At 32.4% G+C, this 144,179-nt stretch overlaps 1 protein-coding gene across 3 annotated transcripts; it reads right to left on the reverse strand.

Moving 5' to 3' along the window:
- Window positions 1–6,391: 6,391 nt before the first annotated feature.
- On the reverse strand, window positions 6,392–79,874 carry Mitofilin (inner membrane mitochondrial protein mitofilin). 3 transcript variants are annotated; one of them, XM_035354281.2, is made up of 14 exons: window positions 79,747–79,874; window positions 65,093–65,142; window positions 64,576–64,749; window positions 56,734–56,830; window positions 49,350–49,410; window positions 44,462–44,554; window positions 36,108–36,244; window positions 34,814–34,911; window positions 26,284–26,413; window positions 19,465–19,588; window positions 13,513–13,604; window positions 13,285–13,416; window positions 12,252–12,480; window positions 6,392–7,924 (listed from the first exon to the last, which is right to left on the reverse strand). In XM_035354281.2, the coding sequence occupies exons 1-14, from the start codon at window positions 79,783–79,785 to the stop codon at window positions 7,305–7,307; spliced, it is 2,076 nt and encodes a 691-aa protein (XP_035210172.1). In that variant the 5' UTR covers window positions 79,786–79,874; the 3' UTR covers window positions 6,392–7,304. The 3 variants fall into 3 exon arrangements, with proteins under 3 accessions (XP_035210172.1, XP_035210173.1, XP_035210174.1); XM_035354282.1 differs by lacking the exon at window positions 79,747–79,874 and adding an exon at window positions 78,694–78,726; XM_035354283.2 differs by lacking the exon at window positions 44,462–44,554.
- Window positions 79,875–144,179: the final 64,305 nt, after the last annotated feature.

The following is a 144,179-nucleotide window of genomic DNA, read 5'->3' on the forward strand; positions in this document are numbered from 1 at the left end:
TGATACTATTTTGTAATTTATTATTATCATTATTTCGGAATTTTATTACACTTGGTATGCTGAAAGAACTCTCACACAAATAATTTATACATTTTCAGTTTAACAATGGATTATTAATATTCTCCAGAAGTTTTGTTACATTAGAATCATAACAGGTAATCATACAAAAATTCACTAATGTACAAATATTTTTTTAATTTTAACTAATGCAAATAACATTACTAGTTGGCTACATGCTGCTGATGCCTGCAGGTATTTTCTAGCACACAAATTCTGTAAGATTCTGTGAATAAGTCCCCGCCATTTTGAAAAGAATTACACTCTCAATATTTTTCATGACAATTTGCATAGAACTGCTCATCACATAATCTCTTAACATCAGAAATATTTTTCTATACAACAGTTTAAGTTATGTAGAAATGCAAACAATTTGTTCCACAATTTGTGTTACGACCTCTGAACATGACTCTCGATTTTTGTCATATGGGAGTCAAACTTTTTCTGCTTTATTTTTTATTACGAGTTCAAAATTTTCTTCAAGTATAGGGATCCAAGCAATGTATAAAATGTTAGATTTTGTATTTCAAAGAATTTTTTAATTTAAAAATTCTTTGCATTTTTTAAAAAATTCATTGTCATTTAAAACATTTTTATGCTGGAAGTGCATGTCTATGAACAACAGTTGTGAAAATAAAGGTTGGGCAAGAACTTATGTGGATGCGGCACATAAATCTCATATACTTACTAAACATAATTTTTAATTTATATGCAAATATTTAGTATAATATATTGTACTGAATTTTAGACATTTGGAAGACTTCACTTAATATTTAAAAATTTTAAGATGGTGAAAACAATAATACTCAGTCCAGTCACATTAATGTGACCACCACGTACTTTCCATGTCAGAGTTAAATAACCAATCACAGAAGGCAGGTGGCAGCACAGTGCAGTTGAGCGTATATAAAGGGTGTGTGAGGGCTTCGGAAAACATTTCAATCGTTGGCGTAATGCAGAAACGAAGCGATTTATCCGACTTCCAAAAGGGCATGATCATTGGCTTTCGAGCCAAGGGTGGAAGCATTTCCGAAACGGCTGAGTTTGTGAACTGTTCGCGTGCCGCCGTGGTAAAAGTGTACCGTGCATGGCAAAATGGGACTGTCCAAAATCAGCGAGGTGGCAAATGTGGTGCACCACGGGCCATAGATGACAGAGGCGAACGACGGTTGCGGAGATGCGTTCGGGCAGATAGACGGGCTACCGTTGAGCAACTGACCACCAAAATGAACCAAGGGGCTACCAAAAGTGTCTCCCAAAGTACTATTCAGCGAACATTGCTGCGTCTGGGCCTCCGAAGCAGACGCCTGGTTCGTGCACCTATGCTGACTGCTGTTCATCGACGGCGAAGGCTAGAATTTGCACGCCAGTACAGCAGCTGGACATCCACTGAGTGGCGACAGGTTGCGTTTTCGGATGAATCGCGTTTTATGCTCCATCGGACAGATGGACGTTGGCGTATAAGGCGTGAAACCTCTGAAAGGAACCACCCTGCAACCATTGCCGGAACGGTCCAAGCTGGAGGCGGGAGCATTATGGTCTGGGGAATGTTTTCCTGGCATTCTCTAGGTTCACTGATCATTGTGGAAGGCACAATGGATCAATACAAGTACGCATCTGTCCTTGCGGACCATGTTCACCCCTACATGCGCATTGTTTTTCCTCAGGATGATGGCATATTCCAGCAGGACAATGTGAGGTGCCATACAGCTGCCAGTGTACGTGCATGGTTCGAAGAGCACCAGGATGAGTTTACCGTCCTCCCCTGGCCAGCAAACTCACCTGACTTAAACCCAATCGAGCATCTGTGGGACCATCTCGATCGAGTTGTTCGCGCCATGGATCCTCAACCGCGTAATCTAGCGCAGCTGGCCACGGCATTAGAGTCGGCATGGCTCAACATCCCAGAGAACACCTTCAGGGACCTATGTGACTCTTCCTGCACGTCTCGCAGCAGTCCGCTCTGCGAAAGGTGGTTATTCTGGCTTTTGACAGATGGTCACATTAATGTGACTGGACTGTGTATATCAGGAGAGGAAGGAAATGAGGCAGAAAAAGTTGAGAATTAGTAGTATTTTAGAACGAACCAGAATGAACAAATTGTGCACACGAGCCACATACTGCTTTTTCTGCCCTTCAACTGTGGTATGCCTCATGAAAAAAACTCATTTTTGAAATATCGTCTGAACTTCAAACAGAAATCACATAAGACATGCTTTTCCAATAATCAGTAATTTAAGTTTTAAATTAATAGCTAATTTTGAAAAATTCTAAACTGTGCACCATTTCCACAACTAACTATTGGTCACTTTAGTAATATTAAGTTTTGGAACACTTAAGTACTAACAGTAGAAAAGACAAATACACTCAAGTCCACAATTATCTGTACATGCATGAAACCACAGATTTATCAGAAACTGTGAATTCCCTGAATTTTTTTAGTAGAATGATACATAACACACAAATACAAAGGAAACAATTTAAGGACACTGCATATAACACAAAAGTGTAGTACAAAACAATAAAAATCCTATTATGTTGCAAGGAGAATCCAGGAAAGAAAAAAATAACCCAGAAAAATATTAAGGAATATGTAACTAATATGAAATGTGATCTCCTCAGACTTGTACACACAAATCATACATTTTCGCACTGGCAATAATGTTGCTAATCACAGTTTGGGGAATTAAGTTACATTGCAACTCTGATAGGCAGCCAGTGCAACCAATTAAAAATCCAGTTATAACCACGTGCAGTGCTGATAAGGAACATGTGTTTCTGAGACTCCTTCTCCTTTATTTTCCTCTTTCTAGGTATTTCTTTCTCCTGATGAGGAGGGACCTTTAGCTGCCCTCGAAATCGATTGAGTGTTTCATTATACTTACACTAAATACAAGGTTGTTTTTACGATTTTGATTAAGTTCCATTCCTCTAGCAATGTAATCTTCAGGCCATTTACATCTCTAGGAGAAAGATATTGTCATGCTTTTCAGTCTCATAAGTTCATTATTGAATTAAGATCATGAGATTTTACTAGCCATGGTATTTGCTCAACCTCTCCACTTTCAAGGATTTCATCAAGATTTACTAGATATGGATGAGCATATTGCCCATAAATAAGATGTCAGATCCACATGCCACTCCAAAGTCTTAAATTAGGTTCTAAGACCTCATACCAATATCCCTGACAGTTGATCCATTGTGTAAAATGTGTAAGAGGTGTACGTCCATCCAGCCATTACTCCTCCCCATACATACCATCACACTTGCATTACTGAAATGGTCAATTTTCATAATCTTCAAAGGAAGATTTTCCTGACTCCCTCCATATATAAACATACTAAGTATCAGATGTTAAACAAAACCTAGATTCATCAACACAGATAGTATGGAACTACTAGTGTTCACTCCAATTCAGATGTTATTTGCATCAAATAAAGGGATACCTCTTTTATTATGAAGATAATGAAATATATACCTGTGGCTTTCTGACATAAAGGCCTTCTCTATTAAGACTTCTGTATACGGTTTACAATGATACAGCAGTTACAAGTGTTTCATTTTGAAATGGAAGATACAAAATGTATCTGATGATTCAGTCTGTATTTAATGAACTAAGTAATTTAAGTTAGCTGCTATATATGCTGGTCCTGACATCAGCTGCTTACGATAAATTACATTTTCATTTTTTTTTTTTTTTTTAATTTCAAGAATCCTACTGACAGATTATTTTAACCCTTTCCGGCACGCTTTTAAAGTTGGAGTTTTGATAAAAAGAAAAAAAAAAAGGTAGGCAGTCTAATTAGGCCTAGACAAGTAAAATTTTGTGAAGATAGCACTTATCATTTAACCTCTTGCCTGATTATCCCGAGTTATCTCGGGTTTGTATATATTGCAGTTAATTATTATCCCGTCAAAACCTCAGGTTAAGCAGAATTTGTTAGTACGATTTGTCTTAGCACAGTTTTACTTGGCTTGGAGGAAAGGAAAGTAAATATTCAGCTTTGATTGGCAGTTTGCCAAAATTTGTTGGTTGTGTGGTTCTTTTGGAGGGACTGATCACGTGTTTCCCTATTGTATAGTATACGTCGGCTTGTGGATTAGTAATGTATAAAGAAGGATACATGCATTGAAAAAATAAAATAATGGCGATGATGCAAGATAGCGAAAGCGATGATTTTTCAGATAGTGATTATGAAGAGGTGAGAAAAAAATTTAAAAAAAAAAAAAAAAAAATCAATTCCAACGAGACAGTGCACTCTGTGCTCCCGTGAAAGAGATTCCAGAGGTAAGCCAGTAAAAAAATAGACCAGATACCAATGTAGAATGTCAGGTATCACTTTGTGTTGTCCCTTATTTCAAAACTTATCACACAAAGACTAATATTTAATGTTTTTTCATTTGCCCGAGATAATTCGGGATAGTAAACTAATATTAAAACTAAATGCTTTTACACCTTCAAAAAACTAAAAATTCAACTTAAAACCTACATATTTTGATTTGTTTCGTTTCATTGTATTTAATAATAAAATTTTAAAATCTGATGATTTTTTGCAATTTTTTTGCAAAAGGGAAGCGCAAGGGATTCTGTGGGTGTGCCCAAAGCGGGCACCCTGATTGAATAGAGCTTTGAAAAGAGTGCTGAAACGAGCATTGTTGTCAGTGAACTGACCGATGAGATGCAGAGAAACAAAGAATACAGACTCTCAGTTGTCATAGATTATCGGTGAGCCCGGTCTGGGCACACCTAGGGTTTGATTTTAGGCAAGATTTCAAGGTAAAAATTTAAAACTAATATAGAATATAAAAATTAGCATACAGCCAAAAAAATAACATAGAAATTTCTTTTCAAACAATTCCCTTTTATACACTAAAAAAAATCTGGAAGATTTCTTTGAAAAATAAGGGTCTTAAAAAACTAAACATGGCTAAAATATATGGACTGGTTTGTGTTGAGCTGCCATCTACTATAAATAAAGACGGTTCAGAGTAACCTATAAATCCTATTTCATTAAATTTTTTTGTGCGTACAGAAGGAAATTTTTAGGTGTGTCCAGACCGGACACACTGTGCTGCAAAGGGTTAAACAATTATGGTGTATTAAATTGCAGTTTCTCTACATAATGCTATTTTTCATTTCACGTATTTTACAGATCAGAGTAAAGAAATGTCCCTAGTTCTGTTTCTTAAACCACTGCATTAATGTTCCTTTGAATGAAAGCTTTTTTTACTTTATTCTTTAAGTTCATTCATATTAAAATCAGTTGAAAAACAGAATCTGTAAAAGAAAATATTTCATTTTCTGTTTGAAGAAGAATGTTCAGTACATCATACAAAAACTTTAAATTTGTCATATGAACATAATATCCTTAACATAGCACAAGAGAAATAATTATTTATTTACGTTTATACGAAACCATCACATAAATTATAAAATGTAAAAACACTGTTAAATTACTTGAACCATTTTTTTCCTACTCAAAACAGTTTTACTCCTTTTAAGATGAGATAAATATTTCATTGTGGCTCTTAGAAACATATAAACAGCTCTTCAGTTTTTCTTCAATCCCAACATGTACGTCCCTACTGATGTGAAAGCTAGGCATTCTTGCTCTAGCTCATGCTCTGCTTCTACCTGATTAGACTCATTAAAGACTATATTTAATAATAATATTAAATTAATTTAATAATAATATTTAATTAAAGACTATATTTAATAAGCTGGACTTTCAGACTTTGTTGATGCATTATTTAGAAGTGTCCTTACTAATTACCCTGGAGTCACTTCTTTTTAAGTTTACTTGGAGTCACTTCTTTTTAAGTTGAAAGTTTTCTTAAGCAACTCACACACACAGGTACAATTTTCACCGTCATAGGCTACTTAAGGTCAGCAAATGCAGGTAGTAAGAATATGAATCGGAGTAGCTAAACCGCATTATGGTGGGACAAAAAGTGAACTCTTAATGGACAGTAAAATAATCAACATAAACTTCATAAACATGAATGCAATCTTTTAGTCCTATGCCAGAATTTTTCTAGAAACAGAAAATTATACCACCAAATTTGCATGCATTTATCATACCAGTAGAAAGGATCATCAGTTACACATACAAGCACTTCTGCTTATATTATTTTTTCACCTTCTTCCCAATTGTAACCTAAGAATTAAAATTATGCATCAACAGGAATATCTGTATGATATGCATTTTAGCTTTTGCTTTATTTTTAGGAAATAATTGTTTCCTTTCTTCTTTTTGTTCCTGATGTAAAAAAAATTAAAATTTTTTAGCTTTTTTTCCAAAGGTATAAATGCTTAAAAAAAAAATTCTACAAGACCACAAAATAAAACAATTTATAATCACAACTTGCTATTACATATAAGCGCCAGTCTTTTTAGAGAAGATGGCAGGCTTTCATTTCATATGCTTACATCAGGTGAAGTTGTAAAGACATTAGGTTTATTGGAAAAGCCGAAGAGATGAAAAATTAGCAATCGCCTTCGCCGGGAATCAAACCACGGGCCTCTGAAATACCGGCCAAATCCGGGGTGTGGAGAATCCTCATCCAATACCCTTTAAGTTTGGGTGCTACTGTAGAGGCATTAGGTTTATTGGAAAAGCAGAAGAGATGAAAAATTAGCAACCACCTTCGCCAGGAATTGAACCACGGACCTCTGAAATACTGGCCCAGCATGCAAAACCACTACACCATGAAGGCACACCAAGAAGGTGGGAGAAATAGCTTATAAAGTGAAGAATAAAAAGGTATTTAAACAAGGCAACTTCTAACAGTACTTTAAATCTATATTTTCTGCTATTTCAAGTGAAAAATTAAACATACACGATTTTATTTTATTTTACTAACATTTGATTTTATTAACTGATTAATTAATTAATATCACACATGCACATTACACCACTTCACAAGTTAGTGCTGAAGGTTTTGATTTTCAAATTGCTAAATTATGTCCTCTTAGTACACACTCCAGTTTGTATGAATAAAAACAGCCTTTACTGCAACAACAGATTACTGTGCTTAGTGAGGAATAATTTAAAAATTACACAGTATAAAAAAGCTTAATTATAAGAACATAAACCTGTACTTGGTTATAAAAATAATTTCATTTTACATGAACAAAATATTGTAATCGATAATTGTAAATGATTTTCATATGAATAATTAAAATAGAATAAGATCACTACAGAAAAAATTATAACTTTTCTAATATTTTCCTATTTTCAATGCTCCTAGTGGTAGGCTTGTACACTAACTGCTGCTGCATGAGCTAGTAAAGCTTTCACAGCTAAGCGTGTTTCCAACAGTAACCTAACTTCATTTATAAAGTCTGTTGCAACAACCCTTGGTTCACCTCTTAGCTGATTAGCATATCGTAAAGCTTGTTCCATGTCATTTATTTTCAGGCAGTATGATATTCTAGACAATATATCAAAAGTATCCCACTCAGAAGGATCCACAGCAACTTTTCCACTTAATTCTTCTTTTGGGATAGATATAACATCTATGGTTAGGAAAGATTGCAAATAAGATAACAAATATCTGTACAAGCTGTCATTATTTTCATCAATCAGTGCTACTTTGCGGCAAACTGGCTTTACATTTTCAAAAAATCGTTGTTTAAGATCTTCACTAGTATAAACTCCTCTAGTTACAGCTTTGGAAGGTATACTAGCAAGAACACAATTGATGAATTCATTATCCTCACTTGCTGAAACCTTTACTGCAGCAATTTCTTTACTCAAAGGATATAATTCACCAGACTTATCAGCTTCAATTTTGTCGCTCATTGCTTGGCATGCAAGCCATAAAGATTGTGCACTTTTTGATAACTTGTCAAATTCACCTTTAGCTAAAAATATAGCAGTAGTTCATAATTAAAATGTGGATAAAAATTATTAACATACACAAAATGTACACATAAAAATATGTAAATAACAATTTATATAATAAATGGTGTTAAAAATTAGTTATAATTTAGAAACAGAAAATTAGTTAAAATATAAGTACTTAAATTTTCACATACAGATAAAAACTTTTATGTGAAAAGTAAATAAATTACAGTCAAATAATGAACAACTTTTATAGTGTATGCCTAATCCACATCTGAAGAATATATACTTAATTATGCAATTGTAAGAATCAGATACTATAGCTCAACAATGTGTGCTGCCCAGACAGTATAACCTGATTGCGATACCGAAGGGCCTGGGTTCGAATCCCAGAAAAGGCATGGTTGTAACTGTCCATCCCTTCTTAGGAGGCAATGGTGGCCCACCTATTAAGTGCCTCCATAATAAAGAGATCATCACATCTGGCCTTAGTATGGATTAATGGACTCTGTTACAAAACCGTAACTGTGCACAATCTGCCATTGGGGGTATAAAAAAAAAAGCACAACAATGTAGAAAATAGGCTCATAAAATTGCCTTTTTTGGACTATATGTCAATTTTTGGCTGTTTTATTAAAAGCACACAGCAAGACGTTGATCCACTAGCATAAAAGTCAAAATTTAAAACTTTTTAAAGCATAATAGTATAATAATAAAAGTCCTGAAATAGTCGACATTTACTTACACCTACAACTTTAATTAGCATCAATTGTTAATTTCATATTTTGGCAATAACAGATTTTTAAGTCATTTGAATTTCAAAACAGTTACCCACAGCTGTGTTTCTCAAATATTCTAAGAACTACATCCCTTGATCCTGACAAAATCTCATGTACTTCTGAAACATCCATCTGGCAATATTTTGTAAAAACTGTGCATGACTACATACTAATTAACCAATTATTACAATTTGAAATTTAAAGTAGTCCTTCCCAGAATGCAAATTAGTTGTTAAATAGTTAAGCTAGAGGTTTGACTGTTTTAGAACTTTTGATAACCTTGCTTGCAGTTATGTATTATCGGCAGCTGTGCCAATGTTTATTCTTGCTTCAGTCATCTTTCTAGCTAACTTTAAAAGTATGAAGTTAATTATTTCAGCCAGCTTAGGTACATTATTTTACATGTAGTCTCGGACTATATTACTTCAATTCAAGCTTTCAGTCTTATGTTATTTTAAATATCTTCAAGTGGTGGAGTTTAATCACTAGCACAAACAGTTCAATAAATACATTATGCTAATCTTCTAAAGACTTTACCATCTTAATTCATTCAAGAGCAATAACTCGTTGTCAGTCTACTGAAAAATACTAATTTCTAGACACAGCAGAACCCTATATCTAGCATATGACTCTCTCAAACTATGGCTGGAGACAATGCAAATAGCCTGGGCCTCCCAAAATTCTTGCATATAAACTAATTTTCAGGAAGACTAGGTAGAGGCAGATATGAATGCACTGAAGGAGAAAGTGGTACAGCCTCCAACATTGGACTTGAAAGAACAGCTCTAGAAGAAAAAAAAGTTGGAACAGATGCTAAGAAATTTTTCAGATTTATTTGATGACAGCCCAGGGTTAACACATGTGGTGAGTCACCCAACCAAAATAGGAAATAATCTCCAAATAGAGCAAAATCCTATCACCACAATAAAGTCAAAGAAGAATTCACAGAAAGGCACAATCAGATATGCAGAAAAATAAAATAATAATTCTCACAAGTAGTCACCCTGTAGTACGATGCAGGAAACAGAATAATCTTCCACTCACCAATTTTAGGGCTGGGCAATGCGCTATCAATTACAGAAAACTAAACAGCTTAATTAATATTTGGCTTACTCTACCAGTAACTCAAGAAATAATGAAGAAAATAAAATTTACAAAGTGTTGAATGCATCTGACTATGAAGGAATTCAGTTAGCAGGTAGTTAGTTGTCAGAATACTTCAATTTTCAATCAGTTTCACTCAGTACAAAACTGGAGTGTGGAGGGGTGAAAATGAGTTCAAGAAAGAAAACCTGAATTGTGAAAGATTATTTCTATACCTGCATACTGTGTAGCCTAAATATTTCTATACTAAATGATTTTTCCTTCCAGTGTCTTGGAAGGAGATACATGAGAAAAAGTCAGTGATGGATCTGAAAAACAAATTTTTGTCGAATGCAAATATAAAATTGAGAATTTAAAAAGTTTTTGTAATTGCTGACTTATGCTTTTAGATCATCGAATAAAAAGTTATCCAAGGTCACTGAGACCTTTGTTTTTTATCTGTTTTAAGTTCTGGTAGGGAAAAATGAAGGATTTAATATTAATTAATCAGTTATTATGATTTGAACCTTTAACCCTCTGGCTGCTTATCACGCGATTTCCCCGGGCAACTCAAATGTAGCAAAATCTGCTCATCCCGCGATTTCCGCAGGCATGTGTTTTTCTTCCTTTATTGATGAGTGCATCCCGTTTTTTTCCCATTTGACCACTGAAATAAATTATATACAGTATTAGATGTTTAGTTTCCGTTTTGGACAACAAATATCGTTAGTTGTCCGCTAAATTGGGGTGTTTGAAGGCACGTGGTATTACCGCTCAAACACGACATTTTGCCACTTTTTTCTTACAGAAATCGCCGCTCGAAAACATTCAGCGATTATCTTGATTATTTAATTAAATTATTGAATTATTAATTAGATTTTTGATTAGATTAATAATTAAATTGATTATTAATTAGATTTATTGAATGTCGTGCAAAAACTGTAAAGTTGGACTTTGCCTTGAACACCGTTTTGAACTCTATCATACTAAACTGCATTTTTAATGTATTTTTCCCTCAGTGCTTTATATTTTCTTAAATTTTATAATTCTACCTCTTATATTATGCAATAAATAGAAATTAACTGTCATTCAACTGAAATTTATTTTTAAAAATTTTTTTTGGTGATAACATTTAAAATTGGTATTTCTGGCAACTTAGTTTCTCATGATAAAAATCTATATAAAAAATATTTTCTAGGAAGAAAAATGCATTTTTCAATTCTCCAATATATGTAGATTTAAATTTTGCAAAAAAAAATTACACAACATTTGAAGCGATTTCAGTCCACAAATTGAGCAGTCAGAGGGTTAAACTAACATCTTCTTTCTGTAGTTCTCATATGAATGCAAATTAGTAGAGTATTTAAGCTGATGGTTAGAATGTTTTAGGTTTCGAGCTTCTTGCAGCCTCATATTGTAGTTAAATACTAGCAACAGCTCAGCAACAGCCTGGCTTAAGCCATCTTGCTAGCCAACATTTAAAAAAACGATACCATTAATTACTTGTGCCAGCTTAAGCAGAATATTGCATGTGCAGTTTACTTAATGCTAAACTGGAAATAAGTTTCCTTATTGGAATTTAACTTCATCGTATGTTATTTTTAATACTTTCAAGCAATGGAGTTACATTCCAGAGCAAAAATGGTACCTCCTGTTACTTTGAAGAGTTCTATAAAAAGTTATTTTAACCATGGTCATATTAATTGAAACTACATTGATAACTCGCCTATCAATCTAGTAGTCTGAAGAACACTAAGTAATACTTCTAAGCATAGCAGAACCCTAGAACAGCCTAATTTTTTATGAATCAAGAAACGTGAAAAATCAGCTGTGTCCTTGCTGAGATTCAAAACCACAGATCTTCCACCTGCCAGCTTGATAAGATCATTAGTTACATATTACTACAGCATGCATTGGAGAAGGCAAACATTTTTTTTACATGTTCTTCCACTTAAAGTGTGACTAGAAAGAGTCAAAACCAGATGACTAACTGAAAGTGGTAATTAATTATTACTGCCACACATTTTAACTTTGGAGCCACTGTGGAGCAATTTTTTTTTTTTTTTAATTTTTTTTGATTAAGAAACATGAAAAAATGGTCAGGATTGGAATTATAGCTGTTTTCAGGATTTGGACAACAGATTTTCTAACCACCTGCTGGGCAATGTTAGCTGCTTACACCATAATAGCATGCAAGCAGAAGTAAAAATGAGAGAGCTGATGAAACATCATTTTGAAATTCTGGAATGCTGCAAAAAATATTGTATTGTCAAATATTGTAATTACTATTTTTTAAATACCTATTAATACTGATACTGCAACTATTTCTTTTAATCATTAGATTTTTTTAGATGGGCATAATCATTTGCATTCCCCTCCCCCCCAGAAAAATTGCATGTTCTAGTTTCAAAGACCTTCCTTATTGGCAAAATTGAGCATATTAAGCAAACTATCAAAATAAAAACTGAAGTTTTTCCAGATTTACCTTTTAAATATGTTAAAATTCCTTTTAAGCGAGCCATATTTCCAGAAACTTCTGATATAAAAACACCTTTCTGGTGAAGCAATTTTTCTTCTAATTCCAAACAATGCTTCCTTTCTAGTTCTTGCTCTTGAACCTTTAATACCTCTTGAATGTGATCTGCATGGGCAGCTGCTTGCCTACGCAACTGTTGTCTTAATTCAACTTCAAAATTGTCCTTTAAAGCAGCAACCTAATAAACAAAGAAAAGAAAAAGTGTGCAAAATTAAAATGCAATGAAATAAATTTTCAATTTGAAAACTTCAGATGCTGATCTAACAGCTTTAAGAGTATACCATTAAAGTTCAAAAAATAAAAGAAATACTTTTAAATTAAAAATAACAATAAAATACTGCAATCTAATCTTTATATAAAGGTTCTAGTTTAATGCCTAAAACATCTTTAAGCTAAACAGCTATCATCAGCTCACTAATTTAAAAATTAATTTCTCAGAAATTCAAAACATAAAACCATATATTTAAGACAAGCTATTGAAAGTAACAATGCCAAGTGGTATAAAAAATTTATATATTATTTCACCACTAAATTAACAGCATATGCAGACATGCGCTTTTAGTTAATAAAAAATTACTTAATTCTTTAAGGCACAGCTCACAAGATAATAGACATATTTTTAAGTCTACAACAAATATTTTCCTAAAATGGAAATAATTTCTGTTTTGTCAGGACAGTAAATGTATGAAGCAAAAACAATTGACTCCTCAAAAAAGTTCTTTCAAAGTATTCAATATTATAACCATTATGTTTTAATTTCCATTAAAATCCATCAGATGATAGTAAACAAATTTCTTTAAAAGAAATTCTTGATTTAAGTTTATTACAGTATTTTTTAAATACTGTGTGCATACATTTCAACAAGTGCTTGTCAACAACTGTTTTTTATAAATTCCATTAAATTTAAATATATTTTCTGAATATAAAATTATCAGTAAGACATCATTAATAATGATCAAAATATTTTGCATCAAATACTTACACGATTTGCAACAGCAGTTTCCAAATCTAAATGTCGCCTTTCCAATTCTGCCTCAATTTTGGATTCTGTCACTTTTTCATCCTGCTTTTTTTGCTGACGCACAGCTTCATCAACTCTGAACTTTTCAGTAACCTGAAAGTTAAAATGCAGTAATATATGTACAATGTTGCAAATAAAATAAGTTTAAAAAACTAATGAATTTGGCAAGTCTCAGAAAATATCATAAACCTGCTGCTTGGCTAACTGCTTCTGAAGTTGCTCAATTCTTCTGTGTGCGTGAGCAATCAAAAGATTCAGATCACTTTCTGTCATTGTTTTACCTAGTTATTTTCATTTGGAAAGAATAAAAATTAAATTTTTTCATTAAACAATTACTCAAAAATTCACACTAATTTATTTCATTTATAATATTGTATAATATGTTGTTTCTATTAAAATAAACATTAATAATGCAGTGTCAGTAATTTTAAAACCTGCAGTTCTTAGCAGACTGAAAATTTGTCAGGTAAGTAATCCTTCATTTCCATGAAATACACATTTTAAAATTTCTGAAACAAAATAGCAAAAAATCTAAAAGAGTTAACGTGTTTAACACAATTACAATCAAAATGACTAAGGGCTGTTTTCTGAGGAACAAACACTAAAAAGAGTTCAAAAGATTAAGTACAAAGCCTTGAAAGCAAATATGTGCATACATTTATTCTTTTTCAAAATAGGCATAGAAAGCAAACGGATAAAATATGTTTAACTATTGTTTAATTTTTAAAATCAACCCCCATTTAACTAATTTAACTTGGCACACACTAAATTAAAATCTGGCATATTCAAGGAAGAAAAAAAGTACTTGCACAGTTAACAATGATCTGCTATGAAACAGTTAAACAATACAAATTCATAACAAATGGAAGTCTTAACTGAATTAGGGCCCCCTTGGAATATGGGACCTTTCACCATTGTGACCATTTACCTCATAAATCTGACTTAAGTCACATAACTTTTAAAGCAGCCTTGATTGAGATTATTTTAAAGGAGCTATGGCTTTTATTGAAATTAATATGAATGTTAGACGTGATACCAACACATTGCAAATTTAATTGACAAATCATCAAAATTAGCAACAACAGATTCATTTTATCCTCAGCAAGACAAAATCCTAAGCATACAGCCCATGTAATAATTCCCAGCTGCTTTTACAAGTACAAAAAATATATTTACCTGCCCTACACACACATGACAGGTTTACACGATATCTTAGGGAAAAAGGCTGTAAACATAAGGGGGCAAAACTGCAGAAGATTACAAGTTTGTGGAAGTAAAAGTCATGCCTATTAAGTAATATTTTTTTAATTCAAAAGCTTACATTATATCAAATAGTATGCAGATACCTTCTTTTCATGTCAAAATATTATTTTAATTGTATTCTTATTATTTACTACAAAAAAATATATCTTTGCTTATAATTTCTCTTCATTTACATTATGCGTGCAAAAAATAATCAAGTGTACAAATACTTCTTTCTGCTCACTGTGGCTCACATAAATTAACAAGTTCTACAAATGATGGCAGATTCAAAACCACTCATAAGTTCCTTCCCCGCCAAAAAAAAAAAAAAAAAAGACAAAAAATAATGTAGTTATAAAGAGCAGGATGTCCAGAATTAAGTAACCCTATTTTAAAGCTCCCTACAGGAGAAACCGGTTATCAGAAAACTGTGAAATTTTGTGGCGGACTTAATGAAGGGATGGGAAAGTCTTTACAAATATCGCCACCAGAGGGCATTGTATTAATAAATCACACCTTTACCCATAACTTTACTTTTAGAATTTTATAAATTTTATTATAACAAAACGTGTTCCACATGATGGCCATCATTTTCAGCTACCATCAAAAATTGCAAGATGCCATGTTTCACAGCTGACTGAAGTGTGTGCTGGTAAAAATTTTGAGCATGTGGCATGAAATGCTGCTTTATGATCAGGTAAAATTCTTGAACTGTCATGACCTTACTAGATGTTTCAAATGCACAAAAAGCTAAAAATTGCATGAATTGTGGTCCTCTCTCTCTCTCTCTCGAGGGGTAAAGAAAGCCATACATTATGAAAGCACTGGCTGACATGTTCTTCTGTAAAATGATGTTCAAGAACATTCATAATACGCCATGCAATGTGTGGAGGAGTTTCATCTTGTATAAAGATTGTGTGTGCAAAGCATTGATGTGCTTGCACAGCCAGAATAATTTTGTTTTCTAACACAGATGCATATCACTAGAAATGTAGAACTCCTCAAAGTAGTATGGCCAAGAATAAATGATGCAGAAAATCCCATCATACCATCACTTTCGGTGAATGAAATGGAACATCTAAGATATGGCACAAATTTCCTGGTTCCCAAATTCGGCAGTTGTGAGTATCCATTGCACCATTAAAATGAACATGCACTTCATCTATCAAAAGGATATTCCAAGGCCATTCTGAATTGAATTCAAAGCACACAAGGAACTGAAGTGAGAACTGGAGTTGAATGCTAAAAGCATGTCATGTCAAAGTCATGTGAAAGCCACTGCTGCACCAGTAAAAGTTTGCATGAATAATAAATATCCGAAGATATTCTGCAAGATTTTATGAACAATTGAATGTGGCCTATCCAACACTTCTAATACTTAGTGGATACTGGCGCTAACCTGAAAGTTCAAAGCTGTGTCCTCTACCACCTGAAGTGCAACTTCTTGTACTGCTTCTGCAAAAACAGGCTTCTTCCTCTTTCAGGACGAACAGAAAATGATCCTGTATCTTCAAATTTTCATTACCATTTTTTGAAGGTTTTAATATTCATCGGACCTTTTCGAATGCTCTTCAAAGTCCGAAACTTCTGTAAAGCAGCTACTGCAGAATTACTGTTTCAGTAAAACAATTTTGCTGACAAAGTGTGATCTTGTAAACTTATCATGATTGTGAGCAGCAATAAAGTAATTGAAATTGAAAAACTAAAAAAAAAAAAAAAAAAAAAAAAAAAAGGTCATTTAAAACAAAACCTCAGCAAATGTTTCTAGGATTTATAACAGCTGCTGCAAGGCATCAACACTTTTACAAGAGATTGTTAAAATAAAACACCATCTGGTGATGCTATTTGCAACTATTTTTTTCGCTAAAAGACATTCCCATTAAGTCTGCCCTAAAATTTAACAATTTTCTGATGACTGGTTTCATTTGTATGCAGCTTTGAAATGGGTTCTTTAATTCTGGACACCCTGTACGTCCCTTAAAAATATAAAAATAAAAACAGAAATGAGAAATCTAAAATATTTCTGTACATATTTTATTCTTGAATAACAATTTAAGGAATTAATAAACATATTTTAATACAGAAATTAAAAGTCAATATCCAATTAAATGTATAATTTTCTAAAAGAAATTCTGCATATAATTAAGGAAGCAAAAGGAAAAATTTGTTGCATGGCATTGATCTGGCAGCACTGGCCACATCTGTTCGCGGATAACAATTCAATGTTAAAACTTCCTTTCAAGGGATAAAAATGCCATTATATGGCATGTCAAAGTACACAGCCTTTAGTTATCAAGCTAAGAATTTTATTCCAAAAGATTTAGTTTAATAAAGCTATCAGTTTTATGAGAAAATTTAGTTTAATAAAGCTATCAGTTTTATGAGGAAAATAAAATATACTGCTGACAATCCAAAATGCAGTACCATGAACAAGATATATCAAAGTTCATACTTGCAAACCTATGACAGTCAAAAATCAGATTTTTTTAAGAAATTAGGAGAAATGTTTCAATGACAGAAATACATAAAGTATATTTTTCCACAATGAATTAACTTTAAATAGTAACTAATTAATGTCTGAAAGTTTAGTTATTAATTCTTATATGCATGTAGTTCCACTGGTCAAGGATTCTAGGTAAATATTTCTCTAACGAAAACCAGCATGTATGTACATACATATTTCAAGCATTTTCTTATTTCAGTATTATGCAGCTATTGGAATTGTTTCAATTTCCCCTTCCTTTTAGAACTCTTTTGAAGATAATATTAAATATCAACAATGTGTTCATCTATATTGACTGGCAAAGCTGGCCCTTTCCCAACTGCTGAATTTAAGATGTAACAGGTGCACCTCATAATTTGTAAATCTGATTTTTTTTTTTTTTTTTTTTTTTTTTTTATGATGCCTGGAACACCATTCTCTAAGCCTACCATTAATGGTGCACTGTTGACACCCAATGCTAAACAATTATTAAGAGGAATTGTATTTTTTTATTTAGTTAGCTGTGTTATATTAAAGCCTGCTAGATCTCCTTCTGAAGTAGAGACAGGAAGAATGGAGCTGCTTCTAACTGAAATTTATTTTTCATACCCATTTCTTTAACAACTGTAGCTGTTTTTATCGTTGCACTTGAGTATTTCTTAGTGATTTCACAATCGGGAAACATTTTTCTAAATAATGCTGTAGCATGAACTGATATATTCAGTTGCAAGTTGTCTTTCAGTAAAAAGGCAGAGAACAAGCATTCTGCATTAATTACTTTTTGGTCCTTTGTTTCCACAGAAGAATTTAACTAATTTTTTTTTTAATACAGCTGGTATTTCCCTTGTATTTTTGTTTAAGAACACATGTTTAAGAACATCAGCCCTTCCATCCAGTCCAGTTCAATTTGCAATAACTGCAACACTATCTTGACACTAGAAAAAAATTGCTGAGGATACATGCTTTTGGTTAGTTAGTCTATGCTATCCTACAAACTGTCAAACATCATCTGGCATACACAGAGGCCTATGCTAAACCACTTGTTTGCCAATCATCATACAAATGTGTTCAAGCAGCAACGTATCAGGAGAATGCAAAAGTTAAGGCACCAGAATGATCTAGTAATAAATGAAAAACTGTTCAACAGTGCAGTCATACAATCTCTTCTTGAAGTTGCAAGCAAGTAAACCCTGACAGTAACAGGCTCCAAAACTTTACAGATATAGCAGTGGCAGTTGAGTGTTCTGGGAACACATATTGCAAGTGTGGGAAAAATTCCAATAACACCTTAATCTATAACTCCATTGATGAACTGGTATGCACTGCCTAATGCAAAGGTTAGATAGGTTTAATTGAATATGGAAAAGCACACAAGGACTATCTGCTTAGTAGAGATGTCATCATGAATGGCTTTATTAGGGAAACTGGCTTATATTCACATTACACATGGGAAAACCAACCATGCAGCCACCTTGAACCCAGGTAGAACTCCCAGTATGGCTCCTGCAAAGGTCATGATGACTACAACCACAGTGCCATCAAACTCGAACCATCATGATGGATCAAGATTCACTTGAAAAGACTATGTCATGTCATTCTTTAGCCATGTCAGGAATGCAATGTTTTATTGCAGCCTCATTTGTCTGTAGTGCTAAGTCAACAGTAACTGCAGCAATGGAAGCCTTGGAAACATTTCCTTGCTTTGCGGATAATGTCAAATGATATGTACAGATATATATTGCATAACAGATCCTAATTCTCACATATTGCTGTGCAAAATATCACCTGTGCTCTTGTTTGATGAGTGATGAGGTTCCCATTGGTGAATCCATTCCTCCAGCACCCACCAATTCAATATACACATTAAAGAGGCTTTCATTAACACAAACACTGATTTATCAGAAGGATAATCAAAAGCTTCAATAAGCTACAATACTTCCTCTGTCAAAATCAGAAACTTGATTAGAATTATTGGCATTTTTTTCAGTCAGCCCAGAAGCTTCCTACACAAAAGAACATCAGAAAAACTTAAATTTTAATTTCTTAAAATGAACTACTGCTCTACCTTTTTACAGCACTTCTAGGTGGCATTACTAGTACAGTTACTTTGCATGTCAACTGCAGCGCTAATCATTTGCATATCCTATTGAGGTTTATGAGAAAATTTCAAGTTTACTGGATGATTCTTTCATGATCCTGCATTTTGGATGCTCAGCAGTAAAGCTTACAAAAGTTAAAAAAATTAATGTCCTCCTGAAAATTAATTTCTTAAAGAGTTATTAAAAATTAAAGTCTGCAGAATGCTCAAGATCTGTAAGACTCAATCTTTAAAAATTCATCAAATATTCATTAAAAGTACATATAAATTATGATTAGTAGTAAGCAATACATTATTAATACATTAGAGTAAAACTCACTTTTGTCACCGTGAATGTAATTTGGCAACACGATCTGCAGTTCTTTACGAAATTGTTCTTTACTTGTATTAACTAAATTCTGATATTCAGTTGCTGTTCTAGCTTCTGTCTCAGCAGAAGATAACTAAAAATACATAAACATTAGGTTAAATGTAAAGATGACATACAACCACAAATATAACTTTTTCAAAAGTATCTTGCAAAAGAAATGCATTTTGAATATGCATTCAAATTAAAAATAAGGACCTTTTTTTTAACTATATATGAAAAATTATTTTAGAAATAAAACAGCTGTAAGTTTGTACTTAAAATTCTATAACAACATTTATTGTAAAAAAAATTAACCAAATATACATTATAAACTAATAAAACATGCCAAATATATAAAAATTTTACAAAAATATACTTTATCTGGCAACCCACGAAATGCACACGATTTTGCAATTCGAAGGTTATGTTTGTAGTTTTTGCTCATGATTACTGTGTGTTTTTTCTTGGTCTTGTAGCAAATCATAATGCAACTAGAGTTTGCTGCTAATGAAAAAGATAAGTGTTGCATTTTTTCAGAAATATTGCATTTTGTCTATCCCATGAAGTTGTATACTACAAATGATTGAACTGTCTGAGTTATTTTGGGGAATTCATTTGGAGAAAATGTCGAGCAGGAAAGCAAAAAGACTGTTTTGAAGAGATATTTTAAACAGATAGCTGAACAGTATCCACTGGCTGCTAAATATAAATCCTGTTCGGACTGAATTTCATTATTATTGTTAAAGTAATAAAATGATGCATTTAGCTAGCTTTTACTTCTCTATGATGCTACATCATTAAAGAAATCTGGCAACTCAAAAGTAGTTTATGAATTGTTCGTAAGTGACTATGATTACAGTTTTCTTGGAATAAGTGTAAATCTCTGATAGTATATATCCTTTTAGTTAAATCAGATCAATGTGTAGATGGAGAACAGTGCCCGTTTGCTTTGCAATGCCGAGAATTCTGAAATTATCTGATTAATTTTCAGTTACAACACATGGCTGTGCACACAAACAGAAGACTGAGAAAATAGAAAGTTAAGTGTTTTATTATGGGTGTTTCCTTCATTTTTAATTAATTTTTACTGTTTTGTGAAATTTTCAGTGGTTTGTTATGGATATTTGCTTTATGTAATTTTTGCTTTCATTATGTATGTTTCTTGCATTTTTAATTTCATTCACTCATTGCTGTGTTACGTAATTTTCAGTGATGCACCATTTTTTTTTAAATGGCTTGTGCTTTTCATGTGTTAGGTTGGCAAAAAATTAGTCACCAACATCTACCCAGTTTGTGCTGTTTTTGATAATTGTGTTCGAATATGATAGCACCACATTTTTTTAATTGCTACAGAATTCCAATAATTGATAAGTGGTACTAATCTGCCGTCATTTCCTTACATAAAAAAACACAATTTCCACTTGCAGAATTTTTTTCTTTCACATATATAATCATATTCGACTGAAGAAGCAAACTCATTTTATTATAAAGATATTTAGCATTTTGGATTTGCACATTAGCACTTCCTTTTTACTTCCTTGTACGAAGTAAAAAGAAAGTATTGTAATCGCGAAAAGTTTTAGGCAGCATATTTCAACAAAAATATCCATTTTGACCGCTATCGAATGCAATTTAACGATGTTTTTGCGTGATATCTGTATGTAAGGACAGAATAAAAGACTCTTTTCCTCCAAAAAAATTATAAAACTGCTTTAAAATGAATTCTGAAAAGAATTTTTCATGGTGTCTGTACGAACGTATGTAGGTACGTACGTACGTATCTCGCATAACTCAAAAACGAGTAGCCTCAGAACGTTGAAATTTTGTATATAGGACTGCTATAACATGTAGATGTGCACCTCGTATTTTGGTTGCAATCGGCCACACCAAACGTATATAAATATATTTATATATATATCCACTCTGTTACCCGGCTCAGTGATCTCAGTTTCTTTACTCTTATATGCTTGTAAATTGTACATTTTTTGCTTTAAAAATGAATGAATTATGTTGTTTTTATCTTCCGGTTAAGGTTTTTATGTCTTTAGTAAATCTCTATGCAATATTTTTAGAATTATCAACAATTTTAAAGTTGTTTACGTGCCGCTAAGCCTAATCCTTTTCTTGATGGCGGCCATTGTTTGTTTACATTTGAAACGGCAGACTAGTGGATTTGTTGCCAGTCTAGAGAAACGCAGCTTCGCAACAACAAAGATAACGCCTTCATTTATTATTGCCAATTAAATCATGCTTAATCCTTTCTGGAATTTTTTCGAGAAGATAAATGTTTAAGATTTACTTCGTAATTTTTAATATAGATATTTTGAGTTTTTATGTATTTTTGCCTTCTCGCGAAGTCAGAACTGAATTAATTGAATGAGAAATACTCAATCATCTGTGAGAAACTGTTTCTTTGTTTTGTTTGCTTAATTTCTTTTATACATCGTTCTAGCTTTATTATAGCATTTGAATAGAACATGTGGCAACGATTAGATAATTATATTCTTTATATGATATAAATTTTGTGCATTATGAGTTATAATATGAACGAAATATAATACTGTTAAGTGAATCTAGCGCCAGAGTGTCACTATGGTAAACAAATACTAGAGTGAATTTTAAAGAATGCATTTATTCTGTTGTGGTTTATGCGCTGTCAGCGAAGTAGATTTAATTCAATCCAATAAGTTTAAATGAAATGCAAGAAAAAATGTGTATAATTTAATATTCCGTACAAGGAAGTCATGTGGTGTACACATCAGATTTTTTAGAGTAAACAAAGACCACTAAACTGCAAGTTTTTCATCTCAGATATATCCCTACCTTGTGGTATATACATTTTGCTGTCTTTTTAAATTGATTTCGATTTCCTGCAATTAATGTATATAAAGAATTTATCTGTTTTACTATCGCAATCTGGGCAGAGTTTATAGACATTTTTCTGTCTTTGTAAATTAATTTTGATTTTCTGCACTTAATGGATGTAAAAATTTTATCTGTTTGGCTGTCTCCACCTGAACAGAGTTTTACAGCTGATAATTTTAATAAAGTTATTATTAATACAGTGCAGTAAGTTGAAGATTGAGCCTCTCTCATTTGTTTTCCAACTGATTTACATTTTCAATTTTTAACTATTAATGAAGAATAATTTATTGAGCATACGTGACTTGCAAATTTTATGTTATTATATTTAACAACATCACTCAATTTATACAGTTTAAATAGTTCATTCTTATATCTACATCACAACCAATCACGAATGCTTACAGAATCCAAGATTTTTCTTATGACTTCCTTTTCAAAAACAGCTAGAATCCCTGTACCTTAAAGGTCCAGGTTTCACAGTCATATGTAAGTATTATAGGTTTCATTACAGTTTTGTATAAAAGTAGTTCTGTTCCTCTTCTAAGTAATTTTGATTGTAAAAATTTTCATGAGATAAAACACAGTTCAAATTTCTTAAGACAGAATTTGCATCATTTTTTAACAATTTGAAAGCTACAATTAGAAGGAATTTTGTAAAAACAAATTCTTTAAAGTTTTAAATAAATCACTGTCTATAAGTTGTATAAAGGTTAAAAATTATTTTAACAGCTGGTGTAAAATAATTAGCTTAAAGGTGAATAGTTAAAGTTACATGTTTTTCCTTCACTATCATATTGGTAATTTTATCAGGTTTTGAAAACAGCTTTAATAAACAAAGATAATGAGAGCAAATGATATATAAATGCTAACTTTTAAACAAAGAACTAACTGAATACAATACCAACTGTATAACAAAATGGCACAAAGCAAACACAGATCTTTGGTGAATATTGCCACAAAATGAAATGCTAGTACTGTCACCATATGGCAGAAATGTCAGATTATCAGTTCTGCTGCATTACTGAATGCCAGATTATATTACTTTTACTACAGCAGTTGTAGAGATTGCTTCTGGTGTGAAAAATTGAAAACATGATAAAAGAAGGATAAAGATCAGAGAAATTTTCTATTAATTTTAAATCCAAAATTTCATTCTAGCACATTTTGTTAATTGCTAACAGTATTTTAAATTCAACTGTACATGTTAAATATAATGGAAAAATTAGCATAGGTACTAAAACTGGGGAAAATCTGATTAGAGTATTCATAAAGAGAGAATTCCACACCTCTCTCTTTCATTCAAGAGCATAAGAATTTCTTTGAAAGTAATTTCATTGATCAATTCATACATTTTATATGAAATACTTCAACACATTTTTACAAAAGGGCTCTTTCCTCCAAAAACTTTCCCTACCATTTATTCCTTTTTTCTCTCTGAATCAATTTGCTCTTTTACTGACTTGCTTTATAGTTGCATTTAAAAATGTGACAGTTTTGTAATAGCTACTTAGAGATTTAATAATTCTTAGATCATGACTATGTTTTCAATGGTAATTTAAGTGCACATAATTAAATTTTAATGTAAAAATTAAAAAAAGAAATAAAACATAGAGATAATAATTACAGTGCACAAAATTCTTTAATTTTCATAAAATTTTGTCTCAAAGTGTACATATTACTGGAATTTTCCTGTACTGCAATAATAATATAGCTTTTAAACAACTCAGTCTGCTGTAAGCAATGTAATAATTTGGAAAATAAATGAAGAGCATTTCAGAAATGGAGTTTTCCAAGGTGCATGGATGATTAATAGAGTGGTAGCTTAACATAATATGACACAGAAAATGAAAACACTAGGTTACAGATGCTCATATCAGAAAGCAGAAAGAGGGACCATGAAACAGTAGAAAAAGGCCAATACACACCATGTACATTTACAATTTTAGAATTTACATTTTACAATTAGTAGAAACGGTAAGAAATATCTTAATATGCTACATCAGTTTCTAAAATAATGGTCAGAACAAAGCACATTGAATCCAAGCGTAATATACCACTTCAGTTTTCGAACATTCATTCTCAGGTTAGCTTTGCACCAAGTGTAAAGAGAAAGAATTTAATTAATAGAAATCTCTAAATTATTAATTTAACTTGAAAATAGAGTACAAATTTAATACCTTATAGCTAAAAAATTATCACTACAGGGAATAGGGTAAAAACCTTTTGGAGGGGGAGAGGAAGGTTCTGTTTGTGTGAGCCTAAGATGCAGAAATAAAAGAAAATACTCTTATGCAACTGATATCCATGCTCATGAAATTAAATACTTTTAATATTTTATTTAACTCTTGAAATAAATAAACACCTCAGATTACTGTATTTTTACTAAAACTAAAACCCACTGTGGGGGCATACAGTAGACTCCAGAAAAATCTTTTAGTTTGATGTTTTTCAAAGTGAACTGACATGCTACTTTAAAATTTACATATATTGTGGCACATTTTTACACACTTTTGTTAAGTATGAAACTGCTTAAAAAACAGAAAACATTTGCTTAGACATGCTGTGTCAGAAGCATAATCAAAAACATACATAATGTAACACACAAAATCTCATACATATATCTTGCATATAAAGTAGGTTGGATATTTCAAACATTTATTTCATGACTGAACAAATTCAAACTGAGCAGCTATTTATAAATTATTTCAGAAATTGGCCATCTCCTACCTTACAGAAAAATGAATAAACATTACACAAAATGAAGATCTACACCAAGGATTCTAACCCTTTTCCTGCATTAGCCCCTTTAAAAGGAATAGTCTTCTTCAGACCCCCTTACCCTTTTCTCTACGATATACAGCATGTAACATAATCATAATGTAAATAATTGCATAAAAATAATGATAACAAGTAGACTAAGAATTTGAGCACAGATTTTTTATGATTTCTGTTTTTTATATTTTACTATTTTTGTATTATTATTTTAAATTTACAACTATAAACACATTTTCAGAAAAAAATCACATTGTAATGGCACAAAATTTCGATTTTAATTAATGTAATGTGCTTGATACATTAATGCAGTTTTTTTAATATTTGGCAAGAGAATACTTAACTTTAAATTACATTGTATCTTAAATCACATTGTTAAAAAAATTTTCAACATTTTTTCTTGTTGTCAACAGCTAATTAATGATTTGACTAAAGCTTGCTTCTACTCGGAGAAGTGAACAGTCAGTAATGTTGGTTTGGTAACAAATTTTAACTTGGGATATTCTTTCAGATAAATTTTCAATTAAAAACCTTAGCATAGCTATATGTTTTGAATAACACTTAATGCTTAACATCTTCCTTCAGTTTAACAGACATATTGCAGTTCAGTGCTTCTATGAGCCATGCTAGCATATTAAGATTTTCAGTGCCTTGAAAGTGAACATTAAACACTACTTTTAAAATTTGCAAATGGCTTGTATATAATAAAATATCTTTAGAAGATAGCTTGCACTCTTTGCATTTTTTTCTGGTTGAGTTTTCTTGTGTTCCTGTGTTTTTCCTGTTTAACGCTGTACTTAAAGCATAAAACATTTTCGTATTTTAAAAAATAAAATTAATAATTTTAGTATATTTTATTACCTTATACTTATTTTATATCAATTTTTTCTTCATTGCATAACAGTTTTCTAAACAATTAATTATATTTTTGTAATCAATGGGTTCATAATTATGCCAATCACCTGCCAGTGCATACTTGGCTGGCTGTCTGCCGCCAATCAACCACTTGATCATCAAAGACTCCCTTTAAAAAATGTCATTGACTTCCAGGGGTCAATACTGATCCAACTGGCAACCCCTGATCCACATAAAAAAATAATTTTGCAATCATTAAAAACACACCTTTCTAATAAGTGAAATCTAAAAAATTACTTTTGCCTCAGCATTTTGAATTCGCTTTTTGACTTCAGAAATCAGCTCTTCACTAGTCTTCAGAAGTGGGTTTTTAGCATCTTTTTCAGCTATATATTTCAGATTAACTTGAAGTTTCTCGATGATAGCTCTAAAAAACAATACAGTATATAAATTTAAGTATTAGAAATTCTGAAAAACTCTTGCAATAAAATCTAAGTAAATACTAACTTCTAGCTTGTGAGAAATACATAAATAACATGAATTTTCAGCATACAAATCAACAATTCCTTTTCGACACCTGCAGGTAAATCTAAATTAGTAAACAAACTGGGTCTCATTTTACATACTTATAAAACTTTCACACACTAAAAAGTGAGAGAGAAGATGATGGATTTTTAAACATGTTTTAAAAATTATATGTATATGTATATTTTTAGAACTATAGTATTTTGATCTATATAATTACATTTCTTAAAGTCTAACAAAAGCTAATTCAGTAACCTAGAACCTTCTAAATTAAAACTTAGCCTGCTTGAACATTCAGAATGAAATGTTTCTACCACAAAAGAGAGGTTGACAGGCAGACAGCTCTTCATTTGTAAATGAATGTACAGCAGAATTAACTTTTAAATAGAGAAAATTGAGTTCATGATAATGTTCCGTTTTTTACAGATTATCAGTAAAATTCCTGATTTTAGTGCTCTGCAGACAGTCCCAATTATGTCAATTCAACTGGAACTACCACAGCTTGTTCCTCCACATGCTGATTATGTCATCACAGTGTCCAATCTTTCCACAACTGCAATCATCAATCTAAGATCTTTTAAAGAACAGGTACTTAAAGTTTCTCATTACCTTCAATCTTGCAACAGTCACGGGCTGTTTACCATATTTGATATCCTTGATGTATGGAAAACATTTTTTAGCTACAGTTGCAGTTTCTTTACCGAGGTAAAAATTTCCCCAAATTTGCCTTCTTAGATCATAACAACATACTGACAACTGCATTTGTCCCAGCAATTCCTTTTATATCTGACAATTTTGCGACATCCTCTCTGGTACAATGCCATCAAGAATAATCATAGCAACAATACTTTTATAAAGTTCTTTAAAAACCTGTAATTTCATGCAATTACTCCAAACAATGCATTTCTATTTCATAAAACTGTATTTTTTTTAAAGCTATTTACTAGCTTTCGGACAACCCTGTATTCTAGAGTGAAATAGTACTTATATCTGTGTTATATATATATATATATATATATTTTACCTTTTCTGGAATTTCCTGCTGTAGTTGACTACTTTATTTGTATATATTAACCAAGGAATTTTGTCTATAAGAAGAAGCTACAAGCAAACAATACAATACACTTTTTAAAAAATCTAATTTTCTAACAACTATTGAATCCATCTACCAAAAAATGGCTATGATGACAAAAATGATATGCTGATAAAGCACAGTGATAGTAACACAACTTGAGTAATTTATACTGAATGAACTAAGGAGTTCACATAAATAAGTAAACATATCCATTTTGTTAAAATGACAGAAATTCCATTACTTCAACAGAACAAAAAGTAGGAAATCCTTTTTTCTAGGATAACACTAATACTGCTTTACAAGCACTGTTAAGAGGTCACTTGGGGAAATATTCCGTTTTAAAAATAGGTTAAGTAATTTTCATTTTCCATTACGAAATCTCATCAAAAAAAGAGACAAAAAGGGCCAAATAGTACTTATGAAAATGAAAATTTCAGACAGCCAGATCAGAAGTTGCAGGCAAGACAGTGAGCTCACTATGCTTAACTCTTTCTGGTGCAGTGTGTTCGGTGTGAACACATCAAAAATATTCCCTTTTTAGACATTGAAAATAATTGACAAATATCACGAAAACTACATTAATGGTTACTTTTAATCTCTTTTATGAATAATAGATGGCAATACCACAAAAGCAAATCATTAACGTTGAGATATGTTCTGTTTTTAAAGACACTGATTTTTCAAAATATTTCAGATTTTTTTTTTAAATATAAAGAATATCAATGAAAAAAAATCTTTATATAATTTTGTTGTTCATATGCTAATCTGCCTATTCTGTATCACTTTTAATTTTTATCTTTGAAATATTGCGTATGGTGTGTTCGGACTGAACACACTGTACTGGTAGCGCCTGTCACGTGGGAGTGAGTCACAGAATCTGGTGTCGTGCTTCAAACAGAGTGCTGAGAGCACAGATTTATTTATATTTGTTTTTATTCTTTTCTGTTTGGGGTTTTGAAGACCCTGGTGCTTTGTTTTCACTTAGCTATTTGATTTTCAGCGAGAGCAGACCCTTTTTTTCTCTTGCTTTCATCGTGCGTACTTTGCTTAGTTTTGATTTCTGTAGACTTTTTTGTGTATGTATACTTAATAATTATTTTTTCTAGTCAATAATTAAATGTAAATATTATAGTAACACAACTTGAGTAATTTATACTGAATGAACTAAGGAGTTCACATAAATAAGTAAACATATCCATTTTGTTAAAATGACAGAAATTCCATTACTTCAACAGAACAAAAAGTAGGAAATCCTTTTTTCTAGGATAACACTAATACTGCTTTACAAGCACTGTTAAGAGGTCACTTGGGGAAATATTCCGTTTTAAAAATAGGTTAAGTAATTTTCATTTTCCATTACGAAATCTCATCAAAAAAAGAGACAAAAAGGGCCAAATAGTACTTATGAAAATGAAAATTTCAGACAGCCAGATCAGAAGTTGCAGGCAAGACAGTGAGCTCACTATGCTTAACTCTTTCTGGTGCAGTGTGTTCGGTGTGAACACATCAAAAATATTCCCTTTTTAGACATTGAAAATAATTGACAAATATCACGAAAACTACATTAATGGTTACTTTTAATCTCTTTTATGAATAATAGATGGCAATACCACAAAAGCAAATCATTAACGTTGAGATATGTTCTGTTTTTAAAGACACTGATTTTTCAAAATATTTCAGATTTTTTTTTTAAATATAAAGAATATCAATGAAAAAAAATCTTTATATAATTTTGTTGTTCATATGCTAATCTGCCTATTCTGTATCACTTTTAATTTTTATCTTTGAAATATTGCGTATGGTGTGTTCGGACTGAACACACTGTACTGGTAGCGCCTGTCACGTGGGAGTGAGTCACAGAATCTGGTGTCGTGCTTCAAACAGAGTGCTGAGAGCACAGATTTATTTATATTTGTTTTTATTCTTTTCTGTTTGGGGTTTTGAAGACCCTGGTGCTTTGTTTTCACTTAGCTATTTGATTTTCAGCGAGAGCAGACCCTTTTTTTCTCTTGCTTTCATCGTGCGTACTTTGCTTAGTTTTGATTTCTGTAGACTTTTTTGTGTATGTATACTTAATAATTATTTTTTCTAGTCAATAATTAAATGTAAATATTATAGTATTTTAATTATTTTTCTTATAAATTTTAAAATTGTGTAAATGGCTCGGCGAGGCCTCAGCATTGCTGATGCAATGAGTTTCCTTTTTTCCCTGGTTTGTTTTCGGGGGGTAGAATAGCAGGCCTCCCCGTGGTGCACCCTGGGTTATGCTAAATCTGCTACAGAGATCAGATTCTACTGTATTTAAATCATAGACAAAGTATTTTACTGTAATACGTGCTTCACAGCAATGCTCACCTATCGCAGCTCGTGCGGCTCAGTGTGTTCACTTCGGACACACCCACAACATGGAAACGGTTTTTGCAATCTTTGTAAAATTATACCTGCATACTCTCCTAGGCCTAAATAGACTGCCTACAAATTTTTTTTGGTAAAATTCCAACTTTAAAGAGTAGTGTGTGGAAAAGGTTAAAGATCCACTCCTCATCTTCAGTGTCACAGAATTTTGTAAGTAGAGAATTGACAGATACATAACTGTCGACTTAAAACACATGTTGGAGAAACAACACGCTTTTACACCATAAGGTAATACAATTTTAAAAAGACTTAACCCAGCAGCACATGCACTCATTTGAGTTATATGAGTAAGTGCACTAGGTCCAAAAGACCCAGCTCTTGTTCTTTTTAAGAAAAAATTGTAAATTTTCAAAAAAGGTTATGTATATGTCAATAACAAATTTTATGATCAAACTTAAAAAGTATGTGCATCAAATTTTTTTATTTCTCCAAATGTTTTTATGAAATAAAATTTCTTAAAGGAAAATAAAAATTTATTACATATTAGCACAGGAAAAAAACACTTTACTCTGCACTGATTCTTCATTTTCTTTATTAGATACGGGGTGGGGGGGAATCAATAACAAATGTTAGCAACAAATTGAACAAAGAGTTGTCGTGTTCCAAACAAATATTTTTCACATTAGGCAAAGCACATTTTTGTTTTCCTGTGCTGTTTCGTTGGCATCTTCTTTTTTTCCCTTTCTGATACTTTTTTTCCAATAAAGCAATTTATGTTGTTCTAATTTTCAGCATCTGTGTTTCTGAATCAGTATGCAAAGTAAAAATTCTTGATCACTTCCATCCTCACTATCTTCAATAGATTCTTTATGAGTTTATATAGCTTCTAATAATTTTTGCAACATTTCTTCCTTGAACAATAAATTATGTATCATATTTGCTGCTTATGATATTATTCTATCATAAATCAACTATATAACAGCAATGCGAATAGGAGTACTGGGTCTAAAAGGCCCGATCTGATCAAAAACAAAACTTCAGATTATATCTCCGGCAAACAGAAGCAAGAAGAGGGTGACCTTGGACACAACTACACTGGACCTCAACAACTTGGGAAAAATAGCCATGCTTTGAGAAAGGTCATGTGAGCTCACGGGTTAAACTGATGACTTGATTTAATCATCTTTCAGAGTAAAGTATATTAGCTCTCACAGTATTATGGACAGAAAGTTCTGTATAGAACAGTGGCTTTCATAATCATTACATATGAAAATTTTTGCCAGATTTTCATGCATCTGATTTTGGGCTGGATGTACAATGGAAGAAAAGGAATCAAAGCACAAAGGGAGGGTCACTTTTTTATTTATAGTCAAGAAAAGACTATTTATTCATGACATTTTGAGGAACTTTGAAATTTCAGGGCTAAACCCGTAGTGCTCGGAGGGTTAACTTAAAATTTAGAATAGTGAATTAAATATTAATCTGTGCTTTTCATTTTTTTTATTTCATACGATGAAATCTTGAGTAGGGTTAAAAATTATATATAATAAAATGCGTTTAAACACAATGATAATAGAATTAATAATTACTGTGTTTATAATCTTGCAGGTAGAATCAATAATGTATCATTTACAAATTTAAATCAAATACAAATATTAAACATTAAGTTTTCATAAAATGTTCTACACATCTCTGTAATGAAATCTGTATAATTTAAGCCTCATTTAGATAACATTGTTTAGTTTTTTTAAGAATTTGCCATTAAGATTTTCTTCATAGCATTTCCTCCTCCTTTGAAATCTAGTCATCATTTTTCCTCGGTTTACATTTAGCAGAGATGATTTATAATCAGAGAAAAAATAAGAGATTTAAAGATTTAACCAAAGATTAGTCTCCCAGTTTTACCATAAGAACTGTCAGTTCTGCAGCTGTATACAGATTTCAAGTACAAATTTGCTGTATAATAGTCTATTTATTATCTACTGGTTATTTCTATTGTACATTTAATTAATTTAATAATATAATTCTGATGTGCCATATATCAAGTCATAAACAAGATAAATCCTATTCAGCTCTTTTAATGCGAGTATCAAATTACATCTTTTGTACCAAGAAGTAATGCAAAGAAAAATAAATTACACACCTTCTGTACCAAGAAGTCATAAGTACAGTAATAAATTACTAATTTTCATGCATAAAAATCATGGAAAATTTTTTAGAACACTGATCTAAAGTTATGTTTATTAATATATATCTTACCAAGGTGTCCGCCGAAAGCATCGCGGATGAAAACAATGCAAGGTGAAAATGTAGTGGTACAAATTATCGTGGGAGAAACGAAAGCAAAGAGAAAACATCGTGAAAGAAAATAAAGCAGTTCAAAAACTTCACAGTTTAAAAATATCATGCTAAAAAATAAAGTACCTACAAATCATCGCATGATAACATCGTACATATGCGTTTTTTAGTTTTTAAAAGTTGTAAGTTCATTTTCAAATAATGTGTTGGGAGCACAAGTAGGAAAGAAAGATGTTTTTACTTCTATATTTCATACTTTTGAAATAACTAATAAATTTTAGCTGAAAAACTAAGAAAGAAACTCAAGCATTTAAAATTGAAAATGAGTAGAAAATTAATCCAACTTTATAACACTTAATAGAACTTTAAATTTACATAGTTAATTAGCAAATGTTATTAAAAAATTAATCTTTTATAAAGTTTTACTGATAATTTTTATGAAAAATACAGTCTAAAAATGTTTAGAAAAAGGAAGATAAATAACTGCAAGATGTTAGGCTCTATAAAAAATTGCTCAGTTAATTATCAAATTATTTTCTTTCACGTTTGTTAATCTATTATTGTTTTAGTGAAAATTATATCTTGTTTCCATTTATTCCTAAAGTGTCGTTAACATTTTCAGTCTCTTTCTTCTTGTGCTCTAATACCATAATGCGAAAATGCATTTACAACTTTTAAAACCTGAAAAATGCATGTGTGCGATGCGATAGTCATGCAATTATTTGTAGGTACTTTATTTGTTTCCACGATATTTTTAAATTGCAAAGTTTTCGAACCGCTTTATTTTTTACCACAATAATTTGTATCGCATTTTAGAATTGCGATATTTTCTCTTTGCTTTCTTTCCTCCCACGATGTTTTGTACCACGACACTTTCGCCTTGTGTTGTTTCTGCACAACGTTTTTGTCTGTAATGTTTTCGGCTGTAACTGTTAGCACTAAAGTATGAAATCTGTTATTTCATAGAATATCAACTTACTTCATGAAATAATTGATGACACCAATTAAAGTAAGTAATAAATTAATAATTCTACACATTAAATAGTTATTTAATAGAATTATGGTCTACACTCTGTTTAAAGAGTAAAATAACGAACATGATTCCTCCTGCTTGTTGGTATTAGTTACTATATTGCAATATACAGGGTGATTTTAACTAAAGTTCTAAATTCCAAATGCTGTAATGTCAGAACTTGTCAGAAATTGCACACCATTTTTAATCTGCCATAAAATATTATATAACAGCAATGATATTAACTTTTATGTTTCATTTAAGAATACAGAAGGCATAACTTTTATGTTTTATTTAAGAATACAGAAGGCATTACTTTAAATTACAAGCAACATTTTTGCAATTATTGATAATTTGCTGAACTTAACATATAGGGATTACTGTAGCTGAATTTTTTCCCCTTCCAGATCCTTGCAACATCAAGCAGAAACACATTTACCTTCCACCCTACTGAATTTATGAATTCTTGTAGAATATACGAGGAACTGTTTAGTAGACAGTCTAGTGTTGTGCTACCACTGCATGTTAGTGCCAGTTCACTCCAGTCAGTTGACTGCTTCCATGTGCTGGCTGCTGTGTCTAACTATGCTCAATGTATGATGTGCTGATCTATTATTTTCTCAAGTTTGATAATTATGTTAAGTTTCTAATGTCAACGTACAAAATTTTTAAAAACCTTAAGTTGACTTGAATGATGAATTCTTCAAGTGATTGAGGGGGGAGGAAATGCAATGAAGGAAAGGTCTGAATCTTTAGTAAGCAAGTATGATGTGAAACAGAACAGTTGTTTGTTTCCTGATGAAAAGTTGTTTGAGAGATGATGTAAAGACATTGAAAATACCTGCTAAGAAAGTGCTAAGTCATTATTGATTACTCATTGCGCCATGGATGCATGACAAACAGTTCACTTCCTGGAACAACAGATTAAAATTTATATAGTTCATGTAAAACACATTTCACTCTGGTATTAAAAAATCCTCTTATGATGCTATATTTGGTTGCACAGCTGGAATCAGACAGTCAAAAACACAAATTTTGAAGGAAGCAAGCATTGGCTTTGTTGGATGATGAAGATCAGTTACAATGTACTTTGATAGCAATCAGTACTTCGTCTCAACCTGATAATGACGTGCTGGTTGAAAAAAAAACAAGCTTAAATAATGCTATTAGTCAAGTATGTATAGTTTATGCACAAAAACCTAGCTTATTTCAAATGTAATGAAACTGTCAACATATGTTTAGAAGACAAAGCTGAACAGAATATCTGCAAATTGTGTTTTAAGAGGAAACTAAAGAATGTTTGGAAATTCCAGCTAAGACGAAATTAATGTCAGATAAATGTTATTCTGAAGCCTCTGTGGGGCTTACTGTCTGTATCCTAGTAAACTTTACATAAATTTAAATTAATTTAGATTATGTATCTCTGGACATCCTCTGAAACTTACATCTGCATTCATTTACATTCAGCAATTTTTAGCAACAACATTTTTACCTTTTTAACAATACATGCAAGATGCACTTTTAAACCACTGTAAAGAGAAGTTCATTAACACATATTTTACTTTATATCAGACGCTTTTCTTTCAGCTAATTTCAGAGCTTCAGCTTTTTCCGATCCAGCACTACTCGCTTCTTTCCAAACAATATCTCCATCCTTACCCTGTAAAGAAATACAACATATTAAAATTACATGAAATAAATAAGTATGTGAAAGCAATAAAATTACAATGTAAACAGGCTAAACATTGCACACATTATAAACATTTTGGGCTAAATATGTAGTTTGTAGAGAAGGCAGAACTAAACACAATTTTTGAGAGACAGCTACAGAGAAAGCAACAACAGGATTTACTCAGGAATCTTGTTATTTTGTCATATAACAATGTTTAGATCCATATAATTTAATGCATAATAAAACATTCACATGCCTAAACCACCTCACCTCTTTATGGTGAAAGGATAAAATCTTAAGTTTTTATAATGATGAATAGGATTTGGTAAAATTCAACTCACTGCAAATTTAATTCACACTCTCTGCTCAGTCTCGCATGTTTTTATTATAGAGTTATGAATCAATTATTTGCTTAATTTTATGTTAAAAAAATTCCTGAATTTTGAAAATATTCTAGTACTTAAGTTTTCTGGTTAGTTGAATGCCAGATGGTTGGGCTTTTACAGCATTAAACTATGGGAAAGGAAAAAGCATTATTAAAAAATAAAACTCTGCATAAAAAACTGATTTAGCTTTTGCATTATCTGTTAAATATTAAGCAATTTTGGATTTGTATTTAAACAGAACTGAACTATTCTAATGCATAACTAATACTACATTCTTCAAGTATATAAGAATAAATAAAAGAGTAGTTACTGGAAAGCAAATAAGATGACGATTAAAACTATAGAAAAAAATTGATAAAAACTTACATCTAATAGTGTCCAAAATAAAACTGTTTTAATATACATTGAAAAATGAAGCTAATTTTTGGGTACGCACGCAGTTGTTTTCAGAAAAGCATCAACGTTTCTCTAACATTTTTTATTAAAGAGCAGACTATACAGATTTCTAAACTATGTACATATTAAATACTTCATAAAGCAGATAAAAAAAATGAGAAATAATCACTTCTATATTTTTGGCACTACTTTTTAGCTCTCACATAATCGAAGTAAATTTTTAAGCTTTTAGCTTTCATTACTTAAAAAGATGTCAAGAAATTTGAATATATGAAATGAAGCACACTAATGCCTTCTATTCATTAGTACAGTGAAATGAATGATTTATAAGCATTTATTATTTCTTTACACTTAAAAAAAATGAAATATTCAATAAAAATTAAGTCAGTTTTATACAAATACCTCAGGCATATCAAGAGCTTCATATAATTTTTTTGTGTAGTTTTTAATAGCTTTAACAGCAGACATGTGTATAGCAACTGTTTCTTCTGAGCTTTTCTCTAGTTTCTTTAACATATCAGTTACTGCAGCTTCTTTCACTAAGGAAAAAATGTTTGTAGTACATATTAAGGGGGAAAGCAATAAATATGCATAATATTGAATAATGCAGATAAAATAACAATATTAAAGTTTAAAATATTTGTTAACTAACATTGCTGCACTACCTAAATAGAAACCACCCACCACTACAAGATTCAGACAGAAAAAAAAAAATTACTGCAATTAAAATTGTGATGTGACATCATTCATTATACAGTACAAAGTCTGAAATCCGGACTCGTCGGGACTTCTGCGATTCCGGATTTGGGATTTTTCTGGATATTAGATCATCAGTTTTAATCTAGTAAGATGGCACGTAGAAATTATAAAATAAGAAATATGAAATCATGATTTATGAAATAATGAAGCATTTACGATCTAAAGAGTATCAAAATTTACAAAAAAAAAAAAAAGCTTAATATTTATTTGTTTACTTTATTAAACATTTCTTTCAATGTAAATTGGTTAACACGTTGACTGCCGTGGGGGTCACCGGTGGCCGGCACTCGACTTGGCTATAGCGCCATGGGTGCCACGATGAGCGGCGACACGACCAATAGTAAAATACATAATTAGAGTAAATATCGATACTGATAAATTTTTAAATAGTATCATTCTTACTGCAATCGTTTGAAGAATAATAAATAGTAAAAATTTAAATTCTATATCACAATAAGTCTACAGAGCCTTGGGGGTCACCAGTGACCATGAAAAATGCATTAAGCATAATTATATAACTCACATTATCTTCTGTAGATAATATTTCAACATAATATACATCGCATAATAAAAATTTCAAGTTGGAAACATGGGCAAACCATGTAAAATGTGTACGGCAGTCAACATGTTAAATTGCTTTGTTTTTTGTGCTAATACTTTTTCTTTAATTCTGTAGACGGACATAATTTCCTGTTCAGTTACATTGCTGAAGTCCTGTAACTGCTGTGTCGAGAATTTCAACTTGTCAATCGAAAATTTTTTCGTTTCCAGTAACCTCTCTGTCACTTTCTTACTATTGGTAGCGGTGTTTTCTGGATCTAGAACCATACTACAGATTTTGCCATCCATTGAGAAGCATTATCACCTTAATAAAAAAACAACTTTTATTATCATCAACATTTATTACTGCTACTCAGAGCCAGATTTAGACTTGATAAGGCCCTAAGCTATTTGAGATATGGAGCCCTTTATAAGTATGTTACATATACGCTGGTGTGCAAAACTTAAGCAAAAATGTAAATTTTAATCAGATAGACATTAAATTATAGAAAAGGGGTTCTTGCGTACAGTACAATGAACATGCAATTCAGTAGAAAGGTCATGCATATGCAAATGTCTAGAAAAAAAATCACAGGCTAAGTGAGCGTATGCAAAACGCATACGGTCGTCGTGCTCAACTCGAGACTACCATAAAAGGAAGGATGGAGACACAATTAAAGACATTCACTGCAAGTACAAAGAGTTCTTTCGTGAAATATGGCTAGAAGAAATTATCTGGATGACTTCACACGTGGAAGAATGATCGAAAATCTGGAGTAGGGGCAAAGCGTGACCAGTATAGCTGAAGAGTTCGGAATCAACAAAAGTGTCATTTCGTGCACTTGGAAAGCTTTATAACCATAGGTATGGCTGTTAGAAAGGTTGTGGGTGGCCGCCCAAGGAAAACAACTGCAGTGGATGACCAATACATTGTCCTGCAGGCGAAAAGAGCCCGAAACCAGTCATCAAACTCCATCGTTCAACAACTGTGTACACTAACGGGGCAACAAGTGTCGCGGTTTACTGTGTGCAGACACCTTTACAAAGGTGGCTTATTTGCCTGCCGTTCTGAACGCTGCATTCCTTTGAAAGTTGGCCATCGGTGTCATCGTTTACAGCGGTGCAAGAAGCGCAAAAACTGGGCATCTCATCAATGGAGTCGTATCCTCCTTACGGATGACAGTCGTTTTAGTGCCACAAGCGATTCTCAACACAAATTGATTTGGAGAGAGGTCGGAATACGGTTTAATCTCAGTAAGATCACGGAAAGAGACCGTTACGGTATCCTGAAGATCTCGTCTGGAGAGGCATTATGCTGAACGGGCGGACAGAGCTCCACCTTTTTGACAGAAATTCTGTAACCGGAGATTGCTATTGTCAGGAGGTGATCCTTCCTCGTGTGTTTCTGTTCCGAGGTGTCATTGGAGCAGAGTTCGTTTTTATGGATAACAATGCACAGCCAAATCAGACGCCTGCTGTTCAGAAGTTACTGAAAAGTGAAGATATCACTCGAATGGATTGGTCAGCGTGCTCCCCTGATTTAAATCCTGTAGAACATGTGTTGGATGATTTGGAGAGATGTCTTGTGGCACGATTACATCCTCCGGAGAACACTCAGCAACTGAAACAGATGCTGATTGAGGAATGGGCATTCTTACCTCAAGATCTGTTGAACAATCTGGTGCTGGGTATGGAAAGACCATTTGAGGCAACCATTGCAGTAAGGAGACGGCATATCTCATAGTAAGGAACACCTGCTTGTTGTTCTTCCTCTTGTACAGACAATCATGTATAACGATACTATGAGTTCAATAAAGCCTATTTTCGTTTGATTTCATACTGTATGCATTGTATTCATTTTTAGTGCAATTATGCTTTAGTCATCGTTTAAATACAAAATGCTGTCTCTTAATTCTGAATTTCATGTCTCTCAGATGATTTCTTGTGGAGTTATGCAAAAAAGAACACCTGTTGCTTAAGTTTTACACACCAGTGTATTTTAATACTATTTATACTATATTTTAATTTATGGGGGGGCCTAAGCTATAGCTTGTGTAGCTTATATGTAAATTCGACCCTGCCGCTTTTCCACATTTCCTTACAAAATCTGTTAACTGGAAAATTTCACCTTTGGTTTGCAATATCCGAAAACCTTAAAAATTCACAGCTATCATCATAATCGTTCACTATACATATTTGGCTTTGTATCATGAGATTGGCGACTAATGTCAAGTTGTTCCGCTTAGTTTTATCTTGCTTCTATCATGCATTAAGACAATTAAGCTTGAATTGTATTAATTATCTGTTATAGTTATATCTATTTCTTGCACATGCTTAAGGCTTATCAGAGCCCTGAATAAATAAATTCCCACATATACTTATTGAGGGCCAGTGCTAGATATCTTACTAATTGATGCAGTCTCTGTGGGTCCTAAATTCTCCTACCAAACACTTCCCTCAGTCTTCCCTAAATTCTGCCGCCCATGCGGCTATACGAGCCCTGGTGCTGGTTCTAGGTTTATATTAATAACAAATCAGTTATTCTTAATCAAATAGTACTAAATGCAATCTTTGGGTCTATAAGTATCATTAACAAAATCTATTCTTAGCATATGGAAAGAAATTTTTGTTAATATTTTCCTCAACATTTCTTAGCACATTTAACTTGAATCTGTAATCATCATCAAGCGTAATGGACACATAAAAGGTTACCATACTCTTTATTATTCAATTACTAACATAAAAAAATTGTTTAGGCATCGCTACATGAGTCATTACTCAAGTTGTCATGTGCTGATAAGCATGCAGTGATGAAAGGAAACTATAATAAATTATGATTGGCCAGGCTGGCGTCGGGGATATAAAATATTAGTTGGCGTAAAATCAACAATGTACCTATGCAGAATGTTTCGGTTCGAGATGTATGCCAAGCAGATACGCAACAGAGCCAAATTAATGATCATACAAATTTATGCTAAAATGATTGTTTCTTTAATAATGAGGTATTTTATTTAGTGCCAAAGTGAAATTAAGAATTGGGACTCTCCACTTGTTTTACTATGCTCGGAGGGGGAAGAGATGAAATGTGCATGTATAAGCATATAAAGCATACAAAAGATAAAATTTTAAAAAAATAAATAAATGACAAAAATCTGAAAGGTTTCAGATTTTATGCTATGTCTGTTACCTTTATTTATTAAATATCTCGTTCTTTGCACTTAAAAACCATAAAATTCAGTTCAACAGCAATTTCGCAAAATAATTTTTAAATTAGCATATCTTTTAAATTTCCAATACACAGTTCCGCATGCTGGAGATAAAAAAGTTTCTCTTCCCCCATAGAGTATTGCCATTGCTTGCTTTTAGATCATTGAATTTATTAATCAAAAAGTCATTAACATTTTTACAAAATATGAAATCAATAATAAAACAAACTTCAAATTTGAAATTTGGACTTTCAGATGCCCATATTCGCAGTAGGATAACGCAATTCAATTTTGGGCATGTATACGTACACAAAATTTTAATTAACATCTTTTTGCTTATGTTAAAATCTGTCGTACACTCCTACTGGTTTGTTTACTCCACCACAACATGTAAATGAGAGGAGTTTTTAATACAATTAAATGTTTAAATGAATAATAATTGACAAAATCAGATGGTCATAAAATCACTTCTGCAGTTGTGTTTGACGTCAGCAGCATTTTCCACAGGTTTGTGGGTTTTCTTTTTGCTGTTAAATATTAAGTAATAGTTTATGCAACTAAGTGGGTCAGGTGCTAGGTGGATTTAAACTACTGATTTTAAATAACATAAATTCTATTATGTTCTTCATTCCAACAAGAAGCAGAAGTAACTTCAGGCGAGAATGACAGACAAATTTAGATTAAGTCAAACTAAGTTTAACTTTATACATAATGATTTGGTAGGTAATGGAGAATGAATTTGGCAAATTTTGGAATGAAATGAATGTGTGTCAAAATTGCACATTCAGGTGGCACATTGTGTTATTGAGTGGCACGTAAAAGTTTTTTTACTGATGTTAAATTGCCATCCTAATGCAGATTTTAAAAGACATGCATTGCTACTCAAACATGGAGTTTGTTAATATGCATTTTATCTACACAGAGCTATGACTAAAATGCTACAGCCATTCCAAGGAGATAGAAAGAATAATTCCAGGGTTCGTAGCCACATTTTAGTTAAAAAATAAGCCCCTATAAGCACTTTTCAAGCACATTTTAAGAAAAAAAAAATAAGCACCTGTCTAATTACATTATACACAACTGCATAATCTTACAAGAAAAATTAGCCTTGTAATTTAAAATATGAGAAATTCAGTATTTATTAAGAGAAAATGCACATTACTCAACCATAGAAAGCAATTATTTTTTTTATTATTATTATTTTATTTTTAATAACAGTTCAACTTACAGAACTAGTTTACAATGGGAGGGGGAAAAAACTATGCAGAACTAAATTATATTACAAGATTTAATGATGAAATTTCATTTCAAAATAGAGAAAATAAATAATAATAAGCCATATTTATTATATTCGCTTGGCACCTGAAAATAAATACAATTTATTTTTTCACTCATATTAATATTTAAATAATTTAACTTAAATCAAAATTCTGAACATTTTCTAAATTTTCATTGTATAACAGTTTTCTCTTTGTATTGCAAGATTACGGATATTGCAAGCAAAGTAATTTAAGTAAAAATAAGTACAAAAAGGAACTTTTCTGAAATCAGAAGATGGGGAAATTTCTTCATGCAGTTATCCTTTAACAGTAAAAGCTTAACTAACTGACATACTCGGAAATTTACGAATATCTGAAAATTCTGGATAGTCGAGCGGAACTGGTAAAATTGGAAGGGGGTTAGATTGTAGCCGTTCTTTAGATTTTTCAGATAAATAATGCTTTTGACATTTTGATATTGCATCGTATAAAAAAATAGCCCAATGGAACTGAAAAATAATCTGCTTAGCAATCACAGTGAAACTCTTTTATCTCCGTGAACTATCGCAAACGTAATTGTGCAATACGTGTGCCTTAATTCTTCCGCACGTGATATTACGCAATCAGAATCAACAGCTGCAGTATTCGGAGAATAAATAACTAACAGTATTCGGAGAATAAATAACTAAATAAAGGAAAACGCCCCTTGCTTTGTCCGGTTTTCACCATCATGCGCTCATGTGGCATATTTATCATTGAACAGGACACGTCGCACTCTGCATGATATCGCTGCTATACTCATACTGATTAATAAAGAGATTTACCAATCTGGAGTATTTTTCATTCTAATTTTGAACAGACTACATTAAATTTCTGGGATAGAATCATTCTTCTCTTGGGTTGGTAGATCGCAGAAATTTTAGTCTTATTCAATCCTGATTGGAAAGTGACCACAAAAAAAAAAAAGTCTGTTGCTTGCTTTGCTGTGAATTGTAACAGTTTCAATATTCGAGATTTTGCGGAGAAAGGGGAGAACCACCAACTTCCATACTGTACAATGCATTGGCAAAAAAAAGAAAGAAAGAAATTATTTTGACTATTAGATTACTTTCACATTATTTATGCTATTCCGAATATTATTCCTTTGAAAACTAATCTGTATTAAAACACACTTACCCATTCCTGAAGTTTATCTATACTTCAGCAGTTACTGCAAATATATTATTATACATATTCATAACATATGCTCATAATATAAGCATACCGATCATAATAAACATGAATATGAACTGATGTAAATTATTAAAATTTTGATAGAAATTCAAACGTGTGTAGTATTGGGTGGGAGCAAAAGAATACGGAATGTACCGGAATTTTCTACTGCTTTCGCAATTTTTTTACCAATAAAACGATGTGTACCTGTCTGTACTCACACACATGAAAGGTTATGTTAATGCAGAGAAAGAGGCGAAAAGCTATTTCTGGGAGTATGATTCACCACCTGACATTCCATAAAAGATGTACGCTTTACTAAAAACAATATTCTCTAGATTTCTTTAATACATTAAATTTTTAGCAACATAAAAAGTGTTACACATGAACAAGTCATCACACTCCATATTTTATTATTCAAAGATTTATTTTTCATTAAGTCATCATTTAACGATTTCAATATTTATCTCCATACTTAAGTAAAACAGAGCTGTCTTTTTATTTGTGAACAGTTGAATGTGATACTATCTGTAGGCTAAAGCTATCTTCATGATATTAATAAGAATGGAAAAGTATGGAGGCAAATAAACAGAAATTTGATTTTATCATGTATATTTAAAATCTGAATTTTCATGGTTTAGCAAGAAAAGTTTAAGAATATGTATAATTTATTACATGACTTTATAACAACATAATGTTTAGCATCAAACCTACACACATACATAACCAGGAGAAATTTCTATCAGCTACGTTTTCTGAAGAATATCAATTATGTCCCATGACGAAAATCACACACATAATTATTAAATACAGAACCAGTTTACATATGGGTGAGGAATGAGTGGTTTTGCTCACTTTGATGAAACACACGAAATCTTGCATTAGCCTCCTTCTCTGAAATACAAGGATGGTCATTACAAGGCAGAATCTTCAGCTAAGCAAAGGGAGTTTGGTTTTATTTGATTATGGCAAAGCAAGTGAGGGCTATCTGCCTAAGAAGTTATCCTTGTGGAAGAGTTTCTAAGGGAAATTGGCTCATATTTCCATTACACATGGGGGAAACCATGGATACACCCATGCAGCCAACCCAACCAATTTGCCTGGAATAGAACCTAAGTAGAAATACCAGTGTTCAGCAAATTTACTATTTGGTTGCTGTTTGGCCAGAGGCAAAGGAAGATGTTTTATGCATTACATTTAGTGTTCTCTTTACTACATTCAATTTATAAGCCAATGGAATAATCAGAAAAGCAGGGTAAATACAAGCAGCTTCATTTTATATATGTGCATAAAATTAAATATAGATAATCAACGAACATAAATTATTGAAGTTAATCAAATAAACACCAACAAATGAATATCTAAATGAATGATTATTTAAAAATAGAAATTGATTTTAAATAATATATAAATTTAAAACAAAATACTTCTAAATAGCAAATGTAAAACTAAAAGAATTACATATTGCTATAGAAGACAGCCACTTCCGTTGGTAATGCATAACATATACATGCAATTAGGGCTGGTGCCAGAATCAATGCAGATGCAGCAGTCAGTGACGTTTAGAGGCAGTAAAACGTTTTTAATTGACAGAAGTACTAACGGCAGTGTTTGGCAGCCCTTCCAATTGCAATGTGTAGCAAAAATCATAGCGTCAACCCTGCATGGAACAAAATTTTGACCACACCCACATAAAATATTTGACCACACCAACATAAAATATTTGATCACATCCAATAACATAATATAAAAATACCAAATGTAAATGTTAGGGACATACACGTATCTGAACGTTCTGCCTTTTCTGATAGTTCAACTTTCTCTTCAAGTTTTATTTCAGACTTTTTTACAATGCTATCTTTCTTAGTGTCATCTAAAATAGAAAAAATAAAAGAACATGCTCCTCAATGCAGAAAATACACATGCAAACAACAGTCAATAAAACAAAACAAAAAAAAACTGTGCTAATAAGGTGAAAGCCAACTTAAAAAATGTTATTGAGTACACCATAATGAAAGAACATGCACAATTTAAGTCGTAGAATAACACTGTATGTAATTAATAGATTTGTAGAATATAACATTTTTAATAACATGTTCTATCATTATAAAATTTGACATTAGTAATGAGAAGACAATAATGATGTGATTAAAATTGAAAAGCAACCAATTCATTCACTGGGCAAATTTATAATCAGAATAATTTCACATTATTATAAGATTATCTCTTCTGATGGCAATACATGAGAATATTTTGCTTAACATGGACTCGCACATATACTAAATGCTCTCCTGCAATATTTGTCACCACTTACATATTCTACAGTATCTCTACTTGTGTATAACTTGAATTTCACCCACTCTTATTCCTGTCTATGTTACTCCTTAGGCCTCAAATCATCCATAAATAATTAGAGACAGTGAATGTGCAGCTGACTAAGTAAAACTGTAGGCTAAATGTCAGTTCGTACTAACTTCACTGAGAATGATCAGTTCTTAAGCTGGAAGTTGGGAAAATGTTCATCATGACCATCACAGGTAACTAACTACTTGCGAGGGTTTATCTTTGTTAGTACGACAAAAAAATTACTACATGGACAAATCCATTTTCAAATTAGGGGCAGATTGTTCTATGAATGCACTGAAAAATGGAAAAATTAAGTAAATATTTTTTAAATTTTCAGAACCTGGTGTTAAAAAGGTAGGAGAGAAATATGGTATTGAGCTTGTCACTGCCCTAATGACAGCTGCAGATATTTTAATAATGCTGGTAATAACACCATAACTACATACCTCCAGTCTTACATAAAATTTGTTTTGCAGGTCTCCTGTTTGCTTTATACCCACTCTGTACATTCACTGGTTATGCATTTTCTATCACTCACATGCATAACTAAATGGTATTTACATACAAGGGGTGATCAAATGAAAAGGTACGAAATGGCACAGTGGGTACAAATGTAGACTTTATTCAAAATATACACCATAGGCCTGAGCACAACGATCCCACTGATGAACAAGCCACAGGATTCCTTGTTCCCAGAATTCCTGTGGCCGTGACAAGACCCAGTTCTTCACAGCGTCCTTGAGTACATCGTCCGAGTTGAAGCGCTTCCCTTTCAGGTGTTTCTTCAGGGAACCAAACACATGGAAATCGCAGGGCAACATGTCCGGACTGTAGGGCGGATTGTCCAATGTCTCCCACTTGGCCAGTTCCATGTATGTAACTCTGGAGACATGTGGACGCACATTATCATGGAGCAGAACCACAGCCTCCGTGAGCAGCCCAGGTCTTTTGTTCTTGATGGACCTGCGTAGGCGTCGGAGTGTCTCACAGTACACATCGGAGTTGATGGTTTTCTCTGCTCGAGGAATTCCACAAGTAGCGGACCTTGAACATCGAAAAAGACGGTGAGCAACACCTTGCCTGCTGACGGCACGGCTTTGAAACTTTTAGGGGGAGATGACGATGCATGCTTCCACTGCATGCTGTCCCACTTTGGCTCGTAGTGATGGCACCAGGTCTCATCACCTGTGACGATCCGCTCCATAAAACCGGGGTCTTCCTGATACCGAAGCAGATGTTGCAGTGCTAGCCCCAAACGCAGTTCCTTTTGCTAGTCGGTGAGCTGCTTCGGAACCCAAGCGGCACACACCATCTGATATCGCAAACTGTCGTGAACAATTGTCCACACGGTTCCATAGCTGACATCCACCTTCACCGCCAACATTCGGAATGCAACACGCCAATCACTTCTCACTAGGTCATCCACCTTGTCGATGAGATTGCTCGTGATGACAGTATTTGCCTGGCCTGGTCTCGGATCATAACCCACACTGCACGGCCTGCACGAAAACGGGCACTCCATTTTCTGACAGACTTGTCAGAGACACATTTATCTCTGCAAACTGTCACCATCCGGCGATGAATAGCTGCCGGTTTCTCACCTTCCGCTGTCAGAAATTGGATAACACCTCGCTGCTCCTCAGTCGTCGAATTTTGCTATGCGGACGCCATCCTGTCCTCATACGGACTGCCGCATCATTTGGACGCCGCTTCTGATAAGAGCCTCTGCTCTCTCCTGCACATGCGGGTGCCCGCACATACTCTGATTCCAGTCAGAGACTCCAATCGCATCCCGAGATGTCTCGCTAAGTTCTCTCATGGCGGAATATGCAAATATTTAACTGTTACGTTTTTACGTCGTTTCATACCTTTTCATTTGATCACCCCTTGTAATTAAGTTCTGTGACTGTAGAATCCTTTATCTAGGTTCATAAGATTTGGGGGGGGGGAGATGGAGTGCATTTCAAACAGTTTCAGTTTAAAAAACCTGATTCAAAGTTTCTGCATAACATGAGATTCTTCCCTTTACTTTCTATTAACATTTCAGGCACAGAAATTTAAAAAGAAAAAATTCAGCATATTCGTATAAATGACTGCATTTCTTTGCCCTCAGGCATTTAACTATTACATATACTAATCTTTCCAAAATGTCAATCCACATCTTCTAATCGCCTGCTCTGATACATGTTCCCAATAATAGTTTTCATTACAGGAAAAACATACATACATGAACTACAAATTTAATTTTGGAGAATTTGCTACAACAGTGAAATGGATTACAAGCAATGAAACCAAGTTTAAAGAGTTTTGTTCTTTTTCTTTCCTTTATTCAGTGCAAGAAAAGCTTCATGCTTTTAAATGCTACAAGAATATTTTATAAATAATTATTTTTTTACCATCATATATTGAAATGATAGGATTTTTTTCAATATTTTCCATATATAATATTTTATACCTATCACCACAGTCATTAATGCTGCATTCACAAGTGGTCTTGAGTATCAGTTATATAAATTTCATTCAAAATGAAATTATTACTAGACAAAACTAGTTTGATAACACAAAGAAAATTCATTTATTACTTAACCATACTAATACCAACAGCAGAGAAATACTATTTTGTATTAAAACAAGAGAAGCCAAACTGATCGTTAACATAAAGTTTCCAGCAAATTATGAAACATCTTAACCTTCAAAATTAAACTATGGTGTTTAAAGATTATCTTATACTTCTGTGTTAAGGCTAAATTTTCATCAAATTTTTTGTATAGAAGTTCCACAGTTGACTTATATAAAACTTCAAAACAAGTTACAATAATTTAATCATAAACGTGAACAACTGAAAAAATATTAATTGAAATTAACTGAAAATATATTATTTTTATTTTATTTAATCCTAACATACATTAAATTTCTAAATATCAGCAATTAACTCAAAATTTTCCAACAGTTCTCAGAAGTGTCTCTGTTATATTCAAGTCTGAGTGAATGGCATTTCATTGTCTCTTTTACCAAAAATATTATCATCCATTTTGCAAATATATACAGTTCTATCCATAGCATTGCTGTACAACTTTTTTTTTAACGATCAGATGGTCATCTTTGATCTATTTTTCAAACAGATGACTTGATGCTCACCTTTAACTTGTCTGATGGATCTATCCAAGTTAACTTTTGGCAATAATATCATTGGAAATTTTACATTTGGATCTAAGAGTTTCTGATTTTGGAGCACAGAATGATTTATGTTTAGAAACATATCATAATTTATTATGTGGCAGAATGGTTTGAATCGAAGAGCTTAACAGGCACAATCAGGGAAACTAAACAGAAATGATTCCTATTTAATTTCTCAAATTTATTTGTTTCAACTTTTTTTACAGTTGTGGTGCTTGGTTTATAAGTAAATACACAGGTGTTCTCACTACCTGTTGTTTTAGTATAGGCAATTCCTTACTTCTTAGTTTACTGAAGCCTCACCTCCCCCCCTTTTTTAAGAAATGGACAGTTTATCACATAATAAAAAGAGGCCTACAAGAAGCAAGCATGCAAGAATCATAACACAGTTAGCATATACTGGCTACAACATGCACAATGCGGTCTCAGGTGGCAATCCTGATCATAAGCACAAACAAGCATGCATGGCATAAAACATTCCATGGGTTGTGGAGTGCTTTGATGGAATTCATTACTTTAGATTGATCTTTAACCAACATAAATTAGACATAACACAGTATTTTCACTGTTCTATTGCCTCTTTAGGATTAAGTTAACCTGGCAAAGCCCCATACTTTCATAAATATTGTTTAATAATATAGGTAATACTAAAACTGTAGGTGTACATTACTGTATTAAATCTGAGATTCATTACTGTTAGTTATACATTACTATAAAACTTAACAACTCTGCCATATTTACATGTACTTAAAAAACATATAACATCCAATATCTACAATATATGTAATAATAACAATACCAATATGTACAGCATCCAATATCACCAACAGTTTCACGCGATCACTCTAGGTCTAATGCATTTCCACCAATGCATCTGATGTGACAATGTTTCATTCAGTTGCAATTTTTATTGTTAAAGACATAATACTCACAGGAATAAAACTTTTTAAAATGTTCAGCAAACAAAATGAAAAAAATTCAAATAGTTCAATACTGACTCTCGGTTTTAATTTTGTTATTTAATTTAATATTACTGCAAATTTCAATGCAATAACTCAGTTTTCATTCTGTTATTGAATCCTACAATGCAGCACTCATAAAACAATTTAAGAATTACTTGAATCAAATTTATTTTGAGTACAAACCACTTGTCTGTGCTACTGCTCCTGGCTTTCTGGTTTGGGGTTCCACAGCAGGCCTTTTCACCTAACAAAATGCATTGGGGGGTAAAAAGGCAATTTACTACAAAATAATATAAAAGCTTACATTATTTTTTATTAACAAATAAAAAAACACTCAAGGAAATACAAAATTTTAGCAGAAAAGCTCTGTTTAATGCAAATCTGAAATGCACAATAATCAACCAGCATGACAGGCTGAAATAGTATTTCAGAGTTTATAAAAGTGGTCAATCAGTTACTGTTATTTTCTTCTTTCACATTCTGCAATACCTTTCACAGCCAACATATTGTTAATAATCTGCTTCAAATCTGGCAATATTGTTAAAATAGGCAAGGGAATTTTTTCCTCATTGAAGAAACACTATGCTGCCATCAATTTTAGGATTCAAGCAACTTTTTACAAGCACAGTTTATTACACACCATAGCATATTTTTAATAAATAGCAAAATTCTGTTGTCTGCAGAATTCAATAAAACTTGTACTTAACAATGCTTGCACCACTGAAAGTGCTATTTCTGAAATCTATGGCAGTTATTATAGTTTTACTTGGCATGGCATTTCTTCCCATTTAATAATAATTAGTAAGTTAACAGATGTTGAATTCCTTCTCTTTTCAGGAGAAAGTTTACACCTGTTAGCTGATCTAAATTCCAGAGACTACAAAGCTTAACTGCAAAAAACAGACTGGTACTAGGTTTCAGTTGTAATAAGCCTGCTATGAGAGATCTAACAGAAACAAGGGTTGTCAGTTCCATGGACAGATCTTTTAATGGAGCTCCACAAATATTTAATCGACCTTTATCAGTTTGTTGCATACAAATAATCTAGAGAAGTTAAACGAAAATGTTTGTATTTTTTCTACTTAAAATAACCTTACTAAAAATAATAAAAATTAATTTTATTCAAGTTTCGTTTTAAATAATTGCTACATTTTGTTCACTACAGTGGACAGCATGCATATACATACATGCACACAAATCTCTTCCCAACGATTTACGGTCATTACATTTGAAATCATTTCCTGCCTTGTTTGCAGTGATCATTACCATCTTTTAAACGGTAAATCTACAACTGACATGTACATACAGATCCCTCAAAATACCTTCATTTCATCGATTGTGATTGAATTCAATTTGCTACGATTTTGTAACCTGTACCTATTGCATTCAAATGTCAAATGTTCTAGAAATTCCTTGCCAAACATAAACATTTCCAGAGGTGTTTTGGCTTGATAAGCAGTACATTTGGGTTTCAATTCACTCTTTTCGGTAGATCTTTATCTACCCACTCCATAATTTTCTCAAACTGCCATTTAAAATAAGCAATATTATATAATGTTTACTATGAGAAATTGTACTAACTTGGAAACAGAAGTAGAAGTAATTTTCCAAATAGCAATGCTTTACTTAGTGACGCTATATAGCCATCTATGATCAACAGTTGAAAGTTCTAATAATATAGAATGAATAACCACAGGAATGGAATCTGTTAAGACATTTACAGAAGAATAAACAATTTAAACTTTTGTCTACTAGAGTGGGCATGATGCAACAAAGGGTTAAGTAAGCCCTGGAAGAATTTAGACAATTACATGCATTTCAGAAATCTGAGAGAATTATATAACTCTGTTTATCTTTCTCTTAATAACCTTGAGAAGAATTTTCTTCATTATTTCCTCAACCATCTTAAAAAAAGGAAAGAAAGTAAAAAAACACTTTAAGATTCATATAGTTTCCCCAAACTAAAGAAAATGGAAGGATTATTATATACCGATATATTTAAAAAAATCTGAGCCAGTCATTTTTAAGCTTTACTTTTTTTTTCAGCTTTTGTGGTCAAAACTGCATTTCATCCAACTTATTTCTACTGCTGATTTTTAAAGATATAGTTTTAAAATGTTAAATCCACAACAATGGAAGTATATCCTGATTTGTTGTTTTCTCCCTCCCAACTGATGACTAAGATTAACCTCTGAAGAGACTAAAATTTTGATTGCATAACTTTCACTGCTCGAGAATTATCTTAGCCTCCTCGTAAAATACTCATTTACTCTCTTTTCATAAGGAAAAGACTATGCTGAATATCTCAAATTTCATATGCTACAATGAAAACTATCATTAAGGCATTTATGAATAAAAAGACTGCAGATTTTTCATTAACACTTAGCCATGAGGTCTACATAAACATAAATGACTTAAATCTGCCAGCATTTATCAGTTGCTGTATCGTAAATATACTCATTCCACTAGCAAATTATATGATTTATTTGAAATCTTTACATAATCTTCTAACATTTCAGTCTGAAGTTTAATATGCATAATTAAAATATTATATTATTAAATTGCTTTACCTAATTACTGTTTCGTGAGAAAATTAAGATTGTTTAGTTTAATTATGGTTCTACAAATAATTTTTTTCTACAAAAGTCTATTCTTATTTGAATATTAGGAACAAAATTGAATTTTTTCCGAAAACCTGGCCACTTCTACAAGCATGGTTGTATTAATAATACATAAGTACCAGCATTTCCTTATCATAATGGCCCCATTATTTAGCCTTTTTGTTAGTAAATTGCACTAAAGCAACAACAGTATTCAGAGCTCTTGGCAAACTGTGGCTAAATAATCTGCAGTCTTAGCCACAATTACTTACAGTCTGTCTGATATGAGAAGAGCACCAAGTAGAGTGGTCAGTTTGACACAGACCAATAACATGAGAGCTCTTAGTGCCATTTAAATAATGGAGGCCATAAAGTACAACAAAAATTACAGATAACTTAGTTCTTACTACTTTTTTTAAAAATTCTCTTATAAGATACCTGTCATAATTTTACTGTGAAACTGTAAATTCTGCATTAATAACAGCAATACATTTTTTTTTTCTTTTGTCACAGGATTTTTCTGCACTTTAAGCCACTAAAATATCAGGGAATTTAATGAGCAAAATTCAGAAGATTTTTTAAAACAATTTAGAAAAAAGCAAGGAAGCAATTTTACAGAGAAAGCTAACATATATCTGATTATTTTAAAAGAAATACAGAGGTAAAAAACAGTTACCATTAAAACTTAATTGCAACAACATTTTTGCTTTAGCTAAAAAGCATTTCTGTTTCATAACATTTATTATCTTGTTTAAATTCCAAAATCAAAATATTCAAAAGTCATCAAAATGAAGGGTAAAAATAGTTTTACACAAAGACGGATACAAAAATAATTTACTTTTAATAATATGTTCTCTAAAAACTGAATTTAAATACACTATCATTACTTTAACAATAACAGATAATGCCTTTACATTTATTAAAAAATTTGTCATGAAATTGACAGATCACCAAGCAAAAATTTTGCAGGTAAGCTGGTTTTAAAATTGCAAAAATATTGATAAACAGCCAGACTTGGTAACGTACATCAAAGAATTCATATTACAAAAAGGGAACAATGTTGTTTGTCAAATAAAGAGAATGATCTTTAACAATAACCTGAATTTCTGCACTTTAAATAGAAATCTGATATTTAATCTCCAAACTGTCACAAAGTAAGTCTGCAAAAAATTGCAAAATTAATAAAAAAAAGTAACTTTGTATGCCAGATTTAATATCTAGAGCAGTTTCATAAAAATAATAATACATTCATGAAAGTGTGAAGACACTAATTAATTGAGGGTCTATAAATCTTACTAGAACTTAACAGTCTGATTGGAAAATTAGGTGATAGTCAACAATTTTTAAAAATTTTTTATTTCACTGGTCATTTTTTCTTCAAAAGAATGTTCTAGATAAGCATATCAAACGCATTGCTCTATTTCTTGCAGCCCTTCTCGAGAAATTATGAAAAATATAGAATATTAATATGTTAATAAAAACTGGTTTGGTTTAGTTGATTATGGCAAAGTACACTATGGCTATTGCCTGGATGTCCTTATGGAGGACTTTCAAAGGGAAACTGGCTTGTATTACATGTTACACGTGGGGAAAACCACAAAAACGCCCATGCAGTCAGCCCGCTTGCTTGGAATTGAAACTACACTCTATAACAAAAGAAATCTAACAAAAGAAGGAGTTGTCTGATGGAGACAAAAATTAGTGGATAGGAAGATTACATACAGAATAGAAAATGATTAAAATTTCAGAACAATTGAATGATTTATTTCAGAGTTATATAGTTTCAAAGAAATGAGGTCAATAAGGTGTTGACCCACCTCTAGCCTGGATGCAAGCTGCCACACGGCATGGCATAGACTGATAAAGCTCCCGGATAATCTCCTGCAGTATTTCTAGCGAAATTTCCTCCCATTGCCGGGCAGGGTCATCATCATTCCCTGGTAGATGCAGTCGCCTTTCCATCATATCCTAAACATGTCCAATGGAAGAAAGATCTGGTGATCTGGATGGCCAAGGAAGTGTTTGACAAGTTGTAATACAGCTCATAGCAACACATGCCGTATATGGTCTGGCATTATCTTGCTGAGAAATAAGGCCAGGGTACTGCAAAAGGAACAGTAGCAAAACAAGTCTCAGAATGTCATCGACATATCACTGTGCTGTAAGTGCACCTCTAATGAAGACCAAAAGGGTCTGGCTATCAAGGGAAGTGCCACCTCAGACCATAACTCTTGGTTGAGGGCCTATATGGCATTCAATAGTGAAAGCAGGATCAGCGGGATTCATCGCTAAAGACTACACATCCCCAATCAGCATCCTTCCAACCTGATCGAGCCAAGCACCACTGTAATCTGGCTTTGACAGGGTGCAGGCTTGAGTGACAGGTGGCATAACGGTCGGTATGAACATAGATTTCACTCTATCAGCCATCTGTGAATGGTCATGGTGGAAACTTATGTGCATGGTCACGTCTGATGGTTGATAGTGATGACTCGGGCACTATAACAGCTGATCTGACAATCACCCTGTCCTGATCAGTTGTGACCCTAGGTTGACCACTACCATCATGACGCTGAAATCCTCCAATGTTCTCCTATTCTTCCCAGCATCTTCTAATCGCCACATCGCTTCAACTCATATGACGAGCGATTCTCCGATTTGCCCAACCTGCCTCTTTCAAATCCAGTGATACGACCTCTTTCAAATACTGACAATTGCTTGTAATGAGCTAGAATCCTGCGACGAGGCATTTTTTTTTTCAATTGTTGAACGGTATCCTAAATCGCAATGCAATAGAAGTTTTTAACAACAGTTCAAGAACAGCTCCTTATATACATTTGTTGGATGTACAATTTCGATGCGCTGGAGATCACACTATTCATTCATTAGACACCATATTTTAATCATTTGCATATTTGGTCAAAACATTTATGCATATGAAATTTCAAAGCAATCAGATGATTCCTTCTTGATGTGTCGATTATTTTGTTATAGAATGTATATTGAAACTACCAGTGTTCAGTGATTTTACTGCTCAACTGCTGGTAGGCCTAGAAAAAAATTGGAATTCTACTGAATATCTATGTATGTATGCAACCTTAGGTGTTTAAAAGGACTTTAAAGGTGGTGTCCTAAAAAAAGACTTTCTCATCAGCCCAATTACAGATTGAATTAACAGAATTTCAGTGTAACTCTATAGCAAAAATTTAGTGAAATGCATATCCTCAAATTTTATAAATACAGTACAACTCCAATTACCCGAATCGCTTTTATAGTTCCAAGAAAAAATTAAGACGGAAACGTAGTGTTGGACAGTCAATGATTTCAGACATTAAAGGAAGCAAACATACACTTTTAAACTTCATGGTCACTGCTTGAAAATGAAGATGAGAGTTATTCAAGCAAGTCTATGCAACAACAAACAAAAATTTAGATGTCATTTTCAAGTGGTTTTTGCAGCAATGTTCTATGAGGAAGCCGAATTTCAGGTCCAATTTTTTGTGAAAAAGCTAGGATCTTAGCTCAAAAACTTGGTTGTTCATCCTTTAAAGCAAGTAACAGCTGGCTAAGAAATTTTAAGTGCAGGCACAGTGTCCATCAAACAGCTTACTTTGACTGAGATGTTCAGCAAGTAAAGACTTTCAGCACTTGTAAGTACTGTACAGTAAGCTACATAACATGTACACAGAAGTATTGCCTCTTCATTTTAATTAAAATGTCTTTTTCTTTAATTTTTCCCCTCCCATTTTCAACATGTATACATATTCAGTATGTACAGGAATTAATTAAAATGTACATAGACCCTTTCTTAGGAAAAAATCCAATTATCCAAATTTTTTATTATTCAAATAGGGTCCAATACCAACTGATTCGGATAACTGGAGTTCTACTGCACTTGCCTGCATGTTTCTCTGAAAGCCAGCCAAAAATTTATATCATACATGATTTCCAAGTTCAGTAGGATGTACATGTGAGAACAGAATTTCTCACTTAAGAAAAAGAACAAGTCCCTAACACAGTCTAGGTTAGCAGAAGTTCATCTGACCCCTGTTCTGAAAATTATTAGTGCATATAGCATCTCCAGGTATCCGAAAGCTGGTTGCAGAAAGCATATAGCAGGTTTGTAGAAAACAATAGATGTGCAACTACTATTAAGATTTCTTTATGTTCCCTCTAATAGATATGATTTTATGTATTTAATCACTACATCATTAAGTATGAAAATGACTACATTTCAAGTGGCCCAAACTATTCTACACTAATGCCTATTTAGCCCACTTGAAACAGTGAGTTTGACATGCCCGTACTAAGTCTCCACTGTTCCTAGCAGCTCTGGAACAAGGGTAGCTCAACTCTTTATAGAAGTACGTGGCCCTTTCCATAATTTAGATTGTTCTAAAAACGGCAGATTTTTCTAGAACATTCTTCCCTTTCCATTTCTTTTGTTCATATCCTTAAAGAATTTCGGAATTCATTGATAGCAGTGGGTGGACCGATGACTTTTATATGAAATTCAATGTTCATTTTGTTTTTTAAAGGTCCTGTTTTCATCATAGTATGTCGAAGCATGGTTGTAAGGCTGAAGTCCAAGAATTATTTTTTAAAATACAGACAGACAGTATTCTTGTTGATAATATCTATTTTGAAAGGCTGGGCAAACAACCAATCACATACCACAAAATATTTTTTCTAGGTAGCTGATTTTTTCCCAATGTTTGCACTGCCATTCTGCAATACCTTCCTTTATAAGCTGCATATACTGCACACTATATTCATATAAAATGTTAATTCACATTAAGAATAACAGTCATAGAAAAAGAATGGAAATGTCCACTGAGCAAAATTAAGGACCGTCTGCAAATTTTGGTTGAGATTAAAGACTTTAAAGAATTGTATGAACCCTGTGTATAAATGCATAGATACTAAGTTATATATTCTTAGAAAACATTGAATGCCATACAACTTACCTCAGTAGCTGCTGCCTTTTCACGATCAAGTTTCTTTTTTAACAAACTATCTGAAACAGCCACATCTTTCAATCCTACTGCAGATTCTTTACGTGGACTGTAATTAATTAGGAAAAAAAGGAGAACTATAGATATATATATACTTAATTACACGATAAGAATATTTTAAAAATTTGGCACTTTTGCATTACCTGCTCAACGGTCAGAAGAATCACTGGGCAAGTTTCCAAAGTAAGCAACCCAGGATATGATGAATATATATTTTTTCTGGCAACCCACTAATGGTGTGTGCACTATGAAAACACATGATGCACACCATTTTCAAATTTCGGTTATACCCGTGGTTCCTGCTTTGATTAACATGTGGATTTTTTTTTTCGTAATGAATCTGTACAGTTTGCCTGCTAATGAAAAAGACTGTGTTTACAGAAATTTTGGAATTCAAAATTAGTTTATGAACTTCTTGATGGATTGCAATTCTCTGTTTTTTAAGTTAAAACAGGTCGATGGATACATGAACAGCAGTGCCAAATTGATCTGCAATGCCAAGAATTCTTCAATTTCATGATTTCTTATTTTTTTTAGTTCAAGCAGGTCACTTTGGAGACAAATGAGAAAATTGAAAGGTGAGTGTTTTAATATGGATGTTTGTTGCATTTTTTAGTTAATTTGTTACTGCTTTACAAAATTTTAACTGTTTCATTATAGATGTTTGTTTTATGCAATTTTTACTATTAATTAAGGATGTTTTGTGTATTTTTAATTCTGTTACCTCTTTGCTCTTTTGTGTAATGTTCAGCCCACCTACGTATTTTTAAAATAGCTACTGTTTCCACATGTCAGGTTGGTGGAAACGTAGTCACCAACAACTGCTGACTTTGTGGAAGTGCTGGGCAGATAATGGAAAAAATACCAAAAATGTTTCAATCACCAGCAATGTGTAAGAGTTTGGAAAAAAAAAAAAAAAAACAGTTCATAAAAACCTTTTGCACAAAAATTTGGCACAAATGTTACTAAAATATTCTCTCATACAAGTCCTTTAATTTTTCACTACAGCTTCCATTAACATAAAATTTTAATTTATAAATCTAAAAAACTAAAAAAAATTATAGAATTTAATTTTCAGCTAACATTTTACACCTGAAAGCATCTTACTTTCTTTAAATTCATTTAGATTTTAATCAAGTATTTATAAATTCATTATCTTGAAATATTTTAACAGCAATTTTAGAGAATTAGAAACCTTTTATAATTTCAATCAACATAACATGTAACCCTTATTATTAGCATCCCAATGTCACTAAATGATAACATAATAAAAAACTACTGCAAAACAGATCCCAGAATTTATAAGCCTATGGATAGACAGCCCACAAATATGACAAATCATTCCTTAGGTCAATGACCAAGTACCTTTTTGTGAATACTGCAATAATATTTGTTCTTTTTTATTGAAATAGGCCAAACTTGAATGAGCCAGTTTCCTTAACTATTTTCCATGAAGACATTCTACTTCAAGACAGACAGATCTTGCATGCTTTTTCATAATTGATTAAATAAACTGGGAAACTGAAAGAAATAAAACAAAACATCACACAAAACACTAAAACGTGTTTACTTCCACTGCCATCAAACAGTTCTAGGTTTGAAGACAACTCAAGATTATCTGAGATGATTCCAGAATGCTTTCAGTACATTGTTTAATGGGAAAATGTCTCATTGCTTGAATAAATGAAGACTGCTCCTGAATTGATGAAAGGCTCCATTCTTGTAAAAAATAAATGACAGTCACTTTTTTCATTACACGGGATCAGCAGCAAATACTTCTCTATAGAAGATGCTAAAAAAGGGGGGAGAAGGTAAGCAGCCATCCATTTATTTGACTTCTAGTGGTATTCATCCGAGTAATTTACCTTTAACCCTTCTCAAATGGGCACCCCATATATGCATTCCCTACGAACATCCCTCACAGCTGGGAGTCCCACCTACACATCACTGGAGAGCAAACATAAGAGATGGATGATGCATATATGCATTTTAGGCTGAAACTTTTTTAAAGACCTCTAGATGGCATCCAACGTCCATTATTTTTTAAATGAATATAGTTTTAGGATGCTGACCTTCAGTTTGATCACATTCTGTGTAACATTGATGTCAGCTGTTGAAGGGAAGGAGGAAAAGCATAATGTAAACCAGGGTTTCTTAAACTTTTTTCAGTTGCGACCCCTTTTTATCACTGAGATTTTTTCGTGACCCCAAGACCCCATAACATTTTTTAAAATTTTGTACGAGCCATTAATTATTTCGCAAATCCGACACACGCGTGAATGAAGCTGTCAATTTTTTCACTTGTACTGTAATATACTATTGCAGTTTTAGGTAATTAATTTCTAATTTTAAGACATAGAACAATGTGAAAAGTTTAAATACGTAACAGACGAAATGACAGCGCCACGTGCAAAGCAAGGAAAATGAAAGTTTCCATTATAAAACGAATGCGTCGGAATGGTTTTATTTTATCCTTTGTCTGTATTGTCTCATCTTTATTTATTTTCAGATACATTGTATTAAAATATTTGGCAATTGTAAAATTATTATATTAATTTAAAGAAATATCAAAACTGCTAAAATTTTTGGCAACCACAGTTTAAGAAGCCCTGATGTAAACAAACCGAGCTCAGCTCTTTAACTTGTCATGTGATATAAACACCTGAGTTTCTGATATCTTTTCAAATCCTTTTTTTTTTTTTTTTTTTTTTTTTTTTTTTTTTTTTGCTACTATATAGGGCCTTTTAGGGTTACTATATATGATTCTATTAAACTTTGCATTGCTTTTATTGCTTATATTCTGTGTGCTTCGCTTTTTATTTCAGAAAGCCTTGACTTCAGTTTATTATAGCAAGTAAGTGTTATTTATCAGACAAAGGATATAGTCACATGGTAATTGAGCCAACAAGTATCATGAATGAGAGTAATGATTCATTTTCTAAAGAGTTAGAGATATTTCTAGTGAATCTCATATGGACATTTTGTTGAGACCGAGCTCACAGAGTGTCTGCCTTCCAGTTCCTAGGAAACTACTACTTGTAGTCTTTCTTGTATTTTTAAAATTAATTTTAAAATTTACTAATGTTATTTTATCAATTATAAGATCAGAATAATTTTAATAGCACTTTCAAAAATTATTTCTCAAAGTAAGCAATTTTTTTTACATATTTTCATGTAAAGGAAAAAGATTATTAAATGCTAATTTTAACATATATGATAGCTTAAGTAATAATCTAAAATTGTACCAAAAATTATGATGTTAAGAATTACACCTTTTTTCCCCCTAAAATTAGGCTTAAAGACACAAAACCACCATCCTGTGGGACAATTCCTTTCAACTCCCATCTAGGATCGTCTTAAATAAAGGCACATCATCTCAAAAGGGTTAATATCAATATCATATTTCATCTTATGAAAATAGAGCAGTTTCTGGCCTTTCCCCTGGCCTCATAATTTTATCCTGATGCAAAAAATTAATACTGCAGCTTTCTCTTTATTCAACACATTTGGACTCATCATTATGATACTGTGGAGTCCAAATAGCACAGATAATGTTTGATAGGTTTTCAATGGTGCCCTTTCATTTAAATTTTTTTTAATGATTTATTCCTTTCAAGGTTTCCTACAGCTGCCAACTGTAAAGCATAATGAAAGATAAAGTGATAAAAAGAGTTATCCACTGTGATATTTGAACACAACGTCTATAAGGTACCTAATCACTTTGCTCATTGTCTTTGATTTCTTTCCTGAACATGGCCTGACCTTCCGATAATCCTATAGCCAGTGAGTGGATAAAAACTTTTTTGCGTCAGATAGCCACAATGTTTTAATACTACATTTATTCAGCTTAGACAGAATTTACTCAATGGATAGAGTTTTTTCTCATACAAAATTGCTTATCTAATGTTAGATTTTACAGTTGCTTTACACTTTTTTTAACTTATAATTTTGCATGACATATACAGCAGCAACCTTAACATTTTAAAGATTTTCAATTCATGTATTTTTATTCACAAACTCAGTAAATGAGTTCAAATCCACACTTCCTTTTTATAGCAGGTATAAATTTGGTTTTTCACATTTTCAGAATATGATCTGGATTTGAATTGTTGATGTCTACTGAAATCAGTATTCCAAAGAAAGATTCAAACCCTCATATGTTTCATCTGAGAAACAGCAAAAACTTTTTTTCCCCCTAATTTTAGTTTTGCATTGGCATGCTTCTCTCTCTCTCTCTGTTTATTTTCTATAAACTGTCAAACTATACTGATCACAAATACTGGCTGCCTTCAGATTTGTCTATTTGATTATCATATGAACTAATTTCTTTACAAACAGCATCTAAATGTATATTGATCAATAAATATTCAAAAACTAAATTATGAATCAATAATAAACAAGTATACTGCCTTGTAAATAACTCCTCCACAAATTGCCATTAAATGAGCAAAATAATAAAATAACACTATAAGAAATCTGAAATATTCAGCATATAAATATATCATCATTATGATTTGTTTTGAGCTAAAAGCATTTTCCTGAAACTAACTTTTATCTAAAAATAAGCTCAAAATTTATACGAAACTCATTAAGGATTTTCACAACAGAACACTTACATTCTGTGGAAAGAAGACATATGTAACAAAGAGACATTTATATTCAAAGAAGAATCAGATAAAGATACATATTTTAGATCTGATTATGAAATTCAACATAGGTACCTGTTATTCTATAATTTAAATATGCCAAACAAAAAAGAAACTTTTGGTCACTGCCATAAGGATTAAAGAATGTCAGACTGTATAATAAATTAAGCCATACTGAAAGGGGATAAAATCAGTAATTGAGAGGTACATTAAAAAGTTTTTCTTATATTACTAATTTGGGACTTACTTCCTTACTTATATTAAGAATCTGAGATTTAATTCATTACCAAAATTATATAATGCAGCAAACATTTTAATTTCACAGAGAAATCAGAAATCTTGGTCAATATATGATCAAAATATTATCATCAATATTGTTACTTAATTATACTGTCAAAAACTACTGGTAATTTTCAAAGCGTGACATACAAAAGATCGCTGCAATAGGATTCACTGTGCATGTTTTAAATGCAAATATGCATTTTCTGCAATAAAAATAGTGAAATCTAAAAAAGAAATTGTCTTGTGCATCTTTAAAATTATTTACATGCTGGTCTACCCTCCAATTACACTCTGAGTTGATCAAAAGAGAACATCAAACCTAAAATTAGTATTTCAATAAAAAAAGTGACAGAAGTAATTCTCATCTCATCAGCTAAAGAACTGTTCTGAAAATGCTAGTATATTTGAAAGTGAACTAGCAGTTATTTTGTCAACAAACGATTTTGAATAATATTTACAATAATAATAAAATTAATAAAATAAAATGAACCAACGCCTCAACATGCATCACAAAATTATTAGCAGAAAAAGGCAGTAAAATTCTAGTGAAATATATGAAATGACTTAAAAAACAAGAAAATAGCTTGCTGTATGTTCAAAATAAAATGAAACATGTGAAACATTTATAGCATTTTAACATGAAGGGAGGATATTTTACAGGAAACTGCTTACATTTACATTATCCAAAGAAAAACATTAAAACTCATGTGCAGCCTTTCCACTTACTGATCACACATTGACCACCAGTAGCCTCGCATGCTTGAAACTTTTGTAATTAAGATTCGGTCCGTTAATTGCAATTAGTATTACTACTTTCATTTTTTTAACTGAACTTCACCTGTGCTATACACACAATTAATATTCAGCATATTTGTTATTATATATAGTAGTAGTGTCTGTATTGACAAAAATATGCATTTTTCCACAGTAAAATGGTATCTAGAATTTCTTGTATTCTGACCTAATTCTTAAGGAAAATTTCTATCAGTTCTGTTATACCTTTAAATTTTGTGTAATTTGACAGTCAAAATATGTTTGCTTTCACTTTTTATCTCTTCATTATTTTATATTTTCACTGTGTACATCAATCAGCTTTCCAAATTTTCAAAGATGCATTATAAAAAATCTTCAAACGTATCAAAAAGTGCTGTATAACCAAATCTTGTTTTTTTTACAGTTTTTAACTGCCTATCTGTAGAATATTAGCAGCTAATTTTTTACAATCATGCCTTTCTAGATGAGTAGATTCATATATACTTTTTCAGAAAAATTTACAGATCAAGGTTGAGACCTTCCTTGTTAGAAGGACAGAGAGTGGAAAAAAAGCAATTGGTAAATGATTTATCCTGCAGGTAATGTAAAGGAGAGAAGCACTTTGCTATATTGGTCTTGACTGTAGTGCAGCAATGGTGCCATATGTTTTGTGTTTTATTTTTAGAATATGTATAAACTTTTAATAATTATAACGATAGGGACCAGATGACCACATAAATAGTTTCTGTAGTTTTTATGAGACTTATTTTTTTTTAATTTAAAAATGCCATAAAATGAATATTTTCTCTATTTAAAGCCTCTTTAAAACCGGAAATGATCTGCAAGACCTTTCAGCAGCTGTTTAACAGGTTTTCTGAATTTGTAAATTTTCACAATCACACATTCAGTTTTAGAAGTTAAATTATGTTAACTCAAAATCAATGAAAACACGTTTTTCACTTATAGTACCTTTTGTATTGAAGAAATAATTGTATTAAAAGACAAAAATGACTTGTTCCACAATTTTACACATATGGATTACTTAAATATAGCAAAACACACACGGGATATCCATCCCAGATTTCAGCATGAGCACCCTAGGACAGCATTTCTCAAACTTTTTCAAGTGCAAACTACTATTATAAATTATAATGTTCTGAGGACCACATCTCCTTTGAAATCAATCTTTTTTTACATATATAACAAAAAGCATACTTAAATTTTTAAAAACAATTTAGTTTGAAATTGGTATTAATGCAATTAAGTCAACCCAAGAAAATTTACATTCATTTTTAATAATTCAAGGCTATCATAATTTGGATAATTTTTAACTTATTACCTAAAAATTAAACAAATTCTGGTAATGAGATGAATGAACCTGTCCATTCTTGCAAAGTAGTTTTATACTATTTGGATGTATGCTGGCAAACTTAAATCTAAGACCGGCACATACATCAAGTCAATTTCAGTACTTTGAGTTAATCACGAAAACCCTTTCTTATGCAGACTGCAAAAGCAAACTAAATTATAATTTTTTAAAGCACCATAAGCACCATTCTATGGTGCTTTGGTTATAAATTATAATTATTTTAAAAAACTAATTATAATTTATAACCAAACTAAACTAATTATAATTTCATTCACACTCTGTTTCCACTGGTAACAAGGGCTAGAAAGAAATTAACCATACCATCTGCCTAGGATTTCACATAAAGTCCACTGTCATCTAAGAGTTTAGTTAACTCTTCCCTTTCATTCAATAACAATTTGATATTTTTAGTATTGTAATGAAAAGGTCATAAGCCTTTGTAACATTTATCACTTGAAAAATAAGTTTCAAATTGTGACATCGGAACTATGAGATGTGAAGATATGTCACTGCACAATTCCTTTCAAATAATGATATTTTCTACTAGAAAAGATTCTAATTCTGCTAATATTATATAAAAATCTTCTTCCTTACAGAAATCTTCATGACCCAGAGCTTATTGAGCCTCAAGATAACTTTAAGTCTTGATACATCTTAAATAATGAAAATGATAAATGCAGAAAATTAATAATTTCCACATTTTTAAGCAACCTAATTAGAAATTATTTTAAACAAAAAATATACCTAGTTGATTTTTGATCCTCTTCAGGAAACCATTTGTATATATAACTGACATATGGAATATTTTCTTGAAGTAATTCCTTAAATTTTGGATCATATTTTCCATACACAATAGCTCCAGTTAATCCAAAACCAGTTGTTGCAATTAAGCTAACTATCACTTTTCCACTTCCACTCCTAACCATAAGAAAAGAAAAAGTTTAATAATATTAGTCTCTCAGAAAAAAAAGTATAATTTTACAATCAGCCAATAGAATAAAACTTATTCGGAAAAGAAACTTAAATATTTTTAAAAAATTAAACTAAAAACTACAAACCTAAGCACTCTAAAATAAAATTTCACACAACCCAAAAATTAAAAAGTAAAGAAAATTAATAAATTTTGTGCTAAAATCATAGATGACTATGATTATTAAAATACATAAATCTTATATATGCAAAAATTACACTATTATATAGAAACTATGTAATAATTCATTACAAAATGTGAGACATTCTACATTATTAAATAGCATTTTACCTAGATGAAGTTGAAGACAGTCTTTGGAATTTTGTTCCTGGAAAGGAAGTCTGTAAAGGAATTATAATAACTTTAATACAATGATATCAGATATGCAGTATACATATGTACATTTATACAGATCTTTAATTATAATAATTATGCTACTCCAGAAAGGTATTGTTACACATTTTAATTTGATGATACAATAGCAAAGAATTTCAGATTAATGATTTTTCTTGAAAAATCCTAAATGCATTAAAACTTTAAAAGTATCATGCAATACAAAACACCCACTTAATTTTAAAATTAAATTCTTTTTTAATTTTAAGGTCCTTTTTTTTTTTGGTACGTATGTCTAACTTTATCATAACTTTTTTTACATTTTACTCCACAACTTATACTGTCATTGATCTCTTCAGCAGTCCAGCTATCATTAGATAAGGTACAATCAGAAAAGCTAAGGCAACTCAATAAAAAATAGTGTAGTCATAATTAAATTTCGTAAAATAGGTAGTAAAAGAATTTTGGATCAATATACTGTGTGAAAAGTAGTCCACAGCTTATAAATAACTTAACAGCTTTAAAAAGGCATTTTGGAATGGATTGTTATTTCATGTTACAAATGTAACTGTAAACTTTGAAATAATTATTTTGTAAAAAAAAAAAAAAAAACCTTGATGCATTTTTTCAAATGAATTGTAGTGGACTGCATAAGGCAAGGGATGCCTTTGTGGAGGATTTTCTTAGAGAAATTAACTCATGTACACATTACACATGATGAAAACACCCAGGATGCCTTTGGAGGACTTTCTAAGAGAAACGAACACATATACACATGGCGAAAACCATGAAAACAACCAAGCAGCCAGCTCATTCACTTGGATTCGAACCCGTACCAAACTACCAATGTTCAGAAACTTTACTGCTTGGCCACAAAAACTCAACATTGGAACACAAAATTTTTATCAATCATTTACAAAGTACAACTTGATGGAATGCAGATTTTTGCATTCTCTACTGTTCGACAAAATACAAGGCTTTCATCAGCTAACAAACTCCACGGTCCCATTGTTACGAAATGTCCAACTGCAGTAGGAGAACTTCCTTACAAAGCAAATTTAGGATGCCAAAAAATCGCAAGGAGAGGCAGGGTTGCCAGATTTGGCATAAAATCGAACATTTCGCGACAAAATTGGCAGTATTCCATAGACCAGTGGTGTCAAACCTTTTTGGGGCTGTGTGTCCAAAATTCAACCAAAACCCACTCACATAAACCTGAAAATGGGAGTTTGGCTTAACAAAACAACACACACTTGTCTTAAGACTTAAAAGAGAAAAAATAAGAAGAGAGTTTTCAATAATACAAAAAAAATTTATTACAGGAAATTACAGGTTTTGCATAATTAATGGGATTTTTGCTGTTGTATACATTATGATAATCTGTCAAACACTTGCTCACACTTTGTTAATCTTGAGTGCAACACATGCAGCACTCACGTGATCTGGTAGTCTGTTTCTTGTGTCATATTTGACATAATTCAAAGCTGAAAACAGCTGTTCACATGCATAAGATGAGCCAAATAAAGTAAGAATAGCACCCTCAAGTGTTTTCATTGATTTAAATTTACTTGGCAGAGAATTCCACACTTTAAGGATTCCGTTTTCATAACTATCATTTGTGCTTTCTTGTGTATCACTTTACACTCCATCTTCTCAAGTGTTGCAAGCAGATCAGAAAATTTCCTTTTCCACGTAGAGCTTTCTTGCAATTTCAATAACTCCATTTCCAGATTTTCAAGATCTAACTATTGTAAAAAAGAAAGATCAAGTTCTTCACACTTAGATTTATCTGGAGAAGCAAGAAAACACATGGTTGCTTCCATCTGGAACTGCAGAAATCTATCATTAAAATTCTCCTTTGCAGCTGCTACGATGCTAAAAAATTCCTTGTAGATTTCTTCATGACTTGAAGGATTGTGCACAAATTGTGTAGAATTTTCTAGATGCATCTTTAGATTTGGAAAATATTTCAGCTGCCCACTTGCAAGATATCTTTCAAAAACATGCAGTTTTCTTTCAAATGTTTTTATATCGCACATTCTTTCTGTCATTTTTCTCAAGCAATCTAGCAATTGCTTGTTCATTACACTGAAGTGTTGTGTAAAATCTATAACATAACGTTGTTAAGCCAGACCCTATCACTGAGCTGTGGATAATCCTACTCTTTTTCATTCAAAAATAGCTTAATTTCATCCAAACAGCTTACAAATCTTTCTAAAACCCATTCTCTGTCAACCATCAGACATTATTGTACATAAGCAAAGTGTTATACTGTGCTTGAACCTCATCAACAAGTGCTTGAAATTGTCAACAGTAAACAGCTCAAGCCATGATGTAATTCACCATCTCAGTGACATCTTTGAGAACATCGTCTAATATTCTGCAACAGTCCCTGGCACAAAGAGCTTCTAAGTGAATGAGACAATGAAACCGAATAACTGGATGTTTCGCTCTTTTAACAAAGAACTGTATGAAACCAGATGTTGTTCCCAACATGCAAGGTGCACCATCACTAGTAATTGAAAATACTTTTTCTGGTCTTATGTCTTATGTAAAAAAGCTTCCATCACAACATTGCAAATATCTACTCCTTGCATTCTTTCACGCAAATGCCAATTTAACCAGCTCTTCTCTCATTGTATCACCAACAGCATAATGCAAAATTATTGCTAGCCTTGCATGGTTATTTATATCTGTGCTTTCATCCAAGCACATTTAGTAACAGGCTGCCTTTTGTAAGTCAGTGCTGAGCTGCCGACCAATATCACTTGCCATTCGCAAGACTCGATCTTTAGAAATTTTTCTGCTAAGTGGCATCTCAGCAATGCAATGTTTAATTTTGTCCTTATTGGAAAGTCACGAAAAAGAGAATTACTCCCACAATATAACCTCTTTGATTAAATTCACATCAGAGAGCGGTTTACCATGTTTTGCCAGGCACAGTGAAATTTGAAAGCTGACTGTTGTTAGATGGTTTGTTTTAGAAAGATAATTGCAAAAACCAACTTTCTGATAATTATAATTCCTCAACTTCCCTTCAATAAACACCTTCCGTTCAGCTTCATCAATCTTGTGCTTGGTGTTAAAGTAGACTAGATGTACGACACACAACACTTCCCCCACACAGAATGCATAATGCTTTCCTACTGTGTTCAATAACTCCAATCTTGAAACGATCTTCCACTATCAATGTTTAATTCTGCCTTTTTGCTGGCGTCATTTGAGAGGGTTCAAGACCTGGAGTATAGAAAAGCACAAAATTTAAAAATGAGGCATTAAATATAAATCGATCATATACTAAAAAGAAGTAACATTATTAGCCAATAGTAAGGAATTGGATTTTCACGAATCAACAATCTGTGACTGCAGATTCAAATATGAACAGGGGACAGTAATAACCCTTAACTCAGACATCTCTTTGTTAAACTTTAGATTTCACATGCTCCTTTTCGGCTTATTGGGCTTATTTTGTCTAAGCGCATATGAATAAACTCGGTTTCCTTTCTAAGCTTTCGTGTTTTGCTATATTATCAAATTGCATGTTTTTACATTATATTTGTACATTCTGTTTAAGATATTCAATTAGAATTATTCATACGTTACCTCAAAATGCTTAATTTGAAAACTGGAATCTGTTTAACAATGAAAGTATTAAACTCACTGGCAGTCTGCAATAAATTTGAATTTGTTTAGCAAACATCAGCTGCTTCAACTTTGGTGTATTCTTTGCCATGTAACAAGTAATATGATTGGCCCAAACAATTAAAACATCATAAGTTGGGTCAATAAATATGTATAACATTTCTATGGCAAAATACAGAAATCTTATATCCAGGCTTAGGCACTATGCCAGTGACATTATGCGATAAGTAAGTAAGTGAAACATTCAAGAACAGACTAAAAGACTTATTTAAATTGCATAGTAACATTTTATTATGATTATTGATTAAGGAAGTAATATTTTAGTCGCATGCTGGCTGATGAGGCTCTGCGTGCTGACTGTGGTACGAGTGCCATAGCTTTGCAATCACTGCCATAGACGGATGGAGAACCTTCTGGAATGAATTCTTACCAGTTTGGCCCAGAATGTTCTCGAACGCAAACCAAAAGCCATATAAACCCTGCTGGTATGTGGAATAGCAGTTGATCGCGAGTCTATTGAAAGTGTCTCGTAGTCTATCGAGTTGATCGAGTCTAGTGTCGAGGTGTCTTGTCAGTGTATCGCGAGTTCGTGTATCGTTGAGGCTATCAAGTGCATTCAGAGTTGTAGCGTGGAGAGTTTCGAGAGTACGCTGAGTTCCAAGAACTACCAAACTGAGTTGGGAACTGTACTCTAGTGCTATGCCATGAAGCTGTCTTCATCATTCTAGCCTGATAGCCTGAAAGCTGTGTTGCTGATTGTTTCAGCATGTCTGTCATAGTTTTTTTATGACTGTAAATGTGTTTTTGAAGCTGGCAAATAAACTGTGTTTTGATACTTTTAAGTATTGTCGTCAATCACTCCAAATACAAAAACCCATACAGAAATGAAACAACTGGTGTCAGGAATGCCAGTGACCCGCCTACAGGAAAATGCCATGGTGGAGGAAATGAAGCTGACGGACTTCTTAGCAGCTGTAAAAGAAAGACTTGTAAGCTGGACTTGAAGAGTTGAAAGCCAGACATGAAAAGATACCAGTTTGGCCAGTGGATATCAATCTGGATATGAAGAGATGAAGGCTGAGATCAAATTCACATATGTTGATATAAAAGCTGGATATGAAGAGATGAGGGCTGAGATGAAAGCCAGACAAGAAGAGATGAAGTCAGAAAAGAAGAGATAAAAGTTGGCCAAAAAAAGCTGTGACAGCAACTCCAACAGATGAAAGTGGAACTTACAGAAGTAACTGGAGCCACAAAAGATGTGGAAATGACAGAAGTGACATCTAAAGAATCAAAGGATGAAAAAGTGAAGGAAATAGCTAGTGAAGTGTCTGAGAAAGATCAAGAAATGATGGATGAAACCTCTAAAGAAAAAGAACGAAAACATGAAGAAATAAAAGATGGGAAAGAAGCTCTTGATTCTCAAGTGTCTGAAGTAGCAGTGGAAGAAAGTGAAAATGTGACTGTTAAGTTCATAGAAACTGATAGCATACCTGCCAACCTCTAAAGATAAAAAAATTCAGAAGATTTCTCCAAAATTCAGAAGAACACGAAGAATTAATATCATGCTTTGATATTAAAAAAATAACAATTTATACAAATAGAAAAAAGAAAATTGTACTTATATTAGTAAATCTCAATTAAGTAGTAACTAAAAAATTTATTAGGAAACATAAAACAAGAATTTAATGTTATACAAAAAAATTATTGCAATGAATTTAGAGTGCATTTTTTGGCTTTAGCCAAAAATTCTTTGGAAAATTTCCTGTCATAACAATTAGTTTCCTCATAACATTTAGCAATTAAAATGTTTTCTAGAGTTTTGGTGAAATTGAAGAACAAAACATAGTTTTGTTTTTCTTCACAACACTGAAGACTCTCTCGCACTCAGCATTACTGTGTGGAATTACGAGAATAGCACATAAAACTCTTGCTAGTCTATCATATTTTGGTGTTCCATCAGCTCTTTTTATTCTTTTTAAGGTACCAACGAGGACATCAAGTCTATCTTCTCCAGAACTGGCAAAGTCTTCAAACTGTGCAGCAGAAAATTGGTTCTGTAGTTCATATAAAGCATCATTATGGCATTCATTTTCTTTAATTGTTAACAAAAATGGAAATTTATCAATAAAAAAACAAATCTGTTCAAAAGATGAATTTTCAATTTGTTTCAAATTTGCCACTTCAGCATTTAAAAGAACTTCATTTTGCAAAGGAAACTTCCTTACAATGTAATCACAGGCTGAGGAAAAGTACTTTCTAACACATTGAAAAAATTCTTTTTTCTCATGATCTTTCAAAGAATTTACAAGTTCCCTGGTTTGATTTCCAATTATAAGATCACTGTCATCTTTTTGATTTGCCAAACTATTATATGCAACACGAATCAACACACTGTTTTTCACAACGGACGGTTTTACAAACTTAGTATAAAGTTCTTTCAAAAGATCATTAAGAATTTGGATAAGCAGGGGAGATTAAGAATTTCAATAAGATCATTAATAAGATCATTAAGAATTTGGCGAAGCTGATTGTAGAAGGGTATTTACACTTTCAAAAATCTTAATGGTACTTAACACAAAACTACAATATGCTTTGTTCAAATCCGAAGAAAGAAGATAGAAAATTTGTTCCTCCTGGTTAATAGAAGACTGTTTCTTCTTCCCTTCAACTTCTTTAACAAAGTTGACCTTTGAGGAGTCTTCTAAGCATTTTCTTTTTAAAGAGTTTGATTCTGTGTGTTGGCTTTTCCCTTTTAAAGCATTGTGATAAGAAGCAAAGTAGGTTTTCGGAATCTTATATGCCAACAAATTTGATGGGATCTGTGGTTTCATTTTGGTCTCTTCGTGGAAATATTTTAGCAATGCATCCCACTGTTCAATAAACCTTCCTAGCGCTCTGCCTAAGGATAACTATCTCGTGCATATATGTTTCAGAATTTTTCTCATTTCACCAGAACACAGTTCTTGGAAATTCTTTAGGTTTTCTTTCCTTTTTACACTTTTTTCCAGATAGAAAAACACATCAATCGTAAGCTGGTCAATATTTAATGGTAAAGCAGCTGCAGCATTTTCTGCTGCCAAATTAATTAAGTGGCATGGGCATCCAATAACAATTAATTCATCTTGTTCTTTTTTGCGGAAAGAGGCTACACCCTTTTTGTCACCCACCATGACATGAGCATTATCTGCACCAAATGAAATGCAGTTTGATATTGGGATGTTAAGTTGTTTCAACTCATTAATTACCAAAGAGGCAATATTTTCCCCCGTAGCGTCTCCATTTAACAAAGGAAGACGCAAAAGATGAGTTTTCATTTCATTAGAAACATCACAGAAATACGTGACAACGATGGGGTAAAGCTTCCAATCGCTGTCGTTGCTGCCATCAATTGACACCAAAAATGCTGAATTCTGGAGTGCAACTATCGTTTTACTTTGTGCATCGTAAGCAATTTCGTTCACAATAAAAGATGTTTTCGTGCGAGCACAAGCATATTTCTGTGCAATCTTGGAGTCGGGAAACATCCGTCTGAAAAGTTGACTGGCTTAGCGCTTAGCGGCACGTTGTGTTCGATGAGGAATACAGTAAACAAACACTCTGCCAAAATGACATCAGCATCCGAATTCGTAGCCGAATTTGAAAAAAAAATCGTCCACTTTCTTTGACGTTGTCAAAGCCGAAGCATTAACTTCATGCTTTTTAGACTTAACATGCTTCACAATGTCGCTTCTTCCACCGTGACTTATTATGAAGTCACACACGCACACATTGCAAAACGCATAGTTATTTCCTTTGAAGGATTCTTTAACTGTTGGAAGTTCGGCTTTGTAGGCAGGCCGAAAATATTGAGAATACGGTTTTTTAGAACTCATTTGGTAACAACGACATTCTAAGAAAATTCGTAAAAAACACGTGCAAACAAAAAAAAAAAAAAAAAACAGAATGCGACAATCCACGCTCGCTGAGTAATTCCCTTGCTGCTGAAGCGAACGCGAAAAAAATAATCTGGCGCCCACAAAGAAAAGAGTGGGAGAAACAAGTTCAGCGCATTGGATTGGCTGGTTAAGCGGCGAGTTGGGAGAAACTGCAGGTTACTGAATTCGAAGTAGTCGGCGGTAAAACACGATGCAATTGGCGAAAAGCGCTGAATTGGCGAAAAATTCTAAAATTTCGACAAAAATCACTAAAAACACTTGAAAAAGGGAAAAAATCGTAAAGAATGGATTACGATCGTAAAATCGTAAAGACAAACACATTTTCGTAAAAATTACGAAAAATTCTTAAAAGTTGGCAGGTATGTGATAGTGAAGTTACAAAGTCGCAGTTAGCAAGTACTGAACCATCTGAAAGTTCATGCGATGTAGAGATGGGAGAAGCTGGCATACAGCTTAAGCAGAGTTCCGGCATTGCGAGAAAATACAGCCACTTCTCAAACTAAGTATGTGTCTCAAGATACAATTTGTAAGACACAAACTTGATTCTACAGCAGGATACTTCTGTTCATAAAGAATCAGATTCTATTCAAAGCTGATACAAAAATCGGAACTGGTTTTCAAGAAATAGAAGAAAATAAAAGTGTACCAACTGCTAAAGTACCGAGGTGAACTGTACACATAATGCGAATAAACTACAGAGTGGTCAGCAAACTGTTCCAGATCTTCCTGTGGATGAAAGTCTGAAAGGAACGAATCTTCAAACTGTGATATACAAAACAGAGAAACACCCGAGAACTGCAGTGAAAGAGTATTTCACCTGGGGTTATAACCTAATGAAAAAACCGAGACTGAAATTAATTCTGAACTTTAATTTGTATAATTTAAACTTGTTATGTGGTTAATTTGTGTATATAACTTGCACATAATGTAAATATTTGTTTAGTTATGTTATTTGATTGTTTTACTATGTTTTGTTTGTATTGAATTGTAATTGTTTGTATCTGACCAAGGATTGTACTGCCTGGGACGTGCAGTCCTTGGGAGGGGGCTCTGTTACAAAATGACCAGCTGCGGTAGGACAGCTTCACCGCAAAGCAGGTTTAGGGTTAGATTTACCAGATTTGGCGTGAAATCACCCATTTTGCTACAAAATTCGCAATAAGCCATAGACAGATGGAGAACCTTCTGAAACAAATTCTTACCAGTTTGGCACAGAATGTTCTCGAACACAAGCCAAAAGCTATATAAACACTGTTGGTCCATGGAGTAGCAGTCGATTGTAAGTCTAGTATCCAGTCTATCAAGAGTGTTCGTAGTCTATCGAGTCTAATGTCGAGTTGTCTCGTTAGTGTATCGCAACTTGGTGCATCAAAAGCATGCGCTGTTGCGGCTATTGAGTGCATCGCTAGTTGTAGGGTCGAGAGTCTCGAGAGTATGTTGAGTTCCAAGAATGATCAAACTGAATCGAGAGCTTTTTTTAGTGCTTTGCCATGAAGCTGTCGGTACTTTTCCATTTTGCCGGCGCAAACGATAAAGTCGCCAAAAATGGTACAACCGAAGCCAAACAGAATATCCTCGTGGGCAACCTTTTACACCTCATTTTCAAAACAAGTAGCAGCCATTTCTTAGCAGATTGATTGTTTCTTTCAATAGTTGCATACAATTACATAGAATTTTTACCCAGATAGTTTAATTTTATCCCCTAAGGCCATTCGCAGTAATTAGTCAATTAGAATGCACACATTGCTTATTCGAAGGCGAAAATATAGAAAATGCAAAGTCGAGGTTAAAATTCATCAGTTCTAACGAGAATGCACTGCGGTTTTACATAATTTCTGAGTAAGCTATTCGTAGAAATTGAAATAATTCTTACATTTAAATTTGTATTCCAAATTAAGATTTAACTTGAAATTAATGTAGATAATTACTGAAAGAATTAGATTTTTGTAGCGTAATTTACGTGGGATGAGATCACTTGGGATCACATGATATGAAACGGCGAATCAGGATGTTGTACCATGAAAACATCTAGTAAATTCTTAAATTAATGTCTTTTTTACAAATTTATCGGCTTTATTTATTGTCTTTTTACAAAATTTTAAACAACATTAAAATATTTATGCCTTCAAAATAAAAATTTCTTAGAACTAACATTTGTTAACATTTTTTATGTGTATACTGTGTGTTGTCGCCAATAGAGTCTGCTTGGCGAGATCTGCGCAGGCGAAATGGAAAAGTACCAAGCTGTCTTCACCGCTATACCCTGAAGACTGTGTTGCTGATTGTTTCAGAATGATTGTCATAGTTTTTTTATGACTGTAACTGTGTTTTTGAAGCTGTGAAGAGTAATACTGACAAATAAATTGTGCTTTGATACTTCATCAAGTGTTATCATCAATCACTCCAAATCCACGAACCCATACAGAAACGCAACACCATTATGATTTCTTACAAGAGGGAAAAAAGTACTCAATGCAATGTAACAAATGCTAAAACTTCCCCTCATCTGCTGACTGCATGCACATACCTGGGTTGTCAGATAAATACATTTTGACATCATGTGTTGCCTATTTTGGCAATACAGCATGTTGCCTGGTGAATTCTTTTCAGAGTTGGCAGATAATCAGATACCAGAAATATTAAGGCAATTAAGTAAGAAACTGTAAGCAAAAATTAATAACTTGAATTTGTTGCATTTCATTTTTTCCCATTTTATTTTTTGTTGGCAGCTTTTTCATGCTGCATATTTTGGCCATAATAATTTATGGTACTTGCGTATTAATGCCACCACAGCAGATGTTGCACTGATGCACCAATAAAGATTAATCCTGTTGTTTGCACGCAGTTATCTTTTGGATTCCTTTTTGCCTTGTTTGCTGATTTTTGACACTATTTCTTAGCACTATGAAAATGCATCTTTGTAATTTGCCAAACACACAAAGCCAAAATAACAAGTCAAAGAATTACACAAGCTTGGTGTCCATGTACCGCCAAAAATCGCCAATGGGCACCCATAAATATATTTTTAACATTTCATTTTTAGTTAATACGAAAAAGATTATCCAAACTCTAATAGATTTGAATTATTAAAAAAATATAATTTTTTTTTATTAATTTAATTACTTTACATAAAATTAAATAAATTTTACTTAACTGTATTTTAAAAATATAAATATACTAGTTAGTAACATTTGCTAAAAAAAATTACTTTCGAATAAAACAACAGTAAGGCAGTCCGTAGAGCCTTTCTAATTTATAAAAGTGGTCCTGCACTTGAAAATAGTTTCAGAATTGCTGTGATAATTTATTATGTTTTTCCCACAATTATATAGACTCACATGTTCAAGAAACTTCAGCCTGTGAAACTAGTCACTTTTAAGATCTATCATGTTGCTAAAGTTAAGCCGTAAACAAATTAAATAATTTTACTCTAATTTATAAACTAAAATTAGACATTCTCCAACATATAAATATCAGGCCTTTCCCTTTCTTTTATCCTTTACCTTAAAACATCAAAATCTGGATGAATTAAAATAAAATTTCTCAAAACTTGATAAATTAAAGAATTTTTCCAAACCTCGTAAGGGAAAAACCTAACCAAAAAATTACAGTATTATCTGCAGTCAACAAGACAGATTCAGAGAAGCCCTCATTTTCATTCTTCGAAAAATACAAAATCCCAATATGCTTCAGGCAAGTGAAGAAACGTTTCTTAGTGCAGTAATGCATTAAGGCATGCATAACTGATAAGATTTATAAAAGGTGGCTGAAACAGACCAAAATTTTTCAGGAAAGAAATCTCCTAAATTATTTTTTTCTCATTGCAGGGATTAGCTATATTACTCACACATAAATTATCATCATTCAAGTAAACCAGATTGAATTCTATTCCCCAAACAAAACTTCATAAAATGAATAAGAACACTTTATAATGTTCTAAATTAAATCTAGACACATATATTTGAAAATGTTATTCTGAAATGGAATTTTTAAGAAAATCAAACTATGTTGAGGTATTTAGTGTAATGAGTACGTACGTTTGTGCTACCTCCTATGCAACATTTACCAGCTGAACATCTATGTAACATTTAACAATTGTACCTTTTCGTAGTTTGCATGAGTTCATAAAATCAGTAATATGATTTAGCAGTTCACATGCCACATGAAAATATTTATAAAAGCAGTAAGAATAAATACAAAAACCACACTAAATTTATCATCTTGTATATGTTTGGCAGCTGGCTTGTAAGATTTAACTCCTAATAACCTTAACTAACTAATCCTTAACTAACTAAGATTTTAAGTGAAAATTTAACTTAGATGTATCATCACTATTACTGCAACAGGCTACATGTCTTCTTCTTCTAAAAAAGGCAGCTTTAAAAGAAACATGAACAAATTTAAAAATAAAAAACAAGACTTCTACCTGTACAGAAGGTATTTATTACAGGCCCAAACTTGCTCTACTCTCTATGATATGGCTCTACTCTTACATACGCCCTAAGATCACCTAATGTGGGGATATGCGTTCTGCGCTGGTTTTGGGCATGATGTTGTTTGTATGGCAACCCTTTTGATGTTGAAACTTAACTCTTTTGCTGCAGTGGTTTAATTGCTCATTGGTTCATGTCGTGTGTGTTTTGAAATAACCAATGTTACAATGATAGACGTGGTGGCAAGATTTCTGTCGCATATTTTAGATTGTGTAAAAAGTAAATTTAGTATTAAAAGGTGCGATGTTGGAGTTGTTAATGAGTCTTTTGTTCATGGGTGTGTTTATGAGGATCGAAGTGTATTTTTTGAATTTCCGTGGGACTTTTAAAATGGAGTCCGAAATGTGGAGCTGCTATGAGAACTCGGACGAAGAAGGGCATTTCTGATAGTTCTTGTGTGGATTTGCAGTCAAATGGTTGCTGGTAAAGTATGTGGTTGTCAGCGGAGTTTAAGATTTGGATCATGGTTTTCATGTAACTTTAACTTGTTTTCGTTTAACTCATAAGTTAACTTTGGAGGAAGTTTTTATCGTTACTTTCGAAATTTTGAATCGCAGAAAGACATGCGATATAGCCCTTTCGTTCACAGACATTGTGCGACTGGCGAAATTTTATTAATGAATGTATTATGGTAAGTGCATTTTATTTTGTAGAATGTTATGTTCATTGTTTTTTACTATGAATTTCTGTTGTTATTGTTGTTTTTTTAATTGTTTGTAATTTTAGTTTATTTTGTTGACATGTGTGCAATGCCTAGATTGTGCAATTCGTAGATGTTTTCTTAAATTTAAACAGGAAGCTGTGTACATGGTATGGTTTGAAATTTATTGTTGTTAATTATTAAAGCGAGGTGTTCGTGGTTCGTAGATTCTTTCGCTGCCTAGCTTGTGTAATTGGTAGATGTTCAATTCGATGTTTTTTTAAGTTAATACATATCGCTGTGTACATGGATTCTTGTCAAAATTTTTGGTTAGAAATCTTACGTTTTTGTTATCTAAATTTTTTGTTTTGTTTTGGATTTTTAGCTTAAATTGTGTGTTCAAAACATGGTTTTGCATTTGCGAAAAACGCGTTTTTGGAGACATTTTAGGCTTAAAGTTCGAAATGTAGACAAAAAATTTAGATAGTAATATGGCACCATAGAGTTTCTCGCCAAAAATATTTGGCAAGAAATTTGTCGCCAATCAAGGGCGTATATAAGACTAGTTCCGATGATATATATCATTATTTAAAACTATAAGACATCTTAATCAAATTTTAAAGTAGACATATTTCAGCTGTCAATCTGCTATAGAAAAAAAATCGCAAACCATTATTCTAAAAAAAATTAAATCCTCAGGAATTAATTCATATAATAAAGTGAATACAAGTCACAGTTTTAATGAAATGTTTAAAAAACAACTTTAAATCTGACAAAGTGACAGGTATACAATGAAAAAGTATGTCATAAATAAAACTTAACTATAAATAAATACCATATACTTACATACCAAGTATACTTCATATGGATTCTTATAATACACCAAAGATGTACTTTATTATTTATGCCCTTATATATTAATATGCATAACTTAGTTTAAAATAATATTTAAAACAGCTGCCTAGACAGTATAGTAGTTAGGGGAGCCGACTGCAATACTGAAGGGCCTGGGTTCGAATCTCAGAGAAGGCATGGATGTGAACTGTCTGTCCCCTCACGGGAGGTAACGGTGGCTGGCTATTAGGTGCCTCCACTTCTGGCCTTAGGAGTGGCCAATGCTGAAAAAAGGCAAGTGCCTACCGTTCAATAAAAAAAATATTTAAAACATGTGACTGAATTCTAATTAAATAGTTTTACTTGCCACAGATACATGCAAATATTTCGATAAGGAAGTAAATGCAACAAATAAATTAAACGAAACCTCACTTTTATATTATGGTGCAGGGTGCAATGAACTGTCGATAAATTACACTACTAAAATCAGTTATTCTCATCTTCAACTTGTTCCAAGAATGCATTCCCTGGATCAAAATTATTGTTTTGTATGATGTTAACAGCATTTGAAAGATTTAAAATCCTCTTTAAAACCTTGTGTTAATCAAATGGATTTTGATTTGAAACTGATTTACACTTACATGATAAAAATATTTTAAAGTAGAGTTACGATCTGCGACAGTACGATAACAACAACAAAAAAAAAAGAAGAAAAAATATGCTGAAATAGAAGTTTAATTTATCGATGAGTCGATAATCTACTCGATGAGCTGGTGATCAATATTATTTTCCATTTATATTATTTAAATAGGAACAAAAAGTAGAAAATATATTACCGATAAAAAGATGCATTTAAAAAAAAATCCCGTAAGATAACAACTACAAGAGATAATTAGCAACCATGAAAAACACATGTTCTATAAACAGAATTACAAGGGCGGCAATTTAAATTTTACCAGAAATAAAATATATTACTTTAACGTTTAATGCAATGTAACATGTTAATACCTTTTAATAAGTTCAACAAAGCATTAGTACATTACTTTATTTTAAAAAATTACATACTTTTAGTTTTAAGCCAGAAAACCGGACTGACCGCCACATAACTCTTAAAATTTATTAAATTTTCGAACGAAAAAGTCCTTGGAACGAACAGACCAAACACAAATATCAAGGTGTTGCCAACTTGAAGCAGAATGAAATATTTATTTCTTGATTAATGCTCTCAGATTGTTCATACTGTTCGCATACTGCTTTGACACCAAATGAGGGAGAAATTCAGACTATGGTTTTTATCCAATGATGTATTTTTCTACGGAAAGCGTATGATACATTTTATTGCTAAGAGGTTTTTTTTTTTTTTTTTCTCAGTAGCCATCCTCTTCGCAATGAGATACATTCCGGTGACGTCGGAGGTTCTTAGCTGTAAACAAACGAGGTAATTCCGCTGCATTCGATTTGTTGAAAGTTTAGTTTGCTCTTAATTCTTTATGAAATTTGTAATTCATTTTCAGTCATTGTTTCATCATTTAATTATCTATTCGTTCATTTGGTTAGTATAATTTTGATATATATATATTGGTATATTTTGTTGTTATACTCATGATACCCGTTGTTCACTGCTTTACCCAACGACTTCATATAACAGTATATTATCTCGTTGGCTTTACCATGTTTTGAATGTTCGTATTTACGTATAAATTCTTTCGTTAATTTGACAGTTCTTTCAAATCTTTTAGGATTTGTCTATTATAGATTTATTATTTTGATTCTCGTTTGTAAATTGTTCTTTACTTTTTCTAGTATATCAGTGCTGATAATGTCTACTGCTTGTTGCGCATACGGTTGTTCAAACAACAATATTAAGGACGAATGTAAAGAAAATAAGATTTCGTTTCATGTTTCCTTAGGATGAAAATTTGAGTAAACAGTGGATTATAATAATAAAAAAGGAAAACTTCAATCCAGCCCATACTACTAAAAAGCAGGTCCAATGTAGTCGTAGCGTTTTACCTGATCACAAAAGTCAAGTGACATTAATTTTTAAAACGAATATTTTGAAGTTTATGATTAATAACTAACAATGTTATTCCTGAATGGTATTTAAATATTGTTCTACGGATTTATCAAACGGAAGATAAAATGCGATTCATTTCAGAGCATATTCAATGGTCTGCAATTACATGAAAAGAAAAAAAAAAAAAATCTGAAAACTTTCAGATTTTATATTATCCCCAAAGGAGCGTGTTTTTAACGTTTTGTGCGTTACCTTTGTTTATTAAATAGCATGTTTTTCGCACTTAAAACCACAAAATTCAATCAACAGCAATACCATAAAATAATTTTAAAAGAGAATATCTTTAAAATTTTCGATACACAGTATCGCGCGCTGGAAATAAATTTTTTTTTTCATACAGTGTTGCCATTGCTCGATTTGAAAACATTGAGTTTATTAATCAAAAATTCGTTAAAGTTTTACCAGAGCTTAATTTCCACGGGAGCCTACAGGACTCGGGCTCCGGTACGTCTCAGTTTTAGAGGTAAATAGTAACTCTAGCAGAAGCACTTCGGAGCTCTAAATGGGACACAGTATCAGGAGGAAATTTTTATTTTAAAAATAAGTATGCGTTAAAAATCGATTATAATTTCCGAATATCTGCCTGTTTTTCTCTAGGGAAAAGAATGAATGTAGGAATGTAGGAGAGAAATTTCCCCATCCACATGTCAAAGTTTTATCCTACGGGTAGTGCAATGAATTGACTATGAGAGCGGGTAAAATGTTTTGTTCACAAAAGTACTAAAAGTGATTACCTTGGTCATGCACGTCCAGCGTTAGAGACCTCTCATTGAAGAGCTCTGCAGACTTGAACATGTAGCTAAATACGGGAGACAAGAATTTTCACTTGAATAGGCCTTACGCTTGTTCTTATGTTGCTATCGGATCAGATTCGGGGTAAACTTTTTTTTGGCCCAGTTGCATTCTTCTTGACATATATTGCCAGGGCATGGCGGTCAGAAAGCATAGGACCCTTCTCTATTTTCGACGCTACATTTCTCCGTTCAAATTTATTTCCATACTCTTATATTATTTCTAGCATTCACGCTATTGTCATTAGTGTCGTTTTAATTGTTTTACTTTTCTCCATTAGTGTACTGGAAGAATGGGTTTTGTTTCTCTCATCCCTTGAAATAGAGCATTATACCGTATACTCAGGGCTTGAATTCAGCCGAAGTTCTCCTAAGCCAGTGCTTAGTTTCTGAATGATATTGTAAGGATAGCAGGCGCTCCAAATATGATGAAGCCTAGTATTTTATTTGTTTTACTATTTCTCATAAATTTAATAATTTGTTAAATTTTTGTTTTTCTTTATATTTTTCGAATTTTAATTTTAATTCAATTATTTTAACTATTAGTCATTTGATTATTTTATTAGTTATTTTATTTATTTACTTCCCCCTTCTTCCTGAAAAGTAAGCCTTGAGTTTTACAAAATATGAAATAGATAATAAAACAAATTCCAAATCTGGACTTCCAGTTGCCCGTATTCAAATGAACGACTACCTTTTTCAAACTTTAATATCTCTAGGTACCGCTATTTTTGCACAGCAAGAGAAATATACATGCATTCATGCAGATTCTTCATTATTTAATTTCTTTAATGTAATGCAGGGCTCTAATATTTAGTGGCAACAATTTGAAAAGTGAAACGCCGTTTATAGTGAACCAACGCAAAATGCCAAAAAGAAATTAATATCCCTTGTGAGCAATTGTCTCTTTGGGCTAAAAAAATGTTGTTTGAGTAAATTACAAACCATTATTTAAAAGAAAAACTGAGTGGTTTTTTTTTTTTTTTTTTTTTTTTTTTTTTTTTTTTTTTTTAATTCATGAGCAGTCTTTTAGAAAGGATAAATTAAATGATACATGTAAAAGCGCACTAAAGAAAAACTGTTATTCCAAAGAGAATATTTATTTAAAAATAAGCTATTAATTTGTTTAGGCTTTTGCTTAAAAAGTAATTTTGCTTCCATACAATTAGCATGAGGGGCAACAACTTGAGACCATTAGAAAAATTAAACTAAAATTAAATCCTAACCTAAGAAATCGGTAAACATTTTTACTGAAAGCTTTGGAATAACAACTTTTCTAATGCCCGGTATAGAAGAATTCCCCCCCAAAAAAAAAAAAAAAAAGGAATATGGTTGCAATTTCAGTGGTATTTGAATAATCAGTATCTCTCATGACAGCCCTGACTCATACAATATTTCAGTGTGGCATCCGCCGGAATCTGCCAGCATTGTTTAGTAATCAGTACACTGCGCATCGTTGAAAATTCTCGACATCACCTCTTGAATCGTTCCGCACCTACATAACCTATTGCTAACAAATCTAGAAATCCATGCTGGGTTATATAATCGCTTCGTCGAGCACAAATTCTATCTGTCTACCGAACTCTTCAACCTATCTAGCTAATTTTGAGCTGTTTTTCAAACACATGACAAATTAAAACTAATGTTACAGAAAGAACACATACGTGTACCTACTATAATGAAGTTATTTCGCAAATGCAGGTATGACATGAACACGTAACTCTTCATATTTCTATGGACATGCACAGATTTTCGATGTGGAGGCCTTTCGTCACACGGCAGGCACCTGCACAATAGTTTAGTTCCTAAGCTCTCGCCAAATAGGTGAACGGATCCACCATATTCTAACTGTTGCACCCATGAAGGAGGTCAAATGACTTACCGTCTCGTCTTGAATTTCTCAGTAAAATAACTCAGAAGAAAGTTTAAAATAAATTATTGTCAGCATAACGGTTACATAGTACAACTTTCCACTGGGTTACCTAACCTGTGTTTAGAAAATAAATCTTAAATGGAGTTTGAAATGGAATCAATAGGCAGAGGATATTTTAGAAAATAAAAGATCAGACTTTAAAAATAAACATTTACGGGAGCAAAATTTCACATTATTGCCCGAAATTTGTAGTGATCAAGCATTGGATCATTATATAACTTTTCGTTTGGCTACTAAGCTTTCATGAAGGACGAGACAGGCGTACCTGATGATTGAAAATTAATAAGACAAAAAATATCAACAGCTTAAAAGAAGTGTAATACTGGCATCAGAACCGGGCAACCGGTGCAGCTGCAAAGAGGCAGTACTAAAGGGTGAAAATTTTTAGATATGGGCCGACCGGCAAAATGCCTCTAACATAGTGCGATATTTACCGACAACTCTAACCTAGCACAGCAAAATGCCTCTAATCTAGTGTGATATAGAAAGAAAGAAAGGTCATCAAACAAAGAAATCGAAAAATGCGTAAAAATATCACAAGCTAAAGAGATTTAACCAATATCAATATGCCGATTTTGACAGAAACTTTGGAGAAGAGAGACGTTTGTGTTCTGTTGATCCCTCATTGCTTGATGCAAACTTATTGATATGAAGATTTGATGATTAAGGTGATCTCTATCTGGAATAACAATATTTGATAAAATGGGAATCAAACATTTTCACTAAAACTTTAATCGTTGGTCAAACCAATGATTCTTCCCACGTTTCCAGATACTTCAGGCAACACAAACACTTGTGAAATAAATTATGATCTCTTCCTAGGATACCGAGGAATTATAACGAAAGGTAGAGTTCGAAAGGTAAAGAGGTAATTAAATAATAAATGTAAGCATTGCGTTTTAAATTAACTTCGCATTAGTGTATTCCGATGACCATTACCTGTTCAAAAAGTAACATAAACGGAATAATAATGACCAGAAATTAAATTACTTGTAATTGTACGTATTTGTTGCTCTGACGATAAGCCAGCAGTGAAAAGTTTGAAATCTATGACATTTTTACGTACTTAATATCAGAAATTAAATTAGCGATTAATACGGAAACGTGGCACTGCATAATTTCTATTTCAAATTCTATTTGTATGAAAAAATTAAACTATATAATATTTATCTCAAACAAGTAGCATTTTAGATATCAAAGGATCGCAAGTAGCTCGCAAGCCGCAGTTAAGGTGTCGGAGAGCCGCAGTTTGGCCATGTCTGGAATATGTTATATCTGTTTTACATTGCTACGAAATTTTTTGTCAAATTTCAATCAAAAATTTCTAATCAACAAACTTTCAGTTTACTGTACATAGTTTTTTTTTTTTTTTTTTTTTTTTTTGCAATACTTTGTAAGGATTTGGGAACAAATTTTACTCTATTGTTACATAGGTTTATTTAATAAATTTTTACATGTTTAGAAAATTCTGCTTGAAAGGAAATGGAATTTATCGTAGTATACTGCTAAACTAGATTAGTTTTTTCAGATAGTAATGTATTCGTACGTAGGCAACGGAGATTTTAAATACTTCGTATGGGCTTTGAGTCTTTTCTAATTCATCATGATTACTAGCTTGCATTACCATACGTTAAAACCACCTGAGAGAATGCAATACTTACCCGACATACCTTGTAAGAACCACTTGCTTGCATTCTAAGTGACAACGGTACATGCAGTAAGTGCGTGTAAGAACTACACAGGAGAAGGGTTAAAAGTACCCTTTATTAAACTCTTTAAAATTCACAATGCGTCAACGTGAGGCTAACACAGTACGCCTCACTCGGGCCATAACTGAAATAACAAGAACTAAACTAAAAATTCGAAGATATTAACAAGTAGTATAAATTCTCTACTGGGCTCAAAAAACTCCTGTTACTTATAACCGCGTCGAAAACTAGTGGCAGGAAAGTAAAAGCTGTTATTCCACGTAAACCAGCAATAACTGCAGAAATAGAAGCTTACGCTGCAGAGGTGACGGCGTATGCCCAGAACTCTCTCGTTTACCTCTAGAACTCAGTATTTAAGCATTTTCTCTTCAACATAGAATTTGCATTACTTCGCACGCGCTACCAAATATAAATATTTTTACATTGATAATTAGGGGAATGAAAGCTTATAGGAAAAACGTAAAATTAAATTGAATTGGTTATTTAAAATAAATATAAATCTCTACAACCTGACAGACTGAAGATTTTCCTGGCAGCCACAGCTACCAGGTGAAATTTTTTATTGGTTTGGGGGTTTTTGAACGCTACCCTAATACTGAATTTTTAAAAATTCATCATCTTCAAACCCGTTTTTGACAGCTGACACAAAGGTCACTACTTAGATGGAGTTTACTGTGAAGTGGAAAATTAAAAAATAAAAAACATGTAAAGTTTTTATTCACATACTTTTTACTCTTAAAAAAGCACAAAATGCAAAATTAGTAACATTCTAGTATACACAGACACAAACAAACAAACAAAAATCGGTGCTTTTAATGGGAGGTATGAACCTGATGCTTTCAGAGCAAATTTATAATATTTGATCTCAAAGTACACAGGATTAATTTAAAATTTCCTTGGTCAGTAATTTCAAGTCTGATTTTTAATTTGTTTTGTTTATTTATTTTATTTATTTATTTATTGTAAGAAGGTTGGAAATTACGCTGAAAACCCTTTCCACGAGGTATGAAGATGCTGATATCCCTTTTTAAACTGCACCTTAAGTTTTTCATTAGTGCTTATTCCAGTCAGTTCTTCTTGTAACATGACATTCTATTCTTCAACGTCACGGTATGGATTGATAAGCCAGTGTGGTAATTCCATAGTCAAAATGTCCTCAAACCTGGTTTTAAAGTCTCTGGTAATCGCATTTAAATGTTGAACGCAGGCCGAAACATCATCTTCCTGCTAGTTTGTCTGTGACAAATTGGAAAACTGAGAAAATTCCCTCCATCCAATGTTTTGCTTCATTCGGTTCATTCTTGCAAGAAAAGATTTTTATTAAATTCAGATTATCACCTTGTAAGAGTAAGTTACCCTTATTCAATTTAATAAACAAATCTGTTAAATAAACAGTGTCTGGTTTCCATCTGATTAAATATTTTTAATGGAATTTTTAGCATCCCAAAACTTAAATGGTCTAAAAAAATTATAAAAAAATTCTTGTCAAACATAAGCCTTTTTTGAAAGTCAGCATACTTCAGTGTCAAGGAGTAATCGATGAAAGTTCTCGCCATTTTCCTTACACACCTGTAAGAACAAACTAGAATTTAACGCGTTGCCCCAAATTTTGTTTACTGCCTTTAGGACGAATTGAAGATACCGGATGCAGTCAGTCCCTCAGATGTTTAGCAACTAAATGCTGTCGATGGATGGCGCAGTTAACTGCAAACACCTTGCTTAAATTTTGTTTTAAATGCCTTATAAAACTAAGATAGCACCAAATCCGGCAGATGCCCATCCATCTGCTGCTGTTGACGTTATATCTGATTACATGAAATAATCTCTCAAAACATTGAATATTAATTTACTTTTAGTGTCTGTTGTGAAAGTTCTAGCGAAGAACAGTTATTGATAGATGAGGCAAAATACCTAGAAACATAGCAATTATTTTTAATATTTACTTGAATCCAAGTAAACTAAAATGGCTCAGTTTTAGAATACATCAAATTTGCTTTAGAATTTTTGCCTTTTCGTTTATTGTCAATTGAGGTTCAATATGTTCCTACCTTTTCTGAAATTTGTGAAGTATTCTTTGTTAGAATATCTGTACTTGAAATTATAAGTATTTACTTGATCTTTAAGTACTTGTGTATTTTGATCAGTAAAAATCAGGAAATGAGGATCACGAACAATAAATGATTCCAAGCTCTTACCATGTATCTCTTCTTCATTCTTTTTTCTGAAGAATACCATGTATCCCTTCTTCATCCTTTTTTCTGAAGAATACAGCCATTTAAAAGAGAAAATGTGCTTAGTTTTTTGTGGAATATATCTCATTTATTTATATGTTTGTCGTGAGAAATTAAATGTTACTTACGTTCGAATAATTGGATGGTTCCCGTGTTAAATTATCTATGAAACTATGGTCTTTTTTAGATTAAGTGATAATAAAATGTTCTAAATTTTTCAAGTTGCCGACTATGTTGGATCATTATACGAAGATTACGTCATTGTTAACTGTTATGTATGATGCTAATGCATAATTTTGTTTGCTGATGAATGGAATGTCAAATGTTCTCTAAAAAAGCTGTAAGAATTCAATTTTAAACAAAATAATATCAGTTTAAAGTATGTAAATCAAGTTAGAATGAATGTTTTAATATTTTTAAGTTAACTACTGTTTTGGATCATTATTTGGAATTCATGTCAATATTTCCTGATATGTATGATGTTTATGCAGGATTTTATTTGCGAAGTAAAATTAAACGTCAGATAAACTCAAAAAGCTGTAAGAGTTCAATTTTATATAAAATAACGTCAATGTTAAATGCGTATCGTTTAGCTCACGTGAGAATGAATATGTGGCAAAGCTTTGAGATTCATAAAATATAATAATGATCCCTTGTTGAAAAACTTTTTCACATAGGGAAAAGGAGACAGGCTTTCATTTCCGCTCTTGAATATTAATTTTATGTGTATTTTCAAACTTTATTTTAAGTTCTTCCTTACAGATATGGCCGTAATTCGAATTTAAATAATACTTTACAGTGGGAAAATTCTTCCCCAGAGTGAAAAATAGTTCGACTTCTATATACACTGCGCAAAGGGAAAAAAAAAAAAAAAGAGGGGGACAGTTCTATATTTCTCGTTCTACTGTGCCAATTAACGAAATTCAAACTGCGTTTTTCATGTCTCGAAAGCGCGACTTAGGATATATATTAGATTTACATACAGCATTGTTCTAAAATAGGCATTTTGACAAAAATCGGACTTATTCTGAAATGACATGCCAATTTTTTTCCATATTTCCATTCTACGACTTAAATTATGCCTAAATATTAAAATTTGTTGCGAAATTTACGGAGAACTTCAAAAATTTATTTTGGCGCATTTTTTTCAGTTTGGCCCAAGAATTTGGCGAATTTCTTACTATATGGCACCCTATTTCCCTTTCCTTTTTATATTGTGTATGAGCGAAAAAAAAGTCACATTGTTTTCACTTTCAAATAATTTTAAGAATGTGCCTAAACCACATATGATGTCATTATCGCTTTCAACAAATATGCCAAATTTCAAAACTCACCAATATATAAATTCACGTACATCGTCGGAAATTTTGAATAAAAACTCTACTTTTTTGCAGTTATGCTTAGAAATATATCTACTTCAAGATGATGGTAAAAGCTTTATAGATTATAATTCAAAATTTATTTTCGCAAAATTTATCAAAAATATTTTTAAATACAAATTTTAGAAACAAATCATAATTTACGGACGAATTTTATTTGGAATGAGCCTAAATTTCGAAATCTGAAGACATTTATGACTGATATAATGCTGAGTCAATATAAATTCTTTTCCAACGGTTCAATTTTAAATGCCTATGAAGACTGTTAATTTAATTTTTGCTCTACTTAAGTTAAATAAAATTTTCTTATTTATTAAATGAAAATTTCACAATTGTTTTGACTTATGATTATTTAATGAAACTGTACTAAACAGAGGATAGTGAACTCAAAACGCCTTACTGTGGTAATGTGTTATTTCTTCTGATTCAGCGGATTATTGACGTTGTTGGCTTTTGTATAGTTTTTTAATTTCAAATTTGTGATGTATATACTAACATTGTTTAATGATGCCATGCAAATGCCTGAATGATAAAATAAAGAAAATGTGAAAAAATAAATATAAGTTTTTCAAGTTTCATTCTGATAAAATAATTTCTGTCTTGGTTTTGGATATTTGTATATCCATCAAGTTTAAAATTGATATATATATCAACTTTAAAATTTACAGAAATTCATCATTTGTTTTGCATAAAACCTTTGAACTGATTGTCAGGTAGAAAGAGAGAAAAACCTTTCGTTTCTTTTTTTTTTCCCTTCTTCCCCCCCCTTTTTTTTATAATTTAACGCCTGTAAAAGTGGAACGATCAACATGTGGCGCCATCTACGTGTCATCATATTAACTACTTATTTTTTAAAATTTAACGTAAAAACTGTGTTTTTGCTCGTTTTCCGCTGGTAAGTACTGAAAGCTATATTGCACATTCTGTAAAATTTCCGAATTTTTATAGAAAGGCCAGTGTTATGTTATAAAATAATTCCTGAAATTTCCGACATAAAGCTTTTCCTGAAAACGCTTTTGCATGATTTACCGTCGAGTGAAGTAGTTCGGAAAATATTAGACAAGACTGAATCTGTTGTACATACACACGAAAGAAACAGAGTTCTTTGCTAAAAGTAAATATAAATATTAAATTTCTTAAATCATAATTAACATAAAAGAATCGAAGAAAATATAAGTTTTTAACTACATTTGACCTGCTGCAATTAAGACAAAATTTTCATATTTAAAATTATTGCATTTATTTTTGACTGGACTCGTGGGTAGTTAATGAAATGAACGCAAAATAAATCGATATTTTACCCATTTTTAAACTTTGATAATCTTTCTTTCGTTACTTAAATGCTTCGTCTTAAATTATGTTAACAGACAGAAAAGTAGGAGTCTTTCCATAAATACAAATTACACTTTGATAGATTTAAGATTACCAAGAATAAAAATGACAAAAATTAAATGTTGTTCCGTACCTGCAGATTAGCAATAGTATGCCGCCATATTGATACGTAGAACGAAAATTCTTCTCTGGTTCTAGACATTGAATTTAGCTAAACACTTTTTTACATTATTTAAAATTTGTTGTAGCATTAACAAGATTGTTAGCGTTTACTTTCAGTTCCACCAGCGGCCGACCGGTAAAACCACTGACCACTCGGAGTTCGACCTGGCTTCAAGTCCCGAAAATCAAGCTGGATGTATGGGAGTTTTCGTGGTTTTCCCCAGTTGTAACGTGAATGCGAGTTAGTTTTCCTTAGAAAGCCTTCCACGAAGACATTTCGTTTCTTATCCGCGAGTTCTTGACCTGGTATCCAGGGAACGATTTCAAGGTGTCCGTGATAACATATCTTAAAAAGGTAATGTATAGATATATACCCCAAAGAGCACAATGACCTCGTAATCACGCAGAATCTCGTCGCTTATGCTATTGCAAAGACGTCGAATTATGTCATCTTTAGGACACCCAGATGTCCACCAAATTCAGATGTCCGCGCTTTTGGCACCATTGCAAAGACGTCGATTTCACGCCTTTAGCTTCATTTCTTTTACACAAAGAGGTCGCTTTCGTATCCTTGCAAATTCACACAACAATACCACTCGTCGCAAAAACGTTGGATGTTAGGCGGTAACTACATCGTATAGCGAAGTTTTAAATGACTCGTCACTGAATCTACCTTTTCTGCGACAGTTTCTAAATCTTCGACAGTTCACAATTATGCCACTTTTATTCCTTTTTATGAACTTCATGTGTTTCTTCGTTTTTATAACGATTTAGTTTTGTTAATTCGAAAAAATGGCAAACTCATCATTTCCCCTTAACCCTCCGAGCGTTAGGGGTTAGCTCTGAAATTTCAAAGTTCCTCAAAATGTCATGAATAAGTGGTATTTTTTATTTTAATTAAAAAATGACTCTCTCATTTTGTACCTTGATTCCTTTTCTTCCAATATACATCCAAACCGAAATCAGATGCATTAAAAACTAGCAGAAATTTTCATGTATAATGAATATAGGAGGGTTAACTAGAAAGAAACACTTTACACTCTTCGCACCGATGAAGCTCCTACGATGCTGCATAATAGGTTTGGTTTTATTAATTTAGTGAAAATGAAGCTCCTCAAATGGTGGTCACTCATTGCATTTTACACAGATATGCAATAGTGACAATGACTCTTCGCGCAATCCTAAAAGAATTTTTTTCAAATTTCTTAAAACTGAACTTTATCAAAGCAAAACTCTGAATCACGCATTTTTTAATGTTTCATTTTTTTTTTTTCCTTTGGTAAAGAAATAAATGCGGAAGACGAAACGCTTTTCTACCGCACAGTAGATGTGCAGTAGAATGATATTCATCGATTAGCTTGCTTGGCAGATATTTTTGATCATACGAATAACATAAATCTTTAGCTTCAAGGATGTGAAATCAACATTATAGAAGTTACTGAAATATTGCTAGCACATCTGACCAAGTTGTCCAAAGAACTAAAAGAATAGAAAAAGAGGCCAACAATCTTATGATTTTTCTAATGTTAGAGGAGCTACTTTAAAAAGATACAGTACAAAAATTTCTCTCAACTTATTAAAAAGGTAATGTCTGAAAACAACTAAAAATATTACATAAATTTTTTAAACGTTATTTCTTTCTTGATGATATAAAAGTTGATCCCATGGATTCGCAGTCTTTTACTTTGCGACATAAACTGCATCGAAGATGTTGACCTGAGTAAAGACGAACTAGTTGATTTCAGGGCAAAAGATTAATTTTAGCTGAATTTTTAATTAAAAATCTGTCTGTAAATTCTTATGTTCATTGCAAGAATCCTGTCAGTACTTTTCTAGACGAGCTTTTAGTAACTTTAATTCCATTCGTGGTCTGATAGCTTTGCGAATCTGGGTTCTTAATGCTAGGAACAATTAAAAAAAAGAGGAGGGAAGAAAGACATCGGTTGTTGAAACCTTGTCACGCAAATCAACCACAAGTTAGCTTTCTTATCCAAGATAAAACAGCAACAAACAGCCTTCCTATTGGCTTGTGTCTTACAAATAACATTTAACTCGTAATCTTTTATATACTATGGGAGCTTGAATTATTTATTATTTGCCCTTCATTTATATAAAAAGTATCTCTTGTAGCTTTAGGTTTTAATTTAAAGATGTTATTCTGAAAGAACCATCGAACCAAAAAGGTTAAGAACGCTTTCCTTAGATACACAGTCCTTGCGAGCTTATGAATGAACGAAAGATAAACATAAATCATATATGTTTATATTCACCTCTTTGTGGAATGGGCTGGAAATCAAAACTCTACACAATAAATATCATAAATATTTACTTTTCTTCCAACGTACAAACTGGAAACACAACACACTTAAATATCTTTAGAACACAATGAGCACAAAAACGTACACATTCAAACTCAACACAGACACTATCAACTCAAATTGCCAAATAAGGAACACCTCAATATACAACACTAATAAAAAGAATTTAACACTAAACATTATTACACTGTAAAAAAAAATTTGTAAGGTTACTAAGAAAACTCATGGAAACTGGGATGCCATGGGTTATTTGAGTAACAGAAACAGGTGTTTTCTTTGTAACATTACAAGAGCTTTGCCTGTACTGGTTACAGATCTTTTTCTTGTAATATCACAGCATATAGTTATGTAAGTAGAACATATTTTTCTCATGTAAATTCCCAAACGATATATCTGTAATGGTTACAGATTATTTGCGTGTAATATTACAGCTAAAAAGAACATGTTTTTCTCATGTAAAATCCCAAACGATATATCTGTAATGGTTACAGATTATTTGCTAGTAATATTACAGCAAATAATTATGTAAAAAGAACATATTTTTCTCATGTAAAATCTCAACAGATACTATATCTGTAACCGTTAGAGGTTATTTGCTTGTATTATTTCAGCAAGTTATTATGTGAGTAGAAGATACTTTTCTTACGTGAAATTCCAATGGTTGTACCTGTAAAGGTTTCAGATTCTTTCCTTCTAATATCTCATTTAGTAATTATATGTGTTATTTTTCATAGATGAAATACTAAAGGATATGTCTATAAAAGTAATAGATTTTTGTCTAAAATGATGCTTATTATAATAAAATACATTGAAATCAATATGTTTTGAGTAAAACAATGATATCTGTATGTATATATATCATTTTGATTAATAATCGATTTGAGCTTATTTTGATAATTAAATTCAAATTGATATGCTACTCCTTACATTAAATTACATGTATATCCTTTATATAAAATAATGAAATGGCATATGGAAAATTCATATTTGGCCTGTAAAATAGCTGAGAAAAAAAAATATGCTTTATTTGCATGTTATAGTGTCAATTATTAAGATATGTTCTAGAACTTTCTTTTTAGTAATTTTAGTTAAAATAGACACATGTTGCTTTAGATCTAACTTATATGAGTAAACATGTTGCATGTTGACATAATCATATTATTACTGTAAAAGACATTTTGTGAAATATTTCTATGAAGAACTCAGAACAGCTGTTCTTTATGTTTCAAAAATATTATATTCTCTCCTTCTAAAAAATGACATTTTCAGTAAATTAAAGAATTCAACATAGCAATGAACTTCATTTTGTTACTACAAGGAATTCAAAATCTTGTTCATAAGCTTGCATTACAACGTCCAACTAATCTTTTTATTCTTATCTGCACTTAGTGTTTGTCAACAGTCTGCTATTGTTTGAAACAATAGATGGTAAATGCATAGCGTTTTTAACTTAACTTCAAATAATTTCCTTTGAATTAACAGATAGAAGTCTTTCATTAAAAGCCTAATGTCATGTTTTTTGAATAAGTATAAAACTTCACCAACTGACCTTAATTTTCAAAGCCTTGCTTAAAATTCTTAATGCTTAATACAATTATGCCTTTAACAAATTTGTTTCAAAAATTAATACTTCACTTTATCTTAAAATTTAATGCACTTTAATTTTACCTATAATTTTTTACAAACATGATATGTAATAAATTTAAGCTTAATATTTACCATTTAGAAAGCGATACTAAAAAAGTATTCCTATTTATTATAAAGTTCGAGATTTGCATACAAAATTGTGAAATATACATGTGACACCAGAAAACAAACTTTATGCCCTATATATATATATACTACAGCATGTTAATTAAGAAGTTTATTGAATTAATAATTTTATTGTGAAATATTATGAAGCAAATAATATGCTAATTAAAATACAGAAGTAAAAATAATTTATTACTTAATTCATAAACTTTACATAAAATCTGAAAAAAGAATTAATTAAAAATAACACAATATAACATTTCATAAAAATTCGTTTCGACTGCTTGGAAAAAATGAACGGTTTTTCCCTCTTTGTAAACCATGCCTCCTAAATAAAGAAAAAACATTTCTTTTAAAATCATAATCATACTCTTAAAAAGCTTATAAAAATTATTTTAATAGATGTTTTAAACGTATGCTTATATAGCACTTTTAATCCTATTTCTTTATAATATCTTAAGAAATTAAGAACAGCTTAAATTCTTTAAAATATTGGATTACAGTGAACCGTCTCATTACGACAAACTACCCCTGTCAAACACTTTTTAAATTTACCCAGCATTCCTCATAAAATAACTAATTAGTAAACGTAACTTCTCTAGGATGCCCACTGTCATTGAAGATCAAAATCTTCAGGAATCACGTATAGCTTAGAGAAGGTTCATTGTACAAAAACAGCCAATATGCAAATCTTTTCATAAATGAAGCCGCCATAGTTATAAAATATAATATACAGTATACTTATATTCAGAATTCATAACTTGAATAAATTTCTCGAACTATTCTAGCATTCGAAAAATATTGTATTTATTACCTTAAATTTCTAAAACAATACTACATATTCGTCCAAATGAATCACTGGGACTCGGACAACATTTTCCCCCCTAGCTTTCTTTTAGCAAAGGATTCTGAATGTTCTAATGATTTTGGTAATGTTTGTCTTCCTCAAGGCGCTCACAAAACGAGTTACCCTAAATTTTTCGTCCGCATAGTGGCCGTTTTCATCTTACTAACTGATTTGCTAGGGGATTTTGGGTACATGGCCTATCATTGATGAAACAATAATAGTGAATGGCCTATCATTGATGAAACAATAATAGCTTCAAGAAAATGGGGATATGTAATGCTCTTGATGCCATATTCCCACTTATTTTTACTAATTTTATCTTCCGAAAATTGAAAGGGAAAAATTAGGCAAATAATTTAATTTCCAAAGGACACAGTCACAGTAATAATATAACAAATGAAAAGTAATCATGGATAAACTACTACTATCACAATATTATTTCTTTAAAAGAAACCTATAGTTCAATAAGAATACACACAATTGCAACATCTAATAAGTTATCTCATTTCTACTTCTTTATAATTTGAATTTCTTTCATTCTCATTGTTGTACTTGCAACTTCTTAGGCCTCATATCATACATAAATAATTAGAGAAGGTGAATATGCAGCTGATATGGCAAAATTGCACAGTGAATGGCAGTTGGTATTTGCTTTAACTATCATAGATCATTTTTTTTATTAGCCTGACATAATATTCAACAGTTAGAAGAGAAAGATTCAACGGGGCCTTTAGTGTGCAAAAGTTTGCCTTTGTTAGTATGACGAAAACAATCATTATGTCGATAAATCCATTTTAAAATCTTGGGATCTTCATTTTCTGAATGCATTAAAAAAGGGAAAATTCTACAAATATTTTTTTTAATTTTGAGAATCTGGTTCTAAAGCTGGGTGGGGTTGGAAAATGCAACGCAATACGGTAATTCTGAAGATCATTGCTCGTGGTAGTACAAACTGAATGGTGATAACTTGAATGCTGTAGAAGACGACACAAATTGCAGTTCCAGATGCATTAAATGCTTTGATGTCTAGGGAGTAGCAGTGGACAATAATAAGAGTGAAATTCAAGTTATAGGGAAGTACGAATGAAAATTATTATTATCAGATACTGAAATGTTAATGTTACTAAGCATTCTTATTAGAATGTAGGTCTCTTTTAAATAATAATATGATAGTTACCAGTAGTTCATTCATGGATATTTTTGATTGGTTATCTTACTGTAATGATCTTACTGTAATCACATCCTTCAAAATTAAATTGATTGCTTAATTTCCCCTTTGATTTTCATACTATAATATTAGTAAAAAGGAAGAAAAAAGTCTTCAAGTAAACATAACTCCTCTTTCTCTCTCTCTCTCTATATATATATATACAGGCATGTATCTTCGTGTGCAACTAAGCAAAACAAATGTGACTATTTCTTCTTTAAAAAAATTTGTGTAAATAAATATGATGAGAATTAAGTTCATTTTAAAGACTTATGACACATGAAATATACATGATCAAAATAAATTAGAAAATTATAAATTACGTGTTTAAGTTGCAATAATTCAATTGTAATAAATAATTAATACTAACAAAACCAAACATCATATTCTCGTTCTGCAAAGTATAAAAATTCTTCTGCAAAATTGCAAAAATTACCAACACTTTGGTTTATTTGATAACTTTCAAATTCACTCCTTTGCTTGCATTTAGAATTTATAACTTTAATTTTCCACAGAAATTTGTTTTTGATTTTAAAAAATTTCACTGGCATAATTTCATTCACTTCTGCATGCATTAATAGATGCAGAAGGTTTTTGTACCTTACATAATTTTAAACCTTATGTAACCTTACGTAATTAATAAAAAATCAAAACATAAATTAGAAACTGCATAAAATTTAATTAATAATTACTACTAGTGTCACATAAAATGCTGTGAAATTAATCAATAACATAAGAATGAGATAAAATATATAGAATTAATATTCCACATGTGTGAGTTTGGAAGTTTTACGTTAAAAACTTTTCTTTAAATTAATTATTTTTAAAAATCGCCTTTCGTAATTAGAAATCGACTTCACTAATCTTTCATAACATTGCTTTTCTTTTATTAAGAAGAAATATTGCATTCAGTTATTTAATTTAAGATTTCCAAAAATAATGCTACTGAAAGGCGTGAATACTTACTTAAATTTGAAATTAATTTCGTTAACTTAAAATAATATATAAAAAAAATTAATCTTCATATATACGTCTAAAACATCAGACCTTCATAAATTTCTTTTATTTGAACGATATCTGAATTCTGCATTACTTTGGACTAGTAAAGCATTGGGCAATTAAATGGCAAGCTATAAGAGACCTAATGTAGTTTACAAAATGCACTGAATTTTATTTCCTTCATTAACTTTAAAAAAGTAAAATTTTTTGCATATTTGCATCATTTGATTGATAGAATATGGCAAAGCATGCAAAGGCTATCAGCCTAAAGGAAAGTATATATTCATGGACGGCTTTGTAAGGAAAAATAGCTTGCACTTCCATTTATTCATGTGGGTATATAGTATATATATATATATTTACATTGTTAAATGCTAAAATCAATGCTTCATTAAAATTTAATTATTATTTTATTTTTAATACTAACATACAGATACAGAGTTGTTTTAAATTCCAATAAACAATCATAATTTATTTTAAAGAAAGCTTATTTTATGATTTATGTATTATATTACATGAATAAGAGAAACATTTGTCAAGAAATGTATTAAACTTGTAGTAGCAGATTCATGCTATCCTAGTAACAAGACTATCATACTTCAAAACTGTATTAAAACTGGGCAAAATAAAATCAACATAAATTCTACATTAAATGTTTAAAACTTATAAGTATGCAGTGGTAGATATTTATACAGTATAATAAATTTTGTCATTTATAAAATATTAATGAAATGATATTTTTGGAAATAATGTACAAAATTTTAGTTTTCGTTTATAACTAGTTTAACGAATTTTTAGAAAAATATTTTAGGTCATTTCCATCTTTCCCCTGTTGATATCGGTATATTAAAATATACGGAATAATTAAGTTGCATCTAGTTAGTAAAACAGAACATTACGAAAAGTATTTGATGCGACATATTTTTAATCAATATAATTACTTCATTTTGGAATAATAACATTTTCGTAAGAAATAAATACCAGTGAAAAAAATAATATTATTTCACTAAAGAATAAATGAGATTCTCGACCGCGTTGTTCAAGTTTTTATAATTTTACTTCATAACACACTCCTACATAAACATATTATTAGACTGAATTATAAACCAAGTATAATTATTCACGTAATCCTAAAGAAAGAATAAAATAAACCTAGTAAGCAAAAAATATATACATTACATTCAGAATTATAAATGTTTACATAATCTTTTCTCGCAAGGCCTGCCGGGAAAAAGATGTCAAACGTTCTTTGGTCAGACGATTGCAAACGAACGCTAACATAATTAATATTGTTTTCAACAACCACATTACCGGTTCAATTAAATACCACAACAGTGATTAAATTTTGGAATAATTAGTTATAAATAATAATACGGGCAATTTAAGTCGTAATTTATCGGATGCACAGTGACAAAATACTACTATGAGATCTGCATTTGGAATAAATATTTTGCACTCTTTCAACTCATTAGACATTACGAACACTGATATTAATTAATCGCTAAGCTTAAACGTTTAAATACTTACTCACTACATGTAACAGTGCAAAGTGCATGAGAATAATCTGCATAAAATGAACAAAAAAATATTTCAAACAGTAATTGTAAACATTTTCTTACTTACCTGCGCTATACAAACAACATGCATTCAGCCATGTTTTTTTCTGCAACTAGCTTTCAAACACTTTTCTCCTGATTGGCTAATTTTCAGTCAGTCACGTGATTCTTCCGCGCGGCTTCTGAAACATTATCTGTAATGCTACAGGCAGATCTGCTGTACCCGCCACAGTTTGCTTTCAACCTGTTACCATTACAGGAAATTCTTGTGTAACTTTTTGATTTCTGTAACTTTACAAAACTTTTGCCTGTAAAGAGCGAACTTTTTTTTTTACCGTGTACAACAAACCAAATAACTACTCACCATAATCAAGGGAACCATTATCTTCACTGTTAATTTCCCCGCAACACATATTCCCATATCAGCACAATATTTTTTCTCTCAAAATTTGAAGATACACATTAACTCTACCACATTTTCACTTAATCCCACTTCCTGACACCAAAAATGATACGTTCACCTCTTTGTGGAATGGGCTGGAAATCAAAACTCTACACAATAAATATCATAAATATTTTACTTTTTCTCCAACGTACAACCTGGAAACACAACTCACTTATATATCTTTAGAACATAATTACAATAAAAATAATCGCGTGTTGCCACATCTCTGAAACACAATCACAGAAAACTTAATTCATTTGAAAGTAGAAATAAATTATTTTTAACTTTATACGAATAGCAGGAGCGCGCTCTTTCGGCGAGCAATGGATGGCGTAACAATATATGAACCATAAAATTATTGTAAAACGAAGGATAAATCAAGCAATAATAGTTCAGTTACCATATCCGCAGCTTTATTAAAACGCTCTGGTTATCGCCTGTTAATCAATGAATTTTATTCACTGCAGGGTTAATTAACACTTTGTTTTTGCGCTTTCTGACATTAAAATAACATCACTCAATGTTCATAATTTAATATCTCAATTCGTACCAAATAATATAAAAAAAGTCCCGTTATTATACTTGTATTTACTATCCTTTTTCGGTTGATGACCCATATAAGCTGAGCACACTTGATCTCGCAGGAAAGTGATTTCGATTTTGAATTGTTATTATTATATGCATAAAGTTTTATGTAAAGTTTTATAAGATATTTTCTCCCTTCTTTCTGTATGTCGTCGTGGTATAACACTAGCACACTCGGCGCATATTCGAGAGGTCCAAGTTCGAGTCCCGTTGAGGGCATTGCTCATTTTTCACATATCCAGCATAATAACCTAATGACTGTACAGTGGCGCCCGAACTGAAAAAAAGGTGGTGGATGATGATTCTTCACCACCAGGATTTGGCGACTGGGTCTCCTAATCCTCAGTCACCCAATGTTCATAATAAAGGAGGAGTATATAAGGTATTTTTTCCCTCCTTTCTGCCTGCCTTCGTGGTGTAACGGTAGCGCACTCAGAGCATATTCGAGAGACCCAGGTCCGAGTCCCGGCGATCACGTGTGCTCGCTCAGCTTCCTAATCGCAGCGACTTTCAAAGAGTAAAACTGCACAACTGCAAAGTCACTAGCCATGCTTCGAAAGTTATCCTTGCAATCTATGAAAAAATGTAGTCTGCTACAGGTCTGGCATGTATACCTTTTCAACATATTCTTGCAAAATCCTCTGACATTTCACTATGGAGTTATTGTGTTTCTGGCTTATTGAAAAGAATTAAGAGAAAAATTATTAAGAGAAAAATCTATCACAATTGATCAACTTTGAAAGTTGAAGAAAATGGAGAGCAATATCCCTGAAAATTTTAAGCAAAGCATTTCTGTTTTAGTAAATATGATGCTGTTTATTAGTTCAAGTAAAAGCTAATCAGATCGAATACTTAAATAATAAATATTTTAACTCAAGGGTCCCCAAATTAGATTGATAAAGTCTGAAAAGCAAAGAAATGCGGGATTCGACTTTTAGTTCTAAACTATGTCTTTATTTCGAGGTATATCTCCAGACCATAATGAGCATACATATTTGCCACATTGTCTAGACCAAACTGTATATAATTTTTACTCTATAACATGTGCACATATTATTATTTATGCTATTTACTGAATTGTATCTTTTACACCACCACACGATGACAATTACTCAGTGGCAATACGCCACTTTCTTTTTTACTGATCACATCTTATCTTTATAACACCTTTCTAGATCTTTTTACTTCCAGGATGCCTTATGGGAAGGCAACTGGCAAAAAGCCTGCAATATCACTCAGGCTGAGCCCAGTATAACAGCGGTAAATGGAATGGAATGGACGTGTACATATTGTAGTCTCGATGTTGTTTCAAGATTATACAGCCAGATATGTGAAATTAAGACTTATTAACACATTAAACTGAGAGATAAGCTGTTATAACAAGCGAGTGTATATTAAATAGAAAAATCTGGTTTCTGAGGCTGGAAAAGAATCTGAAAGTTCAAGGGATATTACTGGTGACACAGAACTAGAAGAAATCCTCAACATGTCTTCATCAACAAGAAAACACTGATTTTGAAAATGAATCAGGTAACACGTTTGAAAGTGAACTGCAGATATTTCCTCAAATAATGAATCCGAAATAAACCATATCTTAAAATATGTATTATAGTGCCGTAAGGAAAAAGATAAAATTCTGGTAAGACGAAAGAAAACGAAAGTTAGTTTACAATATGTCCAAAATAAATTTAGGTCCCGCGAAACGTTTGCAGCCTTCACCTTTAACTTTAAAATTTCAAAATGACAGAAGACATTGAATCAATGTATCGATGTACATGATTTCGGATTGAAACGCCGGGCATGCTTCAAATCTATACGACTAGTTATATAGTTTCATGCATCCCGAACCTCTTCGAATAAATTTATGCATAAATTGTGTATTGTGAACAAACAGGAAGATAACTAGGAAGGTTTCACGCCGTCATATCAATTAAAAGAGCACTATATTGCAAACTACACTTTCTTTTGAGAATTGATTAAGCCAACTATCAGTGAGAGTAGTAAATTGTTAAATGATGTATTTTTAAAAAAGCTCCAAATTCAACGCTGATTTTTATAGAAACTTGCTCTTCTTTTAAAAAATTAATATTTAATTAAGAGTTTCTCACCTCTTAATTTTTTTTTTTTTTTTCCTTTAGCCGGGTAGGAGTGATAAATCGCTAAATACGTTTTAGCCGTTTCACCATCTTTGATGCTGAAACCTTTTCCCATCATTTTCTAGTAGATTTCTCACACTCTATGCTTAATTTTACTATGTAAAGAAATTAGGTATTTTTTTAAAGCAGTAGATAGGAAAAATGCGCAACGCCTTCGCCGGGACTCGAACCATGGAACTCTCGAATATGCGCCGAGTGTGCTGACCATTACACCACGAAGGCATGCTAAGAAGGCGGAAGAAATACCTTATAACTAAACTTCCGCTGTAATACAATGAAAATTTGAGATTCGCCTAAAACAGACGAATAAGTTACACTAATTTTTTTCATGAAAATTATTTTGTCTAGTAATGCAACTTATGGGAAAAAAAAAAAAAAAAAACGAAATGAAATTGTATTTTGGAAACGGTATTCAGTGGCCGTGCAACGCATTTTACTTGTCGCGGCATGAAGGGTTTTTGTAACGGAAGATGTTTAGAATCATAGAGATTGAGATTATTAACTTCTCGAAGATTTATTTTTCATTTTCACGGGATTTTCCCGATCCTTCGCTCCGACCGTAAATGAAATTTCAAAGAACCGAAACCGAACTTTCAAAGAACGGGAATCAACTGGAAATTTGCCATGACAAAACTTTGAGCTAAACAATTATATCTGAGCAATTTGTGTAAACCGTCAGGAAGAAGGAGATGGGAGAAAAGAGAGGAGAAGGGCCTAATATAATATTTGAAATAAATACGATCCGTTTCAAAATATTTTAAATGATATTACAGCCTTTTGGCCTCTCCAACGGAAGTAGGAAAATCAGTAGTTCTTTTTATTTCTCCGTGTGTGCACACGAAAAGCTGCTTCAATGTCTAAGTTAAATGCTGTTGGTTTGTAGTATATTTCTCATTAAAATAGTTGTTACTTTTTTAAACGAAATTTGTGAAAACTATTTTTGTATTATTTTTTGAATGTGCATGTATTCCCTCATCTAATTTAACGGTTTAAATTCTTTGCCGAAGAACAGGATGGAGCACAGTCGTCAATCAAGGAAAATCTATTGGTGACATCTGATGAGAGAAAAGTTCCGAAAAAACATCCGATTTCTCGAATTCTCCTTAAAACTACACCCCCTAATGCAACTTCTTGACAAATACGAATTTCACATTTGGAAAAATTTTGTTCGGAAATTTATATTATATTGTAATAATTGAGCAACTTTTTTTTTTTTTGATTTTTAGTGGATGGAGTTAACGTTACTATCCGATTTTAAAATGATACGGTGCTATTGTGCTGCAAATAATGTTTCTCTGCTTTAAGTTGAAGTACATCTCAAAGAGATTTGTTTAACATGCAGAGATATACACCTAGACAGAAATCGGGGCTCACTGCAGAAGCAAGGCGTACAGGAAGATAAACTCTGGATTTGTAATGAACACTAAAGCTGTTCAGGGAAGTTATTGCTGAAAACCCAGAATCGTATCCTCTTATGTCGATTTTAGTTACCTACTGCGATCCCCTGATTTGAGAACCCCCGGTTTTTCATCTTTGGAGCTACCTCAAAGGAGAAGTTTATCATGCTAAACCAACGATCTTGGGATAGCTAAAGAATAACATTACAGGAAATATCGCCGTGATACCATGAGATACACTTCAAGAGGTCATGAAAAGTGTGTTGGAAAATGTCAAACTCTGTGAGACGCCATTTATCAGATATTGTTTTTAAATGTTAATAAAAAAAATTGCAAAAATGTGCCTTTTTTCCTCAGATATTTTTTTATTCTCAATTGTATGAGGAAAATAAATCGTAAAGTAACTTTTGCGCCATCTTGTATTAACGGAACAATATCTTCAAATTACAAGCAATTACACACAATCCTTTGTCATTGTCTGTCGGCATAAACACGTGGAATTACTCCTAACATTCATATTCCTATTTATGCTCCAATACATTTAAGCAAACCATACCGCGCCGCGAACATAGGGAAAAATCAGTCCTCGTGAATTGTCAAAATGCTAATGACATTTGAAAGCTAAGTAATACGAGTGACAATTGCATGCTGTATTTCCGCCGATTTTTATAATGTTAATTATTCCCATACTTAATTTTCAAACCTTGATAGCTAAACAATATATTTCAATGTATTATTTTTAATTTTTATCAGTAACTGATAATAAACTATATACAAAGAAGCTTTGATATAAAATTAAATAAATAAATAAATGAAAAGTTAATCGTATATGATCAAGAATATTATTAGATCTAAAACATTACTTTTTAGTTCTTAACTAAGTAATTATAAAGTTTCTTGTATATTTTAATTTATACCTTATAGCCCATGTGAAAAATGTAACAAAAACAGGTACTTTTCCGTTTTGCCAGGCAGGCGATAAAGTCGCCAATAATGGTACAACCGAAGCTAAACGGAATATCCCAAAGCCGTCTGAAATAGAATCAGGGGGCTTTGAATATTCTCGCTGGTATCCTTTTACGTCTCATTTTCAAAACAAGTCGCAGCCATTTCTTATCAGATTGATTGTTTCTTTCAATACAGGCATACAATTACATAGAATTTTTACCAGATAGTTCAATTTTATGCTCAGGCCATTCGCGGTAATTAAGTCAATTAGGATGCAATCACACCGCTCACCCGAAGGCGAAAATACAGAAAAGAACGTCAAGGGTTCAATTCATGAATTCTAATGACAATGCACTAGCGAAGTAAAGCACTGCGGTTTTACATAATTTCTAAGTAAGCTGTTCGTACGAATTGAAATAATACTTGCATTTAAACTTGTATTCCAAATTAAGATTTAATTTGGAATTAATGTAGATAATTGCTGAGAGAATTTGACTTTTGTAGCGTAGTTTACGCGAGATGAGATCATTTGAGTCACGTGATATGAGTCGACGAATCAGGATATTGAACCATGAAAGCATAGTAAATTCTTAAATTAATGTATTTTTACACATTTATTGTCTTTTTACAAAATTTTAAACGATATTTAAATGTTTATGCCTTCAAAATAAAAAAATTCTTAGAACTAACATTTGTTAACATTTTTTATGTGTATACTGTATGTTGTCGCCAATAAAGTCTGCTTGGCGAGATTTTCGCCGGCGAAACGGAAAAGTACCCAAAAACAAAATAAAATTAAAAAAAAAAAAAAAAAAAAAATTGCTTTGAAAGTAAGGAAATTATTCCTTTCAATCAGGGTAGCTAAAGTCATTCCCCCCCACCCACCCTAAGGTTCATGCATGCCATATGGCATGTATTTATATTGAACATTTCAGTTTGCTTTTGATTAAGAAATATGATCTCCTCATCACATGAGGTTATCAGGTTGCTAACAATGAAGGATTAAATCTGTTGTTTCAAAGGTACATCGGTGTTAGCAACTGTACAATGTCTAAAAAAAAAAAATCAAACTTTTTTTGAGAAACCGCCCATAAATTACATTAGATTATATTAACTATATATAGGTTATATATATGAATAAATTATATTAGAAATACCAAAACATTTCCGCTTGGAACATAATTTTTTTAGGTTATCCGTAGAGTAAAAATAAAAAATTAGTTCTGATTATTTTGACTGTTGAACATGAATATGCAAAAATAATTCAATTCTAAACAAATGAACAATATTTTAATGAAACAAAAATTCTGTTGAATATTGATCTGTCATCATAAATACATATGCATGAAAAATACAAAGAAAGTTCTGTGAGTGGAAGGTCAACAACTCAAGATTTGGCTCAAACAAACAGAGAAACCAGGTTAAGTAAAGTTGTCCAAACTATATTTCTACCCATATCATCTTATCAGATTTGGAAAAAAAAAAAAAAAAATACTTGTTCTTACCTTGTTTACTGCTTCTTTTTTTCTTTTTACTATAGAAATAATTCATATGATATTTGTGTGAGAAAGGGTTATCATAAGTTTGTAAAAAAATAGGTTTCCTAGTATAAATAAAGCTGCACTGACATTTGAAAGTTTTTTAATTGCATCTGAAGAGGTATAAGGATGGCTCCAAAATTTAATAAGGTAATTTATTAAGTAGCATATCGCTGAATAGAATAATATTGAAAACATTATATGGAACACCAAGAAAAATGGTAAACATAACGTTGAAAATTAACAGGAGAAATGACGCTGTTGAATGTTTTTCATTGTAAATATTTTGCAGAGAAATCAGTCACAAAAGTATTAAAATTTATTTTTCAAATACTGAGAAATTAGTTCGCTAGTTAGTTAAAAGAGATCCTTTAAAAATAGGTCCTTTACCTGTCTCTGTGGTACTTATAAGCCATAGCGATAATTCACTTTTACTTTTAGTCTTAGGAGATTTCGTACATTTGATTTTACTTAAGAATACAACACTCTATAAATTGAAGAATCTAATTTTTTTTATTTCAATGGCATTTAAATTTGAAGGATTAATTCTTTTCTGTTTAATTCTTCACAATTCGTATTTCTTTGTTTAAGTAATTTTATGTTTAATTTTAATGCTTTTGTTAAATCTTTGAACTGGGACTCTTTTTTTGCGGTTTTTGTTTATTTGTAAACCGTGTCCTGTGCGATAAATTCTTCTTCTTCTTTATATATATCTAAAGTATTCCGAATAATTATTATTAATAGTAGAGATTTTTAACATACATGATACTCTTTGAAGTATAATTTGAGTTATACATAAGAAGACTTAAAGCTGAATTTTAACTGCTGGAATTTTAGCTGAAATTTTTATGTAGGATCCTTTTAAATGTCTGAAAAAAAGTCCGGATGCGTCAGTCTTTTTCAAATGAACCTAATCTCAAAATTTACGATGCTTTTTATCAAAGCTTAATTAAAACTGAATGTTCTACGAACATTTGAAAGAAATGACAATTAGCCAGCCGTAAAATAAATGTAAAGTCCAGTATCATATTAATTCTGGTGTATAATTAGGACAAAAGTGAAGCTTCACGTGCATACATTTCAACAGAGTCGTAGCTAGGGTTTTCAGCGCCCAGGGACAACTGAAAATTTCGCGCCCCCTACTGCTTGCCAAGGATGGAAAACATTTAATTCTAAAATGTCGTAACCTCAGTTTGGCGCCCCTTGGATTCAGCGCCCGGGGACAGATCCCCTCCTTGCCCTCCTCTAGCTACGCCCCTGCATTTCAAACCATATAGAACTCATCACAATCGTTCCTATTCCGTGATAAATTTCTTTGCATTCTGCGTGGTGAAATCGGTCGTTATGCTGGATAAAGCTACAAATAAGAGTTAAAACTGTATTATTCAATGCACTTTAAGTTCTTCTCTATGGCTGTTACGCTCGATTACTTCTGAAACACACATGATGAAGTCCCTTTAGAAGCGAAGTTCCTATAGTAAATAAATTCTGTACAAGTAACTTTCTCTTTCCACACAATTCTTGCGCTATCTTATATCTGAGTTAAATTCACAAAATGAAGTATTTATGTAGCTTAAGAAGAGCAAATTGGAACTGAAAGTAACTTCTAGGCCGTACTAAAATACCTAAAACGTTGGCATTTGAATCAAATGAGGCGTTAAAAGGAATGAATGCTTTGTAAAGCTACTTTTTGAATGAAAAACGAGAGTTTTGTTGGGGAAAATGTAGAAAAAAATGTGCAGAGTTGTTTTTATGATTTCGAATTATTATTGAATATAACAATTAAGGAACGACTAAAAGCAAGGAAGTATGCAACGCTTTAATTGTTTCAAATAATTAGAGGTACTTCTAATTAAGAATCTCATTAAGTTAAACAGTATTTCTGCGAAAGTTCACTGTTACCGAAATAAATAAGAATGGTGATTATGTTAAATGAAAAGTGTTTTTATTCTGACTTTTCTAGAGAAAAAGCCTCCAAGAGCTTTCGATTAAAGGAAAAGAAATTCAAAAATAAAAAAAAAAATAATTAAAAAAAGAGAGAAAATAAAGAAAGGAAGAAGAAATACCATAATTTTTGAGAACTAGGTCAAAACTTCATGAATAATATGAACCAAAATAAAAATGTTAATAACAATTCATCGCTATTACATGGGTAAATATTAATTTCATGAAGATAAAATATTTAAACCATTTTAAAAAAATGCTGTCTATGTGGAAAGAACAAAAGAAAGGGGGGGGGCAACTATGTACAGAAAAGCCTTGCCGAAAAGCGGTGTTTCGTTATTAATGCATTGCTTGTGCGATAAAATTGCGTTAGTTAATTTTCTAAGAAAAAAATGCAATAGGTACAATTCAAACTAAATAAAGTGTGTATAGTTTAAATGAACCCAGATATTCTTATAATTAAAAGGGGAAAAGGAAGCAAATGCTTTTTGAAAGGAGTTTTATTACTGCTTAATTAAGTAGGTACATAATAGTTTTTATTCTAAAAGTTGAGGGTTTTAGCTTGATGAAATCTCTGACGCAACTTTTTAACAACGTCCCAGTAAAAAGAATATAATTTTCGGATGCCATTCATCATATGTCTTCGTCATTCTTCCTTTGGTCAATCTCCACTCAAAATTAGACAATTCCTGTGAATTTTTTTTTTTTAAATTCGTTTAACCTCTTGTAAGTTAAAGGTACTTTCTCGATCTTCATATTATTCTCGATATTGAATTTTTGAAATTAAAATAAATATAAATGCAAAAGAAGAAGAGGATAAAGCCTAATAAATAGTACTTGATTACAGCTTTAGTGTCATCGGTGAAATGATAGAAGTTCGGCCTGGATCACTCAGCGGGCAGCGCCAAGAAGGACTGGCAGATGCACATATAAAGGTAGTCTCTTATATAAGAAGTAGGTTGCTATGGCAACGCGGCGGACGCTCTGCAGCGTACTACGCATGAATGAAATTCTAGCGTTGAACCAATTAAATGGAAACAATTCAGGTAACGCGCAGGACCTAAAAGTAGAAGTGCCGGGGAGCCCTATGAAAGACCATCACGAAAGAGGAACAAGAGTAAATAAATAAACAAAATAACTATTAAAATCATTAATAATTTAAAAATTAAATATTTAATGAGCATCATATTAATTAATAATTATTTAATTGATATTAATAATTAATATTTATTCATTATTATTTTACTTGTAATTATTGTTTAATTAATTCACAATTTATTATTAATTTATTAAAATAATTAAAGATTAAAGTAATTAAATAATTAAAATTAAATAAAATGTAAAGAGATAAATTAAAATTTAACAAGCGAATTTTTATATAATTTTATTGCTAAAAATAAAATTTTCTAGATCAAATTTCTACTAAAATAATTGTTCCGTTACATAAAAAAGTGCCGGAGCCTTCTTATTTAGGGCTCCGGCGCAATTTAAGCTCTGGTAACGCGTATGTGAAAATCATGTTTCTCAAATACGCGTTCGTCAAGGATTTAGTGTACATAGCCACATTAATGAGAGGCATCATTGTGACCGGAGAGGAAACTAAATTTCTCAAAAAGATAATTATATTTTTATATGGAAAGCCTTGATTTATATTAGTTAAAGAATTAATTAAAATTAATTACAATTTTAAGATTTAATCAGATCAGTTATCTGAGTTGCGTTTTGTTTAAAAACACGTAAAAAAAAATCTTAAACAACAATACATAGTCATAACTCATACATAGAGGGCAATGAAACTTTTCCTGTTCGAACTTTTTCTATTAGCAGTATATAGTAATGGTAACATAGATCTTCCGACCTAGCTCTCAATTTAGATGGCATGAGACCATCCTATATTGGATTTGGAACACTAATCCTGCAATTTTTAATTTTATTTATTTTTAGAATAACACCCGGAGTCGGACATAGCAGCGCATTATAGTTCACTGCTGCGCTCGACTGCTGTTCTTCCGTAAAAACGGAGGTTTTAGCTGTTGTGAAAAGGCATATAATTTCCACAATGGATGATCATACACAGCAACCAATTAGCGGGGGAGGGTGAACCAATAATTTCTGTGTAGCCTCGTATGCAGACTGTTTTTGAAGCCAATAAAAGAAAAGCATTTTGTCCTTAGGGAAGTAAAATTAACTGGTGCTGATGACTGAAGCAACTTTCAGTTCGGATGGTATTCCGAGATTAGTATCAGTACACGACATCATAAAAATTAGTCACCTGAGACTAGTCTTAGCAATACTGGTTCACTACGTATAAAAATAACGTGAAAACTTTTAGTGACATTGATCGAAATAGTAATAGTATAATCGTAAAACTACAGAAATGAGTTTTTTAGTTGTTCCAAAATATCAGCTTAAAAGCCGAAAATTTACCATGTTTTCTTTTCAGTAAAGGTACGAAAACGCCCATGCAGCCAGCCCGCTGGTTGGAAATCGAAACCAGGTAAAGCTATCAGTGTTCAGCGACGTTATTGCTCTGTCACTGCTTCACAGTAACTAGCGGATATCAAACCTAGAGTTCAGTTATTTAGTTCATTTATAAGGTGCATTTGGTTTTCTTCACTGCAAGTTACAGTTATACGTATTCATAGTTCATGCTAGATCTGAAGCATATTATCAGTGCAGGATCTGAGCGTTACGTATTTGTCTTTTCTCCTGTCCGAGAAGCCATCACCTTTTCTAAAAGCATTGTCGCTGTGGTAGTAAGTTCGAGAAATGAAACTGTTTGTCTTTTATTTATTATTTTGACGCACAATTTGAAATTATCTAAAATTATTATACAAAAAAGATGATCTAAAAATTTAAATTTCCGAACTGTTAAAAATAGTGTGCCATAGCGCGATTTTCATTTTAAGTTTTATTCTAATAAAAATTCTATTTGTTACAGTGTGAGCCTCATTTAATAGTAAAAGAATTGCTTGTGGCTCCCAAGCTGATTTGGCTACGCCTGAGGTTCTGAGTATATATAATTTTATACTCAGAAATAAGCATACTCGGATGGCTCTCGATCAAAATCTTAGGCTCTCAAAATGTATAAAACAAAGAATACTTATGCTTAAATTCTTTCTGCCAATTTAAATCTTTTTTCTCCAATCACTTCCTTTCATTTCTTCAGAAATTTGGCATTAGCGTTTTTGGGATACCTTTCTACATATCAGTTTCAACTTATTACGCCACGTTCTTATCGGCGTTAATACCGAACAGCTGACCTCGCTGTGTAGAGACATTATATATTTTTTTTTGAAGCAGCAGACGTAAAAAATGAGCAACGCCTTCACCGGGAATCAAACCACGGACCTCTGGAATACGCTCCCAGCGTGAAGACCGCCACAACCCGAAGGCATGCTAGGAAGGCGGGAGAAATACCTTATAACTGTACCACTTTATTTTCGATACAGACTAAAATTCAGTGCTTTCATGAAAATATCAATTAATATTAACATTACATTTTCTGTCATATACCCATCCACATTGTTATATGCTTCTTTCACGCATTCAGATGTACCATCCAAAGAAATTTTCTTAATTCATCTGCATATTCTGTTGAATCAAAATGAGTAAATAATTTAATAATTCCATGAACCACAGATACTTATTAGAAAGAAGGAAGCATTAGGAAGAGAAAAGACTAAACCAGTTATTTATGATATGATGATATCTGTGCATTAATATAAAGCACTATGTGGAGATTGATTTTTTTATGTGTTACCAATTTCGTATAAAAGGTCAGTCTTTAACAAAATTTAAAAAAAAAATGTATTAACAGCCTGGTAGGATTGAGCACTTACTATAAACTATACCGCACTGGAAAAGAGTAAAATTTAACTATTGTTTTCGATTAAAAAATTAATTTACTCTTATGCTAAAAATTTGAAATTTAGCTTTGACGGATTTATGTAAGGACATCACCAATTTTAGTCTGATGCTGAAATGAGACATTTTGTTGGTCTTTTTAATACAGTATTTGATAGTCTTCGCCGGGTTCAGGAATAATCGTCTTAGAGAATAATATTACAGCTAACAGTACTCATATTTGTTTATGTCCTCAGAAATAATGGCTATGTCCAGAGGAGATTATTTACGGGAGAAGCTCGCCATGAGAGAAGGCTTATGTATTGTTTCATTACACTTGATTTTACGCCCGCTATTTCATATCTCGATCAGCTAACGATTGATGTAAATATGTAAACACTGCAGGAATTCCAGTACACTTATTAAAATTTTACTGAATATTAAAGACACAAGAGCAAAAAAATGAAAAATAGAATTAGGGTATGGGGTTGTATTAAATAACAAATGTTTGGAATCAAAATGCTCATTATACTCCGTGATTTATGGTGGCATGATAATGGAAGCAGATAACAACTTCAGGTCTCTCCATTGTTGCACCTGCGCCTGTCTGCCTTGCTCCGTTCTAAATCCACGTAACATTTCTGCTAAATTCCCGTAACACTCAATGAATATATTCGGAATAGGAAACCCCAGCATTGATATGCAGATTCCCTCCAACCTAAAACGTCATCACCCCTCGTCCTAAAAAATACCTCCGAGAGTTGAAACCTGACGCTACAGACAACCCCACTATAATAACTCGATTACTTTGCGCTGAACACTGAGTTAAAGATGTAAATTGCATTCGCCTAGCGTTCGGACGGGGGACCTCCTGAATCGGTAGATTGAAACTGTGACCTAACACGGCGTAATCCACTCAAGAGTGACCTACACCAGTCACTCCCCTCTTTTCACCGCCGACCGGGACAGAAAGCCCTGGAGGCCGAAACTAAGGTGCAAATAATACACAAGCCCAAGGCAGTTTGGAGAGGTCTATTTAAACAACGTTAGTGTCTCTCAGGAGGATATTACGAGTCAGGAATCAGAAAGAGCCTTCGCTGTCCTTTCTTCCTTAAAATTCACCCTTTTAATTCCCAGATAAGGCTAGTCTTATTTTGAAACATACCGTGTTTAAGCATATGTAATGCTCCTTTGCGTGCTCCAATTGCTTCGAAGTGAACGAAACAATTATTGCAGGATGCATGGGCACCGCTTGATTAATGGACATGTGAACCTTGTTGTTCACATGATTTATTTGAAAATCACTAGATATTCTAAAAGACATATGAACATATTTAAATTGGCCATTTAGCTTGAAAGAAACAGTACCATTGCTGGAAAAAAAGTAAGAGAGGATTTTTTATAACTAGGCAGTAGTTTAAATCTCTCTTTACAGTAACTATTCATTTATTTTGAAAAAAAAGGAACCACTGCATTAAAAAAAAAAAAAAAAAAAAAAAAAAGAGTGACAGAGGGCTTATATAAATATGCAGTAGTTTGACTCCCGCTTTTCAGTAACTATTAATTTATTTAAATAACACAAGTTTTCCTTTATTTTAGTACATTTGACGCAGAAGTGTATACATGCGATTCCGGGATAAATACCAAAGTAGAATTATGAAGAACTATAAAATGATTTGCTGAACCTCCTAAGTTCTGAAGCCGTGCGCAAAAGAGTTAGAAACATCACTAGTAGTTGGGCGTTAAAATAGAGAGGTCCAAATCCCTGTCAAAGTAAAGCCTTCATATAATAGATCTACTAGAGTAATAGGAATTGGGCATAAATATTTTTTATATATATTTAACATTATTAAACTGTATTTAAAATTTTCCGACCTTCCTGAAATATTCAGGATTTTCCTTGACTTTGGGAAGAGGCGAAATTTCTGAAGGTACTGAAAAGGCTAAAGTAATGATAATCTGCACTTGCTTGCTTGTATTAACAAAAATTTGATAATTATTTTCTACGCACTTTTTATAACATGTGTGAGAAAGGTCTGAGAAGTTGGTTGGTTAGAGCCAGCTTAACCTTATAATAATAACTTCTTCTGTTCATGTTAAAACGAATCTATGTCTAATACTCAATTCCAGCAGATACGAAATTGCAGTAGCGTTCAAGAAATTATTAAATCGCCCTTAAAATCGCAAGAGAAATACTCCTGTGCCCATGTAATTCACATAAAGTACTTGTAGGGCAGTTTATTTATTTATTTCGAATGTAAAAATTTATTAATTAATCGCCTTCGATGTAACATTCATTGGTACATACGTTAGCGCTCCTTCCTTTCCTGAAAACATTGCAAGAACACACTTTTTGTGGCATCTATCCCACAATGATTGTGGCATCGTTTGAAATTATCGGAATTATCTAAAATCATTGTTGATCTCATAAAACAATTTGGATAAAAAAGAAAAAGAACAGCTGAGTTACAGGATGACAGAAAATGTTGTTATGACGTGATAGGGATCTGTTTCTGATCAAATAACCAAGCTGTTTTTGCTAATATCTAACATCTTTTCACATAAACTATGCTCTTATATGTATTATGATATTCATAAGAGCATACGGTATGCATTTTATGTTTAATGTAGTATGATAAAAATAAACGCATGCTTTCCACGAACATGCATATATAATGCCTCATATGCTATGTAACAATATTTGTTTAAAGTACGGATGGCATAATTAAGAATAATAAGTGTTTAAAGATACTGCAGAAATTTTAAAGTACATCTTTAGCGGGAAGTTTGAGTTGCTTTACAGTTTCATCTCCGTGAACGAAAAATGGCCGTCTGAAACAAACGAATAATTTAAAGTAAATAGTGCTTATATTTCTTTCGTGTGACGGATACAGAATTCGGTTAAATAAAGATGCTGAGTTTGTAGCTACTCTTAGGTTTCTGAGAACCACGAAACGTGAAAAATTAGTTGATTGTTCACCGGGATTCGAATCACGAATCGTCCAATTTAGCCATTCATGCCACCCGGGAGCACTGACGAGAAAATGCGGTGTTTCCTTCTAAGTTTCCGCCTTTAAATTTGACTCTTTTTCTAGTAATTAACACTTTATTTAATGTTCAGATGCTAATTAATGGCTTAAGAAGACAACCTCGTTCCAAATTTGTTTTTCTTTTTCCGCCTTTGGTATAATGTTGTAATTCTAAAATTTATTTTTTGTTCAATAAAGTATGCAATAAAATTTTCTAAACATTTAAATTCGTTATAATTTTATCTAAAATACACTAAACTTTCAGTCAATTACTATTTCTTTCTGCATGTTTATATGTGATATATTCTCGTTTGAGACCACAATAGTCAAATTAATCCTTAAGTACAGTCGACTGACTCTCTTCCCTCCTGCTTCATCAGGAGTAAAATGTTATAGACTTTTACCTCAATACAATGACCATCGGATTGATCATGACGTCACTTTCTTTTTCTGGAAATGTGGAATCCCAAAAGAATTGCGGTCGCTTTTCCTTGTTAGCCCAAGCGCGAAAAGCAGGGACGCAGCAAGTGGAAAACAACGGTTTCCACATCAGGTTACTTTACTGAATACTTTATCGCTTTCGTGGCGCCATTTCCAGTATAGATATATACTGCAGTATTACTTTGACTTTAAGCTGCCCTCAAATTTAAGCTGAAATAGGATTTTAAAACTGGACAAAATAATAAAAAACAGCTGCCCGTCCCAGTTTAAGCCCAGTAGAATTTAAAAAATGGAAAAATTAAATTAAATACCATGCTATAAGTCTTTAAAAATAACCAGTAAATCATTTTTGTTTTTAAGATCTTAATTACTTAGTACCAGGTAACTGGGGAGGATAGGCAAATAGTTAAATTATTTGCTTTGAATTTAAGACGCACCCTAATTTTATGGCCTAAAAATATAAATAAAAATTTTGGCTCAGTTTCGAAAGAATAAGGCATGTATTTCATGCAGCGCGCCATAGCATGTCTAAATGCTAAATATATTTGCATATTTTAAAATTCCAGAGTTATGGTGCATATTAATTATCACAAATGTGTGTGTGTGATTATGGCAAAGCCTCGAGGGCTATCTGCCTAAGAGGAGATGCCTTCGTGGAAGACTTTCTAAGGGAAACTGGCTCGTATACACGTTACACATGGGGAAAACCACGAAAACACCCATGCAACCAGCCCGTTCGCGGGATTCGAACCTCGGACCGAACTACCAGTGTTCAGCAACTTTACCGCTCGGCCGCTGGTGAGTTAATTATCACAAAAGAAATTTGTATGATTATTTGGGATATTTGCTAAGACGAAAACATTTGTGTATGTGTTAAAAGTTCATGAAGTTGGTTGGTGATGCTTCATATTCTAGTACCATTGATTTTACACTAATTGTTAATCCAAAAGCTTAATAAAAATTTAATAGAGCTGGTTCAATTTATTTCGTATTTTGCACATTTCTGCGAATGGAACCTCGTGTGACTCTCTAAGCGGAACTTCTTATGGATTTTTGAGAGATATAACAAAAAATTAATAAAAAGTAAACATTATTAAAGCTACAAAATGTATGTGCGATAAATTAAAACTCAAACAAAACTTCAGAATATTTATGATAAAATCTTAGGATAAAAAAATATGTTGAATTTAAGATTCTGGAAAACTAACTTTTTCATTATTTTTTCCGTCAAATTTAAATATATTATATCTAAATACCTGAAAGATAGTACGTATAATTCCATACTATTTGTCAGATTCCAATCAAACTTACAAGGAATTAAGCCGGGCCTTCGTCGCTTAACACGCACAGAAATTAAATAAAATGCCTAAAAGAATTTTTTATATATTTTCCTTTATATTTTACATGTTTTTTTTTTTTTTTTTTTTTCTAAATCCTTTAGGTGTATTGGAAGAAAAATGAAAAATTTTCCAATTCATTAGATAATATTGGCAGATATGTGTATGTTTAGTAATCGCTTGGTGATGGAGTAAAAAAGTTAAAGTAAGACGGTTAGATTTGTATTCTTTTATGTGCTGAAGGTGTCAAGAAATAATTTCAGTAGGTTAGTTCTGCGATCGATCATATCTTAAATGTTAACTTTTGTTACCGGTTAAAAGAAAGCTTGTTGATTCTCATTTATACATTACATCTTAAGGAGATTATGAGGCCGGTTATTAACCTTAATGCAAAATAAAGTTTTGAGTGAAGATGATGAATGTTAAACTCACTTGTCGAAGATGGTTGCTGACATAGCAGACGTACACTAGACTGTTTTGGGATAGTAAAAACTGCGCTATTCAAATCCCAGAGAATGGGCTGCCTTCATAAATGCTTATGTTTAACATGAATGTAAACCAGTTTTCCTTAAAGTATCCTCTACGGTCTTCCTTTCCTTGGGCAGGTGACCCTCTCTTGCTTTGTCATAATTCAAACAATCCATTCAAATATTTAATGCATGTATGTCTTTACACAACTTAGTCCCAAATTAGAACTGTAAAACTGAACACAGTCATATTGTGTTCTATAATACATGATGAATGTAAAAGGATCTTAAAATTTTAAGGGAGAAAATATAATAACTTATTTGTAAGGATCCTATATTACATTTTTCTCTGCTATGCCTAGTAAATTTTAAGAAAGGTAGACTTAAGAATGTAAAAACTGAAGATGGAGAATTCAAGTATAATTAATTGATATAACAGTAGTGAACAAAACTAAAATTTTTTTTTAAGAAAAATTTCATGATGCATAATGTTTCCTTAGAATTTTAATTTTCCACCCTACCATAAATTTAGAAACACAATGGAACTAGTATTTTAGTATTATAATCAAAATGATTCAGATTTCCTTCCTTTACCCAATGTCAAAAATAGTATTATTATTGAGAAATTTCTCTGGATGGCTTAATTGTTCTCAAAATTTTCTAAATAGATCAATCGTTTCATTTATTAAAAATTCAGACTAATATTTTTATTCCCGTCATTTTAACAGAAGCTTTTTAAATTTTTGTAAAAATGTTTAAATCTTCATTCAACAAAATGAAATTTTTAGATAGATTTTTATGCAATAAAAATATCTGTAAGACATTATTTGTTCCCACAAAATATTAACTTGGTATTTGCTCATGATTTTACAGGTATTTGAGGAAGCATTTCAGTTTAATACTCAACAAACAGGTTGCATAAGGAAGCGTTTCATTTTAGTGTAATACTCCATAATCATACATTTTATTTCGAAAATTATTATATCTGGAAAAATAGATGATACCGGGAGAAAAATGTTGGATTATGCAATGTATTTCACTCATAATATATAAAGGTGACAGGTGAGAGAGGCACCGGACATCCGGGCGGCTTACAAGGACTATTCGTGTATCATCCGGAATCCGCAACTGTATAACATAATATGTTCGGCTAGTGTGAAGATCTATGATTAACATATAAGGCATTTTCTTCCTCCTTCCCGGCCTTCGTGGTGTAACGGTAGCACACTCAGCGAGTATTCAAGCGGCACAGGTTCGAGTCCCGGCGAGGACATTGCTTATTTTTCATGTCTCCTGCTTTCTGTAGGTTTTATTTATATGAAGGAGTCCCTTTTTTTTGCAATATGTTACATTGAATTCATTCTGGGGAAAACCAGTTTCCTTCAGTAGATAAGAAATGTTAGTTCTGGAACAATGAGGAGGAAGGATTACAGTGGAAAGGGAGAGGCTTAACGGGAAGCTGGAGCTACACTGTAAAAAAAAATCTCTAAAGTTACTAAGAAAAGTCGTGGAAACTGGGATGCCATGGATTATTTGAGTAATCAAAACAGGAATTTTCTTAGTAACTTTACAGAGATTATACCTGTAATGGTTACAGATGTTTGACATGTAATGTTACAGGAAGTTATTCTGTAGGCATAACAAAGTTTTTGTATGTTGATTACCGAAGCATATGCCTGTAAAGGTTACAGATCTTTGATCTGTAATGTTACAGGAAATTATCGTGTAAGTATAACATGTTTTTCATATGTGATTTACCAATGTAAACATCTGTAAAGATTACAGGAAATAATAGTGTAAGTAGATCGTAATTTTTGAATGTGAATTACTAAAGGGAATATTTGTAGATTACTAGTGTTCTGCTTGTAAGGTTATTGCAAGTGATTATGTAAGAACATGTATTTTCATGTGAAATTTTAAAGGATATATATGTAAAAGTTGCAGATAATTTACTTAAAAGTTCTTCCAAATAATTATGCATATGGAACATATTTGTCTTATACAAAATACAAAAATGATGTATTCCTAAATATTAAATATTTTGATTGTAATATTACTATAAATAATTACACATGTAGAACATATGTTTTATGTGAAATGTCTACAGTTACTGCTTGTAACAAAATATGCTACATTTATTTATTTGTGGGGAAAGGGAAGTTATGTAACTTTAAATATTAAGTTTTTTTTTTTAAGGGAAAAATACCTTAGATTTTCTAAAAGATATACAACATTTTCTTTCAAAATATTTCCAATGTTAAAAAGAAGCTCAAATTTTATGTTTTTCTTACATCTGCATTACTTCCTTTATTGAATTTTAAGACATCTCAAAGTTACATATGCATCACGAAATAGCTGGAAAAAAAACTTGTGTATTAGACTTAATGGTTTTTTTGGCAATAAATTAGTAATGTTCTAGAATTCCCCCGCTGAACACTGGTAGTTCGGTCCGCGGTTCAAATCCCACGAATGGGCTGGTTGTATGGGTATTTTCATGGTTTTCTCCATGTGTAACATGTATATAAGTCAGTTTCCCTTCGAAAGTCCTCCACAAAGGCATTTCTCCACTTAGGCAGATAGTCCTAGTGTGCTTTGCCATACTTAAGTAAACTAAACCAAATCATTCTCCTTATACCCAACAGTGTAATCTAAAGAGACTGCAGTGGGATATGATTACAGTAAAAAAATATTTTAATGAAATTGTTTCAATAAACAATTCTAAATATTTTTTCAAATTCTAAAAAAAATTACTTATGTAACTCAACAATGAACTTAAATTCAGTTATCACAAGTTATCCAAAATTATTTTCATGCTTAATTGCATTATTCATTTTAATTACAACATATAATTCTTTTAGGCATAAATGCTTTTTAATCTCTTCTGCTACTGACCATTAATTGAAATAATAGATTAATTAATCGGACAGTTGTACAGGTATTTTCCCAGATTTAAAACTTTATTAATAAGTTACATTCTTCTCATTGAATACAAAATTGAAGAATTAGTTAGTCCTAAATTTAATTTTTCAAGTATTCCTTCTACTAAAACATTTATTGCCTACAGGCAGCCAGACAGTAAGCTTAACACTAGCATTTGGCTCTAGATTTAAATCCTAGAGAATGGGCTGCCTGTGTAAATGTTTGTGTAACATGAAGTTTTCCTTAAAATATTCCTTTCCTTGGACAGATGGCCCTCTCTTGCTTTGTCATATTTCAAATAATCAATTCAAGCATTTAATGTAGGTATGACTTCACAACTTCGTCCCAAATTTTAACTGAAAAATTGAACAGAATCCCCTGATACTGTGTCTATAATACATGATGAATATAGAATGATCTTAAAAATTTAAGGAAGAAAATATAATGTATTTGGAAATGCCTTGATTTTATAATTATATTTTTCTCTGCTATGCCTAGAAAATTAAGAAAAGAATGTAAAAACTGAAGATAAAGAATTCAGCATTAATAATTGATATGATAGTAGTAATAAACAAAAATTTTTTTAATGAAAAATTGATAATGCATAATGGCTCCTTAAAATTTTAATTTTCTATCCTACTATTAATGGAACTAATTTATCACTATAATCAAAATGACTCAGATTTTCTTTCTTTAACTGATGTCAAAAATACGATGATTATTTCAAAATTCCTGTGGATGATTTAATTGTTCTCAAAATTTTCTATTCATTTATTAAATGGTTCAGATTAATGTTTTTGTTATCATTATTTCAAACGACTTTTTAAATCTTCGGGAAAAATGTTTAAATCTTCATTCAACAAAATTATATTTTTAGATAGATTTTTATGGAATCAAAAATTCTGTAAGATAATATTCATTCACACAAGATATTAACTTAGTATTTGCTCATTACTTTACAAGTATTCGATGAAGCCTTTTAGTGTAACATACAGGTTACATAAGGAACCATTTCATTTTAACGTAATATTCCATAATCATATATTTTATTTCAAAAAATATCATATTTTGAAAATATTGGATATTGCAATGGATTTCGACTCTTTATTCCAATACACAGAATATAGAAACAAAAATAGGTTTATTTTTATTTGAAAACTATCCAAAAGGAAAATAAAATAAAAAATAGGTAAAATTTATATTATTGTTATTTTTAATTAACTAGTTGTGAAGGTGCAGTCCTCTTCTTAGGATTCAAAGCATGGCTCCTAAATAAAGAAAAAATCACATTCGTTAGAAGTACATAACATATTCTAAATTTGTTATGTGACATTTTAATTTAGAATCTCTTCATAATAATTGCATGCACTTGCACATATTCCAAATGATTTAAATCTTTTTTTAAATTAAATAATTAAATTGCAAACAAGATTCCTTTTTGTCCTTTCATGAAATCATAAATTGCATGTATCATCCATTTTTGAAGCAAAAACAGTACAAATTTAAATAATTCAGAAATATTGCAGAAAATAATTTGAGGTTTATTAGATATTTACTACATTTATTTGTAATATAAAATAAATCTTTAAAGTAGTTTTAATAATGATCAGATTTTTTTTAAGATTAATTTCTCTAGAAATTGAAATGTATTAAGGTAGCACTTCTCAATCTGTGGATCATACAGCTTGCCCTCATGGTCCTCCGAAGTTTCCAAAGGAGACAAAAAAATTTAGTTGAAAAATCTCAGAGTTTAAAAAGTTACATATGACAATCATCTATCACCTTTTCTCGTAAGATAGACATTTTTTGAAATTTATTATTGGTTACCCTACTTACAGACTTCCCACTCAGTCTTAGCAGTAAAAGATGGATTTAAAGCACTATAACTGTGGTACTTACCACCATATATCCAAATATACTATCATATATCCACTAAGACTGTGGTCTTACCATCATATATCCAAATATAGAAGAGCCATGCAAGAATTACAAATCATCCTTCTCATTAATAATCTTGAAATATTAGAAATATAACTTTTCTTCAATGGACTTAATTATGAAATATAACGGATTTTAATTATATATTAAAATATAAGTGTACTAGTAGTAATATATGCTAAAAAATTGCTTTCGAAGGGAACAGCAGCAAGGTGATTCACAAATTATGATAATTCACATAATCTCTATTCGAAAAAAGTTTGAGAAACGCTGAAACAGGAGAATAATTAAATTATGGTTAATACTGGTAATTTCAGCCATATGCTTTAAGCTTGATGATCAACATTAAAAAATTCTCAGAAAGTGTTAGATCAAAAACTACTTTTCCACATAATATGAACTTATACGTAACAGCATTTAATACTTAGCTCACTGGCAAAATATACAAAATTTTGAAATGCAAGTATATATAAGGCCAATAATATAGTTATCAACAATTAATGCATGAACTTCAATACTTACACAATTAACAAACACATGAACAATGATGTTACATGCATTCATCCTCTGAATTAACTAGTCAGTTTGGGTATTTTCTATCTTAGATGTCGCAAAAATTGATCATGGATTTAATATTTTAAATGTTCCTCTCATAGACATTTTAATACTTGTATTTTTTAGATAGAGTGTCATCTTTAGTTTTACAGATATTCATTTGTTCACTTATTACGATTAAGTTTACAAACAGAACAGATGATACCTGATTACATTAAGTGGTATTTAAGACAAACTTACTTACTGGTACTTAACACAGTTGCTAGAAAAATATTACATAGTGAAAGACAGGGTACAAAGTCAGAATCTGAAAACTTATTGACTTACACTAAGCTATTTAATGCTTGAAATATTTATGATTAGATAATATCTTTTACATCATCAATATCTAACAGTGATATGATATACTTTAAGTATACAGTAAAACCACTCTATAACTTTTCCATAATTTTGTACAATTTTGATATTTAATGGAGGTGGTTACTTCACAAAGCATGATTCTCAGTGATAATTAATATCAATGTTTGTATCACCAGAATACTTGACATAATCACTTAAAGAGGTATAGTTGCTAAGGAAGGTTTTTCTATACTTCAAACAATGGTTTACATATTTTAAAAAGTATATTTTTCTGACACTGTTATTTAAAAAGTGTATAACTCCTTCTACTCTTAAGCATAAAAATTTGAAATTTTTATGGTTAAGAGTCATTCATTTAGTTGTAACTTACAGGAAGATATCTTAAATGCCTAAAATGTTTTAATTTATGAAAAACAGCAGTTAGAGTATATTGAAGGGTGCTCCCTGTATTATCAAGGGAGCGCAAGTTTGTGCAATTCTCTGATGTTTTCTTAAGTGAAAATAGGTCGATGTGTACATGGATAAAGTCAAGGGAGTGCGCGATGCCAAGTTTGTACAATTCACAGATTTTTTTTAAGTGAAAATAGGTCGATGTGTACATGGATACCGAGTATGTGCAATCTGTCTTCGTGTAGCGGCGGTTTTTGGCACACAAATCGTCGCTACACAAGCCAAAATAACATGGTCAAAGAATTGCACAAACTCGGTATCCATGTACTGCCAAAAATCGCCAAATTTTGCCAAGGGGCACCCATAAATATGCTTTTACCAAAACAAGCTTTAAGGCATACTGTCAATTACATTTTAAATTCCAGTGATTTTTCAACACTAGTTCAAATACTCTAAGCATATGTTTGCATAAGTTACATAACTTTTGCATCAGCAAAATTTATAACTTAGCAAATATGAACTATGAAAAAAAATATTTGAGCTTACCTTGACCCTTGGATTTACTAAATCTATGACACTTTTAACGCCAAAGAAATTCGATGACCGAAAATATGCGATGATTTATTTAATCTGGTTTTAAAATGGGTCATTTTAAGTTTGGCTATATCAACAACATATTACTCAGTATTGTTGGATAGTGAATTTGTAATTCTTTTTCATTCTTGAAATATATACACATGACAGAATTGGAATAAAAATTTTAGGTTTTTCAGATGAACTCATAGATTGAACTAATTTGTTGAATTTTATCAAGTAGTTCTTAAAAATACAACCAACGATTAATTAAAACCAACTGCAATTCAAATGGATACTCTTTGTCAAAAAGGAGCAGTAGAACTTATCTTAAACATTCAGCAATAAATAGTTTTCTGAATATATTTTTTAGCGTAACGGCAGTTTCAAACATAATAAAGAGAACAACATTCATTCTAATGAGGATAATTTTGAAAATAATTCACATTAAAATATATCTGAAAGAGATTTTTAAATGAAAAGATGACACAAAATAATTATTTTCAAAAAATACATGTTATCTCAGATATAGAAGAAATTTGGCATTGAGCTGAGTATTGAAATTAATATATGCAACTGACGTATCATTACTAATATTTCCATGATTTGATATTGAATGCTATAACTATTAAATATTAGCAAATGCATTTTATAATGAACTTTGCACCAAAATTTATAGTAAATTTATATGTAAATTTACATTGTAAGTACTAGAATGAATGTTGTACCATTTTATTAATATTTTACTTTTCAACAAGCATAAAGGAAAAAATAGAATTTTTTTTCTTTAATGTTCCTAGTATGTTACATCACAGTTAAAAATATGTCAAAGTCACGGCATTTCGATTGCCTTTTGTAAATGTTGGTTATAATGTAACTTAATAGATGCTTTATAAGTTGGTAAAGACTGTCCTGGATTAAAACTATCTTTAACACAAAAAATAATATACATTGAATACTTTTACAAATATGTAATTGCTATCCGACTATATAATCTTTTAAGGCGAACTTATCGCATGTATTAATGAAATGATATTCCATTTTTAATGTATGTTAAGTTATTTTGTCGAATTTTTTAAATATATTACATTTATTTTTTCTTTTTCGTTGAGATTAATAATAACATACATAGTGTAATAATGCTCTGAAAAATATTCTAAAGCAGTTCACGCTGGGATTAATGATAACATGTATGGAATAATAATGTTACATCTGTCAACAAAATGAAAAATATGAATATTCTAACGCGATATGTTTTAAAAGATATATAAATATTTAACATGAGAAATTATTAGACTATAGATAGAACATTAATATTAAGCTTATTTGTTTTTAAACTAACATATTAACAAATTTGTTTCTGTTTATAAATATGAGCAGTTTAACTGCAGACACCTGCAGATGTAACGAATAAAAGTTGTTATTTTACTAAATGGAACACAAGTTCTGTGATTTGAACTCTAACAATAATTCAACACAGGTTTATTTAGGAGCATTAGAATTATAAGCTAAACAATAAAAGAATTTAATTATAGATAGTGTAAAGAACATAACAAATACATTACATAAAATTAGTAAAATACACGTCAAACACTATTTCGAACTTACCTCGACCATAGCAAAAATAATGGCTAACATGGCGACTATCGTTGAACTCTCCCGCTAAGACGCTGTTTTTCCACCTTCTTCCTGATTGGTTCTTCTCTCTCAGCCGTTTTAAGCCACGTGATCACACGCTACGGACAAAATCCAAGCAAAACTTCTTGAAAAACTCCTGTAGAGTTTACAGTTTCGTTTGGTTCTGTGTTCGTTACAGGTATTTCCTTCGTAAATGTTCGCATTTCTGTAACTATACAAGACTTTTGTCTGTAAACTTCGAGGTTTTTTTTTACAGTGTAGCCAATTGATAAGACACTGACAAAAACACTAGATAACTGATGAAGACAGCGTGAATGAGGTAACCAAGACTGCTTGGTAGGAAGACATCTCAGTTTTATAAGACATTAAGTGTTAAATAATCTTTCATTTGTTTTTCGACTGTAAGTTCTTAAACGTTAATTAATTTTTAGAAATTCTGATCTCTTAAACTTTTAACTTTCAATGTATTTAAACTGAACTTCAGTTGTTAATTCCTGTTTTTACCTGCGCCTATATAGCTTAGCAATTTTTTTTTTTTTTTCCATTCTTATTTCTGACTTTAATTGTTCATTCGTAGGACTTTTATTTTATTTATTTAATACTAGACGTACTTCTTTGGTATCCTTTTCAAGTTCCTTGTATTGTAGAGACATTAGGCATTTTTTTAAAGCAAGGGAGATGAAAAGTGAGCAATGCTCTCCCCGAGACTCGAACCTCGATAAGTCAATCGAAATGAAATTTCGGATATTCTTATTTGAAGGCATGCGTTCCAGATTGTGATGATTTAAAACAATATAGCTCTCACGATTACAGTTACAGCGAAAAAAATGTCCAGATTTTCCAAAGGAAACACGCACTCTTTTACTGCGCAAACTGATCAGCTCACTGAAACATCATAAATGGCGTAGGAAGGAAGTACGTAAGACGAAACTTGCCGGCTTAAAACGATCGCAAAGAAAAGCATTGTAAAGGACCAATGACAACTCAAGAAAGGAAAGGGGGGAAAAAACTTTTACTGGAATTACAAGCTCTCAGTTTGTCCATCTTCGCAGACAACAACACGCTGTAGGCAAGAGATTGACAACAATATCGAATTAACATGGCAGGACGAATCTGTATAACTTCACGCTTTGTGGCATCTTTTAATTCTGACTAATCTCGTGGGTTTTATGTGCGCACCTTAGATTTCAGGTAATTCCCTAGGGCATAATTCACAAGTGCACATCAGTATCGCCACTGAGGGAGGGGTTTCAAAAAACGGACCAATGAGCTTCTATTGCTCTTCTGACGCGGAATCTTTGAAACTGTGCATATATGTTGTTATTTATTTTTTTATTTTGCATCTGTTTCGCAGTAATAAATGTATGACGTATAAATGCTGATATCATTTTAGTAGAAAATCTCGTAGTGCTTTCATTTTATAAGTTTATTTAATCGTCAGCAGTTCACTTTCGCGAAACTTATCACGTTAGGTTAGGTTATTTAATTACGGCAAATCCTCGAGGGCTATCTGCCATTGAACAGGTCATACTTTACTTACATACATGATACATATGATAATTGATAAACGTAATAGATAAACTTACTTATTCATAATAGGTAAGCATACATAGTACATAATCGTGCAACTAGATTGTTCCATGTACATAACAAATACTGATACTGATCCTTAGTATAATTACATGTGTGATACATTACCATACTACTGAATTGTTTCGTGCCATACGTACATTTACTGAATTAAACTATCACTGGATTACACGCAGGTGCTGAATTATGCAAATCAAACTTAGTGTGTTGTGCATGTGATCTGATCACTTTGCGTGTAATTTGGGCATGTCGTGTGTTAGTTCACACTGCACAGGTCAGTTCCTAATGCATCTAATTTTGCAACAATTTTGACTAGTTTCTATATAAAAGCCGGTTGTTTGATCAAGAAATGTTCATACGGCGTCGCCTGATGCGGCAGATTTACATGCAGCTGCTCTGTACGGAAACATGTAGTCAGATAGAGTTCGGGGCTGCCTGTGTCTCTGCATATGCAGCAATCTGTTGTAGTGATACCTCTTTCCCGATAATAAATGGGGAAGGGTCCAAGGCTGGTAACAGACCTGGTGATGTAAGGGGGCAAGACTAGGCGTTCTGTTAAAACTTTGTGGTAATGATCATGGGTGCGTCTTCCTTGGGAAGCTGTGTCCCACTCATGCTGCCACTGTTCATTTGAGGTAAACCGTGTTGCTTTCCTGAGCTGGAACTTTGGTAGTTTGATCTCTAGAGCATGTGCTCCCTCCTCATTTCCCTGGATTCCAGCAGCCCGTGCAGACAGCCCGCTCGCGGGATTCGAACCTCGAAACAACCAGTGTTCAGTTACTTTACTGTTAGGCCGCTGGTGAGCATTCATTAAAAGCAAGCGAATTAAGTGACTATTTTCATTTCTATGTTTATGGAAAGTTATCATATTCCATTTTCACTGATCTAATTTTAAATCAATAAAAGAAGATTAAATGAAATATAAAAGTACAGTAAGGTAATACAGCAGGTAAAAATAAATAAAAGAGTACAGTATGTAAAAATATAAAGTATTTAAAAAATTGACAACGTAAAAGAAGTGCAAGAATTTAATTATTTCTTTTGCCTCCATATTTGTGCTCGTTGATCTGTTTAAAGAGCTCAGGGAACATGTCATCAAATACGTCCTCGGCTCAGAGGCTCTGATAACCCGTACAGACGGATAATCGGATCTCAGATAACCGAAGTTCTGCTATCTGTAGAGAGAAGAAAAACTTTAAAATATTATCGTGATGAGCATGGACAATTGTAATCAAATCTTTCGCATTAAGAAAACAAATTCATGAATCATAATGGATCTTTTTATAAATGCAAAACTTATATTATTAAGCTTCGAAAGCCGTCGACGACAATATTTTGAGGTGATTTGATGAGAATATAAGCATATAAACTTTATAATTTTCCTTGAAAGTCAGCTTGGCGTTCGTTGCGTTTTTCGCATACGAAATCCCAGCGAAAAAACAATAAGCTTGAGACAAAACTAAAATTTACTTAAATGGGATACTGTGGATGGAAGAGTCTTCCTAGTTAAAAAAAACAAAACGCGTATTTTTTTTTTCTTTCTTTTTTTTCTGCTGAAGAATTTGAAAACTAAAAAAGAAACATGTCTGTTTTCTTAAAAACTGCCTCGTAAATCATCGAGACGTGTGAAAATCGCATTAACTCGGCCAAAGTTGTTTATGCAACTGACTTATTTCAGTTAAAAGCTTCTTGTGGTGCACACTAGTTCTACACTGCAGCGACCGATCTGAGTTCAAGGTGACGCTTCTCAGAAGAAGCAAGAAATAATTTAGTCACGCATAATTAGATTAGATTAAATTTTCGGTTTAGAAAACAGTTGACACCTATTGTGCAGAACTGTCAATTTCTTTCAAAAAATGCCCACATAAAGCTTTTATATCGTTAAACACACTCTTAAATAACTCTGAATACAGTTAGGCTCAAAGCTGCGATTTCCTTTTTATAAATATGCGTATATTTTTATGAATATGAAAGTGTATATATAGAGCTTTTGTTTTCATCTTATATAAGAGTATTATATAATTGCCACATTTTACATAATTGTAATATCTTTTATTATTCGGAGATCAAAAGTTTTAAATCCTGTTTATAGTTTCGCTCCCAGCTGAATATTTCATGACAATTTGTGACCATTATTCTTAAGTTTTACTAACAGTTAGATGTGGATTTAAAGGCTACCTTAGCTTACTTGTCTCATTCTACAATTTTCGTTCAGACCAGTTAGTTATCAGAGTAAGTTATCAGAGTTTAAAATAACACTCCGAATAATGATTAGTGAAGATGATAAGGCAACAAGAGTCAGTATTATATTCAAAAGTTTGCTGAGCTAGTTTCGAAGGTTTAAATATAGTACTACCGCCCAACCGGTACAGTGCTTACCGTCGCTGACTGCCGCGCCGAAGGGCCAGGGCTCGAATCCCGAAGAAGTGTCCGTGCAGCATAGGGACACTCGAAATATGCGGCGAGCCGAAAGTCCTCTCGAGAGGTAGAGTGGTGAGAGACATTCCGCCCGGGAAAGCTCTCCATCAAAATTGGGGGCGGAACTGAGCTAAATCGTACTACCACCTGTAATGTGCTGTTGCCAACGGCAGACGTAATCTTGGGCTTAAAAGCTGACGGTAAAGACGAATTGGAATCGAGGTCGTTAACTAGAATTGAAAGATTTTTGTGAATGCGAAACGCCCCTAGAAAATTTAATTCGCCAAAAGAAGATTTTTTTAAAAATAATTTTGGCTGATTTTTTTAAAAATAATTTTGGCTGCACGAAAATGGAAAAAAGTAATTATTTGACCATTAGTGTTTCGTGTGTTTCTTTTTTTAAGACAGACAATTTACGTGTTTTCCGGTAATATATGCCTCATGTTAAATAGCGGGAAAAAAAAAAAAAAAAAAAAAACGCACAATTTGTCATTTTATCGCGCGCTGTCACAACATAACACGTCTGTGAGAACACAAGAATATAATAATTCCTTAAATAGAAAAAAATATTTTACCACTTTAGTTCATGCTAAAAACCGAAGTAAAAAAGTACATAGCTCTTAAAATAACAAATCACTTGCACTAAGGTGAAAAAAATATTCTATCATTTATAAAGAAATGCAATGGAAATTAAGTTTGTAATGTTAATAATAAATAAAGTTTGTTAAAATAAATAAATTAAGTTTAATAAATTAAGTTTGTTAAAACAGTAATAAAAACTTTTAACAATTCGCGGCGTATGTTATTTTGTAAGCAAAACGCTGATCCTGTAGACGCCAATGCCACACTTAATATCCATGCGCAATTTCATTGGCTGTCGCCAAATAGATCTCCTATAACACGGTATCCCATCATGAATAAGATGCGTGATTCCTAGCGCAGATATGTGTCTGAAAGGCCGGAGATATTTTTTCCCTTGTCGGCAGGCTGGTGCAGGCGCTTCAGAAGTTCAGTAATATTTGTTTGGAAATATATCTCCTCGTGTAGAGCAGCCTTTATGGAGATGGATGTAACTGATATTTTTGACGATTGTAGCTGTTCTCTCCAGCTGAGTTTTCCATTTATAGTGATTCCAAGAAATTTCAGTTTATTTACGATATTGATTCTCTTTCCGTTAATTTCGAAGGCAGGTGTTCTTTCTATGGCCTGATCGAATATGCGAAATAGCATCGCTTTGGACTTTTGTTAGATGCATTTCTGCTCAAAAAATAAACAATAAAGGCAAAACACGGAATAAAACAAAAAATTATTTAATGAATATGCATGAAACTGATCCAAGAAGTTGGTGTGGCATTACTAGACCACATAGCAAACAATAAAGCAATGACATACAGAAACACGCGAAAGACCAAATGGTCGCTTGTTGTGGCACTAGTTGTCCATTCCTGTAGTAATGCATGTCGGAGCTAATGTGTTGCTAGTAAAATCTTTGAAAGCGCAAATAAAAATTATAAAAGACATTTTAACACCAAATGCATTTTAGAACACGGGAGCTACAAGGGACTATTGCAATGCAATGCAAAGTTGAATTGCAAAGATCTGCAACTTCGTAAATTTACTCACGTAACCGGAAGCCTGAGTACCTGAGTAATCTGTAACAGTTCAGTTTAATGAGCTGTACTCATGAAGTAGAACTCTACCTGATGAAGAATCCATTAGTTGGAATTCTAAGAAAAGCATGTGAATAAACTTTTATTCCCATCGCGGGGTATAATGAAAATCACACGTACGTTTTACTTTGTTAACAGTGATAAAACATGAAGGGGTCTCTTCAAAATCAAAGAATTCTAAGAGTAAAATCATTCATCAAAACACATTTTTAATACAGTACTGTGAGTCGTCAAGCTGCAGAGCTATTAGTTTTCTTGAAGCCAGAAGTGTAAGAAATCAGTTAATTCTCATTAAGATTTAAACATATCATCGAGATTTAATAGGACCTGCTACCAATTACACTTAGAGATTCGAGAGTACGCAAAGGGAAAGGCGAAAATTTCTTACATTTTTCTCTACTTCAGGCAAAACTGGGGAAGAAAGAAACCCAGTCACTAAATTCAGGTGGTGACGAATAATCGTCTGTCACATTTTAGTCAAGTGTCATAATAGGGTCTATTAGATTTTCCCCAAGCCGAAAACATGAAAAGTCAGCTATATCGTTTCCAAAATCAGCTATATACTTGCCAAAAATTCAATTATGGATCTTTCCGATTGCCAGCCGGACGTGCTACTAGCTACACCGTGACATTAGGTAGTGGGGAAGGGGAAAATTCGTTACAATATAAGTATGCCGTAAAGGAATGTTCTACCTTCGCGATTTTTACATGTAAAGGTATGGAACATTTTATTTTACTAATTTACGTATGATATTAACACTTTATGAATTGAATATTTTGCTCTAAGCAAGGGGCCGCATAAAAAGTAAAAAGATTGCATTACTTACGCAATCTTCTCATCCACTGTGCAGAAACTATTTTCATAATGTTATCCTTTCATATCTTATCCACCTCTTTTTTTCTTCGAGAAATTTCATACTTGAAATTAATTGGAATAGTAATTGGATCCATAACTAGAATTATTCGTCTAAGATTAAGTTTAAGGACGTAAATCTGCCAAAAGCTTTTTCGAACACCTTAACAAATGAATAAATTTGCTCTCCAAATCTTGTGATGGAACTCTCCAGTGATCTGAAAACTACTATTCGAACTGTTTTCAATGCTGTAGAAAGAAAACTCTAAAAAGAAGCTGATTCCATCAACCCTAAGAGTGATGGAAACAAACATCGACGAAGAGAAATGTTTTTGTTCCCAAGATATAGTTAGGAATTTTCAGTAATTTTACTCACTCAACAATTGATTGCTGTATTGCCAATAGTCTGTAAATTAAAGAATTTGGACGAGAACTGTACAAAGGTGTTCAATTTTAATCTGCTGTACATTTAGTCTTATTCAAGCTTAGCACTGTACATCAAAGCACATCGAAACTCTTATAGATAGGAAAATAGATGCCCAGGTATTAATAAATAAATTCACAGAAATAAAAGTAAAAAGAAGCAAATTTCAATAAATCAGGACTTTTTTTATTTATGATAATTTTAACAGTCCGTTTTATAAACCACGTGAGTCATATGTACTGTTAACTTAATTACTTAACCTGCCTAAGTTGACTACTTGCACAGAATACAGAATCATCTGTGGAAACGTGGGTGGTCTCCTAAAGCGATACATTGTATTTGGTCTCCCTCTTTGCTATATTGAAAACACAAGTGTAATCTCGTTTTAGAAATATACCACCTTCAAATCTTGTGCAGTTAAGCTCCATTGTAATGAGCTTTTCGGCAAATCCAGCGTCCTCCCCCCCCCAAAAAAAAATTCTCTTTAATGCACATTATTTACCTTCAGTTATTAACGTTAGTTACTTCAGTTATATTCAGTTATTATTATTATGGTTGTTTGGTTTCGATAAAATAACAGCTTCGTTTCAAAAAGAAATGCATGCAAGTGGTACATTTAGAGCAATTACATAAGCCTGAAATTAAAATTAACGATACTGCCTCAACAAGTGATTTTTGACAAGAGGATGAAAGCGAAAGATTCCGTGAGAAGGGGTTATTCTTGAGAGGAAGAGAATGAAAGAAAAAAAATCTAAGCAGAAGATGGAATTAGAAATGATGAAATCGGAGAACATCGGAGTCAAAGTAAACTTTTATAAAATTCGTCCTTTCTACAACTATAGAACTCTAATGTTATAACTATAAATACATTGAGCGTTCGAATAACTGAAACCGTTGATCATGAGATTTTAGTGCATTTCTTATTATAACTTTTTACTAAATTATTTCAGTTTTCTCTTTTAAATCATACTTTGTTAGTACCTGAAAAATTCCCTGCATTATTATTATTTTTTCAAATTTCAGAAGAAGTTCAGAAATAACAACTAGAGCAAAAAGTCTAAAAAGCAATTTTCTAAAATACCTAGCATTAATTGTTTGCGTTTTATAAATTAGGACGTAGTATCGGATGCTGCTTTATCAATAGTTTTATTTAAGTATCAATACTCGTGGAAATAATGATCAATGACTGAAGAAAATCAACATTTTATTCTTTCTTTTACCAACCTAACGAAACAGACACAAAGGACAAACCTAAGAATATTTCTCTAAAATCATTGCATTACTTCAATATAGATATCGCTTAAGCACGGAAAGCCCACATACATTTGAGTTGACAAGACGAATTACGGGATTAGTTTGATGAAATTAGGTTTCACCATGGGCGATTTTGTTTGATTTTTCGATATATAAATTAAAAAAGAGTCATCTTTAACTTAAATATCTTCTGCGAAAGCAGCCTTAGTAATACAGATAGCCGATGAGTGCTCTGCCATTATGAAGTACTTAGTCTAATATAAAGTGGAGTTCTTAAGGTTAAAAGAAATTGCTTGGCATGTTCTATAATAACTTTTATGTAGGAACTTTACGTTATATTAAGTATCTAATTATGGTAGGGCACTCACATTCAACAACACAGCATCTATATTCTCTTTTAAATTTTCTATTTCTAAAATTTTATGAGATTAATTTAAACAGAATACAAGCACTGGAACTATGTTTTTAACGTTATTATTAGATTTTTATTGTCATTATTAGACTAAGAAGCGGTCAAGATGATCTATTAAATTTTTATCTCGTGAGAAAGTACAGTGTACAAAAAGAACAGAAATTTGGCGTTAATTGTGGCGATATATAATGCACAGTCTTACACAAGTAACCCTTTCATCTAAGGCAATCCAGCTCCTAATTCTGCGTTTTTCGTTGGTTCCACTCCGTTTAAAGTCACACAAAAGGCAGCCAATTATTTTATTAGGCGAGCCTAAATGTATTACAGCTAAGTCTAGGCGGTAACACAATCCACGGAATAGGATTAGCAAAGGGAGAGTTCTGTTCATTCGGAAAATCTGGCTCCCAAAAATACAAGTTAGTTTGTCGGTTTTCCCCCGCTTCAGAATTTCCGATTCTTTCACTTTTTTTTCCTTTTCAAACTGTTCACCACCTTCACTCTTCCCAAAAACAGATGCAAATCCATTCTAGCGTATTGTGGGAGGAAGCAGAACAGTAGATTTTCCTCTGGGGTTATATTCTCCCAGCAGACAGGAGAGGATCTTTAAAAAAAGAGAGAAAAAAAAGGGGGAAGACGAGAAAAAAGAGGGAAGAAAAAGAAAAAAACATTTTTTTTTAATGTATTTCCCCTTTTTTTTCGGAATTTTTCTGTTTTTTCATATGTTTGTGGTACCAATGGGTTCCACACTCACCTCTGAAAGTTTGATTAAAGCGGAACGTGTCCCATGAAGTCTTTTTATCAAGTTTTTTTTTAATTCAACTTTCACAAAACATGCTCAGAAGGCAGATAAAAAATAGAAAACTAGGATTGAAAAAAATGGTCCCCGCAACAAAGAAATCTAGTTTACACCTTATTTAATTTAAATAAGCAAAAAAAATCTGATTACATATGTTTTTTATTATACTATGATACTACAGTGAAAAATATGCAGTTCGTATTATCTAACTTAGCCTTAAATGAATTCTTTCTCGCATAGTTTAATTACAGTTCACCCTAAGTGGAACACTTATAAAAAGGTTATTCTTTAAATTCAGATTAATATACATTTTAAAAAAACTTGTACGATTTTAATTCGAACGAGTATACGAGAGTCACCCTGAAGTTTCTGAGAAAGAGATAAATGGTAAAAATTAAACTTACCAAATCTTAAATTTGCTTAAAATAGTTTCCCCCAACTTCAATGCACTTTTGGAGGCGAATTCTCTAACGATTAAAGGCTTCATGTCATCTATTTCTTGGAATCAATGAAAAGTATGCTTTTATAGCTTCATCAGTTTCATTTTCGGAGTAAAATTGATGGCCACGTAAATTTTGCTTTAGATTAAAAATAGCCAAAGGTCACACATATCAAGATCTGGAGAACAGAACGGATGTTCTATCTCTTTGATGTCTTTTTTTCAAGACATTCGAATGTCAGTCTTACTAAATGAGAAGATATATTATCATGGCGAAGCATGGGTCTTTTTTTAATATTCACTTCCCGAAGAACTTCTGGAAGGCGCTTAGTGAGGTAACAGTTTGCTGCACCTATCTTCTGTTATCTCAGATTACATTATCTCAAATAACTGGGACTCTACTATAATACCGAATTTGATTGATTTTTATTATCAAATACGTTGTGATTTCCTGTTTTACTGCACTCCTATTAATTATTTTGTTACTTACGTTGTGTAGTCATGAGATTAGTTTGAAGCCAGAAGACGGGGAAAATGAGAAATGCTCTCGCCGGGACTCGAACCTCGGACCGCTCGAATACGCCCCGAGTGTACTGGCCATTACACCACGAGGCATGCTAAGAAGGGAGAAATACCTTATATACTCCCGCTTTTAAAGGGCGACTGGCGATTAGGAGACCCAATCGCCAAATCCTGTTGGTGGAGAATCATCATCCACCAGCTTTGATGGATCGAGAGCCACTGAACTTTGAGAGCCACTGAAGAGACATTAGGATATTTTGGAAGCAGGAGAAATGAAGAATGAGCAATGCCCTCTCGCCGGGACTCGAATCACGGACCTCTCGAAAACACGGCGAGTGTGCTGACCACTACCCCACGAAGGCATGCTAAGAAGGCCGGAGAAATACCTTATTAAGTAACACTTATATATTTTCGACGGTTAAAAATATCTTATTCTTCTGTCTTTTTCTCCAAGACTTAAATTCTAAAATGATGAGTCTAGTATGTGAAGGCTGTGTGCAGATGTTTGCCTTAAAAGAGAACTCTCTAAGAGATAACAGCCGGCGGGTCAGTGTCCAATATGAGTATTAGCTTGTATTCACGGTTGCTCTAAGATTTTGTAGAAGATTTATGTAGAAGCTTAAATCAATGTCCTTCAGACCCTCCTAGACTGACAAGCGAGTTGAATTAAGATGGCAAAGGTCCTGCGAATGCTCCAAAACAAAGCTCCGCCACTTGCAGGTATTTAAAATAACATAAATGAAACTCAAATTCAAGTATCGCAGTTGGAGACTACGTAAATGGTCTACTTAAGCTGGCTTAGTTACGCAACGATGTGCATTTAATGGCGGCCAACAAAATGAATAAAGCCGGAATATAGTTTGGCACAGCTGGCGGTAGCAAGGTTGCCAAATGCTCTAACTCGAAAACATTCAAGCTCTTCGCTTAACTACTCACCAACTAATTTGCGTTCTAGGGAAGACTGCACAGAAGGAGTTATAGTAAAAGTTCAAATCATAATAATTGATTAATTAACATAAACTTATATTTTCCCACCAGAATTTAAACTAATCAGAAAAGAAGGTTAATAACCTTGTAGAAGATTTTAAAAATTATGGAATCCAAGAGCATGGCCAACTTTTACAAAATCTCATTTCTCATTCATCAGTTAAAATTCTAAACCGATGTTTGCATTTTAGAAAATTGCATTTAAATTTACATTTTCAGATCCATCGAGGACTTTATCTCGCATCAGCTTCCATGAATTTGGAAGGGAAAATAGTTTAGCAGAGAATGCGTAATATACACAACATGCACGTACAAGAACCACCTTTTACAATTTACTTTTTTCTATTAATCTCTTTTTTACTTCCCTCATCAGCTTTATGTTTGGTGAAACAGTGTGTAAAGTTGCAGTATTTCAACAACTTGTATCCTTGACGTCTATCAATTGAATTCCTACATGGTTAGAAACATTTTTTAGATACACCAAACCTCAGCTTCCTCCTGTTTCACAACCTAATATTCTAGACTTAAATTCCATTTAACTTTAAGAATGTTGACTGGAGAGGCTAACATTTAAATCAGCTGATTCACAATATACTTGTTTTTAATTTTCATTTAAAATATGCACTGCCAACAATACATTTTACTTTTGCAATACACTAGTTCTTCACATGTATCATTCATGCATTCAATTCATACTATTCATGTATCTTCATTAGTCTTCTTTCTAGACTTCAAAAGATTATCTTTACTTACGTAGTTTACACAGAAAACGCTCTCGTACACTAACTTGTATTATTTGACTTTAATTCGGACCGTAATTTTTTAGTATTTATAATCTTTTCCACTAACGTAACATAATCATGTTTGTCAAAAAACATAAATTTCTTAAAAGTAGACTTAAATCGACAAAAAAAGCTTCTTAGCTATGAACTTAGATGTCTTCACTTGAGGTATAAGAAATGTATACTAGCAACTTCGTACACATGCTTTAACATACATAAAATATATAGTGTGTGATCGGTTAACGAACAGTTCGGACAGCGAACAAATCGGACAACTAACACTTTTAGGAAAGATTTTTGTGTTCGGACAACGAACAATATTCGGATAACGAAGAAAAACTAATTCTAACGAAAACCTCTCGGCTCTCGGAACACCCGACACCAGTCCTCAATTCGTCCTGAAAATGGATGTGCGCGTGCACTGACACGTCATCATTGGATGTGCGCGTGCGCTGACACGTCATCATTCATACCATGTAGCAGTGAGGCAGCGTATGACACGTACGGTAGTGTGCGACGCGATGACACTTTGCCAAATTTGACGAATTGTGATTTTCGTATGTGCTTCTCTAAATGCCTTATTAAAAAAAACCCTGAAAATCTGACAATATTATGGGACCTAAAAAAGAGTGGAGTGTCAAGAACTGTGCTCACCATAAAAACCAAGCAAGAGATTATAACTAAAGTAGAGAGTGGGCAAAAAATGACTGATGTTGCTAGGCAGTACGGCTTGAACAGGTCTACAGTAGGCACAATCCTAGCTAAGAAATACATCATCAAGGAGACTCAAGCCGCTAAAAGAGTAACGAAAATTACATCTGAGAAACAAAGAAGTGCCATCCATGAGAAAATGGAGAGTTTGCTTTTAGTTTGGATAAATGAACGGGAGATGAAAAGAGATGTAACTAGTATGGCCCATCATTCAAGACAAGGCTAGAGAAATTTTTGAGAAATTGAAAGAACAAACTCCTGGTTCGTCCATGTGGTCATGCATGGTGAGTCTGCTAGTGCAGACAAAGAAGATGCTGAGAGGTTCCGTCTCAAATTTCAAGAATTCATTGAAAAAGAAGGGTATTGTCCACAACAAATATTTAATTGTGATGAAACTGGTTTGTTTTGGAAGCGCATGCCGAACCGTACCTACATCACGAAAGATGAGAAAAGTGTTCCTGGGCATAAACCCATGAAAGACCGATTGACGTTACTTTTGGGAACTAATGCTAGTGGCGATATGAAGCTTAAATCACTTTTCGTTTATCACTCTGAGAATTATAGAGCATTAAAAAAAATTCCATAATCAAGAAGTTTGTGCCCCGAGCATCAAGGTCTACCTTGATACCAATGACTCGCCACCATTAAAAGCATTGCTGCTGTTGGACAACGCACCAAGGCACCCAAAGGACCTTGAAGATAATTTGCTGATAGACTTTCCCTGGCTGACAGTGCAGTTTTTACCTCCGAATACGACTTCACTGATTCAGCCAATGGATCAAGAGGTTATTTCAGGTTTCAAGAAATTGTACACTCATGCGCTGTTTCGGCGATGTTTTGAAGCATGCCAGTTCTCCTCAAAAATGACTTTAAAAACGTTTTGGATAAAAAAAATTGACATTATCGAAGCTATTCGTAGAAATCACTCAACGACATTTGGTTTCTGCCTGGCCAAAGCTGTGTCCATCCCTCGTTCAAGGAGACGGAGGTGATCAGGGTGACGCCCCAGAAATTATGGATGAAATTGGTAACAACTGAGAGAGATCTGAATTGGAGGTGAACGAGGATGACATTGAAGAGCTCATAATGGAACATGAAGGTGACTTGACGGAAGAAGAACTCCAATAAACTCATCGAAATGTGTTTCCTTCTGAAAAAGAGGAAGACGAAAGAGGAGCAATGCCGACATCTGCCATTAAAGATCTTTTGAAGAAATGGGAGGATGTCAGAGCAGCGGTCTTAAAATGGCACCAAAACCAAGATGATGTCAATAGGGTTGCTGATCTCTACACCGACATTGCTATCGATCATTTCCTGAAAGTCCTGAAGGAGAGAGAAAAACATTCGACATTGGGCATGTTCTTTAACGCCCAAAGAAAGGAAAAGGACTGTTTAATAAGTAAGACTATATGTATGTATTATATTTGTAATACATAAACTTACTAAGAAATTATACTCGTACATGGCATTTTTTTAAATTTAATTTTTAGGATCTCCAGAACGAATTAATCGAATTCCCATTAACATATATGGTAAATCGGTGATCGGCTAACGAACAATTCGGATAGCGAACATAATCTTGGAACGGATTATTTTCGTTAACCGATCACCCACTGTACTTGAAGAATTAAAGTAAATTTTCACTTGTCTTTTTATTTTGTGGAAGTCAGCTATCCTCGTTTTCACAGATTCACTAGAAATTGGGTAAGCAAATATTCTATTCACTCGGATGGTGGACTATTCACTTGGATTCTATTCACTAGTGGTTATCCTGGACATCTTCTGACTTCTTCCGTTTCTAGATTTGGTCCTCCATTCTCGTCGACTTCCTTTGACCTTCGGTGTATTATGGTGGTGCTGGTCTCTTCCTTGGAAGGTTTCTTTGTGGTTCGTGGTCTGCCATCCATGTGCGTCATTAATTAATTGTTTTTGTTTGTTCCTTTCGAATTCTCCGAAGCTGGTTCACTCACTCTGTTTATACGTTGTAATTGTTTCTATCGCTGTAGCGGTATAATTTCTTGCTACGGATTAAGTGCTTTGCTAAAATATGCTGCGAGTTGTCTGTTTTACATTGTTCTTCCGCGAAATCAGATTCACCTGCAATGACTTCTAACTTACCGTCTGCTACAGGAAATTTCAAGACTGAGACTTGTATTAAAGCTGATTTAAGTTTTTTCATAGTGGTGTTCACTTGCCCTGGCCAAACGAATTCCGTCTTTCTCCTTTTTTAAATTTAATAAGAGCATTGTCATATGAGCAAAATCATTAATGAATGTTCTGTAATAGGAACGGAAGCCCCAAAATAATACCAATTTCTTCGCCGTATTAAGTGGCAAATAATTTTTGATTGGTGAATTTTTTAAAATTTTCGGTTTCTATTCCCCATTCTGATATTTTATATCCTAAGTACCGAAGTTCTTTTACCGAGAATTTACATTCTGCTGCATTAACGTTTAAATTTGCTTTTTTTTTAACATTTTCCGGCACGCTACCTTTTAAAGTCGGAGTTTTGATAAGGAAAAAAGTAAGCAGTCTAATTAGGCCTAGATAGAGCAGTACACAAGTAAAATTTGGTGAGGATAGCACTTATCGTTTTAATTCTGTGGGTGTGCCCAAAGTGGCCCACTGATTGAATAGAGCTTCGAAAAGAGTGCTGAAACGAGCATTTTTGTCATTTAACTGACCGATGAGATGCGGAGAAACAAAGAATACAGACTCTCAGTTGTCCTAGCTTATCGGTGAGCCCTGTCTGGACACACCTAGGGTTCGCCGTTTGATTTTAGGCAAGATTTCAAGTTAAAATTTTAAAACTAATATAGAATAAGGAGATTAGCATACAGCCAAAAAAATAACATAGAAATTTCTTTTCAAACAATTCCTTATATACTCTAGGAAAATGTGGAAGATTTCTTTGAAAAATGAGGGTCTTAAAAAACTAAACATGGCTAAAATATATGGACTGGTTTCTGTTGAGCTGCCATCTACTATAAATAAAGAAGGTTCAGAGTAAAAAGTAGTAACCAATAAATCCTTTTTCATTCAATTTTTTTGTGCGTACAGAAGGAAATTTTTAGGTGTGTCCAGACCGGACACACTGTACCGCAAAGGCTTAAAAGCGGAAAAAATTTCTTGTGAGTCCTTAATGTGCTCAAGAATTATTTACTCATGATTATTATGCCATCTAGGTATATGTATGTTGATTTCCGAAGTCTGATGGCCAGAATTTCCGAGTCTTATGGACATAATCTTATCATAAAGATTATTAAGATCTTGTGATAATAAGATTATGTCCATGCGCTTTGAAATGTAGCTGGATCCCCCCCCCCATACACCAAAAGGCATTTTAGTAAACTCATAAACACCTGATTTGGAAAGCGTTTTCTGGAACGCCTCAGGTTTCACACATATCTGGAAATATCCAGACCTGACATCTAACGAGATTATAACATCTGTAGATTTAATTTTCCTTAATGTTTCTTTAATCATTGATTAGGAGTAAATGGGATATTTTGTTTATACTGCTTAATTTTCTGTAATAAATAGCGAATCACCAAGCCTTAAAATAAGTGGAAGATTTTTTGTATAACATTACACAGGGCGGACTGGTATGGGGATTATCTTTTTGAATTTGAGCGTACCTGAAATTGTCTTTTTATGATCTCTTTCTTAACCTTGTCGTAGCGGTAGAGTTTCGTGCTGTTATATCCTGTGTCGTTAGAGCAACTCACCCCATGCGTTAATCCTGGGGTATCTTAACAATGTACGAAAAGTTTCTTACCACTTGCTCCACATTTATATTTTCTTCTGGAAGCAAATTGTTCCATATCCAAAGCTGTGGTTCTACCTGTTTCTTCTTCAAATTTGTTACGCCCATCTGTGCCGAATCTTTCTGAAAATCAATTTAAGAAATCCAACCCCAAAATCATGTTTGACTATACATTTGGTACCACGAAATAAACCACTTTATACTGCTCTTTCTTCAATTGTGTATTCAGAGTGCACGCCCTACATATTCACAGTATTTTCCTTTCCTTGTTATAACCTTAGTTCCTGCAACATCAAACAACTTGTATTTTCTAAAAAAAAATATTTTTTTTAAAAATTTTCCTGCCGAAAAGGCTACTCTGAGAAGCTGTGTCTAGTAAAGCGTCAGATGGAACTCCATTCAAGACGATCTGGATAGTCAGAAGAAGGAGCTTTTTAGTTAAAGGAACTGTATTTAATTCAGTCTGAGAGAACTGTTCTTTCCTCTGAGGTGACTGACTTCTCTGACTCACAGCACTCCTACCTATTTTAAAGGTTTCTGGTTATCGCACTGCTTGCCTTTCATCAAAACTTTTCTAAGAGTTATCTTAGCGATTGCCATTAACAGACGAAAGTTTTTGCCTAACATGAAACTTTTTTCTGCCGTAAAATTTGCCACCTCTTTCGGGTACAGTCTTTCCAAAACTTCCGTTATCTCTTTCATCGTTTTGTCGCTACGCATATTTATTGACACCTGCCGACTTTCAAATTTTGCAGCAGATTCAAAACGTTTTTCGAATGTACCAAAGTTTCTTAACTCTACAAAGTTTTACATGTGAGGCAACAAGCCCAGTAATATTATCTAAAAAATTTCTCCATCTGATTTTTTTTCCATACAACAATTTTACCACCTTGAATTTTCTTACAATAAAATCATTTAACTCACCGGCATTCGTTTCACATTTACCTTAAATCTCTATTTCTAATTTTGCCCTATTTTAAACCATGGTAAATGCTTTTAACAATGCAGTTTAAATACCTCATGCATATGATTATCACTACCCAGTTCATCCAGCAGATATTTTCCATTCCTATTATAGCTGTTCAATGCTCGACTTCGTAGCGCAGCGGTTGCTGTAGCAAACATTACTACTTCTCCAACCTGATATAAAAAAAAGGGTTTCCAAGCTTTCGATAAAAGTCAAACACGAGTTTCTGAAATCAAAACTGCCGGTTGGTTACATTGATGCATGCCCTTATCTAAAATATATATATTCGAAATCTTCCATTGGTGCTGTAGAAACTTAGAGTATTGAGAGGAGGAGCAGCCTAAACGATGTTCCTTCACCAGGCTTGATTCGTGAGAGAGTTGGCCACCAGATGGTTGGCCGTGAGAGAGTTCTTATTGTGTTGAAGCTTTACGCAATATCCTTCAGATGCTACTAGACTAATAAACGAGCTATCCTTCCGTCTAAAATATTATGACAGAATTCTTTAGAAAACTTTATTTCTTTAATACCTTTAATGAAGGCTTTAATTTAATCTTGAATTTAAACAAAAGGCATCATGTGTGATACAAAACAAAAGTCTGCTCCCTGCGGATATTTGAAATAACATATGTTTAAATTACAGTAACGTAGTCGTAAACTACAAAAATTTTCTACCTAGGCAGCCTGAATTATTTAACGGCTCGTATTTAACATCAGCTATCAAAACGGCTGAAACCAGAATCAAAGCTTACGATAGGACGTAACTGCAAATAAGGCTGCTAAAAGCTCTAGCTCGAAAATATTCAAACCCTCGGCTTAAATACGCAATAACTAATTTTCATTTCGATGAGGATTACAGAGAGAAGAAGTAAATGTTCAAATCCTAGTAATTGTTTAACTTAAATTTTACATTGCTTTATATAGTAAATATCGTTGGAAGCTTTATGAGTGCAAAACCACTTTGCTTTAAAGCGCTTCCAAGAGAAAACATAAACAGTTTGCCGCAGAGACTAATTTAAAAAAAAAAAAAAAAAAAAAAAAAAATCCTAATTTTAAATAAGTGTTGCGAGTTTTGTACATAGACAGATGATTTTAGTGCAATAATATG

Source organism: Stegodyphus dumicola, chromosome X1 (genome assembly GCF_044657685.1).
Source record: "Stegodyphus dumicola isolate Sdum_Otavi_A_Nest chromosome X1, ASM4465768v1".
Classification (NCBI taxonomy): domain Eukaryota; kingdom Metazoa; phylum Arthropoda; class Arachnida; order Araneae; family Eresidae; genus Stegodyphus; species Stegodyphus dumicola.

Coding starts and splice junctions, on each gene's coding strand:
- Mitofilin (XM_035354281.2), bottom strand. CDS start 79,785: ATGTGGCGGTCAGTCCGGTTTTCTGGCTTAAAACTAAAA. Junction 36,245..44,461: donor GGCAGAACGTTCAGATACGT/GTATGTCCCTAA, acceptor TTTTTTCCTTAG/TGAAAGAAGCTGCAGTAACT. Junction 34,912..36,107: donor AAGCTCTTGATATGCCTGAG/GTATTTGTATAA, acceptor ATTTCTTTACAG/GGTAAGGATGGAGATATTGT.